At 39.2% G+C, this 144,179-nt stretch overlaps 1 protein-coding gene across 3 annotated transcripts; it reads right to left on the bottom strand.

Annotated features, from left to right (window-relative positions):
* Window positions 1-60,896: 60,896 nt before the first annotated feature.
* TRPC3 (transient receptor potential cation channel subfamily C member 3) lies at window positions 60,897-132,829 on the bottom strand. 3 transcript variants are annotated; one of them, XM_061384271.1, is made up of 12 exons: window positions 132,534-132,829; window positions 111,088-111,859; window positions 104,214-104,402; window positions 93,517-93,681; window positions 90,619-90,835; window positions 88,653-88,886; window positions 86,111-86,375; window positions 81,928-82,123; window positions 80,475-80,684; window positions 77,173-77,256; window positions 63,594-63,669; window positions 60,897-61,767 (listed from the first exon to the last, which is right to left on the bottom strand). In XM_061384271.1, exons 1-12 carry the CDS (start codon window positions 132,743-132,745, stop codon window positions 61,625-61,627), a joined length of 2,763 nt encoding a protein of 920 aa, XP_061240255.1. In that variant the 5' UTR covers window positions 132,746-132,829; the 3' UTR covers window positions 60,897-61,624. The 3 variants fall into 3 exon arrangements, with proteins under 3 accessions (XP_061240255.1, XP_061240256.1, XP_061240257.1); XM_061384272.1 differs by having other exon boundaries at window positions 93,604-93,681; XM_061384273.1 differs by lacking the exon at window positions 93,517-93,681.
* Between the last annotated feature and the right edge of the window lie 11,350 nt (window positions 132,830-144,179).

Here is a 144,179-nt window from a genome sequence, read left to right as displayed (position 1 = left end):
TAAAGAAGAAATTAGAAGAATCAAGATGTGTTCTATGGAAGAACAGTGGAAAATTTGAAAACACTGTCTAATCTTTAAAATGCTGTTTCATTATTGAAAATCAGTAATAGTTTATACATTTAATAAAAATCTTTTCTAGCAATTATTACATTTTTCTGACATTCACAAATTTATTTTATTAATATATATGACACATTATTTCCTAAAAACTTATAGTTACAAAAATAATCTTCAAGGTCATCTAGTCCAATGCCCACAACTTAAAAAAGATAAAAAGATAGATCTAGCTCATTACTTTTTAGTACTGTGCTCAGTTGTGTCCAACTCTTTACAATCCCATGGACTGCAGCCCTCCAGGCTCCTCTGTCTATGGGGATTCTCCAGACAAGAATACTGTAGATAGTGGCCATGCCCTTTTCCAGGAGATCTTTCTGACTCAGGGACTGAACCCAGGTCTCCCACATTGCAGGCAGATTCTTTACCACCTGAGCCACCCCATTTAAATCTGGAAAATTATAGCACCTGAATATTCTGACTTCTAATGGAATAAAATCTGCCTCTTCATTTTTATTTAAAGCAACTTAATTAATGATTAAGATGAGTAATGTTCACTTGAACTCTCTTAAATGTCAAATCTTGGGCACATGTTTAAAAATGTTTGGTCTTCTTTTTTAAAATAAATTTATTTATTTTAATTGGAGGTTAATTAGTTTACAATATTGTATTGGTTTTGTCATACATCAACATGAATCCGCCACGGGTATACACATGTTCCCCATCCTGAACCCCTCTCCCTCCTCCCTCCCCATACCATCCCTCTGGGTCATCCCAGTGCACCAGCCCCAAGCATCCTGTATCCTGCATCGAACCTGGACTGGTGACTCATTTCTTATATGATATTATACATATTTCAATGCCATTCTCCCAAATCATCCCACCCTCGCCCTCTCCCACAGAGTCCAAGAGACTGTTCTATACATCTGTGTGTCACTTGTGCTGTCTCGCATACAGGGTTATTGTTACCATCTTTCTAAATTCCATATATATGCATTAGTATACTATATTGGTGTTTTTTCTTTCTGGCTTACTTCACTCTGTATAATTGGCTCCAGTTTCATCCACCTCATTAGAACTGATTCTTTGTTGTTGTTAATGTGACAATCTAGAATGATAGTCTAAAATTCCAAGCAATCACTTTTCCTGTCCTCATTTAGTTTTCTTCAATTTTGACACTTCTACTGATAAAAGTTTATAAAAATCCATCACTGACTCATCTACTTCTTATAAATTTAAATATTAGATCATCTACAAGTGATCTACTACTATTTATATCCTACTTCTGAAACAATTTAATGGTCAATAAATAAAATCACTGGACAACTCTGTGTTTCTTTTAGTCTGTTATATTTAAATACCAGCATTTCTGGTGTTCTCTTTCAGTTTCTTTTTTATTATTTCAATTTTAATCCAAGTATTTTCCATCAGTCTTCCTTTCTTGTTCTTTAGTTGTTGTGTTCAACTCTTTTACAAACACATGGACTGGAGCTAACCAGACTCCTCTGTCCATGAGATTTCCCAGACAAGAATACTGAAGTGGGTTGCTATTTCCTTCTCCAGGGGATCTTCCCACCCAGAGACTGAACTGGCAGGCAGATTCTTTACCACTGAGCCACCAGGGATGATAGATACACTCTGGACATAGCATATCACGTTATTCAGCATGCTTATTCACTGCTAATTGCAACCTGTTCTACAGTGGTATATTCCATTCTTTTGCCACATTCTGTCTGTATTTTTGCCTTAGGATGTATTTAAATCCACCAAATGGTCAGTACTGAAATCAGATTGATTATGTTCTTTGCATCCAAAGATATAGAAGATCTATACAGTCGCGGGCGGGGAGGGGGGGCGGTGGGGGGAGACCTGGAGTTGACTGTGGTTCAGATCATGAACTCCTTATTACAAAATTTGTGTGTTTGTGCGATTATACACAAGAGGTGACAAATAGATTCAAGGGATTATATCTAGTAGACAGAATGCCTGATGGAGGTTTGCAACATTTGTACAGGAGGTAGTCACCAAAATCAACCCAAAGAAAAAGACATGCAAAAAGGCAAAGTGGTTGTCTGAGGGGGTTTTACAAATAGTTGAGGAAAGAAGAGAAGTAAAAGGCAAGGGACAAGGGGAAAGATATACCCAGCTGCATGCAGAGTTTCAGAGAAGAGCAAGGAGAGATAAGAAGGCTTTCTGAAATGAACAATGCAAAGAAATAGAGGAAAAAATTGAATGGAAAAGGTAAGAGATCAAGAAAATTGGAAATATCAAGGGAATATTTCATGCAATAATGGGCATGATAAAGGATAGAAACAGTAAGGACCCAACAGACACAGAATAGATTAAGAAGAGGTGGCAAGAATGCACAGAAGAACTATACAAGAAAGGTCTTACTATCCAAATAACCATAATCATGTGATCACTCACCTACAGCAGAACATCCTAGAGTGTGAAGTCAAATGGGCCTTAGGAAGCATTACCATGAATAAAGCTAGTGAAGGTGACAGAAGTCTAACAGAGGTAACAAAAATCCTAAGAGCTGATGCTGTTTAAAGTCCTGTACTCAATACGTCAGCAAATTTGGAAAACTTAGCTGTGGCCACGGGCTTGGAAAAAGTTAGTTTTCATCTCAATTCCAAATAATGGCAATGCCAAAGAATGTTCAAACTACCGTATAGTTGCAGTCATTTCATATGGTAGCAAAGTCTTGCTCAAAATCCTTCAAGCTATATTTCAACAGTACATGAACTGAGAACTTCCAGATGTACAAGCTGGGTTTTGAAGAGGCAGAGGAACCAGAGATCAAGTTGTCTACATTCACTGGATCATGGAGAAAGCAAGGGAATTCCAGAATAATGTTTATTTCTGATTCATTCACTACACTAATGTCTTTGATTGTGTGATTCACAACAACCATGGAAAATTCTTAAAGAGATGGGAATGCTAGACACCTCATCTTTCTCCTGAGAAAATTGTATATGGGTCAGGAAGCAACAGTTAGAACCAGTTTAAGTTCAATCTTGAATGTTCATTGCAAGGACTGATGCTGAAGCTAAAGCTCCAATACTTTGGCCACTTGATACAAATAGCCAATTCATTAGAAAAGGCCTCGATGCTGGAAAAAGATTGAAGGCAGAAGAAGAGAACAGCAGAGGATGAGATGATTAAATAGCATCACTGCTGACTCAATGAACATGAATTTGAGCAAACTCCAGGAAATAGTGGAGGACAGAGGAACCTGGCATGCTGCAGTCCATGGGGTTGCAAAGAATCAGACACGGCTTAACTACTGAACAACAACAACAAAGACTTAAATGATGAATAGAAAGTCATGATATAAATTTTTAGATTATTTCACTGAGGATTTGCTATCCCTGTTCAAATGTGATCTGGAATGTTCTTTTTTTGTCACTGTTAAACTGTGGCAGATGCACTTTTGTCCCCTACATCACAATATATTTTTTTTAAGTTCTCTATCTGACTAGAGTGATACTAATTCTGAACTAACAACCATGCTTTGGGGTAATCACAATACTAGAAGAGCTTTAAAGGCAGTACTAAGAGCCTTCTAAAAAAATCCATTCTTCCTTTTTCCTTATTATAAGAAACTTGATATTTATAGAGCAGAAAAATAACCAGTTAAAATGTTCAAGGTCCTAGAAGGCTAGCTACTTAACATTTTAGGACAATCATTTCTGCTATTATTTGACTGAAAATCTTCTATCCTAAACTAACACTCTTATATTGTTAGGGAACAATAAGCTCCCTCATTGTTTCCTCACTGATCATGATTTCCCATGTAGTGTGTGACCATGACATGCAGTCCAGTGCTGGGTAGGGTTTCGTTGAGACATTAAGAGAGGCCAGTTGGCTGACTTCTGTCTGTATACTCTGATCTTTCTCATTTGCCCTCTTCCTGGCTACCTGCCTGGGGGACAGATGGGTTGACCAGAAGGGGAGCAGCCAGATTACAACTGTGAGGAGAAACAATCATATGCTAAAAATGGCAGAGAAGGATGGATATGTCATTTCTGAACTATTTTCTTTCATGGTTACTATTTCACTAGGAAAATAAACCCTCATGTAGGTAAATGAATTAACTTGTATATTTGTTACAATGCAGCCAAAAGCATTGACCAACTTGCTTACTATTCTTCACATAGCCTGGCACATGATAAACAAAGTTTTAAATTATCAAATTAGCAATATATCTTAAGGTCCAGGGGTTAGGTATCCACCTGTCAATAAAGGGGACACAAGTTCATTTCCCAGTCCAGGAAGCAACTAAGCCTATGAGCTGAAACTATTGAGCCTGTGCTCCAGAGCCCATGAGCTGCAACTTCTGAACCCACATGCTTTAACTACTGAAGCCTGGGTGCCTAGAGCCTGTGCTCCACAACGAGAGAAGCCACTGCAATGAGAAGCCTGAGCACCACAACTAGAGTGGAGATCCTGCTCACTGCAACTAGGGAAAGCCCGCGTGCAGCACTGAAGACCCAGCACAGCCAAAAATAGATAAATACATATTTTTAAAGTATTAAAAATTAATCATATATCTTAATATTGCTTGGATTAAAAATAAATAATATCCTGTGCTCTTCAGCCCTCCACCTTCCCACTCCGTTTTTCATTTATCACTGCTTGCAGCAAGGAAAGTTTAATCACAGCAGGTAGTTTCAGTATAAAACAAAGTTCTAAATTCTGTAAGAAACGCAAACTATATTTAATACCTATTAAAGAATTTAAATGCTTCCCTGATGACTCAGTTGGTAATGAATCCACCTGAAATGCTAGAGACCCTGGCTTGATTCCTGGGTCAGGAAGATCGCTGGAGAAGGGATAGACTACCCACCCCACTCCAGTGTTCTTGGGCTTGCCTTGTGGCTCAGCTGGTAGAGTGTATCTGCAATGTGGAAGACCTGGGTTTAAACCCTGGGTTGGGAAGATCTAATGGAGAAGGGCATGGCAATCCACTCCAGTATTCTGGCCTGGAGAATTCCATGGACTGTATAGTCCATGGGGTCACAAAGAATCAGACACGACTGAGAGACTTTGACTTTCACTTTCACTTTCAAGGAATTTAAAGATATCAACTTTAGACAAAATGTTTAAGTAGAAAACACTGGGAGAAGGCAAGGGCGCCCCACTCCAGTACTCTTGCCTGGAAAATCCCATGGACAGAGGAGCCTGGTAGGCTGCAGTCCATGGGGTCGCTAAGAGTCGGACACGACTGAGTGACTTCACTTTCACCTTTCACTTTCATGCATTGGAGAAGGAAATGGCAACCCACTCCAGTGTTCTTGCCTGGAGAATCCCAGGGATGGTAGAGCCTGGTGGGCTGCCATCTATGGGGTTTCACAGAGTCGGACACGACTGAAGTGACTTAGCCGCAGCAGCAGCAGCAGCAGCAGCAGAAAACACTGTTGATGACCATTTCATGCACAGAAATGAAAACTGGACTATAATAGTGCATATTATGCTTGGTTGGTGCATATTCTTAGGCAAGCTCTTTAAAGTTTCTATCCTTCTGTATCCTCATCTTTAACATGGCAATAATATTTATATTACCATAATTTCATAATTAAAGCTCAGTAAGTAGTATATGTCAATTTTTTAATATGTTTTCAGACATGGGTATTATTGAACACAGAATATTTGCTAGAGAGCCCAGCTGTTTCCTGAGAGTGGAGAATTAATTTAATTTTTGTACAATTAATCTCTTGCAGGCTGATAAGTCTCCAAAGTGGGAGTTTTTTTCTATAGATGATATTAAAATATATCTTTATTGAGTGTGCTACTATGAAAAAGAGGTAAGCAAAATATGGGGTATATTTTACCTAACTCTAGAGCTATGCAGAGAAGGGAAATCATGAAGAATAATAGAGGCTATAGAGAGATCACTTGCTTGAAACTGTAGTAGGCTGCATGCTTCCTAAGTTGATTGCCATTTTGCATCCATGCTTGACAGCTTCTAGAGTCTGTAAGGCCCAGAAAATAAACACTACATTTCTCTTAAGCTCTTATAGGTAGGGTTCTTGATGTGTATGTACTTAGTCGCTCAGTGTGTCTGATTCTTTGTGACCCCATGGACTGTAGTCAACCAGGCTCCTTTACCATGGGGATTCTCCAGGCAAGAATAAAACTGGAGTGGGTTGCCATGCCCTCCTCCAGGGGATTTTCCCAACCCAGGGATTGAACCCGGGTCTCCCACATTGCAGGCAGATTCTTTTCTGTCTAAGCTACCAGGGAACCCCAAGAATATTGGAGTGGGTAGCCTATCCCTTCTCCAGGGGATCTTCCCAACTCAGGGATTGAACTTAAATCTCCTGCATTGCAGGTGGATTCTTTAACAGCTAAGCTACCAGGGAAGCCCTTGATGTATATTAGGAACTGCTCTTTGCAAGCACTTACTCAAAATGTAAAATGTAGAAATAAAAACACAATTCTTTTTTCATTTATTTTTGGGTACTTCTTTTTTGCAATACTATATGGATATGGGGATTTTCTACAATATCCCTGAAATCTAATCTCTGGCTCCACAGTATTTAGAGGCTGTTGTGTTGATAGTTGCAGTGATTCTATCTTTCATCTTGATAAACAGAAATTCAGTGAATTTTTAAGCTCAGAAGTTTCTGTGGTGTTTTCTGATACCTTCTTAGTTGTGTCTCAGGTAGAAGGTCCTCTGCTGGTCCATTTTTTAAAAATATTTTTATTTTATTTGGATAATTGCTTTACAATGTTGTGTTTGTCTCTGCAGTAGAACAATGTGAATTTCATATGTATACACACATAACTCACCCTTTCACACCTTATCCCTCCCGTCTATGTTGTCACAGAGCACTGTTCTAGGCTCCCTGTATTATATAGCAGCTTCCTATTAGCTATCTGTTTTACACATGGTAGTTTATATATATACATGTTAATGCTACTTTCTCAATTCTTACCACCCTCTCCTTCCCATGCTGAGCCTTCAAGTTCGTTCTCTATGTCTATGTCTCTATTCCTGCCCTGCAAATAATTTCATCAGTGTTATTTTTTTAGATTTCATCAGTTCAGTTCATTTCAGTCACTCAGTCGTATCTGACTGTTTGTGACTCCATGAACTGCAGCACTCCAGGCCTCCCTGTCCATCACCAACTCCCGGAGTTCACTCAAACTCATGTCCATCGAGTCGGTGATGCCATCCAGCCATCTCATCCTCTGTCGTCCCCTTCTCCTCCTGCCCCCAATCCCTCCCAGCATCAGAGTCTTTTCTAATGAGTCAACTCTTCGCATGAGGTGGCCAAAGTACTGGAGTTTCAGCTTTAGCATCATTCCTTCCAAAGAACACCCAGGACTGATCACCTTTAGAATGGACTGGTTTGATCTCCTTGCAGTCCAAGGGACTCTCAAGAGTCTTCTCCAACACCACAGTTCAAAAGCATCAATTCTTCGGCGCTCATCTTTCTTCACAGTCCAACTCTCACATCCATACATGAACACTGGAAAAACCATAGCATTGACTAGACTGACCATTGTTGGCAAAGTAATGTCTCTGCTTTTGAATATGGTATCTAGGTTGGTCATAACTTTGCTTCCAAGGAGTAAGTGTCTTTTAATTTCATGGCTGCAGTCACCATCTGTAGTGATTTTGGAGCCCAAAAAAATAAAGTCTGACACTGTTTCCACTGTTTCCCCATCTATTTCCCATGAAGTGGTGGGACAAGATGCCATGATCCCCATTTTCTGAATGTTGAGCTTTAAGCCAACTTTTTCACTCTCCTCTTTGACTTTCATCAAGAGGCTTTTTAGTTCCTCTTCACTTTCTGCCATAAGGGTGGTGTCATCTGCATATCTGAGGTTATTGATATTTCTCCTGGCAATCTTGATTCCAGCTTGTGCATCTTCCAGCCCAGCATTTCTCATGATGAACTCTGCATATAAATTAAATAAGCAGGGTGACAATATACAGCCTTGACGTACTCCTTTTCCTATCTGGAACCAGTCTGTTGTTCCATGTCCAGTTCTAACTGTTGCTTCTTGACCTGCATATAGGTTTCTCAAGAGGCAGGTCAGGTGGTCTGGTATTCCCGTCTTTTTCAGAATTTTCCACAGTTTACTGTGATCCACACAGTCAAAGTATGCATTAATATATGATATTTGTTCTTCTCTTTCTGGCTTATTTCACTCTGTATAACAGGCTCTAGGTTCATCCATATCATTTCAACTGATTCAAATCCTTTTTATAGATGAGTAATATTCCATTGTACATATGTGGGAATGTAAACTGATAGAGTCACTATGGAGAACAGTATGGAGATTCCTTTTTTTTTTTTTTTTTTAATCTCAGCTTTATTTATTTATTTTTTTGCTTTACAATGTTGCATTGGTTTTGCCATACATCAACATGAATCCACCATGGGTGTACATGTGTTCCCCATTCTGAACCCCCTTCCCACCTCCCTCCCCATCCCATCCCTCTGGGTCATCCCAGTGCACCAGCCCCGTGCACCCTGTATCATGCATCAAACCTGGACTGGTGATTCATTTCACATGTTATAATTTACATGTTTCAGTGCCATTCTCCCATATCATCCCACCCTCACCCTCTCCCACAGAGTGAGTCAGAGTCCAAAAGACTGTTCTATACATCTGTGTCTCTTTTGCTGTCTCACATACAGGGTTATCATTACCATCTTTCTAAATCCCACATATATGCGTTAGTATACTGTATTGGTGTTTTTCTTTCTGGCTTACTTCACTGTGTATAACAGGCTCCAGTTTCATCCACCTCATTAGAACTGATTCAAATGTATTCTTTTTAATGACTGAGTAATACTCCATTGTGTATATGTACCACAGCTTTCTTATCCATTCATCTGCTGATGGACATCTAGGTTGCTTCCATATCCCAGCTATTATAAACAGTGCTATGATGAACATTGGAGTACACGTGTCTCTTTCAATTCTGGTTTCCTTGGTGTGTATGTCCAGCAGTGGGATTGCTGGGTCATATGGCAATTCTATTTCCAGTTTTTTAAGAAATCTCCACACTGTTCTCCATAGTGGCTGTACTTGTTTGCATTCCCACCAACATTGTAAGAGGGTTCTCTTTTCTCCACACTCTCTCCAGCATTTATTTTGGATCGCAGCCATTCTGACTGGCATGAAATGTGGTTCTGATTTGCATTTCTCTGATAATGAGTGATGTTGAGCATCTTTTCATGTGTTTGTTAGCCATCTGTATGTCTTCTTTGGAGAAATGTTTGTTTAGTTCTTTGGCCCATTTTTTGATTGGGTCATTTATTTTCCTGGAATTGAACTGCAGCAGTTGCTTGTATATTTTTGAGATTAATTCTTTGTCAGTTGCTTCATTTGCTATTACTTTCTCCCATTCTGAAGGCTGTCTCTTCACCTTGCTTAAGTTTCCTTTGTTGTGCAGAAGTTTTAATTTTAATTAGGTCTCATTTATTTATTTTTGCTTTTATTTCCAATATTCTGGGAGGTGGGTCATAAAGGATCTTGCTGTGGTTTATGTCAGAGAGTGTTTTGCCTATGATTTCCTCTAGGAGTTTTATAGTTTCTGGTCTTAGGTTTAGATCCTTAATCCATTTTGAGTTTATTTGTGTGTATGGTGTTTGAAAGTGATCTAGTTTCATTCTTTTGCAAGTGGTTGACCAGTTTTCCCAGCACCTTTGTTAAAGAGATTGTCTTTTCTCCCTTGTATATTCTTGCCTCCTTTGTCAAAGATAAGGTGTCCATAAGTGTGTGGATTTAACTCTGGGCTTTCTATTTTGTTCTACTGGTCTATATTTCTGTCTTTGTGCCAGTACCATACTGTCTTGATGACTGTGGCTTTGTAGTAGAGACTGAAGTCCAGCAGGTTGGTTCCTCCAGTTCCTTTCTTCTTTCTCAAGATTGCTCTGGCTATTCAAGGTTTTTTGTATTTCCATACAAATTGTGAAATTATTTTTTCTAGTTCTCTGAAAAATACCGTTGATAGCTTGATAGGGATTGCATTGAACCTATAGATTGCTTTGGGTAGTATACTCATTTTCACTCTATTGATTCTTCCGATCCATGAACATGGTATATTTCTCCATCTATTAGTGTCCTCTTTGATTTCTTTCAACAGTGTTTTATAGTTTTCTATATATAGGTCTTTTGTTTCTTTAGGTAGATATATTCCTAAGTATTTTATTCTTTTCATTGCAATGGTGAATGGAATTGTTTCCTTAATTTCTCTTTTTGTTTTCTCATTATTAGTGTATAGGAATGCAAGGCATTTCTGTGTGTTGATTTTAAATCCTGCAACTTTACTATATTCATTGATTAGCTCTAGTAATTTTCTGGTGGGGTCTTTAGGGTTTTCTATGTAGAGGATTATGTCATCTGCAAACAGTGAGAGTTTTACTTCTTTTCCAATCTGGATTCCTTTTATTTCTTTTTCTGCTCTGACTGCTGTGGCCAAAACTATGTTGAATAGTAGTAATGAAAGTGGGCACCCTTGTCTTGTTCCTGACTTTAGGGGAAATGCTTTCAATTTTTCACCATTGAGCATAATGTTTGCTGTGGGTTTGTCATATATAGCTTTTATTATGCTGAGGTATGTTCCTTCTATTCCTGCTTCCTGGAGGATTTATCATAAATGGATGTTGAATTTTGTCAAAGGCTTTCTCTGAATCTATTGAGATAATCATATAGCTTTTATTTTTCTATTTGTTAATGTCGTGTATTACATTGATTGATTTGTGGATATTGAAGAATCCTTGCATCTCTGGGATAAAGCCCACTTGGTCGTGATGTATGATCTTTTTAATATGTTGTTGGATTCTGTTTGTTAGAATTTTGTTAAGGATTTTTGCGTCTATGCTCATCAGTGATATTGGCTTAGAGTTTTCTTTTTTTGTGGCATCTTTGTTAGGTTTTGGTATTAGAGTGATGGTGGCCTCATAGAATGAGTTTGAAAGTTTGCCTTCCTCTGCAATTTTCTGGAAGACTTTGAGTAGGATAGGTGTTAGCTCTTCTCTAAATTTTTGGTAGACTTCATCTGTGAAGCCGTTGGGTCCTGGGCTTTTCTTTGTTGGAAGATTTCTGATTACAGTTTCAATTTCTGTGCTTGGGATAGGTCTGTTAATATTTTCTATTTCTTCCTGGTTCAGTTTTGGAAAGTTGTACTTTTCTAAGAATTTGTCCATTTCTTCCAAGTTGTCCATTTTATTTGCATATAGTCGCTGATAATAGTCTCTTATGATCCTTTGTATCTGTGCTGTCTGTTGTGATCTCTCCATTTTCACTTCTTATTTTGTTGATTTGATTTTTCTCCCTTTGTTTCTTGATGACTCTGGCTAATGGTTTGCCAGTCTTACTTATCTTCTCAAAGAACCAGCTTTTGGCTTTGTTGATTTTTAATACCGTCTCTTTTGTTTCTTTTTTTTTTTTTTAAACTTTACATAATTGTATTAGTTTTGCCAAATATCAAAATGAATCCACCACAGGTATACATGTGTTCCCCATCCTGAACCCTCCTCCCTCCTCCCTCCCCATACCATCCCTCTGGGTCGTCCCAGTGCACTAGCCCCAAGCATCCAGTATCGTGCATCGAACCTGGACTGGCATCTCCTTTCATACATGATATTTTACATGTTTCAATGCCATTCTCCCAAATCTTCCCACCCTCTCCCTCTCCCTCAGAGTCCATAAGACTGTTCTATACATCACTGTCTCTTTTGCTGTCTCGTAGACAGGGTTATTGTTACCATCTTTCTAAATTCCATATATATGCGTTAGTATACTGTATTGGTGTTTTTCCTTCTGGCTTACTTCACTCTGTATAATAGGCTCCAGTTTCATCCACCTCATTAGAACTGATTCAAATGTATTCTTTTTAATGGCTGAGTAATACTCCATTGTGTATATGTACCACAGCTTTCTTTATCCATTCATCTGCTGATGGACATCTAGGTTGCTTCCATGTCCTGGCTATTATAAACAGTGCTGCGATGAACATTGGGGTACACGTGTCTCTTTCCCTTCTGGTTTCCTCAGTGTGTATGCCCAGCAGTGGATATTCTCTAGACAGGAAACACAAAAACAGTGTACAAATTCGAACTCTTTTGTTTCTTTTGCATTTATTTCTGCCCTAATTTTTAAGATTTCTTTCCTTCTACTAACCCTGGGATTTTTCATTTCTTCCTTTTCTAGTTACTTTAGGTGTAGAGTTAGGTTATTTATTTGATTTTTTTTCTTGTTTCTTGAGGTAAGCCTGTATTGCTATGAACCTTCACCTTAGCACTGTTTTTACAGTGTCCCATAGGTTTTGGGTTGTTGAGTTTTCATTTTCATTTGTTTCTATGCATACTTTAATTTCTTTTTTGATTCCTTCTGTGATTTGTTGGTTATTCAGCAGCGTGTTGTTCAGCCTCCGTATGTTGGAATTTTTAATAGTTTTTCTTCTGTAATTGACATCTAATCTTACTGCATTGTGGTCAGAAAAGACGCTTGGAATGATTTCATTTTTTTTTAATTTACCAAGGGTAGATTTATGGCCCAGATCCCACTCCGGTACTCTTGCCTGGAAAATCCCATGGACGGAGGAGCCTGATGGGCTGCAGTCCATGGGGTCACTAGGAGTCGGACACGACTGAGCTTTTGACATCACTTTCACTTTTCACTTTCATGCATTGGAGAAGGAAATGGCAACCCACTCCAGTGTTCTTGCCTGGAGAATCCCAGGGACGGGGGAGCCTGGTGGGCTGCTGTCTATGGGGTCGCACAGAGTTGGACACGACTGAAGCGACTTAGCAGCAGCAGCATGTGATATATCTTGGAGAAGGTTCCATGTGAACTTGAGAAAAAGGTAAAATTCATTGTTTTGGGGTGAAATGTCCTATAGATATCAATTAGGTCTAACTGGTCTACTGTATCATTTAAAGTTTGTGTTTCCTTGTTAATTTTCTGTTTAGTTGATCTATCCATAAGTGTGAGTGGGGTATTAAAGTCTCCCACTATTGTTGTGTTATTGTTAATTTTCCCTTTCACACTTGTTAGCGTTTGTCTTACATATTGTGGTGCTCCTATGTTGGGTACATATATATTTATAATTGTTATATCTTCTTCTTGGATTGATCCTTTGATAATTATGTAGTGTCCTTCTTTGTCTCTTTTCACAGCCTTTGTTTTAAAGTGTATTTTATCTGATATGAGTATTGCTACTCCTGCTTTCTTTTGGTCTCTATTTGCATGAAATATCCTTTTCCAGCCCTTCACTTACTGTCTGTATGGTCCCTTGTTTCAAGTTCAATCTCTTGTAGACAACATATATAGGGTCTTGTTTTTTTATCCATTCAGCCAATCTTTGTCTTTTGGTTGGGGCATTCAACCCATTTACATTTAAGGTAATTATTCATAAATATGATCCCATTGCCATTTACTTTATTGTTTGGGTTCGAGTTTATATGCCCTTTCTGTGTTTCCTGTCTAGAGAAGATCCTTTAGCATTTGTCAGAGAGCTGGCTTGGTGGTGCTGAATTCTCTCAGCTTTTGCTTGTCTGTAAAGCATTTGATTTCTCCTTCATATTTGAATGAGATCCTTGCTGAGTACAGTAATCTGGGCCTTAGGTTATTTTCTTTCATCATATTCAGTATGTTCTGCCATTCCCTTCTGGCCTGAAGAGTTTCTATTGAAAGATCAGCTGTTATCCTTATGGGAATTCCCTTGTGAGTCATTTGTTGTTTTTCCCTTGCTGCCTTTAATATTTGTTCTTTATGTTTGATCTTTGTTAATTTGATTCATATGTGTCTTGAGAGTTTTGCCTTGGGTTTATTCTGTTTGGGACTCTGGGCTTCTTGGACTTGGGTGATTATTTCCTTCCCCATTTTAGGGAAGTTTTCAACGATTATCTCCTCAAATATTTTCTCATGGTCTTTCTTTTTCTCTTCTTCTGGGACTCCTATGATTCGAATGTTGGGGCATTTAACATTGTCCCAGAGGTCTCTGAGGTTGTCCTCATTTCTTTTAATTCTTTTTTTCTTTTTTCCTCTCTGTTTCATATATTTCTACCATTCTATCTTCTACCTCACTTATCCTATCTTCTGCCTCCTTTATTCTACTGTTGGTTCCCTCCAGAGTGTTTTTGATCTCATTTATTGCATTATTCATTATATATTGACTCTTTTTTATTTCTTCTAAGTCCTTATTAAACCTTTCTTGCATCTTCTCAATCCTTGTCTCCAGGATATTTATCTGTAACTCCAATTTGTTTTCAAGGTTTTGGATCTTTTTCACTATCATTAGTCAGAATTCTTTATCAGATAGATTCCCTATCTCTTTCTCTTTTGCCCGGTTTGGTGGCCATTTATCCTGTTCCTTTGCCTGCTGGGTATTTCTTTCCCTTTTCATCTTGTTTACACTGCTGTGTTTGGGGTGGTCTTTCTGTTTCTGGCAGTTGGTGGTTCCTCTTTATTGTGGAGGTTCCTTGCTGTGGGTGGGGTTGGACAGGTGGCTTGTCAAGGTTTCTTGGTTAGGGAAGCTTGTGTCAGTGTTCTGGTGGGTGGAGCTGGATTTCTTCTCTCTGGAGTGCAATGAAGTGTCCAGTAATGAGTTTTGAGATGTCAATGGGTTTGGTGTGACTTTTGGCAGCCTGAAAGCTCAGGCTATGAAGCTCAGGGCTATGTTCTGTGTTGTTGGAGAATTTGTGTGGTATGTCTTGCTCTGGAACTTGTTGGCCCTTATGTAGTGCTTGGTTTCAGTGTAGGTATGGAGGGATTTAATAAGCTCCTATTGATTACTGTTCCCTGGATTCAGGAGTTCTCTGGTGTTCTCAGAATTTGGACTTAAGCCTCCTGCCTCTGGTTTTCAGTCTTATTCTTACAGTAGCCTCAAGACTTCTCCATCTATACAGCACTGATGATAAAACATCTAGGTTAATGATGAAAAGTTTCTCCACAGGGAGGGACACCCGGAGAGGTACTTAGAGTTACAGGGAGAAGAGAAGAGGGAGGAGGGAGATGGAGGTGACCAGGAGGAGAAGTTCAGTTCAGTTCAGTCGCTCAGTCATGCCCAACTCTTTGTGACCCCAGGAATCACAGTACGCCAGCCCTGCCTGTCCATCACCAAGTCCCAGAGTTCACCCAAACTCATGTCCATTGAGTCAGTGATGCCATCCAGCCATTTCATCCTTTGTCGTCCCCTTCTTCTCCTGCCCCCAATCCCTCCCAGCATCAGAGTCTTTTCCAATGAGTCACCTATTCGCATGAGGTGGCCAAAGTATTGGAGCTTCAGCCTCAGCATCAGTCCTTCCAATGAACACCCAGGACTGATTTCCTTTAGAATGGACTGGTTGGATCTCCTTGCAGGCCAAGGGACTCTCAAGAGTCTTCTACAACACTACAATTCAAAAGCATCAATTCTTCTGAGCTCAGCTTTCTTCACAGTCCAACTCTCACATCCATACATGACCACTGGAAAAACCATAGTCTTGACTAGATGTGCCTTTGTTGGCCAAGTAATGTCTCTGCTTTTTAATATGCTATCCAGGTTGGAGAAGAGGGGGAATCAAAAGGGGAGAGAGCAAGCTAGCCAGTAATCACTTCCCTATGTACACTCCACAGTCTGGATCCCTCAGAGATGTTCACAGAGTTACACAGAGAAGAGAAGAGGGAGGAAGGAGACAGAGGTGGCCAGGAGGATAAAAGGGGGAATCAAAAGGAGAGAGACAGATCCAGTCAGTAATCAGTTCCCTAAGTGTTCTCCACAGCCCGGAACACACAAAGAGATTCACAGAGTTGGGTAGAGAAGAAAAGGGAGATGGGGGAGATAGAGGCCACCTAGTGGAGAAAAAGGAGGGTCAAAAAGGGGAGAGAGCAATCAGGCCAGTGATCTCACTCCCAAGTAAAATGGGTACTGAAGATTGGGTTCTTAAAGGTACAAAGTTGATAACAAATACCAAAAAGCAAAGATTAAAAGTCTAGAGTAGAGGTTAGATGCTCAAAACTACAATATTAAAAAAAAAGTCACAAAAATTATTAAATATATATATATATATATATATATGAAGTTTGCTTTAAAATAGGGTCATTTTTTTGCAAGGTAATAGTAGGTTATAAAAATTAAAATTAAAGGAGTAATAGGGGACTTAAAATTTTTTTTTAATTTAATTAAAAAATGATAATAGTAAAAATATATCTAGGAGTTTATCTGGAGCTGTTGCGGACAGTATGGGGTCAGTTCTTTTTCAAACAGTTCCTTGGTCCAGCTTGTACTTTGCAAGGTCTATAGGCCCCTTCCTATGTAGTTGGTGCTAACTACAGGGTTTTAATCTATTGCACCTGTCACTTCCAAAGCAGTTCCCTCTGTTTATTTTAGCTTCTTCTGTTTGCTGGTCTCTTCAGTGTCTAATTTCCGCCCTGACACAAGCTGGGCAGTGGTGGTCACTTTTTTTAGGCTCACTTGTTCAGTCATGGTGTGGGGAGAGAGGAACACTACAAACAAATATCACTGGCATGTGCTCACAGTGATTCAGCCACACTGGGTTTGCCCCAACTCATGGCGTGTGTGCTTTCCCAGTCTACACTGCTTAGGCCCTAAGTTGCTCTGCCAAGAACTGTCTGATGCTGGCCCTGGGTTGTATGCACTCCCCAGGTCTAAGCCACTTAGGTTCAGGTTCTCGGGTACTCCGCAAAGGCACAGGCTTGGTTGGGCCTGTGTTTTGTGCCCATCCCAGGTCCGAGTAGCTCAAGTGACCAGGTGCTTGGCGAGTACAGTCGCCCCCAGTTGAAGGCTGCGACTTACCGCCTCCCCTGTCCCAGACTCTCGGTTTTCTGGGTGTACAATGGGCGTGCTTTCTCAGGTATGCCATGTGTTGATTCTGGGAAGCTGATCCCTAGCTACAACCCTTCCAGCAGATGTCGACCATCCAGAATCCCAAGAAGTCTTTGTTAGCAATGAAGTCTGCTTGCAGTTTGGTATAGGTTGCCTCTCTGGGGCCATGATTGCTCCCTTCTGGCTCTAGCTGCCCTCACCTGCCTGTCTCTGGCAGGGGAATGGGCCGGTCCATAGCCAGCTAGCTCTGCTCAGTCCTTTGTTCTGTGAGAGGGCCTGGCGGTGTCTTAGGTTAGGGCTTTTCGCAGGACAGCTATCCCACAGTCTGGGTTGCTATCTCAAGCTAGTTCTCTCAGATTGCCCTTGGGGCATTCAGGCCCAGTCCTTACCCTAAGCAATGCAGCCCACGCCTCCCTGTCCAGCCCCCCTTGCTAGTGGGGGACGCGAGGATCTGGGCTGCTGCTCCACTGGGAGTTGCTGTTAGGCATGTAATCTGTGGGTTTTAATTATTTATTTATTTTTCTTCCCAATTATTTTGCCCATTGAGATTCCAAGGCTCACTACAGACCCGCCGGAGAGAGTGTTTCCTGGTGTTTGGAAACTTCTCTCTTTTTTAAGACTCCCTTGTAGGGATGGCGTCCCTACCTCTTTTGTCTCTCTTTTTATCTTTTATATTTTTTTCCTACCTCCTTTCGAAGACAATGGACTGCTTTTCTGGGTGCCTGAGGTCATCTGCCGGCATTCAGAAGTTGTTTTGTGGAATTTGCTCAGTGTTCAAATGTTCTTTCAATGAATTTGTGGGGGAGAAAGTGGTCTCCCTGTCCTATTCCTCTGCCATCTTAGGACCACTGGAGATTCCTTTAGAAAAAACTAGGAATAAAACTATCATATGACCCAGAAACCCCATTATTTCACATACACTCTGAGAAAACCATAACTCAAAAAAGACACATGTACCCTAATGTTCATTGCAGGACTTACTATAACGAGGACATGGAAGTGACCTAGATGTTCACTGACAGATAAATGGATAAAGAAGTTGTCGTGCTGGTCAGTTTTAAAGACTCTGGAAGTCCTTCTAGGGAGAACCTGGATTGGAGACTAAAATGCTCCCTGACAATTTGCAATGAATTTGTGAGCATCAACTTTTAAGAGTTCTTTTTTTTTTTTTCCTTTTAAAGTATCTAGAAGTGTTTGATTTTCTTTATTGAAACCCAAAGAAAATGACCTGAAACCAAGAAAGGAGTTTTAAATTCAATTTTTTTCTAAAGTATTAAGGATTTTCTTTCTTCTTCTCTTTTTCATATTTTGTCTGTTTAGTACTGACAATAGTCTGACCACTATTCACTGATATTACAGTTTTGTTTTAAAGCATTGCTAAAACTGATTTTATAACCTCTTGCTAAGCTGCTAAGTTGCTTCAGTTGTGTCTGATTCTGTGTGACCCCATAAACGGCAGCCCACCAGGCTCCCCTATCCCTGGGATTCTCCAGGCAAGAATACTGGAGTGGGTTGCCATTTCCTTCTCCAATGCGTGAAAGTGAAAAGTGAAAGTGAAGTCGTTCAGTCGTGTCCGACTCCTAGCGACCCCATGGACTTCAGCCCACCAAGCTCGTCTGTCCATGGGATTTTCCAAGCAAGAGTACTGGAGTGGGGTGCCATTGCCTTCTCCTACAACAACACAAAAGAAGACTCTACACAGGCATCACCAACTGGTTGACATGGATATCATATTGATTATATTCTTGCAGCCAAAGATAGAGAGGGTCTATACAGTCAGAAAAAACAAGACCAGGAGCTGACTGTGGCTCAGATCATGAACTCTTTATTGCCAAATTCAGACTTAAATTGAAGAAAGTGGGGAAAACCACTGGACCATTCAGGTATGACCTCAGTCAAATCCCTTATGATTATACAGTGGAAGTGAGAAATAGATTTAAGGGACTAGATTTGATAGAGTGCCTGATGAACTATGAACAAAGATCCGTGACATTGTATAGGAGACAGGGATCAAGACCATCCCCAAGGAGAAGAAATGCAAAAAAGGCAAAATGGTTGTCTGAGGAGGCCTTATAAGCAGCTGTGAAAAGAAGAGAAGCAAAAAAACAAAGGAGAAAAGGAAAGATATACCCATTTGAATGCAGAGTTCCAAAGAAGAGCAAGGGGAGATAAGAAAGGCTTTATCAGTGATCAGTGCAAAGAAATAGAGGAAAATAATACAGTGGGAAAGACTAGAGATCTCTTCAAGAAAATTAGAGATACAAAGGGAACATTTAAGCAAAGATGGGTGCAATAAAGATGGGTTCATAAAGATGGGTTCATACCATTTCTGGTATGAACCTAACGGAAATGGTATGAACCTAATGGAAGCAGAAGATATTAAGAAAAGGTAGCAATAATACACAGAAGAACTGTACAAAAAAAGATCTTCATAACCCAGATGATCACGATGGTGTGATCACTCACCCGGAGCCAGACATCCTGGAATGTGAAGTCAAGTGGGCCCTAGGAAGCATCATTATTAACAAATCTAGTGGAGGTGATGGAATTCCAGTAGAGCAATTTCAAATTCTAAAATATAATGTCGTGAAAATGTTGCACTCAATATGCCAGCAAATTTGGAAAACTCAGCAGTGGCCACAGGACTGGAAAAGGTCAGTTTTCATTCCAATCCCAAAGAAAGGCAATGCCAAAAAAATGCTCAAACGACGACACAATTGCACTCATCTCACATACTAGCAAAGTAATGCTCAAAATTCTCCAAGCCAGGCTTCAACCATACATGAACTGTGAACTTCCAGATGTTCAATCTGGTTTTAGAAAAGGCAGAGGAACCAGAGTTCAAATTGCCAACATCCGTTGGATCATTGAAAAAGCAAGAGAGTTCCAGAAAAACATCTATTTCTGCTTTATTGACTATGCCAAAGACTTTGACTGTGTGGATCACAACAACTGTGAAAAATTCTTCAAGAGATGGGAATACCAGACCACCTGACCTGCCTCTTGAGAAATCTGTATGCAGGTCAGGTACCAACAGTTAGAACTGGACATGGAACAACAAACTGGTTCCAAATAGGAAAAGAAGTACCTCAAGGCTGTATATTGTCATCCTGCTTATTTAACTTATATGCAGAGTACATCATGAGAAACGCTGGGCTGGAGGAAGCAGAAGCTGGAATCAAGATTGCTGGGAGAAATATCAATAACCTCAGATATGCAGATGACACCACTCTTACGGCAGAAAGTGAAGAAGAACTAAAGAGCCTCTTGATGAAAGTGAAAGAGGAGAGTGAAAATGTTAGCTTAAATCTCAACTATTCAGAAAACAAAGATCATGGCATCTGGTCCCATCACTTCATGGCAAATAAATGGGGGAACAGTGGAAACAGTGGTAGACTTTAATTTTTTTTTTTGGGGGGGGGCTCCAAAATCACTGCAGATGGTGACTGCAGCCATGAAATTAAAAGATGCTTACTCCTAAGAAGGAAGGTTATGACCAACTTAGACAGCATATTAAAAGGCAGAGACATTACTTAGCCAACAAAGGTCCGTCTAGTCAAAGCTATGGTTTTTCCAGTAGTCATGTATGGATGTGAGAGCTGAACTATAAAGAAAGCTGAGTGCCGAAGAATTGATGCTTTTGAGCTGTGGTGTTGGGGAAGACTCTTTGAGAGTCCCTTGGACTGCAAAGAGATTCAACCAGTCCATCCTAAACTCCAGATTAGTCCTGAGTGTTCATTGGAAGGACTGGTGCTGAGGCTGAAACTCCCATACTTTGGCCACCTGATGCGACAAACTGGCTCATTTGAAAAGACCTTGATGCTGGGAAATATTGAAGGCAGGAGGAGAAGCGGACGACAGAGAGTGAGATGGTTGGATGACATCACTGACTAAATGGACAGGAATTTGGTTAAACTCCAGGAGTTGGTGATGGACAGAGAGGCCTAGCATGCTGCAGTCCATGGGGTCACAAAGAGTTGGATATGACTGAGCGACTGAACTGAACTAAAAGCTGTTTTTATATAGAGGGATCCCCAACCTTAATGCCTGATTATCTGAGGTGGAACTGATGTAATAATGATGGATATAACGTGCACATTAAGTGCTTGAATCACCCCAAAACCATTCCCCACCCATGGTCAATAGATAAATTGTCTTCCATGAGACTAGCCCCTAGTGCCAAAAAGGTTAGGCACTGCTGTTTATTAAATGGACACTTGAAAAATTTTATAGCTCTGCTCTTCCACTACTTAGGCTGTCATGCTCACTTTATCTAGAACAACTGCTTTTTCTCTAATAAACGAGCACATTTTGATTCTAAAGAGATGTTTCTTTAGTGAATGAAAGCTGACATGGATTAACTAAAGGTAAATCAGAAATCCAGAGGGCTTTTCCTCTACACATTTCTCTGTGATGAGAAGACATTAACCTTTAAAATGCATCTCTCTGTTCCTACTGGTATTCTTACCACCCTGGTATAGTCTTCTCCCAAATTCTAGGATTGGTCTAAGTGATCAGGAGACTAATAGAAGTGCTAAACAGTCAGGTTATAAGGACTGTAGGGAGTTCTCTTGTGGATTCCTTGTTTGTTTATGCTCTTATTCTCTCTCTTTCTTTCCTCAATCACTCTGGGGAGACAAGCATCCCCATTGTGTAAGCAACCCATAAAGAGGTCCATACAACAAGGAATCCAAGCTCCTTGTGCTCAGACCTCTGAATGAGTTTGGAGAAGATTGGTGCCTTCAGGAGTGCATTGTCCCACAAACAAATTAAGTGTAACACATGAGAGACACTGAGTCAGAACCACCCACTAAGTTAGGTTGGGATTCTTGAGCTTTCCTCAGAGAGTGTGTGAAATAATTCACAGTTTCCCTAACTGTTAAGGTGCTTTGTTACACAATAGATATCAAATACAACATATAGATATGAAAATAGATACATGTTTATGTATACACATGTGTGTGTGTGTATATACATATATATTTACATTTAACTTTGACAAATGTTGCTGATTAAATTTTTTTTTTAAGTATTTAAAATTAACATTGATTTCAGCGCAACAGTGGAATAATGATCATATGCCTTAAAGTAACTTAAAATATAAACACTGCCATCTATTGGTGATTTTAATATCTTCCATGCTTATTTAGTGATGCTTACTTTTTTTAGTATGAGCTATATTTGAAATGGGGCTTTCCAGGTGGTTCAGTGGTAAAGAATCCACCTACCGATGCAAGAGATGCGAGTTTAATCCTGGGCAAGCAAGATCGCTTGAAGGAAGAAATGACAACCCACTCTAGTATTCTTGTCTGAAAAATCCCATGGACAGAGGAGCCTGGAGGGCTATAGTACATGGGGTCACAAAGAGTCAGACAGGACTGAGCATGCACATAGATGAAATGCACAAATATATTCAAACTCTTGGATATCAGCTGTTCTATGCTGCAGAGTATTATGTTATTCATATTATCTAGTTAGATAAAAACTTAAGGAAAATATAAGTAAGTGTTAGTTGCTCAGTCGTGTCCAACTTTTGCGACCCCGTGGACTGTAGCCCATCAGGCTCCTTTGTCCATGGGATTCTCTAAGCAAGAATACCGGAGTGAGTAGCCATTCCCTTCTCTAGGGAATCTTTCTGACCCAGGGGTTGAACCCAGATCTCCTGCATTGCAGACAGACTCTTTACTGTTTGAGCCACCAGGGAAGCCCCTAAGGAAAATATACATTCATTATAATGCCAAAACTTCTTTAAAAGTCTTTTTTGCTACACATACTTATATTTTAAGTTCAAAGTCTCCTTAAAGTGTTTACTTTTATGACTTAAAATTTTAATTTATGTCAATAATAAATGCAAATTAATTTTCAACATGGTTTTAGTGTAAAGTGCATTGCATTTTCCCCTTAAAGTTTGATAAGCTGACAATGGCTATGAGTAATGAAGAGCTGGTTCATTAACTAAATTTCATTATTAATTAATGGATTTTTTCTATTGAATAAATTGAAATATAATTTATAACTTGTGGTATTTATAAATTACTAATAAGAATACCTAAGCATGAAAATATAAAGTTCACATTAACCATTGAAAAAATATCAGGTAACTCTCAAAACTGAAGATAATGAAACAGAAAAGCATCAGAACTCCCATTACATTCCACGCCTCAACTGTCTTAAGTAATAGAAATCAATGATAAATTTTCACTCAAAATTTCATGCCAAACTCTTATCTTTTAGAATAACTGCTCTGATGACAACTATTAAATGTTTATATTTCATAGTAGTCCATTCTGAAGGAGATCAGCCTTGGGATTTCTTTGGAAGGAATGATGCTAAAGCTGAAACTCCAGTACTTTGGCCACCTCATGCCAAGAGTTGACTCATTGGAAAAGACTCTGATACTGGGAGGGATTGAGGGCAGGAGGAGAAGGGGACGACAGAGGATGAGATGGCTGGATGGCATCACCGACTCAATGGACGTGAGTCTGAGTGAACTCCGGGAGTTGGTGATGGACAGGGAGGCCTGGTGTGCTGCGATTCATGGGGTCGCAAAGAGTTGGACACGGCTAAGCAACTGATCTGATCTGATCAAGTTTCTCTCAGCTGCTGTTTTTCTCTACACAATTTATCTTCTATATTTTTTTATTCTGTACATTGCATTTTGAATAGTTGCTAAATGTTTAATAATCATGATAATGAATTCTCAAAAAGAACAAAGCCAGATATAAAGAAGATGATAGATAGATATCTATTCCTCTTGCTTTTTTGGGTTTCCCTTGTGGGTCAGCTGGTAAAGAATCTGCCTGCAATGTGGAAGACCTGGGTTCAATTCCTGGTTTGGGAAGATCCCCTGGAGAAGGGAAAGGCTACCCACTCCAGTATTCTGGCCTGGATCGGATCACAAAGAGTCAGACATGACTGAGCAACTTTCACTTCACTTTCACTTTTCACTTTCCTCTTGCAATGATTAGAATAAAAATTCTAAAAACAATATTAAGTCCAATTCAAGCAGATTGAATTTTTTCTTTTGTCAGGCTGACTTCTACCTATAAATTTTTCTGTCCCAGTAGGCTAGTCACTGTAGATAATTGGTTAGTGTGCTATTTCCAGGCTGAGTAGAACAGTTATGTTACTAAAAGCATTTTTTATAGGCAGTACATTGACATTTGCATAATTTAAGAAAAATGAATCTTCATTAGTACTTTTTATCTATGTATTTCCTATTCAATATTTTGATCACTTACTCCTGTGTAGATGACAGGAAAAAAATCTCGTTCATAAAAAAGAATTTATGTCTGTATGAGCTTCACATACAGTGCAATGCAACATATTCATTTTCCTAAAGTCCCTTTTTAGTGCATAAGATGAAGTAGAGCTAGTGAGGAGAAGGAAATGACAACCCACTCTAGTATTCTTGCTTGGAGAATCCCATGGACAGAGGAGCCTGGTGGGCTGCTGTCCATGGGGTCACACAGAGTCGGACATGACTGAAGCAACTTAGCATGCATGTATGCATTGGAGAGGGAAATGGCAACCCACTGCAGTATTTTTGCCTGGAGAATCCCAGCGACAGAGGAGCCTGGTTGGCTGCCGTCTATGGGGTCACACAGAATAGGGCACAACTGAAGCGACTTGGTAGCAGCAGCAGCAGAGTTACTGAAGGATAAGGAAATGTTGATTGAGAATAAATTTATGAGGATTCAGTTGACATTATCTTGCTTTTTACTTACACTTTTTGCCAACTAATGGCAATTGTGGCTGAATGAGTCAGAAAGAAATTAGCAAAAACTGGAAGATAATTTCATAATGTACAATTAATGAGCAATTTTCTATGATGGCTCTTTTATAAGTGTGGGATAATACACAAATTTATCCACAAAGGACACTTCCTTCTCCTGTTTATAATTAATTTTGACTTTGTTAACAAATATTTTCTTGCAACTATACTGACCTTATAAATTTGTGTTTGAAAAGCAGGAAGAAATATTTTAACAATAGTTTATTTTGTACTTATCAGTTGCCAAAGAGCACAAATATAGCCATTTTTGATGTGATACTGGTTTTCTAAAATGTCTTATGTTCAAATAAAATGTGAAAATAATTGACTATAATACATATTTATTACAAATTATACAAAAGAGTACAAAATTTTATAAACAGAAATCAATAGAAATATATATACAATCTATATACTGTATCAGTCTTCATATTTAGTGACTCAAATTGATCAATCACCTTGATACCAGTAATACATCTAATCTTTTAGTTTATTCTAACTATTGTTACCATGTACTGTCAACTATTATGTATTTAGAATAAAAAATAATAAAAAATTGATGTTGACTATGGAAATCGCAATTCTAATTTGTATTAATTATTTAATTACTAATAGATCAACCTGTGCCACAAACAAATATCTATACAATGAATGCTTTAGTGCATTGAACACATCAACCACTAATTGCCTAGAACATGATGAGCCTAATATATTCTAGTAGAATATATTACTTATATACTTATTTACTGCTTAATATATTCCAATAAAAATAGAATCTGGTATTCTAGGGAAACAGACTAACTATGAAGATGGAGTTACAAGAATCTTTGGCAGCATGGAAGACTTCTTGTGATCATGAAAGCAAAAGCAAAAAAGCTAAATGAGATGATGGGATAAAGAAGAAAAGTATTGCTGGGAGCCACCATGGGAGATCCCAGCCACGACAAGGTCATGTGGAAGAGCCATGACAAGCAAGGCGGATCATGGCTCAAGAGATTCCCTGGATCTGCTCGAGCATCTACCCCAAAACCAAAATCTGTCTGTCTTACTACCTTGTGCCTTTCACCAACTCTTCTGACATTAACAGGGGGCTATCCCTGACCACCTTTCTCTGGAAAAAATCAACTAAGGGCTTTAGTTAATAAGTGTCCTGGGCATGAAAGGAATATTTCTATTTTAACCCCTCTGTTGGCATTCTAGCTTGCCTGATGGGTTTATCCATACTCTTGCAATTAACACACATGATTGTTCACAACTCCCCAACCTTGAAAGGCACGGGAAGCCAAAACATTCTAAAAGTCCTAATGAGCATAGAGTCATTTAATTAAGGGATGAAAAATTATTAGAATAGATAGTACTGGTAAAGGGCTTCATTATTGGGCCAATGCTTGCTGCCAAGTTCCCATATCCCTTATCCATTGTGCACCTGGGAGTGCATTGGTTAACATAGTTGGAATGTAAGAAAAACAAGTAGCAGCCTTAGAATTAACCACATCAGACCTTTGAGCTAATTGGTTCTTTCTTTGTTGTGACGCACTGCACCTTTGCTCCGTGAGAATGTAACTTTATTTAGTATTTTCTGAGGCTGGGAGAAATAAAGAAAAAACACTTCAAGGGAAAATAAGTTTTTTGGTTGAACAACCTTTATCAAAAAAGGGTCATAAAATGTCCTCAGGCCAAATGTCTAAATAGACATTTCTCCAAAGAAGACATACAGATGGCTAACAAACACATGAAAAGATGCTCAACATCACTCATTATCAGAGAAATGCAAATCAAAACCACTATGAGGTACCATTTCACACCAGTCAGAATGGCTGAGATCCAAAAGTCTACAAGCAATAAATGCTGGAGAGGGTGTGGAGAAAAGGGAACCCTCTTACACTGTGGGAATGCAAACTAGTACAGCCACTATGGAGAACAGTGTGGAGATTCCTTAAAAAACTGGAAATAGAACTGCCTTATGATCCAGCAATCTCACTGCTGGGCATACACACTGAGGAAACCAGAATTGAAAGAGACACATGTACCCCAATGTTCATCGCAGCACTGTTTATAATAGCCAGGACATGGAAGCAACCTAGATGTCCATCAGCAGATGAATGGATAAGAAAGCTATGGTGCTGCTACTGCTAAGTCACCTCAGTCGTGTCCAACTCTGTGACCCCATAGACAGCAGCCCACGAGGCTGCCCTGTCCCTGGGATTCTCCAGGCAAGAACACTGGAGTGGGTTGCCATTTCCTTCTCCAGTGCATGAAAGTGAAAAGTGAAAGGTTACCTCCTTTCCTTTCCTTTCTTAGCGGCCCCATGGACTGCAGTCTACCAGGCTCCTCCGTCCATGGGATTTTCCAGGCAAGAGTACTGGAGTGGGGTGCCATTGCCTTCTCCATACATATACACAATGGAGTATTACTCAGCCATTAAAAAGAATACATTTGAATCAGTTCTAATGAGGTGGATGAAACTGGAGCCTATTATACAGAGTGAAGTAAGCCAGAAAGAAAAACACCAATACAGTATACTAACGCATATATATGGAATTTAGAAAGATGGTAACAATAACCCTGTATACGAGACAGCAAAAGAGACACTGATGTTAGAACAGTCTTTTGGACTCTGTGGGAGAGGGAGAGGGTGAGATGATTTGGGAGAATGGCATTGAAATATCTATAAAATCATGTATGAAATGAGTCGCCAGTCCAGGTTCGAAAAAAAAAAAAAGAAAGAAAAAAATGTCCACAGGCCTCCAAGGCCAGAAGATAATGTACACAACATTGTTTATGGGAAAGGTATGCAGAAAAAAATCCTGGTTTCAATAAAGACAAAACAGATGTAATGTTTGGGCTGACTCTGTATGACTTTGCATCTTTCATTTCCCTCTATGTACAAGTTAAGGTATAAAAGTTCCTTTTGAAAATGAAGTTATGGGCCTCGCTCACCAAAGCTTGGTCTCCCCGTGTCATTCTTTGTTTCCTTTTCCCTCCTTTTCTCTCTCTGTTCTTCTTTCAGGATGACTCCTTGGAACACAGGATCTTTATTGGTTTTCTGTGTTAATCAAGGAAGATCAAGCCTCTGATCTCTCCGCTTTGCTATCCTTATCGCCTATGCCATCATCCTGAGGGTACCCCTGGATCCTGCTGAGGCTGGACCCAGGCAGAGCATAAAATAAACACATTTAGAAAGTGGAAATGAAAGAGAGATGTTCCCAAAATATATTGTTATATATCTCAATCTGTGAATCCTATGGGGTAAAGACTTGTTAGGTGAGTGAAAGAACTAGAGAATGTCACTGAAACCAGTTTATGGGCTGAGTTCTTTGAAAGTGAACTGGTTTCTTGGCACTTACTTGTTCATTCAGTTCTCCATTAATTAATTCAATGAGTATATATTTAGCACTTTCCATATTCTAGACACAGTTCTAGAGTACACAGTACTGAGTATTCCACAGTGAACAAAATATATATCTGCCCTCCTTGAGTTTGACGTTTGGTTAGGTATTGCTTCTTGCTGCAAGAGTTTCATTGTCAGGTGTGATTTAATACTTACCTTACAAAGGCAATGAAGAGATATTCACCCGTGGGGGTGGGCTTAGGTGCAGTATCCTTACAACAATCCACTCCTGACTGATACTTGAAGATTGGTCTCTAAACTCAGTTAAATTAGTTACAATACTTATTTTTCTTTGAGATTCCTGATAGTACAGCACCTTGGTGTTCTGCTTGTCAATTTAGTTTTGGGTCTCTTTCTGTAACAAGTCACCTTCAGGAAGATTGTTCCCCAAATTAATAAGACTGACATTTTCCCTTTATGAATGTCTCTGTGTTACTGTAGCGTGCCCTTATTTTTCTCCTGGTAATGACTTTGATCTCAGAACAGATGGTAGCTAGGAGAGGATCAGAAGAATGACAATCTTCAATATTTTCATAGTTGCCCTGATGGCCCTTGTTACATAAAAACCCCACCCTCACAGTGAAAGAATTTTCACTTGAGAAAATGAGGAGAGAGACCCAGTATAAAGTCTTGGAAATACCTGGGTATATAGCTTCCCCAGTTATAGGATTATTCTCCTCTGTTTCTGATTCCCTTGACCTAATGACATGATATATACTATAGAAAGTCTAAAGATAAAACTTCCAGAATCATCTGGGTCTATGGGCTCTGGCCTGTATCTCATAGACCTTAATTTAGTAATACTGACAATATTGAACTTTACCACGAAACAGGTGAGTTATGAAATATACCCAACCTTCTGCTTTTCAACACCCTCCAACACCACAATTCTGTGTTCTGGGACATGGCTTGCTACAAAGTGCCAACCACTCTTCCCCATATGATGTGGGTAAGATGCACTGTCTACTCTTTCTCAGGACTTCCACAAGACTCATGTGACACCCTTGTTTGCCTATGACAAGTCCAAACACAGACCTTTTTCCCTTCTGCCTGAACATGCTGACAAGGTCAGACACAGATTGCCAAACTCCCTGTATTTTGATGAACAATTAACTGATATTAGAACTTTTACCCCTGAAACAAAAGAGACAAGAAAGGAACATTTCCTATAAAGCTAACTAACCAGGACTTCCTCTTTTTGCAAAGCAATTCCAACTGTAAACCACAACACATGTAATGTTGTCTCTATTCTTCCCATAAACAGTAAGCTGAAACCACCTGCTGATACACTGTTATCTCAGATCTGGGGCACTCTCTCTATTGCAATAGCCAGAAACAGATCAAAGTCTTTACCTATTTGATTTTCATCTTTGACATGTATTTAGACCAAGCTCTATTGTCCTGTATAAGCTGTGGATGTTAAAGATAATTTTTAGTGAACATCAATAATCATGTACTACTCCAATAATGATAAGATATGACTAATCCAATGAGATCATCTGTAACTGCATCTAGGCTGTGCTGTATGTTTATGGCTAGACCCAGTTGCTGCAGAAGGACAAATATACTTCCATTATTTAAACATTATCACCCATACCCGTGCTTCTTTTAGAATATTACTAATCTCTCTATTGGTTATCTTAATGGTGTTGTTTTTCTTCTACATCCCTCAGATAACCCTTTTTTATTTGAAAAAGAAATCTTGTTTATTCCTGAATTTCACTTCAAACACAGCTACCACAGGGGTTTATCCACCCTCATCCATAGGCAGTATTTAGTGGAAAAACTGACAGTAGAGAACTCTCTCCTCATATTTGCAAATTGCATGAGAAATTGGTTTATCTGGTCTTTAGCAACCTAAGACTAAATACAGAAATGATTCAAGCAACAGGGATACAAAATTGTGAGGTTTTTTTCCCTAATAGCACTGAGGCTGTTGACCTGGAACCTGAATTTCCCTGTTGTATTATCATGAGGCAAAAAGAAGTGAGAAACACACTCTAACATATTTACACTCAGCTGTCATCAGGTTTCCACAGAGCACCCTCTCTCTTCTGTGTTAAAGTGTTCTAGGTTCTGAGAGACTGCAGGGAAGGTTTTGGGTGCTCCATCCCCACAAAAGACTAGCAGTTTCCCATCCTACACACTGCCTCCACAATTAAGCTTACATAATCATTAAGGAGCTGCTTTTTATAACCATTCTAACAAGATGATTTACTTTCAAAAGTAAAATGATAAAATATAAGTGTATTCTGTATACAAATAGTGCCTTCCCAGCAAATGTTAGTTCTATAGATGCTGCACACACGCACACACACACATTTTACTTTTTTTTTTTGCTGTCATTAGCTTTATTTTATCTATGCTTTTAAACATTCCAGGTAGCATGTATTTTCCTCCACTTTAATGTTCTCCCAAAAAGGTCATTTAATATTAATAAATTATATCCATAGGGCAAAGGGAGAGATATTTCCTTTGAATTATTAGCCCATGTTTATCCAAATCACATTCAGATGCAGTCCTTTCTACAAGTCATTGACATTTCAGGATAAATGAGATAACACATTTCAATGAATACAGGGAAAGTCAATTCACCAGAGGCTAGAGTGAGGGATTATGGGGAAATTCATTTTCCTTGCCTGTTGCCCTTCATTAACAAAAATGAGAAACTGAGATCATTAAAGAGCTGGTTGAGAATTAAAAAGGAAAATAACACTTACCAATAGAGCAACTCTCAAGGAATAATAATAGGATAAATAATGTAATACTCTGTAGTCCTATTTCTTCTAATTCCCATTAAAGCACAAATCTTAGCACTGATAATTCTAGCAAGATTTTTGGAAGGACAACTACTGATTGATATTTTAGCTAACATGTCTTTTGAATTCAGGCACATTTGCCTTATATTTTAAAGAACATGCTGAGAAAATATGGTAAAATATACACTGTTTCTCGGGAAGTAAACTCAAGAGAAAGGGCTTTTCAGAATATAATACTACCACTCACTTTTATCTTATAATCCTGTAATATCAACATACAGGGAGAGAGGACTAGTGAATAAAATATGCTTTGTGCCTTCAAGTCACAAGAGAATAACCTGCCTTTCGTCATTTGGTTGAGATCTTGCCCAGTAAATTGCAAATCCTCATCCTTTGTTATACTCTTGCAAAGTCTACAAAGAGGATAAAACAACTGAAAGCTTCAGCATTGTTCTAAACCATAAAGCCTAGTGAATTCCTCTTAGTAGCACAGGTCACAATAATAAGATTTGAGTGACAGGTTTTAGAAAACTCTATAAATTAAATTAATAGACAATTTTAGCATACTTTTAATGCATGATAATTAATGACAACACTTTATAAGATTAACTAATCAGTAAATAATAATCATATTCTGCACATCTTATGTGTTTTCTGACATTCATGTTTCAGTATGACAATAAATGATGTTGCTACTCAAATTCCTCAGCATTAATAAATGTACCTAGACATTTTTGAAGTAAAAGTAATGCTTACAAAAGGAATAAATAAAAAGGAGCACATTGTAGATTTAATTAGGAATTTGGTAAGTAAGTCAAAGAATACCTGTAAATGTATTATTGAGTAGTTTAACAAAAAACTTTAATTAGAATGAATGAAGAAAGTGTGTTATACAGGGCTTCCCTGGTGGCTCAGACAGTAAAGAATCTGCCTGCAATGTGGGAGACCCAGGTTCGATCCCTGGATTGGGAAAATCCCCTAAAGAAAGGAATGCAACCTACTTCAGTATTCTTGACTTGGAAATCCCATGAATGAAGAAAGAATAAAACATTAATTGAAGTCAGAATAAATAGAGTTGTTTTGAATAAGACCTAGTTAATGAAAAAAGTTATTAAAATGCTATTTTTATATAATATACATAAAGAAGAACCCAAAGTACATCCATTTAAAATTTTTCTTTCGCTGTCCAAGAAACAGAATGATAAAATAGGTAGTTAAGGAGCCAGTAGTTGAGTACTTGAAAATGCCCTAGGAAGAGTTCAGTGCTATAAATGAACCATTTTCCAGGGCAGAAATAATAGAGATGCAGACATAGAGAATGAACATGTGGACACAGTTGAGGGGAAACGGAGGGTGGAACAAATTAGGAGACTAAGATTGACATATATACACTACCATGTGTAAAATTGATAGCTAGTGGGAAGCTGCTGTATAGCACAGGGAGCCTAGTTTGGTGCTCTGTGGTGACATAGGGTGGTAGAATATAGGAGGGTGAGGGTGGTCCAAGAGGGAGGGGATATACATATGTGTAAGGATGATTCACTTCACTTTACAACAGAAACTAACACAAAATTGTAAAGCAAATATGTTCTAACTACACACATATATATATATATATATTTAAAACGGAGACGGCAATGGCAACCCACTCCAGTACTCTTGCCTGGAAAATCCCATGGATGGAGGAGCCTGTTAGGCTGCAGTCCATGGGGTCGCTAAGAGTTGGACACGACTGGGCGACTTCACTTTCACTTTTCACTTTCATGCATTGGAGGAGGAAATGGCAACCCACTCCAGTGTTCTTGCCTGGAGAATCCCAGGGACGGGGCAGCCTGGTGGGCTGCCGTCTATGGGGTCACACAGAGTCAGACACAATTGAAGCGACTTAGCAGCAGCAGCGTATATTTAAAAACCTGGATAGGATTTGTTTTCTCTTCAATTGCCACATCTTTTTGATCACTCCTATCCTCTGAATTCAAATTTCATGAATACTTAGGGTTCCCAAGTAATATAATGATAGAATGGGTTGTCCCTAATTTGATTTCTTCAAAAGGCATTTCCTGAACATCTAACCTATTATAAGAGAAGGAAATGGCAACCCACTCCAGTATTCTTGCCTGCAGAATCCCAGGGACAGAGGAGCCTGGTGGGCTGCCATCTATGGGGTTGCTCAGAGTCAGACACGACTGAAGCGACTTAGCAGCAGCAGCAGCAGCAACCTATTATAAACCAGGCAGTTATAAAAAAAAATTGATAAAAATCAAAAATAATCTTTGTAATTTCAGGGTTTCTAAAAATTAAAATATAAATAATTAGAATTGGCATATATATGTATACACATAAACACATGTGTGTGCTATACACATGTGTGTTTACAGCATGTGTATGTGTATGCTCATTAAATAACTGATGATGTACCAAGAAGTATCCAGAGAAGTATATTTGCCTGGTGATTTTTCTGCCTCCTGGAGCAGCAGATTAACCAGCATATTTACTTTTTTAAATTCTTTTAAGTTTTTTGAAAGGTCAATTATAAGAATACATACATGTAATTTTAAAAACCAGAACTGAATTTTTGAATAACAAATGTAGATAATGAGAATAGAGAAGTTCCTTTCAGTTTCAGGATGTCACTCAAGTATTGGTTGTTACATTCAGTCCTTAACCAGCTGGATTTTATAGACTGATTCCTGGAACAGAAAGGGTAGCTTCTCAGGTGGGCTGTGCACAAGTAAAGGAAGTATCTCCACTCTTATTTCTTAAATAAGGAGAAGATGAATGAAAGCTCAAATGCCACTGAGCTCAATTAATCATTACAGACATAAACATGATAGAAATCATTTGAAGTAGTTTCCAAGGTAAATTTCAAAAGTATAAATGCCAATTTAAAAGTGTTTTCTATATCAGAGAGAAGAATGAGGAAAATACAAAGCCAAGAAGATTTAAATTTTTTTAATTTAAAAAATTTTTATTTTATATTGGAGTATAGTTGATTTACAATGTTGTGTTAGTTTCAGATGTACAACAAAGTGATTCAGCCATACAAATACACATATTAATTCCTTTTCAGATTATTTTCCTGTGTAGGTTAATTTAGAATATTAAGTAGAGCTTTATGTACTATACAGTATTTCCTTGCTGATGATCTATTTTATATATAATTTTGTGTATATCCTAACCCCAGCCTCCTAATTTATCTCTTTCCTCTTAAGTTTCTTTTCTAAGTCTGTGGGTCTGATTCTGTTTAATAAATAAGTTCATTTATATATCATTTATATATATTTCTCAGATCCCACATATAAGTGTATCATATATGTCTTTGCTGACTTATTTCAGTTAGTATGATAATATCTAGGTCCATCCATGTAACTGCAAATGGCATTGCTTCATTCTTTTTATGGCTGACTCCATGGACATGAGTTTGAGTGAACTCCGGGAGTTGGTGATGGACAGGGAGGCCTGGCGTGCTGTGATTCATGGGGTCGCAAAGAGTCAGACACGACTGAGTGACTGAACTGAACTGAACTGAATACTCATTTTGTATACTTATACCACATCTTTATCCATTCCTCTGTTGATGAACATTTAGGTTGCCTCCTTGTCTTGGCTATTGTAGATAGTGCTTCTGTGAGCATTGGGGTGCATATATCTTTCTGAATTAAGATTTTCTCTGAGTATATATCTAGGAGTGGGATTGCTGGATAACACAGTAGCTCTATTTTTAATTTTTCAAGGAACTTCCCTACTGTTCTCCATAGTGGCTGTTCCAATTTACACTGCCACCTATAGTATAGGAGAGTTCACTTTTATCAATATCCACACTAAGATTTATTGTTGGTAGACATTTTGATGACAGCCATTCTGCCAGTGTGAAGTGATACCTCATTGCAATTGTAACTTGCATTTCTCTTATAATTAGCAATGGTGAACATATTTTAATGTGCCTTTAGGTCATTTGTATGTCTTCATTTGAGAAATATCTATTTATATCTGCCCATTTTTTTTTTTTTTTGCTTTTTGTTTGTTTGTTTTTGATATTGAGCTGCATGAGCTCTTTCAATATTTTAGAGATAAATCCCTTATCCAGTGTACCATTTGCAAATATTCTGTACCATTCTGTGGGGTGTGCTTTTGTCTTATGGTTTTCTTTGCTGTGCAAAAGTTTTTAATTAAGTTCCATTTCTTTATTCTTGTTTTCATTTTAATTACTCTAAGTTGTTGTCATTGTTCAGTCACTAAGTCATATATGACACTTTACAACTCCATAGACTGCAGCATACCAGGCTCCTCCGTCCTTCACTATCTCCCAGAGTTTGCTCAAATTCATGTCCATTGAGTCGGTGATATCATCTAACCATCTTATGCTCTGCTGCCCCTTATCTTTTTATCTTTCCCAGTATCAGGGTCTTTTCCAATGAGTTAAATCTTTGCCTCTAGTCGCCAAAATATTGGAACTTCAACATGAGTCCTTCCAATGCATATTCAGGGTTGATTTCCTTTAGGACTGACTGGATTGATCTCCTTGTAGTCCAAGGGACTATCAAGAGTATTCTTCAGCACCACAATTCAAAAACATCAGTTCTTCGACACTTCCTCTGTGTATGCTTGCCACTTCTTAATCTATTCTGCATCTATTAGATCCTTACTGTTCCTGTCATTTATTGTGACCATTCTTGCATGAAATGTTCCCTTGATAGCTACAATACTCTTGATACTTCAAGAAAGTGTCAAGAAAAAGTTATCCTGCCTTTCCCATTCTATTGTTATCCTGTATTTCTTTGCATTATTTATTTAAGAAAGCCTTCCTAGCTCTCCTTGCTATTCTCTAGAACACTTCATACAGTTGAGTATATCTTTTGCTTTCTCCCTTGATATTTGCTTGTCTTCTTTCCTTCTTTCCTTGTAAAGCCTCCTCAGACAACCATTTTGCCTTCTTGAATTTCTTTTTGTTTGAGATAGTTTTGGTCACTTCTTCCTCTACATTGTTATGAACCTCCATCCATAGTTTTCCAGGAACTCTCTATACAAGATCTAATCCCTTGAATCTATTTGTCACTTCCTCTGTATAATTGCAAGGGATTTGATTTAAGTCATACCTGAATGGCCTAGTGATGTTCCCTACTTTCTTCAATATAAGCCTGAATTTTCTAACAAGGGGCTCAAGATCTGAGCCACAGTGAGTCCCAGGTGGTATTTTTGCTGACTATATAGAGCTACTCCACCATCAGCTGCAAAGAATATAATCAATCTGATTTCAGTATTGAACCTCTGGTGATGTTCATGTGTAGAGTCATCACTTTTGTTGTTGGAAAATGGTATTCACTATGACCAATGTATTCTCTCAGCAAAACTCTGTTAGCCTTTGCCCTGCTTCATTTTGTACCCCAAGGCCAAACTTAGCTGTTACTCCAGGTATTTCTTGACTTCCTCCTTTTGCATTCTAATCCCCTATGTTGAAATAGACATCTTTTTTTTTGGTGTTAGTTCTAGAAGGCCTTGTAGGTCTTCATAGAACCAGTCAACTTCAGCTTCTTTGGTATTTTTGGTTGGGGCATAGTCTTGGATTACTGTGATGTTGAAGCTTTGCCTTGAAAACAGGCAAAATTGTTCTGTCATTTTTTTAGGTTGCACCCAAGTACTGCATTTCAGACTCTTTTGTTGACTATGAGGGCTACCCCACTTCTTCTAAGGGACTCTTCCCCACAGTAGTAAATATAATGGTCATCTGAATGAAATTAAAAGATGCTTACTCCTTGGAAGGAAAGTTATGATCAAACTAAACAGCATATTAAAAAGCAGAGATGTTACTTTGCCAACAAAGATCCATCTAGTCAAGGCTATGGTTTTTCCAGTGGTCATGTATGGATGTGAGAGTTGGACTATAAAGAAAGCTGAGTGTTGAAGAATTGATGCTTTTGAACCGTGGTGTTGGGGAAGACTCTTGAGAGTCCCTTGGACTGCAAGGAGATCCAACCAGTCCATCCTAAACTCCAGATTAGTCCTAAGTGTTCATTGGAAGGACTGATGCTGAAGCTGAAACTCCAATACTTTGGCCACCTGATGTGAAGAACTGACTCATTTGAAAAGACTCTGATGCTGGGCAAGATTGAAGGTGGGAGGAGAAGGGGATGACAGAGGATGAGATGGTGGGATGGCATCAACAACTCAATGGACATGAGTCTGAGAGAACTCTGGGAGTTGGTGATGGACAGGGAGGCCCAGCATGCTGCAGTCCATGGGGTCTCAAAGAGTCAGACATGACTGAGCTACTGAACTGAATTGAACTGAATTAAATTTGCCATTGTCCAATTCACAGGACCTAACATTCCAGATTCTTATGCAGTATTGTTCTTTACAGCCTCAGACTTTACTTTTACCACCAGACACATCCACAACTGAGCATCATTTCTGCTTTGGCCCAGCTGCTCCTTTCTTTCTGGAGATTTTCATAATTGCCCTCCACTTTTCCCTAGTAGCATATTGGACATCTTCTGACCAAGGGGTTCATTTTTGATGTCATATATTTTTGACTTTTCATACTGTTCATGGATTTTTCATAGTAACAATACTGGAGTGGTTTGCCATTCCCTCCTCTAGTGGACTAAAATTTGGCAGAACTCTTCACTAAGACCCATCTGTCTTGGGTGGCCCTGCATGGCATGGATTATAGCTTAGTTGAGTTATGCATGCCTCTTTACCTCTACAAGGCTATGATCCATGAAGGGAAATTTCTCTAGGAAGTGGATCCAAAAAAATATTGCTGTCATTTATGTCAGAACTTTCTGCCCATGTTTTCCTCTAAGAATTTTATAGTATCTGGTCTTATACTTAAGTATTTAATCCATTTTGAGTTTATTTTTGTGTTGTGTTGTTCAGTAGCTAAGTCATGTCTGACTGTTTGTGACCCCATGGACTGCAACACACCAAGCTTCCCTGTCCTTCACTATCTTCCAGAGTTTGCTCAAACTCATGTAGACTGAGTCAATGATGCCACCCAACCATCTCATCCTCTATTGTTCCCTTCTCCCCCTGCCTTCTATATTTCCCAGCATCAGGTTCTTTTCCAATGTGTTGGCTCTTTGCATAAGATGGCCAAAGTATTGGGTCTTCAACTTCAGCAACAGTCCTTCCAATGAATATTCAGGGTTGATTTCCTTTGGGATTGACTGATTTGATCTCCTTGCTGTCCAAGGGACTCTCAGGAATCTCCAGCACAACAGTTCAAAAGCTTCAATTCTTTGGTGCTCAGCCTTCTTTATGGTCCAGCTAGCACATCTGTATATGACTACTGGGAAATCATAGCTTTGATTATGCACACATTTGTTGGCAAAGTGATGTTTCTGCTTTTTAATGTACTGTCTAGATTTGTCAGTTTTCCTTTCAAGGACCAAGTGTCTTTAAATTTCATGGCTATAGTCACCATCAGCAGTGATTTTTGAGCTCAAGAAAATAAAATCTGTCACTACTTCCCCATCTGTTTACCATGAAGTGATGGGACCAGATCCCATAATCTTAGTTTTTGAATGTTGAGTTTTAAGCCAGCTTTTTCACTCTCCTCTTTTACCCCCATCAAGAGGCCCTTTAGTTCCTTTAGTTTCATGTCCCGTGATTAAGTTTTTAAACCATTTTGAACAAATATTTGTATATGGTGTGATATAAAGTTCCATTTAATTGTTAAGTGTGTAGATGTCCAATTTTTTCCAATATCATTTATTGAAGAAACTATTCTTTTCCCATTGTATGTTCTTAGCACTCTTCTTGAAGATTAGTTGAATACAGATGCATGGGTTTACTTGTAGATGCTATTCTGTCTCATTGGCCTACATAACCATTTCATGTCAGGAAAATTATTTTTATTACTCTAGTTTTATATTTTGAAGTCAAGATGTATAATACATCCTTTTTTCTTCAAGATTGCTTTGACTGGTGTCTTTTGTGATTCTATATAAATTTAAGATTTTTTTCTATTTTTTATAAAGAATGCCACTGGGATTTTTATGGTAGGAATTATACTGAATCTGTAGATCATTTTGGGTAGTCTGGGCTTTATTACAACATTGATTCTTCTGATCTGAAAACATGTCTTCCAATTTTCTGTGTTGTACTCCTTCACCAATGTTTATAATTTTTAACATATATGTCTTTTACATCTTTGGTTATATCCATTCCTATTTTATTCTTTTTGCTGCTAGTATAAGTGGGGTTGTTAGTTATCTGTATATAGCAATATGATTGATTTTTGTATGATAATTTTGCATACAGAAGGGCTTCTCTGGTGACTCAGACAGTAAAGAATCTGCCCACAATACAGGAAACCCGGGTTTGATAGCTGGGTCTGGAAGATCCCCTGGAGAAGGGAATGGCTACCCACTCCAATATTCTTGCCTGGAGAATTCCATGGACAGAGGAGCCTGGTGGGCTAAGTCATGGGGTCACAAAGAGTTGGAAAGTGTTTGTATATAGAAATATAATTGATTTTTGTATGATGATTTTGTATGCTGAAACTTTATTAAATTCATTAACGATTTTAATGACTTTGTGTGTGTGTGTGTGTGTGTGTGTGTGTGTGTAATCATAAGGGTTCCCTACATACATGATTATGTCACTGACAAACAGATAATTTTACTTATTCCATTCAGATTTTGATGCTTTTTATTTATTTTTCTTGCCTAATTGCTCTGGCTAGGACTTCCAAATCTATATTGAATAGAAATAGCAAGAGTTGGCCTCCTTCCCTGTACCAAATCTTAGAAAAAGATATTTGCTTTTCCTTATTGATTATAATGTAAGCTGTGTGCTTTTCATACATACGCTTTATTTTATTGTGGCAAGTTTTGCCTATACTATTTTGTTCAGATTTTTTAATCATTTAAAATTGATAAATTTGTCAAATGGTTTTTCTACATCTATTGCAGTGATGACATTGTGGAGTTTTTTGGTTATTCTAATAACAAAAATTATTAAATTGATTAATTTGTGTACATTGAACCAAACTTATATCCCACTGGTTATTCTATATAATAATTTAAATGTGCTATTGAATTTTGTTTGATGAGATCAGTCCTGGGTGTTCACTGGAGGGACTGATATTGAAGCTGAAACTTCAATATTTTGGCCACCTGATGCAGAGAGCTGACTCATTTGCAAAGACCCTGATGCTGGGAAAGATTGAGGGCAGGAGGAGAAGGGGATGACAGAGGATGAGATGGTTGGATGGCATCACTGACACAATGAACATGGGTTTGGGTGGACTCCAGGATTTGGTAATGGACAGGGAGGCCTGGCATGCTGCGGTTCATGGGGTCACAAAGAGTCGGACGTGACTGAGCAACTGAAATGAACTGAACTGAACTGAATTTTTCTATTATAATCTTAATTTCCCTTTTCTCATTCCTTAACCTGACTCAAAGAAAAACTAAGGATGAGAGACACATGAGATAACAGAGTTTCTGGTTTGTTTTATTGTACATTACATACACAACAATCTGAGAATAAAAATATTAAAGTTACAACAATATGATTAATGATAAACATTTCTTTTGCATGTGTATTCAGTTAGAAATATGAGATTAAATAATCTTTGGAATGACTTGTAAATTTTATGTGATATACATATATATGATATGTATGTTATATATATGATATGTATGTTATATATATGATATGTATACATATGTATATCTCTCAACTTTTATTTTTTACTTAAAACATGTAACTAGAGTTCTGTATCTGTTAAGAGCAGAGCAAGTTAGTTCATATTTGACTGACTCTTTCAAAAATGAAAACTATAAATGTTCAATAAATGAAGAAAAATTATCTGAAAGAAATAAAAAGTGAATAAATGAAGCCATTCTGTGAAGAAAAAGTGACTATTGCTAGACAAGAATGGTGAGTTTGCTTTTCTAAGTATTTTGGCCTTTAGTCTGAGAATGGGTTACATTTGGCACTTTGGCTAGAGACAGCCATATTATTTCTCATGTGAAGGAAAGAAGGCATATTTACAGATAACCTCAACACTGAACAATAAGAGGGTACTTCTGTAAAGGAATAAGCTAAGATAAATTGTCCCAAATTCTACTTATAAATTATGTCAAAATTTCCCTTTAGGAGAAAAAAGAAAACTGCTATATTGGTGTCATCCCCCAAATGTCAGCAATATTCACAATGTTCAGAATAAAAACCAGCATTTCTTAACAAACAAATATACAGAAAAACATAACACACTGTGAAAAGAAAAAATAATCAAGGGAGAACACATCTGAGATGAGGCAAATTAAGCAGTTATTATAGCACTGCTAAATGAGAAAAAGGAAAAACTGCTAATAATAAATGAAAATATAAGAAATAAGCATAGAAACATAAACTGTAGAAGAAACCAAATGGAAATTACAATATTAAAGAAAAAATATATTTTAACAATAATGGGATTACTTAACTAATTGTGATAAAAAGAGGAAAATCAATAATCTTGGAAAGATATATCAATAGATATTATACAATATAAACAGTGAAAATGCTTTAAAAGAAATAAATAAAAATTAGGAACTGGTGGGAAAATCTTAGAACATTTAGTATATACATGATGAGGGTCACAAGAGCGAATTCAGAAAAAATATTTGAAAAATTAATGGCATATAATTTTTCAAATTTGTTGACAGGTATAAAAGTATTGATTCAAGAAGTACTTGCTGCATGGACAGCAAGAAAGAATATGAATAAAACCATGCTGAGGCACATTAGTGTCAAACAGTTTAAAGTCAATGTATAAATATCTTATAAGAAACCACTGAAAAAGCATATTTTGCATACAGTCAGAAACTATTTAAATGAGCACTCACCCACTCACTGTCCTAATGGGAATTATGAAACTCAAAAATGCAGTGGAACAACATCTCTAATGTTGGAAACAAATAGAAAGGCAAGTGAGAATTCTAAACTGAACAAAAATATCCTTCAAAATTGAAGGCAAATTACATCTTCAGTTAATAAAATCTAAGATAATTTGGTGACAGAAATGCTGAAGAAAGTTATCATCATTTTACGTGTAGTTAGATTGCTGTGATTTTATTTTCACACAGTTGCTGTTTTCTGTGAAAAAATTACCTTTTATTACTTACTTTTATTATTTATTATATTATTATTCTCTTTATCTATTATTTGTCTTTTGTTATTTTAAGATATTTTTCTGGGGTAAAACATTCTATGACTGGTGGAATTCTTAACAATATCTGAGCAATATGACAGCTATGGCACGTAAGGCACTTTGTATACTACATCTAACGCCAATGGTGACGTGCTCAGTCCCACTCATCCAGTGAGTGTTAACTCAATAATCTCACCTTCAGAGTAGGGATCCCTGAACCACACTTGGTAATAAAATAAGATCAGATTTCTTACAAGCAGCACATTTATTTTGTGAGTGCTCTCAAAAGAGCCACGAGGGAAATAAAGTAAGGCGAGAGGGAAATAAAGTAAGGTGAGAGGACAATCAGATCAGATTAGTCGCTCAGTCGTGTCCGACTCTTTGCCACCCCATGAATTGCAGCACGCCAGGCCTCCCTGTCCATCACCAACTCCCAGAGTTCACTGAGACTCACGTCCATCGAGTCAGTGATGCCATCCAGCCATCTCATCCTCTGTCATCCCCTTCTCCTCCTGCCCCCAATCCCTCCCAGTATCAGAGTCTTTTCCAATGAGTCAACTCTTCGCATGAGGTGGCCAAAGTACTGGAGTTTCAGCTTTAGCATCATTCCTTCCAAAGAAATCCCAGGGCTGATCTCCTTCAGAATGGACTGGTTGGATCTCCTTGCAGTCCAAGGGACTCTCAAGAGTCTTCTCCAACACCACAGTTCAAAAGCATCAATTCTTCGGCACTCAGCCTTCTTCACAGTACAACTCTCACATCCATACATGACCACAGGAAAAACCATAGCCTTACTAAACGGACCTTTGTTGGCAAAGTAATGTCTCTGCTTTTGAATATGCTATCTAGGTTGGTCATAACTTTCCTTCCAAGGAGTATAGCAAGGCAAAAAATGGGATCTCAGTTGGAGACGTTGTTTCCACTTCAAGACTCTGGAGCACAAAATGCACCACTGATTTAGTCTCACCTTGAGGCAAGGGAGTTGGCTTACTACACCATGCCAGTTATTCACTGACTGAGGTTGAAGATGTGGTATTGCGTCTGGTGTGAATGTGATGGGGAAGAACCTCTAGGGAGGATTAGTCAACTATGGATGAAGCATCTGGCTCTTGTATAAAAATACAAGCACAATTTTTCAAGCCTGACTATAAGAAATTATACAGCCTTTCCCTTACAGGCCTCATGGGAGAAAATTGCCCTCCAAATACCACTTTCATATCATCATGGTAAATGATTAAGTTGACTGTTATTTCATTCTGGTTTATCTGTTTAATGGCCTATTTTGACAGTTGTCAGCTCAGTGCTTTCTCCAGTTCAGCTGAGTTTCGGCCAGTGTGTACATCCACCAGCTAAATGGAATCTGGGTGAGATGTTTAGGAGTGTCTACACAGCAATTTTCTGTTGTGTTTATTCACTCTGGTTAATGCATCACTTTTGAAATGACTGTTTCTTTTGTCTTCTTAAGTTCTACCATCTCAAATTTACCTGTTAAATAAAGCTAATGTACGTGATTCTCTTTTCTGAAATCTTATAATTTCTGTGTTACTCCAGGTGAATTCTGCTCTCCACTCTTTCTACCTGGCAGTAGTTTCACCCAGGAAAAGATCTTCGATGGTTTGTTACAATAGGTCATGTGATGAAAGGGCTTCCCAGGTGGCTCAAGCAGATGTGGTTGAACCCCTGGGTTGAGAAGATCGCCTGGAGCAGGAAAGGGCAACCCATTCCAATATTCTTGTCTGGGAAATCCCTAGGACAGAGGGGACTGGCAGGCTGCAGTCCATGGGGTCAAAAAGAGTTGGACATGACTTAGCGTGTGATGAAGGCTTCTCAACACTCTTTAGAACATTGTCAGAACCTCCTACTGACCTGTGAATTCAAGTGTTCAAACTCCTCCCACTTTTAGAGTCTACAGACAGATTGTCTTCCCACAATTCCAGTGAAAGCTTATTGGCTATTTTTTAGCTTTACTGTTTTCAGATTCCCTGTTCCTTATCTCAGCTTTCTTCCAAATCTATTTTTATGTTATGCAAATCTTGTAGCTCTCAGTAATTTGTCTCCACTATGGAGGTTCTATGGAACCATATCACTTATCTTTACTGTACATGTCCATAAAGTTTTAGCTTCACTACATCACCAGATGGTCAACACTGAAATCAGATTGATTATATTCTTTTCAGCCAAAGATGGAGAAGCTCTATAGAGTCAGCAAAAATAGACTGGGAGCTGACCGTGGCTCAGATCATGAACTCCTTATTGCCAAATTCAGACTTAAATTGAAGAAAGTAGGGAAAACCACTAGACCATTCAGGTATGACCTAAATCAAATCACTTATGATTATACAGTGGAAGTGGGAAATAGATTTAAGGGACTAGATCTGATAGACAGAGTGCCTGATGAACTATGGATGTAGGTTCGTGACATTGTACAGGAGACAGGGATCAAGACCATCCCCATGGAAAAGAAATGCAAAAAAGCAAAATGGCTGTCTGAGGAGGTCTTACAAATAGCTGTGAAAAGAAGAGAAGTGAAAAGCAAAGGAGAAAAGGAAAGATATAAGCATCTGAATACAGAGTTTCAAAGAATAGCAAGGAGAGAGAAGAAAGCCTTCCTCGGCGATCAATGCAAAGAAAAAGAGGAAAACAACATAATGGGAAAGACTAGAGATCTCTTCAAGAAAATTAGAGATACCAAGGGAACATTTCATGCAAAGATGTGCTCGATAAAGGACAGAAATGGTATGGACCTAACAGAAGCAGAAGATATTAAGAAAAGGTGGCAAGAATACACAGGAGAACTGTACAAAAAAGAGCTTCATGACCCAGATAATCACGATGGTGTGATCACTCATCTAGAGCCAGACATCCTGGAATGTGAAGTCAAGTGGACATTAGGAAGCATCACTACGAACAAAGCTGGTGGAGGTGATGGAATTCCAGCTGAGACATTTCAAATCCTGAAAGATGATGCTGTGAAAGTGCTGCACTCAATATGCCAGCAAATTTGGAAAACTCAGCAGTGGCCACAGGACTGGAAAAGGTCAGTTTTCATTCCAATCCCAAAGAAAGGCAACGCCAAAGAATGCTCAAACTACCACATAATTGCACTCATCTCACACGCTAGTAAAGTAATGCTCAAAATTCTCCAAGCCAGGCTTCAGCAGTACGTAAACCATGAACTTCTAGATGTTCAAGCTGGTTTTATAAAAGGCAGAGGAACCAGAGATCAAATTTCCAACATCAGCTGGATCATGGAAAAAGCAAGAGAGTTCCAGAAAAACATCTATTTCTGCTTTATTGACTATGCCAAAGCCTTTGACTGTGTGGGTCACAATAAATTGTGGAAAATTCTGAAAGAGATGGGAATACCAGACCACCTGACCTGGCTCTTGAGAAACCTATATGCAGGTCAGGAAGCAACAGTTACAACTGGACATGGAACAGACTGGTTCCAAATAGGAAAAGGAGTATGTCAAGACTGTATATTGTCACTCTGCTTATTTAATTTATATGCAGAGTACATCATGAGAAATGCTGGGCTGGAAGAAGCACAAGCTGGAAATAAGATTGCCAGGAGAAATATCAATAACCTCACATGTGCAGATGATACCACCCTTATGGCAGAAAGTGAAGAGGAACTCAAAAGCCTCTTCATGAAAGTGAAAGTGGAGAGTGAAAAAGTTCGCTTAAAGCTCAACATTCAGAAAACGAAGATCATGGCATCTAGTCCCATCACGTCATGGGAAATAGATGGGGAAACAGTGGAAACAGTGTCAGACTTTATTTTGGGGGGCTCCAAAATCACTGCAGATGATGCTTGCAGCCATGAAATTAAAAGATGCTTACTCCTTGGAAGGAAAATTATGACCAACCTAGATAGCATATTGAAAAGCAGAGACATTACTTTGCCAACAAATGTCCGTCTAGTCAAGGCTATGGTTTTTCCTGTGGTCATGTATGGATGTGAGAGTTGGACTGTGAAGAAAGCTGAGTGCCGAAGAGTTGATGCTTTTGAACTGTGTGTTGGAGAAGACTCTTGAGGGTCTTTTGGACTGCAAGAAGGTCCAACCAGTCCATCCTAAAGGAAATCAATCCTGGGTGTTCATTGGAAGGACTGATGCTGAAGCTGAAACTCCAATACTTTGGCCACCTTATGCAAAGAGTTGACTCATTGGAAAAGACCCTGATGCTGGGAGGGATTGGGGGCAGGAGGAGAAGGGGATGACAGAGGATGAGATGGCTGGATGGCATCACTGACTCCATGCACATGAGTTTGAGTGAACTCCAGGAGTTGGTGATGGATAGGGAGGCTTGGCGTGCTACGATTCATGGGGTCGCAAAGAGTCGGATATGACTGAGTGACTGAATTGAACTGAACTGGCCTTAGTAATTCCATCAGCTTTTAAGGAGAGATTTTAAAACATTGCATTCCCCCTAGAATTTCCTTTGTCTTCTTTTTTAGTCACTGAGGTTTTAAAATATATATTTCTTTATTATTTAGGAGGCCAATGTTCATAATTGAGTTATCTGAAATTAAAAATCAGTATTATAAAAATAAAGAAAGAAAGAAAAATCAGTATTTACCACTGACATAATCCTGGGACTGTATGAATATAATAAGTGCAAATACTCTTAAATAAGATTAACACATGGACCTGAGGTATCTGTACCTATTCAGTGGAATATATTCTTTATGAAAATGCAATTATTCTCTAGTTTTAATCCCAATCTAGTCCTTGCCCATACATCTAATTTTTAAGAACTAATAACTTTCTTTCTTTTCTCCAAATGTTGCCCCAATATCTCTTATCTCTATACCTTAGCTAAAGGAGAATTACATTCTCCTTCTGTCTGAAAAATCCTATCCTTGTCTCACTTTTCCTAAGATTTCCAGATCTAGTAGGACCTCAGTTACATTTGAATTTCAAACAAATAAATATATTTTAGTATAAAAATGTTCTTCCATGCAATATTTCACATAAATACATTCTAAAATTTTATTTGTATTTTTTCTGAAATTCTAATTTAACAGGGCATCTTGTATTGTTACTTGCTGAATCTGGCAAGCTTTCCCTTTTTTTAAACCATTGAAAATGCATTAAAGACTCAGCTTAGAAGTCACCCACTAAAAAGACCTGCTCTGAATTTCAAAGTTGAGTTACAGGTCTCTTGTGTGTGTAACTCTAAGTATATATGCAAACATTCAGAGAGTGTGTGCTGGGTTATGTGTAAACATGTATTGGTGATTCAGTACTGGATGAATCACCAATACATGTTTACATATAATTTTTTAAGGCTTAAGATTCTGAATATATGGCCATAAATTTAATAAAAAGATAGTACTGTGAAGTCACATATAATATTTTATACACATGGGATTTAATCTAAATTCAGTTTTAAAAATAACCATATTTATTCTTTTATTAAATTAGAAGCATAATATTTTCTTGTCTAACAGCTGAACATACTCAAAAAAAAGGCAATTCTCCTCAGTAAGAAAACCAGGATTTTCCAGCCACTGATACATTTTAATATATCCAATACTGATATCACCCATTCTGTGTTTTCACAAGTATAAATTCTCACTCACAAGCAGAAAATAGTCATAAACTTCATAACAAGTGGTCTAGAAGCTAAAGCAATGAGAACAGAGGAGTACCACAAATAATCGATATTGGCAATCTAATTCAATTCCGTATTTCTTTTAGTCATCACTGATTTAAGTTTGTTTTCATTTGAATTGGACAACATTTTTCTATCACAGGAGAAAATTTTCAAGGTTCAATGATTCCTTGAAAAGCAAAACATAGCCAATTTTCCCTGAAACCTGATTTTCCACAAGCATACTTTCATTTGTGCACATTTTATTGTCAATATATTTATACACAGATGAAGACAAATGAAGTCATATGTATTTTATGCAAAAAAGAAAAAAATCAAGCTCCTTCATATATTGAGAAGAAAAGCAATGATTACTGCAATGTCACTTTTAAATTTTGTTTTCCAATCACCTTTTCTGAGTGAGTAAAGCCCTAAGCTGAGCAGTGTTATAAATTGTTATATTGTCTGTGGATTGCCATTGTTCACTCCCTCAGTCATCTCAGACATTTTGCAACCCTATGGACTGAAGCACGCCAAGCTTCCGTGTCTTTCACCATCTCCTGGAACTTGCGCAAACTCACGTCCATTGAGTAGGTGATGCCATCCAATCATCCTGAGCTCCTCTCCTCCTGCCTTCAATCCTTCCCAGCCTCAGGGTCTTTTCCAATGAGTCAGTTCTTCTTATCAGGTGCCCAAAGTATTGGAGCTTCAGCTTCAGCATCAGTCCTTCCAGTGAATATTCAGGGTTGATTTCCTTTAGGACTGACTGGTGGGATAAACTTTCTTAATTGTATTGAAGCTACAATGATATGTTTAGGGGAAAAACAGTAATATACATTTTACTAAAGTGTTTCTGAGTTTGATTTCCGCCTAATTTTGAATACTGAAAAAACATTTCTTGGATTAAGGGGAAGGTGGATCTAGAAGGAATTCCAGAATAAGGTATGTTGCCACCCATCCTGCCATGGGAAAAATGATACTGTGAAATGCTGAGGAAACCACCACCAAGAGACAAGTACGATGAACAGGCACATCCTCTCTCAGAGAACAAGCTGCTGCCTTTAGGTAGGAATTTTTGGAAGCATGGGAGGTCAAAGATTGATGGTCTTTCAAAGACTTGAGTGAGAGGAGACTAGGTGTCAAATTCTGATAAGATTGCTGCTGGGCTGGAACTCTGAAGGTGTGTTATGGGAGTGGGCCCATTTCTAATTATTCGTCTGTTTGAAGTAAAAGGCTGTCACTGATTGGTTTGCTTGTAAAAAAACAAACAAAAAAACTTGTCATCAATTGGATTAAAATCCAATATGGGTGACTACATGATAAATAATTATAGAATAATTAGTCTTTCCTTAAGGCGGTGGTAATATTTTATTCTCAGTTTCTTTTTTCAGTTTTGCACAGCCAAAGTCAAAGGAGAGACCATCAAGGATTGCCCATGACTTCACTACTATTGTTAAAAGGAGGCTTCAAAAACTGCTGACAAATATTTTTCAGTTTGAGCATTACTCAGCATGATTTCATTCCAATTTTTTCTTTAAATCACTTTTAAAATTTTGTTTTTATTTTGGAGTATAATTGATTTACAATGTTGTGTTAGTTTTAAGTGTACAACAAAGTGTTTCAGTTATGTATATATTCAGATTCTGTTCCCATATGGGTTACTTTTTTAATTATCTATTGAGAAAATGCCAGAAGCATTTAATATTCTGGACAACAAATTTCAAAGAGATCTAAGGCAACCATAATAGAATTATAAGAAAATAATAAAAGATTCTGGGACTATGACCCAAGACTTTGCTTGCCTGACAGAAAGCGAGACCCAAAGGCATCTTGTCTAATATAACTGGGTTTCCATTCTCTAAACTGACATATAGACTATTTCACATTACTGGCTCACATGAATTATTACCAGTAGAAGAGACTCTCCTTTGAACAAAAGAATGAAAATCCAAGAAGAATCTATTGTTCATAGCAACTTTATTGAATAAATTCAAATGGTTTGTGCTGCCCTAAAACTTGGGCTGCGCTGTTCACTATGTCAGCCAAGAGATGGACACATTCTAAATGACCACTCTCATTAACAAAATTAGTATCATTAAATGTTTGTTCCACTAGTGGAAACTTGTATCCCTAGAAAGAGTGATATTAATTTACATTCTTAATGAAGCATCATCTTCTTAGGGTACTGGAAAGGCATTCACTTGAAACAGTCTACTTGCCAGACCAGTCTACAATCAGTCATGAGTCTAAGTTTGTCATTGGAAAGTCTGATTTCTGTATAGAGAAGAGAACCCAAAAGGTAGAATGGTTATCTTTTCAGCCACAGTGATCTTATTCCTAGTTGTTGACATGACAAGCATTATTATACCTTTCTTCATTAGTGTATCAACTACCACAAATATTATTATCACTAATGTTAGTATAACTTTCTGACAATTTATAGAAACACTCACAGATTTCAAAAGGCTCAGTCTTTGGGGGGAATTTGTCTACTTTAACAAAGACATCATGCACCACATTAATAAAGGCATCTATTTGTTATTCATTAGCATATTTATTATTTAAAGTTTCTGGGTATTATATTATTGAATAATATCTTACAAACTCCATTTTCTAAAGAAAAAATGGGAGTTATAAATCTGGATTCAACCAGGTTATACAGCTACTGAGTAGTTTAAACTAGAAAGTTTAATATAAATAATTATTCATCTGTGGAATAGAAGAGTAACTGAAAAGATAGAAAGAGGTTACAAAATATGGTAGGGCTAAAGGAGATTATCAGAATACTGTAACACAGGCCTGTATTACAAGGCATCTGAACTGGAAGTGGTCATTAATAGTGACAAGTAATTGTAACTGGCAGTGTTGTTGGAAACATGGTCATTGTGATTAAGCAGAAATGTAACATCACCAAGTGCCTGCACACACACCACCAGTGTGTCCCACAGGTGCACTGCTCATGGACTCGTGCAGCAGGACCAAGGTGAAACAAAACACAGGAATTGAGACCAGAAACACTTTCACCTGTAATGTCCTTTCAGCGCCCTCTACTGGACGCAGCCCAATATCAGGCTCACTGTATGGAGGAAATGCCTAGCCAAGTCCATTTTCATAGAGCAGATAATGAAGGGAGAATTGGAGCTGAGAGACAATAAATAGATGGCTACCAGGGAAAAACATATAAAATCTATTCATGTAAATTATAGTTAAAGACATTGTCAGTTAACATAGAGAAAATTATTTTAGAAACCACCTTTCTAGTGAAATACAATAACTAGTTGATCAAAATGTTTTAGGAATTTCAAATACATAAAAGAAAACTAAATTTTAAAAATAGAAAAACTATGCATTGTTTTTATAGTTATAAAAATGGAAAAATGTAAGCAAATTATTACAGAGAGAGTACAGCAAGTTGTCTAAATTCAAGATCAATATATACAAAATTTATTGTCTTTCAAAATGTCAGCAAAAAGAGCATCTAGAATTTTACAAAATACAATTTTAAAAAGCAACCAAAAATGTCCCATGTAAACAGCCCTCTGAAAAAGCTGTGAAATTCTTATATAACAAAAATCATACAACATAAGGAAGTGTAATTAAATGGAAACCTATACCACAGTCATACAGAAACATTCTGTATCACTGAAAAGCAGTACTCCTTTCAAATATTTCATAATTTAAATTCATTTCCAGTAAACATTACCAAGTGTTTTTCAGAGATCCCAATTATAAAATATGTGCATATATATGTACACACATTTATGTATGTGCTGTGCTGTGCTTAGTCACTCAGTTGTGTCCAACTCTTTGTGACCCCATGGAAACTGTAGCCTACCAGGCTCCTCTGCCATGGGAATCCTCCAGCAAGAATGCTGGTGTGGGTTTCCATGCCCTCTTCCAGAGGATCTCCCCAACCCAGGGATTGAACCCAGGTCTCCTGCATTGCAGGCAGATTCTTGACTATCATCTGAGCCACCAGGAAAGCCCATGAATACTGGAGTGGGTAGCCTATCCCTGCTACCAGGGAAGCTCCATGTGTGTGTGTGTTTGTATAATTGCTTAGGATAGCCAAGGGAATTATAAAGAGAAACAAGGTAGAAAACTGATAAATCAAATATCAAACATGAAAATTATTATAACTTAGACACTGTGAGGAATTCACAAAGAGTTATTTGTACAATGATTTAAAAAATAGGTCATTGAAACATAGCAATTAGCCCAGATCACACACGCACATTTGCAGTGTGGTATTTGGCATGTGCAGCATTACTTGTCAGTTGGAAAAGTGAATGTCTTTAATGGATGGTCCATATGGGACAAAAAAATGAAACGGATTGGCTCATTGCCCTCTACCATGTTATCCTGCTAACAAAAAGTCCGATACTTCTTCATTGATGGCTGCATTCTTCTGTCAATACTTATTTTCAGTTTCTTCCTTTAGATACTTTCTAAGGCTTACATTGGTGACTTGAAAACTCACAAGCATAGCTGTAATTGTGATTATTCTAGTTTATCACTGGTTGAGGCTTTTACTGACAATTTATATTTTCCTTGGCTCTGACAATTTGACAGCGCTGTGACTTTGATTCCTTTTCCCACTCCATTTTTTTCTGCTGCCCTTTTTGGGACCTTTAGTAGATAATCATTAAACTTTCCTTTAGTTTAAGATTAGTCTTCCACTTTTTGATATGTCCTCTTTCTTGTTCTTTTATTTATGTTTTGAAGATCCCTTATAATGTCATATACATCCTTTCCACTGATGGTCTCTTTAAAGTTATCTCAATTTCTTCCTTGTTATCTAGATATTCAATTCTCTATCATTTTGGGCTGAATAATCATCCAAACCTCTGATAAAAATATGGAATTTAATTTCCTATTCTACTGTCTTTATTTATTCATTAAGCAAATATCTATGTAGTGACTGCAATTGTTCAGACATTTTTATGGGACCTCAGGATATGTTAGTGCAATATGACATGGTCATTCTCTTCATGAAAGTTAAAAATCTAAACTCCTGAATAATACTGCTACCTCCAGGTTTAATTCCTCAACTTTTTAACTTTGTCTTTCTGTTCTATTATTTTTGGTTTATTCAGTTTTAAACTTGTTACCAAACCAAACTTGAGTCATTTGCCAGATGCATAGCAAAGCCAGTCTACTGACACCAGCCTGCTGTGAAGGGAAGTGCAGCATTTACTGCAGCTTTTATTGACAAGTAAGGAGAATAGGCAGCTCATGCTCAAAAGACCCAAACTCCAAGATGGCTTTCAGGGAAGGCGTTTTAGTGTGAGGGAGAGTGTGGTGGAGTGCATGATCAGCTACTGCTCTGTTCTCTGGTTGATGTTGAGGGTAATGTTTCAGAAATCTCAATCATCAACTTTCTGATTCTAACTAGTCTAGGGTCTACATGCTGGTGGGAAGCATGCAGTTAGCTTCTTCCATCTTGTAGGAGTTGTGCCTTTTTCAAATAACTCAAAATATGGCTCAGGACATTATCTGCAGCCCTGAAAGAGGGACTGAAAGTTCTTCACTGTTTTATGGTTTAACTATTATTATTTTGTCTTGCTTGACTGTTTTTCATTGTTTCTGCAGTTCCTCATTTCTCTGATTAAATTTTTTTCTTTGAAACTTAGGGAAGGTCTAGGAGGCTAAAACTTTTCTATTAATACAAACAAGCATGGGGAGGGGAGGGCAGAATAGGGGGTTCTGTCTTTGGGAATATCATTCAGGGTCCTGCTCAGTTTCAAACTAAACATTGGATTTTTGTCATATTTGAGATCAAAGAAATTAACTGATTTCCTAGGTGTTAAGTAGATCCATTTCCTGAATCTGACTCATTTTTAAGAAGGAATACAAAATAAGACTTCATGTATGCAGGCAGTGCACATCATCTGGTGGGCTTAAATTTAGGATTCAAAGACAGAAAATTAAAAGGTAGACTACATACAGTTTGTAATGTCAAGTATGGAGGTCTTATTCTGGGTCACCAAAACCAGCACTAAAATCTATCATTTCCCTCCAAACAAGTGGCTCCATGTTTTAGATAGGACATGAAGGAAGATTATGCAACTATAAAATGAAATATTTCCATTTGCATCAATATGGATAGACATAGAGAATATCATACTAAGTGAAGTAGGACAGAGAATGACAAATATCATGATATTACTTATATGTGAATCTAAACAATAATGCAAATGAATTTATTTGTAAAACAGAAACATACTCTCAGGTATAGAAAGCATAGCTGTGAGTTTATCATGAATGATTATTATGTTGAGGTATATTTCCTCTATCACCTCTTTGTTGAGAATTACTATGATGAGTGTATGCTCATCAGATGCTTCTTCTGCATCTATTAAGATGATCCTATGATTTTTATCCTTCATTTTGTTAATGTGGAGTATCACATTGATTGATTTTCTGATGTTGATCCTTGCATTCCTGGAAAAAATTCTATTGACCAGGGAATATGATCCTTCTAATGCATTACTGAGTTCAGTTTGCTAAAATTCTGTTGAGAATTTTACATCCATGTTCATCAGAAATATTAGCCAGTAAGTTTCTTTTTTGTAGTATCTTTGTCTAGTTTTTGTATCAGGGTGATGGTGGTCTCATAGAATGAGTTTGAAGTGCTCCCTCTTCATTTTCTTTGGAATCCTTTAGGAATTAAAATGGCAACTCACTCCAGTACCCTTGCCTGGAAAATCACATGGAGGGAGGAGTCTGGTAGGTTACAATGCATGGGGTCACAAAGAGTTGGACACAACTGAGCGACTTCACTTCAAGAAGTAAAAATATTAGCTCTTCTTTAAATGTTCTGCATACTTCACATATGAAACCATCTGGTTGTGAACTTTGATGGGTCATAGCAAACACCCTTTTCCAACAAACAGAGATGGCTCTACACATGGATATCAACAGGTAGTCATGACAAAAAATAAAATAAAATAATAATAATAATAATAATTTTGTTCTTTGCAGCCAGAGCAGGAGAAGCACTATACAGCCAGTTAAGAACAAAACCCGGAGTTGCCTGTGGCTCAGATCATGAGCTCCTTATTGTAAAATGTAGGCTTAAATTGAAGAAAGTAGGAAAAACCACTGGGCCCTTCAGGTATGACCTAAAAAAAAAATTCCTTATGATAATACAGTGGAGGTGATGAATACATTTAAGGGAGTAGATCTGACAGACAGATTGCCTGAAGAGCTATGGATGGATGTTCATAACATTGTACAGGAGGTAGTGACCAAAACTGTCTCAAAGAAAAAGAAATACAAGGGGAAGTGGTTATCTGAGGAGGCTTTACAAATGGCTGAGGAAAGAAGATAAGTGAAAGGCAAGGGAGAAAGGGGATGATATACCAAACTGAACGCAGGGATCCAGAGAACATCGAAAAGAGATAAGAAGCCCTTCTTAAACAATGAAAAGAAATGGAAGAAAACAATAGAATGAGAAAGATTAGGGATCTCTTTGAGAAAATTGGAGATGTCAAGGCAACACTTCATGCAAGAATAAGCATCATCAAGGACAGAAAGGATAAGAACTAAAAGAAGCAGAAAGGATTAAGGTGGCAAGAATATTCAGAACTATACAATAATGATCTTAACAATCAAGGTAATCACAATGGTGTGGTCACTCACCGAGAGCTGGACATCCTGGAGGGTGAAGTCAAGCAGATCATAGGAAGCATTAGCATCAATAAAGGTAGTGAAGGTGACAGAATTCTAGCTGAGCTACTTAAAATCCTAAAAGATGATGCTGTTAAAGTGCTGCACTCAATATGCCAGCAAATTTGCGAAACTCAGTAGTGGCCATAAGACTAAAGAAGGTCAGTTTTCATTTCAACTCCAAAGAAGAGCAATGCCAAAGGATGCTCAAACTACCATACAATTGCACTCATTTCACATGTTAGCAAGGTTAAGCTCAACATCCTTCAAGCTAAACTTCAGCAGTATATGAACCAAGAACTTCCAGATGTACATTCTGGGTTTCACAGAGCCAGAGGTACCAGAGTTTAATTGCCAACATTCGTTGCATCATGGAGAAAGCACGGGAATTCCAGGAAAACATCTACTTCTACTTCACTGACTATGCTAAAGCTTTTGACTCTGTGGATCACAATAAACTGTGGGAAATTTTTAAATGTACCAGACCACCTTACCTGTCTCCTGAGAAACCTGTACGCAGGTCAAGAAGCAATAGTCAGGACCGGACATGGAACAATTGACTGGTCAAAATTGAGAAAGGAGTACAACAAGGCTGTATATAGTCACCCTGCTTATTTAACTTATATGCAGAGTAGAATATCATGAAAATGCTGGGCTGGATGAATCATAAGCTGGAAACAAGATTGCTGGGAGAAATATCATCAACCTCAGATATGCAACAGATGATACCACTCTAATGACAGAAAGTAGAACCAAAGAGCATCTGGATGAAGGAGAAAGAGGAGAGTGGAAAAACTGGCTTGAAACTCAACATCAAAGAAAAAAAATTGAGATTTTGGTGTTCAGTCCCATCACTTCATGGTAAATAGAAGGGGAAAAAGTGGAGACAATGACAGATTTATTTTCTTGCGCTCTGAAGTCACTGTGGATGATGACTGCAGCCATGAAATAAAAGAAGCTTGTTCCTTGGAAAGAAAGCTATGACCAACCTAGTCAGCATATTAAAAAGCAGAGATATCACTTTCCCGACAAAGGTCTGTATAGTCAAAACTCTGATTTTTCCTTTAGTCATGTACTGATGTGAGAGTCAGTCCATAAAGAAGGCTGAATGCCAAAGAATCAATGCTTCCAAATTCTTGCACTGGAGAAGTCTCTTCAGAGTCCCTGCGACTGCAAAAAGATCAAATCAGTCAACCCTAAAGCAAATAAACTCAGAATATTCACTGGAAGGACTGTTGCTGAAGCTGAAGCTTTAATGTTTTGGCCTCCTGATGCAAATAGCTGAGTCACTGAAAAAGATCCTGATCCTGGGAAATATTGAAGGCAAAAGGAGAAGGGGGTGGCAGATGATGGGATGACTAAATAGCATCACTGAATCAATGGGCATGAATTTGAGAAAATTCCAAGAGATAGTGGAGGACAAAGGAGCCTTGTGTTCTACAGATCATGGGTCACAAATAGTTGGACATGACTTAGCAATGAAACAACAACAAACATTTCAGCTATGAAGCCATCTGGGTTTAAACTTTTATTTTGCGGGGAGTTTGTTTTATATTTTTCTGATTCTATTTCATTCCTAGTAATTGGTTTGTCAAGATTTTCTATTTCTCACTCATTCAGTCATGGAAGAGTGTATGTTTCTAAGAATTCATCCATTTCTTCTGTATTTTCCAATTTGTTGGTTTATAACACTTTATAGCAGGGTTTGTTTTTTTTTTATTACACTTATGTGGTTTCAGCTGTAACTTCTATTTATTTCTAATTTTATTTATTTGGGTCATCTCTTTTCGAGTCTTGTCAAAGGTTCATCAATTTTGTTTCCTTTTTGAAAAAAAAAAAGCTCTTAGTTTTGTTGATCTTTTCTATTGTGTTTTTAGTCTCTATATCACAAAATCTACAGCACACAGAAAAAGCTATTCTAAAAGAAGCTATTCGAAAGGAAGCTATCCTGTTCTAATTAAGTTTATAGAAATACAGGATTACACCAAGAAATAAGGAACATCTCAAGTAAACAGCCTAACTTTCCATCTAAAGGAGTTAGAAAATAAGAACAAACTAAGTGGCTTACAGAAGAGAAACTTATTTTCCTATAAGATCTCACAGGCTTGGAGTACAAAATCAAGGTTTCAGCAGGGAGCCAAAGCAGTCCTTAGAGGCATGTCTCCTTGGAGCAGCACACTGGCGTTTTCCTCATGTCATCACGTAGTCTTCCTCTGTATTCTTCTGTGTTTTAATCCCCTCCTCTAATAAGGACACCAGTTATGAAGGATACAGACTCAACCTAGTGACCTAATTTTAACTATTATCTCTTTAAAGGTCCTTTCTCCAAAAACAGTCACATTCTGAAGTACTAGGGGTTAGGACTTCAACAGATGGATTTGGAGATTAGCGGGGGGACACAATTCAGCCCATAATAGAAAGAAATCTGTCTCATCTTAAAAGGAATATAATGCCCCCCAGCCTGCAGGGGGTGGTCTGTGGGAGGTCAATGGAGGCCTCTCAGAGGACATGTGGGAGAAGGGGGTGGGAGGGGGAAGCAGGGGCTTTGGTGGTTGGAGGGCAATCAACAAATGTCAAAGAAGAAAAAAAATTATAACAACAACAAAAGGAATAGAAGAAGGCACAAAGGAGAAAACAGATATGAAAAACAAAGATTAGACATTTCAGTATGTCACAAAATTTTAAAATAAAAAAAAAATGGGATAAATGTGTGAAGCTAGTGTCCTTATAAACAATTCATACAAATATGTTAAAAAGAAATACAATATTTCCAGTAAGAAAAACATGGACAATTCACAAAGAAGGTGGCAGCTGAACAACCATGTAAAAATTTGTCACCTTCACTTGTAATCAATAATATTAGAGATACATTTTTTTTGCCTTTCAAATGAGAAAAACATTTAAAGGATACCACTATATGCTGCAGAGAGAGCATGAGCTCAACTATGATGCTTTAAACTAGTTATAAGACTATTTTCAAAAGCAACTAAGTAGTACGTATCCAAATCTATAAATTATGTGGCTATATTTTTAACTCATAACCCCAATTTTGGACATTTAGTCTATGAAAACCCCAAAAAATAGGTTAGAAGCCATACTCAAGGCATTATTTAAAACAGAGACTTAACTATCCACTAATAGGGAAATAGCGCATCTGCTTTGTAGGTCATTATGCAGCCACTGAAAGTGATAACAGGGAAGAAGCAGGATAGAAAATGGTAACAGGGAAGAAGGTAAACAAAGATTTGGTCTCAGCTGGAGACTGTGCGGTACTCAGCGCTGTTCTCTTTGTGACTCCATGGACTGGAACCCGCCAGACACCTCTGTCCATGGAATTCTCCAGGCAAGAAAACTGGAGTGGGTTGCCATGCCCTCCTCCAGAGGATCTTCCCAACCCAGGGATCAAACCCAGGTCTCCCACATCACAGGTGGATTCTTTACCATCTGAGCCACCAGGGAAGCCCTGCTGGAATCTAGCTGTAGCCTAATGCTTTCCAGAGTTCTGAAGTACAACTCACACCAAAAGAGTTGGCCCCACCTTGACACAAGAAAACAGCTTTTCATGCCTTCACAGAAGTTGGTTGGTTACTACCAGACCAGGACAAGGCTGCTTTCTTTTAGCCGATGGCAATTCCCTGGGGAACAGGATAGTTGGGCACTATTAAGGAGCTGACACTCAGGATTTCAGAGACACATGCTCTGGTCCATGAAAAGGGAGATGGGTAGGGCATCCATGGTACCAATAGCTAGCATCTACCATGCCTTGGCATCACATCCTTCTCTTGACTCTCACCAAGAAAGTATAAAGAGAGGAAAAATGTGAGATATCAATAACATACTAATTTTACACATGAAGCTGGGACCAGAGCCCCTGGGAAGATGACCCAAGAAGAGACCCAAAGGGTAACAGACCACCAACACGGACACTTGCTTCTGTGTGACATAAATGTTTGTTACATATTATTTTCATGTTAGACTGTGATTAATCTATAATATAAGCTCCAGGAGGATGGGGATTTTTGTCTGGTATTTATACTTTTTTTCCCCTTAAACATTATTAAACACCTGTTAACATGCAATAAATACTGATTGAATAAATTAATCCCTAAACCCTGAAAAAAATGCTAGTTATACAGAAACACAGTAAATAAAGGAAAAACATCCTATGTTGAGAGTTCTAGAATTGCAAAAGGCATGTACTAAAATATTAGATGTACGGACTCACATGGCATAGATGACATGAGTTTTATCTTCACTCAAGACTCTAAGAATCCTAAACTAGCTGAATTTGACACTTTTACATTCAACATCTTTCCACCCTCAGTAAAAAACATTACTTAATATTCCACTCTATAACTGTAGTCAAAAATATTCACACTTGGAATTCTAAACAATTCTATATGTAAAACTGAAAGTGTTGCCTACAATGGAAACTTGATATCTTTACTGTTTGCATATAAAGTATAGTAACATATACCAATGAAAAACTTCAGTATTTTATTCAGTTCTGAGGCAAAACATAAAATACATAAAGTTTTAAAAACATTTAATACAAAATACTATTCAGTTCAGTTCAGTTCAGTCGCTCAGTCGTGTCCAACTCTTTGAGACCCCATGAATCGCAGCACGCCAGGCCTCCCTATCCATCACCAACTCCTGGAGTTCACTTAGACTCACGTCCATCAAGTCAGTGATGCCATCCAGCCATCTCATCCTCTGTCATCCCCTTCTCCTCCTGCCCCCCTCCCTCCCAGCATCAGAGTCTTTTCCAATGAGTCAGCTCTTCACATGAGGTGGCCAAAGTACTGGAGTTTCAGCTTTAGCATCATTATTATCATAGCACAAAAGTTAATGAAATATCCTACAATGATACCAAAAATGTATAAAGTTCTTTTCTTAATTTAAGTCTCCAAAAGTAGAAATTAAAAAATAATCTTTAAAGAGCTTTATGTAGTTCCGTATAATGTTCATTTTTGTCTTCTCATCTAGAAAGCCTTCCTGTGTGATGTATTGACTGTTAAAATATTATATATTTATTTGGCTTTTAGAACCTATAAAGCGATCTTTGAGCTATGACCATAATTTGTATTCTGGTATGATTTGATAGGAACAGATGGAAGAGAATCAGGACAGTAATGAGAGATTTAAACCTAGCTGGTTAAGAAAAAAAAAATACTTTGAGTATTTTATTGTCTATGAAGAGATGAGGGAGCTTACCAGCCTGTATCCCCTTTTGTAGTAGTCAAGAGGCCTAAATATTACCAGTGTTCAGCCCACTTACATAGTAAGTCAGATACAGATATATCACAATCTATTCAGTGTAGCAAGTGTAATTGAAATGCCTTGATTAAAAAAAAATATATATATATGTCAATCAGCATAAGCAATAATGGCAAGAGATGCCTCAAAGGGAAATGAAACACACCTCGTGATTCTTGGCCATGCCTTTTCAGGTACATGGTCACTGCTCCATTTCTTCCCATAGCATATCCTCCAAAACTCAGAGTGGAGCTAACAGGCAAGATATGAAGTCAGGTGTTGATAACTTATTTAGCATTAAATCATCAGAGCCAGGAATTAGGAGGTTATAACTAACAGCCCTGTATAACCCCCAACTTTAAAAAAAATTCACCACTCTGCTGACTAAATTCACATTACTGAAAACAACAAATGAAAATCTAAGACAGTAAGCAAACAGTATAGTATATACTTTAGAAAAACCTTTAATGTGTTGCTTTGAACAATTCTATGAAACAAGTACGTAATGCAATTATATTTGCTATTAACCCATTTCATTATGAAATTCTTCATTCAGGGTTCAAAGGTTCTAGGAGTATCAGTGATGCCAAAAATCTCAGAAAATCTGACCAAGTCATAGCTGTTTGTAAAATTTTTTGTTTCTTTTTTTTCCAAAAAAAAAAAAAAAATCTCTTCAGCATTTGGACAAGGGAAGGTATGCTACATAGTGATGGCCTTTTAATTTTTATTTGTATTTTATTGGCAGTTCAGTTGGTTTTGACATTTATTGAGCACCTACTATGTACCAGGCACTGTACTAGATGGTGGAGACATGAAGATGAATAAGACATGGTCCCTGTCCCCAAGGAGCTTACAGTCTCTTGGAGGCAAACTGGTAGTGCAAAGACAGAGTTTATTCTAAAACGGACAAAAAAAATGTCAGTAATGTAGTTAATTTGGAGCCTTTAAATACAAGGGCATATCATTGTTTGTAATGTCAAGGCAAACAATTAAAATGAAGACCATTTTCATGTGATAAAACAGTAAAGTCATTAAGACCTAACTCTTAAAGATTCACATGATAAAGGTAGTTAATACTAAAAATGTACACCATAGTTTTTCAAGTATTTCATACTAAGAAATATTATTGCCCACAGTTGTGCTATAGTCAAAGCCATAAATCCAGGTTGCTGACTCATTCACATCTCAGCACGCTGGGGCTCAGTTTCTCACTGAGCTTATGAATTAGAATGGCTAATTCCTCAGTTGCTTGGCTCTTGTCCTCCAAAAGTTCATAACGAAGGCTGGAGATATCTTGCTTGATTTCCTTTAATTCACCTATAGTGTTTGTATTAAAAAACATATGATTGGTCATTTGCTCTTCGGATTTAGAAAAAAAACAAAGAGTGAAATTCATACAACATGAATACATTCGTCTCATAATGTCTCCGACATAGTTATTTTGGATTTTTTTCCTTTAAAATGTTTAAGAAATGCTTTGCCTTTAAAAATACACTGACTTTGGAAAAAGCTATAACAGTAGTCCAACTGTGTTTTAAAAGTAAAAGTCGACTAAAGTATTGTCCTGGTTCAACCAATTTTTAATACAGGGTGATTTATCTGTTGGGGCTTCCCAGGTAGCAGATTTATCTGTTAACTAGTAATCTCAATCAGGATGTAATCTATAATCAGGGTATCCCCTTTCTGGGGATTTCAAGAGGAAATAAACTGATCAAATTTGAAATCAAAAGTCTTCCATGGAAGAAATGAATTCTCACACCATTTACTATCATATTTGGACCATAAGCCAGTGAGCTTCCTCTTGCCTCCCTACTACCATATCCTTCTTCCTTGTTTTTGAGTTATGGGAAGCCTACATACCAAGTGCTGTATTTACCAACACGGGAAACATATTTATTAAATGAGGAGGTTACGTTGTATGATATACTATTTTAGTTAGAACTTTGTCCAAAACTCTAAATTCTCTTTAATTCATTAATTCTCATTAATTCATTTTCCTCTTTTGTGTAAAAGTACTTAGAAGATGGCTCCTTTTTTCTGAAGTTGTCATGGTGGCCCAATTCCCCACTTCACTTAATTTTTGTGTTTTCAGGGAGGTTATGGCACAACTGATAAGGTTTCTGCTTTCTAAACTAAAACTCAATTTCAATTCTGTCTCTGAGACTGTTTCTGGTGACCATGATTTGATTTTTTGCTGATTTCCAAACATGCATTCTTAGATTTCTGTGCTACAAACACATATGGTATTGACTCAGATTTGCAAGGGATTTCTTGCATTAATCAAGTAATGGCTTCAGAGTTCATCAACAGTTTAGTTTAGCCCTTTCTTAAAAGTGTAGATAGATCTAATAGCATCTCATTGGTGTTGAAAGCTGTAGCTTTCATTATTATTATTATTTTTTAATTTTTGGCTGTGCTGGAAGGCATGGAGGATCTTAGTTCCTCAACTAGGATTGGAACACTTGCCCTCTGCAGTGGAAGCAAGAAGTCCCAACCACGGAATCACCAGGGAATTCCCTGTCATTGCCATTTTTAGGGCAACTTATTTTTCCCTGACTGATTTCTTTCCAACCATGGACCTGTGCTTTGGCTTACATCCCAGCACTTGATGAAAGGCGTTATAGTCCAGACAGATGCGCTGCCTAGGATATGCCTGGAAAATAGGTACATTTAAGTAAGGAGCCAAGAAGAAAAGTGAAAAGCAAAAGAGAAACACCATATGACAAAAATGGGTTACGATTTCTTTCTGGACAACAAGTAAAAATTTTTCTGCAGAAATGTTTGAGCTAACTCTTATTTTACCTGCATCACTGGAAAAATGTTAACACTCAGCTCACTGAAACAGAACTGAAACTACAGACTACTCATGTTACAGGGAATAAAAACTCCCAGCAAAATGACACAGTTTACACTCTAAGAATCAGTTAGAGCACTCTGTAGTGATAAATTGTCTCTGACTGACATTTTAAATAACTGTTTATTTTAAAAGAGAGCTTTAGAAATGAAACATAAGATTTTCCTGTCAATCCTGGAAGAACTCAGTTAACCAAGACCAGATTTTTAACAGTATCCTTCAATATGAAGTTTTCCACTGTTCATTAAATTAGTTGTAAAAGGATGTTTTTTAAGTTGAAGATGCTTACCTTCATTAACTTCATCATTTTCTTTGTCTACTTGTGCTTTCAAAACATATCGCTTTATAAGTCTTTTCATTATTTGCTGTTGGGCCAAAAAAAAATTATATCACCAATGATACATATAAGTAATCTGAATCTTATTTTCCAAAGAGCTTTACATACCAGTAAAGAACTCAGGGAAGAGAAACTGTACTAATGGAAGACTCACCCAGATTCAGAACTTAATCCCTTTTCACCTTTACTGAGTTTTTCTGCATAATCCACGACACTCCCTTGCCCCACCCTTCACCTCAGCCCCTCACCACCAGCCACCCTATTCCAGGAATGCAAGAAGCTTTACAAGAAAAGTTGAGTGGAAAGACTTCAATTCATGATTTTCTTTCATCTAGTGATTTCTCTATACAATATTATCATCTATAGACACTACTGTATTTTTTTAAAAATCTAGAAACATATGCTCAATACAGAGAATTTGGAGAGTGAAGAGAACAAAAAGTAAACAAAACTCATCAATTATTCCACCATCCAAAGATAATCACTGTTGTTATTTTAGTGCATGTTTTTCCAACATCTTTTTTTAAATTTTGTATATAAACTATTTACTATATGTATTATGTTTTCTAAATACCACATATTGTTATATTATGTTTTCCTTTCACAGCAATATATACTGTGAATATATTTCAAATTCAATAAATGATCTTACAAGATAATTGCTTATCCATACAGAAAAAATTAAATTGGAGCCCTACTTCACAGAAGCACACAAAAGTGAATCCCATGCACATCTTAAATATGAAAAGCAAAGCTTTTAAATCATTTAAAAGAAAGCACAGAAGAACATATTTATAAATTCAGTGCACAACTGGATGTTTTCCAAACAAGATTAAAAATTCTAATATAGTAGAAAAGATTGATAAACTCAACTTCATTACAATTAAGACTTCTGTTTATAAAGATACCAGAAAGAAAGCAAGCCACACGCTGGGAGAAAATATTGATGATACTTACGACCTGTAAAGAATTTGGATCCAAGATATATGAAGAGCTTTAATAAGACAAACTCAAATAATCCAACAGGGAAATGGGCAAAAAACAAACAGGCACTTCACTGAAATGGAATTGTGAATGGTCAACAAGCACGTGAAACAATCTCAAAACGTTTTCTTTAGGGAAATACAAATTACAATTAAAAGAGATACAGGGGCCTGGGGGAAAGGAGAGTTGGATGAAGGCAATCAAATGGCACAAACTTCCAGTTATAACCTAAGTAAGTAGTAGGTATGTGACTCACATCATAATAAACACATTAATGCTGCAGAACATTATATATGAAAGTTGGTAAGGGATTAAACCTGAAGAGTTCTCATCCCCAGAAAAAAAAATCCTTTTTTCTATTTCTTTAATTTTGTATCTATCTGAGATCATGGCTGTTCACTGAACTTACTATGATAATCATTTGATTATGTAGATAAGTCAAATCATTATGCTGTACACCTTAACCTTAAACAGTGCTGTATGTCAATTATATCTCATTAAAGCCAGAAAAAGGAAAAACATGATACAATTTTATATCTAAAAAGGGAAAAATTAATAGATTTTACATTGCCAAGTGTTGGAAAGGATGTGGATCAATGGAATTTTTGTACTTTACTGGCATAAGTAGGTCATTTTGAAAAATTAATTCGGCATTATCTTTTTTTTTTAAATATGGCTGATGTACAATATTATACTAGCATCAGGTGTACAATAAAGTGATTTAATATTGGTTATTAAAAAATGGCTCTCTTTCCCTGTGCCATACAATATATCTTGGCAGCTTATTTTATACAGGGTAGTTTGTACCTCCTAATCCCCTATTGATTTGTTATTATCTTTTAAAACTGAACACTGCCATATCCTTTTAACCCAGAAAGTCCACTCCTTGGTACAGGGCCTAGAGAAACTCCACACATGTACATGTGGACCAAGAGACAGACACAGACAAGGTTTATAGAAACCTTATCTGCGACACAAAAAACCTGGAAACAATCCAAACAAATACCAAATAGACAAATCATGGTATATTACACAATGTAACGTGATTGTGCTCACCAATGAAATTAGTTAGTGAAATTAATGAACCAGAGCCACACACAACAGTACAGATGAATCTTAGAAGCATACATGTTGAATAAAAAATTCAAGTTACAGACTTTATTAAGTATGAAATTATTCTCATAAAGTTTACTCAATAACAAATCTACATAATGCATTTTTCAGATTGTCTGTATATGTAATAGGGCTTCCCTGGTGGTTCAGTGGCAAAAAGTTAAAGAATCCACCTGCTAATGCAGAGACTCGAGTTCGATCACTGGGTCACGAAGATCCCCTGGAGAAGGAAATGGCAACCAGCTCCAGTACTCTTACCTGGAAAATCCTATGGACAGAGGAGCCTGGCGGGCTACAGTCCATGGGGTCACAAAGAATCAGACACAACTTAGCAACTAAACAACATATATGCAATAAGCCTATATTTGAAAAGAAAACCAAAGCAAGAGGGTGAGAAACCCAATTTCAGGATACTGATTTCCCCCTAGGTGGAGGCAAGGGTGTGACCTCGGGAGGAGCAGCAGAGCAGAGGCAATGAACAGACTCGGTTATCTCTCTCTGGGAGGTGGTGGCTTCCTAGGTATGCATATAGTTATACATCATAATTGATTATGTATTGCACACATTCTTGTGCATATCTCATACATCACATTAAAAAGATAATAAAGGAAAAAAGTCTGAACTGAAATGCAGATATAGTGAGGGTGGCAAATATACCTCAGTTTTAAGACAGTAAAAATTATGAACTGAAGTGACCCACTAGATGCCAAGGTCATGTAAAAAGGAGAAATGCCAGATAATTCAAAATGTCTGCCTCAGAGAATAATGATAAATTGAGAAGGAATCCATGCTATCAAGAAGGAAAAGCCCATTTTATCAGTCAAAAAATATATATAAAACGTGTTGAGTTGTGTGGAATTGGAACCTCAGGACAGACTCATGGCTGGGTGGATCTTAGCCAGGACTCATTCATTCACTCACCAAATATTTAGCTCCGTGCCAGGTGCCAAGTGGCAAGAATATACAGAAGAACTACACAAAAAAGATCATCATGACCCACATAACTACAATGGTGTGATCACACTCACCGAGAAGCCAGACATCTCATCCTGGAGTATGAAGTCAATTGGGCCTTTGTTCATCACTACAAACAAAGCTAGTGGAGGTGATGGAATTCCAGTTGAGACATTTCAAATCCTAAAAGATGATGCTGTGAAAGGGCTGCACTAAATATGCCAGCAAATTTGGAAAACTCAGCAGTGGCCACAGGACTGAAAAAGGTCAGTTTTCATTCCAACACCAAAGAAAGGCAATGTCGAAGAATGCTCAAACTACCGCACAATTGCACTCACCTCACACACTAGTAAAGTAATGCTCAAAATTCTCCAAGCCAGGCTTCAACAGTACATGAACCATGAACTTCCAGATTTCAAGCAGGATTTAGATAAGGCAGAGAAATCAGAGATTAAATTGCCAACATCCACTGCATATCGAAAAAGCAAGAGAGTTCCAGAAAAACATCTACTTCTGCTTTATTGACTATGCCAAAGCCTTTCACTGTGTGTATCACAACAAACTGTAGAAAATTCTTAAAGAAATGGGAATACCAGACCACCTGACCTGCCTCCTGAGAAATCTGTACACAGGTCAAGAAGAAACAATGAGAACTGGACATGGAATAAGAGACTGGTTCTAAATCGGGAAAGGAGTACATTAAGGCTGTATGTTGTCACCCTGCTTGTTTAACTTATATGCAGAATACATCATGCAAAATGCCAGGCTGGATGAAGCACAAGCTGAAATCAAGATTGCTAGGAGAAGGATTAATAATCTCAGTACACAGATGACACCATCCTTATGGCAGAAAGTGAAGAAGCACTTTCTTAATGAAAATGAAATAAGAGAGTGAAAAAGTTGGCTTAAAACTCAACATTCAGAAAACTAAGATCATGGCATCCGGTCCCATCACTTCATAGCAAATAGATGGGGAAATGAAACAGTGAGAGACTTTATTTTGGGAGGCTCCAAAACCACTGCAGATGGTGACTGCAGCCATGAAATAAAAAGATGCTTGCTCCTTGAAAGAAAAGCTATGACCAACCTAGACAGCATATTAAAAAAGAGACATTACTTTGCCAACAAAGGTCCATCTAATCGAAGATATGGTTTTTACAGTAGTCATGTATGGATGTGAGAGTTGGACTATAAAGAAAGCTGAGTGCCAAAGAATTGATGTTTTTGAACTGTGGTGTTGGAGAAGACTTTCGAGAGTCCCTTGGAGTGTAAGGAGACCCAATCAGTCCATCCTAAAGGAAATTAGTCCTGAATATTCATTGGAAGGACTGATGTTGAAGCTGAAACTCCAATATTTTGGCCACCTGATGCAAAGAACCGATTCATTTGAAAAGACCCTGATGCTGGGAAAGATTGAAGGCGGGAGGAGAAGGGGACAACAGAGGATGAGATGGTTGGATGGCATCACTGACTCGGTGGAGGTGAGTTTGAGTAAGCTCCAGGAGTTGGTGATAGCCAGGGAAGCCTGGCATGCTGCATTCCATGGGGATGCAAAGAGTCGGACACGACTGTGCAACTGAACTGAACTGTGTCAGGCGCCATACTAGACACTGCAGATGCAACAGGGAACATAATCACTGCTCCAATGAAACTTCACCAGAAGAATTCACTATGATGCATCAACATATCAGGGATGTAATTAAGTTTAGGGGACAATGTAGACATATTCTTATAAAAAGAAAAAACAAATGTTTATCAGTTTAAAGTAGCTTCAAAGGCAGTAATACAAATCAGTGGGAAAGAAAAGACTACTCAACAAATAGCTCTGGGACAACAGATCACCCTTACAGGGAAGTTAAAAGGATAAGCCATAAGGAAAAGGTTGATAAATCTAACCATATCAAGACAGTTTATAACTTTCATACAAGGAAGGATACCAGATAACATGAACTCTTATGTCAAATGGGATTTTTCCTATTGTCCTAGAATTGCTGATAAACCCAAAACTGATGACAAAGGATGATAAGTACCCCATGGTCTAAGACCATGTTGCCACCTGCGGTTGGAGCCAGCTACCTCCCCTCAGAGCTTACTGAGAGTCTCTAGACCAGTTCTGAACCTACCAACTTGCCTGGATTTGAATGTGTTTGAATTATTTACAAGCGACAGAATCTTGGTGACAATCTGTGTAGTGGAAACGTTAGTATATCTTATAAAAGGCAATCAAAGTAAATCACAGAGAAGGTGCTCAGTTAATATAACTATTATTCCTTATTAGCATTTACACTTCTATTACAAAGCAAAGTCTTTATTAACCAATAAATAATGCTGGGACTGCAGGCAAGGATCATGAAACTTCTGAGCAATACGTAAAAGTATCATTTAAAATATTATCTCTACTAGATTTCCAATGGAGCCTTTAATCAAAGCCAGTATCAAAAGTTAAATTGGTCATTAACTGAATCATCTTCTTTCCCTTTTGGTTAAATGGCTAACTAATGCAAGGGAAGTCTATAAATTAACTTCCACATTCCGCAGGCCTCCTGGAATTACCCATATATCTCTGTATGAGCCCGTGAGTCACTCTTTAAGGGAGACATTGTAACTTTATGCCGTGGACTTTGGATATTCTCTGTCCAGGCTATGGAAAGCTTGCTGGTAGTTACCTCAAACATTATCTCCTGCAAACAAATTTAAGTTCATTTCTCAGTCCTCCATTAAGACTGGAAGAAGGAATGAGATTTGGATGGTTGGATACTTGCTATGCCCTGCCTTTCCAAAAGGCATCAAAGCTTTTCTTTTTATTTGCTTATTTTTTACTAATTCAAGTTCAATTAACAATTGGTGGGACTTCCCTGGTGGTCCAGTAGTTAAGAATTCACCTTGCAATGCTGGGACATGGGTCTGATCCCTGGTTGAGGAACTAAGATCCCACAGGCCTTGGAGCAGCTAAGTCCACTCGCCACAACTACTGAGCCTGTGTGCCACAACCAGAGCGTCTGTGTGCCGCGACCAAAGACCCCGTATGCCGAAACCAAGACCCGATTCGGCCACATAAATAAATATTTAAAAAGTCAACTCACAATTGTTAAGTACTCTATCAGACATTTTTACATTCATCTCCTCATTTACTCCTAGAGAGAAGCCAAAATTGATTGATATCAGCCAAAACTGATTGACATACATGCATGTATGTCTGTATGTATAGATTCATCCATCGATAAAGTATGAATATAAAGTAACAACATAGGTTTGGACAAACACAGAGAACTTGGAAGTAGACAGCAGCATTTAGGGGACGGAAGGGACCTTGTAAATCATGTGTTTTTCATTTGTCATACCACTTATTGTGACATACCCTGACATACCATTGTGCAGCCTCTGAATAAATCACAGCGTCTGTGATTCAGACCCTGCTACTTTTTCCAGACAGCTGGTTTAGTCTATTTTGGGACAACTGTAGCTGTTAAAAAATTCCTTTGTATTGAGCCAAAAGTCTGCTTCACTGTACTTTCTTAACTACTGGTCCAAGTTTTGTTCTTTGGAGAAACGGAGAGCAGATCTGCTTCTTCTTCTACTTGATCAACTTTCACTTCCTCTGCGTTTCCCTGCATCCTCATACCATTTTATTTACATCTCACCTATACCGTGTAGCCATATCCCAGGGCTGTGTGAAGGTCCACCTACTTTTTTCTTTCCTTCCCTTCCTCTCCGTCTCTGTGCTGTCCTTCCATTCCAGTGGAGAGATCCCTGAAGCCATGGACCATATATCTCTGTAGTCTTACAACTTAGGACCATGCATAACAGAGGATGTCTTGAATGTGCCATGAAGCTTAAAGTGAGTGCCTCTTTGTGCCATGTACTTCCAGTAAAAATCAAGCCTTCATGTATCAGACCATAGACCAGTATATGGAGTAAAAACAGTCTAACACTCTCTGGGCCAAGGCTGTTCCCAAGCCAAAGAAGGCTGGGAAAGCAGAACTGCCACAGAAGAGAGTGGAGAGAGAAGTCACAAGGGCCTACAGCCCAGCTTTTGTGGAGGAATCTTAAAATATACTCCCATTTCTCAAAGTCAGATTAGAATATCTAAGTACTTTTAACTTGAATAGCACAGGTATTCATGAGAAGAATTTAATCATAGCTATCTCTCTAAGTCTTTATGTTCTGGAGCTGAGGCTGAAGCTCCAATACTTGGGCCAGCTGATGTGAAGAGCCAACTCATTGGAAAAGACCCTGTTGCTAGGAAAGATTGAAGGCAGGAGAAGAAGGGGGCAACAGAGGATGAGATGGTTGGATGGCGTCACTGACTCAATGGACATGAGTTTGAGCAAGCTCCAGGAGATGGTGAAGGACAGGGAAGCCTGGCATGCTGCAGTCCATGGGGGTCCCAAGGAGTTGGACATGACTTAGTGACTGAACAACAACAAGCCCTCCAAGTCTTTATGCTCTCCAGAGAAATCATTCCCAGTTTCACAAAAAAAAAAAAAAAATTCTTTATATACATAAAAAATTCCAGCATACTACTAATAATTAATGTTAATATAAATAATACTGCCCTTGATCAGGGCATTTTTAAACATTTCCTTTGCTGCCCCTTGAGACACATCTGAATGTGAATGCGTTTTTGAATTGTCTTGGAGAAGAAACATTCATTTGAATGTAAAACATGTAAGGTGATGCCTGACTGGTGATGGTCACATGTTTTTTGAGGGTGGCTGTGACTATTTTTATTTATTTATTTTTGGTTACACTCAGTCTTTGCTGCTGCCCGCAGGCTTTCTCCACTTCTGGTGAGTGGGCGCTAGTCTTCGCTGTGGTGCGTGGGCTTCTCATTGCTGTGGCCTCTTGTTATGAAGCACGGCCCTAGGGCGTGGGTCTCAGAAGTTGTAGCACACAGGCTAAGTTGCTCCATGGCATGTGGAATCTTCCCGGACCAGGGATTGAACCCATGTTCCCTTCATTGGCAGGCGCATTCTTATCTGGCTGTGACTATTTTTGAAAAAATGTGAAGTCAGATGGCTCTGAGCCTTGTTAATACAGTGAATGATTAGATGAGTTCCATTATGAGAAAGTAACAAAGCATTTTCGTGTGTCTTATAAACTAATTATAAAAGCAAATTTTAGAGGTATTTCAAAAATATTCTAATCTGTGATAGAATGACTAGAATTAGTGTATTCTAAAAGTCACCCCTTTGAAGGAAAACTCCCCACTTAGCAGATTAAGATCTGGAATTTCCTTAAGGTAAGTCATATAATCACACCACGTGAAACAAAAATTCCTGGTGAAATAAATACACCAGTTATTATCGCTCAAGGAGTTCTTAACAGGTAGACTTTATTCTAAATATAATCAAGACATTTATATGAAGTTTGGTGTGTATATAGCTGAGTGAGATCTCTTCACTTAGTTTCTCTTTTTTCTACTATCACTTTTGGGGAGCTACAGATTATACCACAGGCAGAGGGAATTCATCTCCTTAGAAAATACAAAAGGTACAGGATTCTGAAACCTCTAGGCATTTAGCAAGGATCATTTCCTATAAAAGCACAGCAATTTTCAATGTGACAATAAACTCAGACGTTTCTAAATCACTCAAAAGCTATAAGGAAAACAGGAAACAGAAACACTAACTCCTTCATTTATGAGACTTAGAGGAACTTTTTTTTTTTTTTTAGAAAGGTTATGAAAAGGTCAAATGGGGATGTGGAGGCATGCCAAGAGCAGACATTCATGGCTGAGGACTTCCCCTGACCTTTGATACCAAGTCTTCAGAAGCTTAGACTATAGGGCTAAAAGGAAAACTGTACAGAAAAGTTGTATTTGCTAGAAGTACTTTGTCAGTGAGGTGGAGAGGGAGAGCCTGCCATGTGAACAATCATTCAGTGCTATTCTCAACAAGGGAAAATAAAGAATAAATTGAACTCACATACACAACCCTGTGTGTCCATGTGTGCTAAGTCACATCTGACTCTGCAACCACATGGACTGTAGCCCATCAGGCTCCTCTGTCCATGGGATTCTCCAGGAAAGAATACTGGAGCGGGTTGCCATGCCCTCCTCCAGAGGATCCTCCCGACCCAGGGATCAAACCAGCGTCTCTTACGTCTACCTGCATTGGCAGGAGGGTTCTTCACCACCAGCACCGCCTGGGAAGCCCCACACGATCCTGTACCTAAAGACAAATTCCTATTAGCTTGGGATGGGGCCCTGGAATTCTCTGACTCCACTCCAACCTCCTGAAAGCAGTTGGTCTGGGAGGAACTTACTTCATTCAAGATTGAGTAATAGTAATAAATCTACAGAAGATCTGTACTAAGATAGTCCAAGAAAAAGGATAAAACAAACAGCAAATAAAGAACACACACTAGAAAAGTTGTGAAAGAAGAGATGAAAACATATAATGTCATTACTAATATATAATCTTTTAAAAATAGGAGCCGATCCTGTCTTGAACCAAGAGCACAAGGGAAATACAGTAAGCCAAAGGAGGAAATGATAATTTTAAGTTTGAAAATCTCAGGAAGAAGAGGAAGAAAACATTAAAATCATCACAGAAATAAAAGATATGTTTGAAGCAGTGCATATGAAGATAGACAGGAATAAAAGACAGGATGAGAAAAAAGGAGTCAAAGGGAGACATGGATAAAAAAAAATTTCAAAAGGCATAAAGGAAAAGAGATGCCGCAGACTTCTGATTGGTATCTTTGAAGAGACTCCAAATAATGGAATGGAAAAAATATTTCAAAATATAGTTCAAGGAAATTATTTAGAAATAAAAGGCATGTACTTGAATGTACAGATTAAAAAGACATACTTCACACCAGAAAATAAATGCATACAGATCCAATGTACAGAACAATCAAGTTGTTGGGTTTAAAAAGTAAAGAAAATGTGGGCATTCACATCAAAATCTGAGGTCAAAGGAAGAAGCATATGAGAAAAACCATCAGGTTGGCTTCAAATTTTCCATACCAACATTCCATTCTCAGAGCAGCAGAGCAACGTAGATAAATACATCAAGAAAATAAAGTCATTATCGAAGAACTTCACAGCTGGTCAATATGAATATACAGAAAGTAGGAAATAGTTTAGGACATGAAATAACTCAGAGAACATAGTTCCCATGAGCTCTTTTTGAAGAAAGTGGTGGAAGACAAACGACCTGACAAAGAGATGAACAGAAAATTAAGGCAAAGACTAGTGGTCAGTACCGACTCTGTTTAACTAAAGGACTAAAACTAAAGCAAATGTGGATTATAATCCTACAAGGTAGTGAAAAGGATAAGAAAATATCCACCCCACCCCCCCCCACCCAGGTATACCACTGGAACATAAGAACTTTTTGAGCTGAAGGCAATTAAGAAGGAAAAAACACAGAAAGAGCTCTCTGCCTTCCTCCCATCTGCTCAAGCTGCTGCTGCTGCTAAGTCGCTTCAGTCGTGTCCGACTCTGTGCAACCCCATAGACGGCAGCCCACCAGGCTCCTCTGTCCCTGGGATTCTCCAGGCAAGAATACTGGAGTGGGTTGCCAAAGAGCAGGACATAAATTTCCCTTTGTGAAGGTCTTCCCCCTCCCGCCTCTTTCCCATACCAAGAGGAAGAGAACAACCATCATCACGAGAGCTCAGAGATGGGTCTGCACAAACACAAACCTCACTACAGTAACCCTGCTGCTGCCGCAGCTGCTGCTAAGCCGCTTCAGTCGTGTCCGACTCTGTGCGACCCCATGGACGGCAGCCCAGCAGGCTCCCACATATTTACCTTCCCACAATTTACCACCCCCAGGAGCACAAATCTCCCTTCATTTTGTCACTTCTCCACAAATTCATTGCCCCTTCTAGGATGGTATCTAAGTCCCAAATTCTAACCACCCCTTTGAGTTATTCATCACTGAGTTCTCCCATGTGTTTGCATTTTGCACACACAAATAAAACTTTATTTTTTTTTCTCCTGTAAACCTGCCTTTTGTCAGTTTAATTCACAGGCCTCAGCTACTGAACCTAATGGGCAGAGGAAAGATTTTATGCCCTACCCCTGCAATTCTAATATTTAACTAGCAAAAGCTGGGAGGAGGAGGGGGGAAATGGTGAAAGATAAATACTCTAATTTTTTCCTATTTTAGCTTGAAACTTATAAATCAAGTAACAGATACAGGTATGTGCACAGCACCAAGACAAATAATATAATCCATTTCAGCAGAGACTGCCAATTCTCTTCCCTTGATTCTTAGCTCAGTACATGGAGACTAGGAATTAAGACTCATTTCCTGGCTTCTACTGCAGATATGTTGTTTATGTAACTTTACAGAAGCTCCTTAGAGGATCGAGGCATCTTTCTTCTCTATCATTGTCTATTTTTGAAATGCAGAAATAATAGCCAGAGCTCTGGGAGCTTTCTTGGACAATGAGATCATGTTCAACTGAAAGCCAATCATGACAGGGTAATATGACAGAGACAGCCTGGGTCTGTGACAGTGGTAGATAGATAACAGCCCTGGAAGGGCCACCTCCGGAGTTCTTAAATAGAAGAGAGAAATACATTTCTATGTTCTTTTAGCTTATGCAGTGGTTGGTATTTGGTGGTTTTGTGTGATTTGCACCAGTTAATCCTAACTAATGTAACACTCTGAGGAGTACTTTAAAATGATACTGGGCACAGGAATGAAAATCTGAACAAATGGAAAGGTAAAAATATTCATAAAAAGTAAGACATCACATTATAAAGGAGTCAATTCTTCTTAAGTGAACACCATCCCAATAAAAATATCGACAGAATATTTTGCAAACTAGACAATCTGACTCTAAAGTTTAAATAGAAAAATCAGAAAAAATAATCAGGAAAATTATGCAAAATAAGAATCTTAAAGTAAGAACATATGTATGTGTTTCTCTATATTCTGTTTGATTCTGTTTTAAACTACAATAAGTAAAACAATGTGGTCCTATAGAATATTGAAACCTGAGGAATAAATCTAAGTGGATAAGGGAATTTAGTAAATGATTAAAGTGATATTTCAAATCAATAGAAAATATAGATTATTCAACACACCCAGCTGTGTGATCATCTGGAAAAAAATATATTGGGGTCCCCACCCACACACTGCATAAAAATGTATTCTATACAGGTTAATGTTATAATTTAAAAACTGAAACATGAGAGTACCAAAGAAAATATAGGTAAAAATATTATTAAATATCCCCATATGGGAGAGGAGCATTTGAAACAGAACACAAAATCTGAAGCCGTAAAAATTTTTTAAAGTTGACCACACACAATTTTCAAAAGCTGGGGGGAAAAAAAAAAATATATATATATATATATATGTGTGTGTGTGTACTAAAAAGACACACACAAAAAACTGGAGAGGTTACTTAATACAGTATTGCTTGTAATAGCTTGTAATGGTTACATTATATTCCATTAAATCGATGTATTTAATTTATCAGTCTTCTACTGATAGAATTAGAACAATTACTGGCAATATGATAGAGCAAACATTTCTATCAATAGAAGGCTGATAAATTAAATACATCCATATGATGGAACATATTGTAACCATTATAAAAGGCTTCCCTCTTAGCTCAGCCGGTAAAATCTGCCTGCAGTGCAGGAGACCCAGGTTCAATTCCTGGGTGGGGCAGGTCCCCTGGAGAGGGAAATGGCAACCCACTCCAGTGTTCTTGCCTGGAGAATCCCACAGAGGAACCTGGCAGGCTACAGTCCATAGCGTTGCAAGAGTCGGAGACAACTTAGCGACTAAACCACCACCATAGAACCAAGTGAGGCTTTGACAATCAGTGTGCTAAGCAATTCTGTAGAATATGCTGCTTCCAAGAAAATCTTATGAAGAGGACCATATCCTTTAGCTGATATTATCATTCATTATCAATTCTTTGATCCTCATTCTTGTGATCTTGTACTCAGCAGCAATCTAAAGCTTTGGTAGTCAAAATGTCAACCAGATGAGAAGGACTATACCCTCTTCTGAGTTAGAAAACAGTGCTGAAATGTCACATTCAATATCACAGTGCAATAAATATTTAATTAAGTAGTACTGATGCAACAGTGTAGCCTAAGATTCCATTTGAAAAACAGATTATGTGCAGAAATGTACCAGGTTTTTGTACTGTGAGAACACTATTTTCCTAATATGCCAAATCTCCCACTGCTTTCTCCAGCTCAAGGTACATGAAAGTGACCTTTGGAAAATTGTGGCAGCGCTTTGCTTTCAATGTCACAAAGGTACTCTTCTTCTAAAGAAAAGAAAGAAGAAGAACTTGGACTCTGATTTCTAAAGTGCTCTCCAAATAACATACCATTTCCTCTGTTCCGTGTTGACCTCATAGTACATAGGAAGTGTACATAATTCTACTCACTACTCACACACACACAAGCACATGCAAGCACACACACAGACACCAGCACAGAGACATGTGTGGAACTACATTCAGATAAAGATAAATGTCTGTGAATGCTTACCTGATAACGTGTTGGCTGATTGAGAATGCTGTTAAAACTGTGTGATTCAAAAACTCTTGAGTTAGACTGAGTGAAGAGGTTTAACTAGGAAAAAATACAATTAACCTAGTAAATTAGAATACATTTATTTGGAAATCATAAATACAATCTACTTTATTCTCCTTGATAACATTTCTGGAATCAACATTTCCGAGGGACGTTTTGTGGAAGCTGAGTTGATTTCCAAAGGCAAAAATTAATGTGAGTAACGTGCTCACATTTATCAAAATGTTGGCAGAATGTCCTGTAATAAAACTATTGAAAAAATATATTTTTAAAAAATTTTTATTGAAAAAAAATTTAAGTTTCCTGGTGTTAAACAATTGTTCCTGGGGTCCTTGTATACTTTGTCAAAATGCCTTCGAGGATTTGGGAAGAAGTTACATGAACCAACTCCATCTGCTTGAGTCTGGTTCCTCTCCTACATTTGAACAGAAACACACTACATGTTCAGATGGTATCATTTGGCAAAACAGGAGCAAAACATGTCTTGCTAAGTGTCTTGGTCTTAGACTGTGTCAGGTTCACCACTTTGAACGGAATGGGACTCAAGTATTTGGTTTTCCTTTCTCTTTTTCTTTTCAAGGTTTAACTTTTGAGTGGGTAGAAACAGAAAGCAAGAAGAGAAGCTCCTTACCATCTACCCTTCATGTATGTGAACAGGGCCTGCATTTTATTTGCAGATATGCTACTACCTATAAGGTGTGATTCAAAGGCAGGTCCCTTTATCCAAATATATGTACTCACTCCACCACCTGCCTTCCCACCATCATAACTCAGGAAGAGGCGGGACACTAGGCAGGTAGGAAATGGCACTGATAAGCAATGGTTCTCTTGATTTTGTCCTCTTTTCAATAGTGGCAGGAAAAAAACTTCGGGGAACAAAGTTAATTCTATTTTGCCGCTAGAGGTCAGTCTCTGTCGACAGCTAGGGCTTCCCTGGTGTTAATTCTCCTATTTTGCCACTAGAGGGCAGTCTCTGTTGACAGGTAGAGCTTCCCTGGTATTAATTCTCCTGTTTTGCCACTAGAGGTCAGTCTCTGACTGTTGACTGGGGTTAACTGTAAAAGATTGATTTCTTGAGTCTCTTCCCTGTCTTCTAAAAAAGAAAAACAGAAACATATAATTTCTCCAATTTTTTTTAACTAAACTCAGGACACAGAGATTATCTATGACGATTAATAAGATTAAAGAGATAAAGGCAGTTCCATGTACAACTTAAAAAATAAAATCAAAATGGCAGTTTTTAACCTGCTATGGGGAGATGGGGAGGCTAAGCAACATGGCTCCTGAGAAATCTGTGCTCAACCTTCCTTCTATATCCAGCAACTGCCCTGAGGATAGCTATTCTTCCTGCCAGTGGTACCATGCAGGCAGGAGAGGACACTCTGAACAGAGAATATCATCTGTTCCCCTCAAACCCCTGCAAGCAAGCTGCTTTAAAGCAAACAAACAGGGGTCTAGGTGGCCACATGCCATCTGAATGTGCTCTCTTCAGCCTCTTCGTGTTTCTCCCCTTCTGCATTATGACAATGTTAGGAATGAAGTCAGTGAAGTCAGCCAAAGTCAGAAGTTAGTGAAATCAGTTGCCTACAGAAAGAAAACTTGAAGGTGTGACATGCTAGAGTTGAGTTCCCATGCTCGAACAACTTCCTTTTCAAATAATAAAGCCTCAGAGAATAATAATAAAGTAACAAAGTCCGTCTCAGCAGTAGCAAGAGTCACCCAGGATGGCAATTAAAGCCCAACTACTTTAAGAGACCAGCTAAGCTGCAGCCAAAGGCATGGCCTGTGGGGAGGAAGAGGGGCAGAAACCAAGCCAGAGCCTCAGCTTCTGAGCAGGAGGTAGCCAGGTCCAGCAGAAACAGCTAGACTCTGATGCTGGAAAACAGGAACTGCATAAATGCCCCACACTGGCGAACCCCTGTGACCTTGCATGAGTGAGTTATAATGACTTCAGCTGTCTTATCTATAAAATGGGAGTAATAATAATACCTACCTTACAGCATTGCATGAGGTTCAAGTGTACGGCAAAGCACTTTGTAAACTGTGAATGAGGGAGGGCACTGATATTTGTTGAGGCTGAAATTCTGTACATCTCACAGCATCCTCACAGTAATGCTATGACGTTTTCTCTCTTTCAGGTGAGACCAGTACAGTTCAGAGTGATGAAATGAGTTGTCCATGTTACTTTCTAATAAGCCAGAATTCAAACCCAGGTCTAATGCCAAGGCTCTCTTCCTTACATTATGCTGCTTTTCACTGTATATAATGAGGTATTATTTGAAGTCACAGCCAATCACTGCAATGCAACTTAATATCTTTAAGAGCCCATATTCAGGTCAAACAAAGAAGGTTTAAAAGGCTACCTTCTTAAAGAGTAAGATGAAGGGTATTACAAATCTCATAAATGCACATCACTTTTAAAAAGTAAGAAATTAAACTATGCTAATCCCATCTTTACCCTCAGCATCAACTGAGAAAAAATATGCACTTTATGGAGGTAACACTGCCATCTTGTGGGCTCCCAGGCTATTACAGCTACAGACCATTTTCCCAACTTACAGGCAAAATTGTTCTTTAACCCCATACATTTGCTCCTATATGTTTCACAACCTATTATTTGAGGCTCTGTCCATATCCTTCTGTCTCCTATGACCATTCTATCTCTGAAAATAAAGTTCATGATAATAAAGTGCTAGTGTGAAACTCATCTTTGTTAAAATTAAAGTATTTTAATTTTTCAACCAGGACAACTCAAATACAAGCCATTCTTGATTATTTATAAAAGGGAGTTTTAGTGGTTAATATTTGGGGGTGTTCTAAGCCTGCATTAATTTTATATTAAAGGAAAAAAAGATTATTTAGCTCAATAATGGATTTCTACAAATGAGAAGAATATGGTGGTGGTGAACTATATATACAACCAACAGAAAAATTTAAGATTAGAAACTTATATGTAACTTAGAATAACAGTTGAGAAGCATGGAAAACACAGAAACAAAGTATTTTCTGACAGTAACTTTTAACAAGTTAAAGAAGTTTTTTGTTTGTTTTTATTTTGGTAGTTTACATGAAATTCTGACTGAAAACAAAGCATAGACTAAGTGACTTCTTGGAACATTATGAATATTTTAAGTATTAGTCTATGAAGGACTATGGAATGGACAGTTACTTTCAACATCTTCTAAGTTCACACACTGAACAACATCAAAAGACAAGGAGCATTTATCTTCAGGTCTCAGTAAGCTTTTGATACCTACCCTGGACTTTGAGTTACCAATTCCCATTTCTATATCCTTCTGCAGTCTTCTCCTTCTGCATTTGGAAAAGTTAATGATCCGCATGATGAAATAAACAAATGACTTTGGACTAGGAACTAGACTGAAGGGTGGAGGTAATGTTTTTCCATCATCAAAGTAAGATAACCAAAGTTTCGAGCGAGCAAACTTCCATTCTACATCACTGTCATCCTGTGTCACAAAAATAGAAAAAATATGACAACTGATTTCAAAAACTAAAGATTCTAGCAATTTATCTAGTAGGGCCTTATAAGGAACCTACATTATGCTTTGAAATGGAAAAAGTGGTATATGTACATTTATCTGCATATAATCTCTATTGGGCTATATAATATCCCAAGTATCGCTCTCATGATACTTTTTTTAAAATTTTTCTCTTCCATATTCCTCTGTCTGTACCCATTGAAATTTAGCCAGAATTTCCTCTCTCCCATCCAAAAAATACATAAATAAATAAAACAAAGCAAAAAGCACAAGAAAAATTCAGGGTCAAGAAAGGATGAAAAGATTAATTTTTCCCCCCCCCGCCCAATTCTGCATGTTCAACAATATTTCCCCACTTTCCTTCCTCATCCACACCCATCCAAGCCAGACTGTAGATATATCATACTACACTCCAAGAGCAAAGGAGAAAAATGGCAGTATTCAAATGAATTGCACTTTGGAGTTTATGTGTCTTCAAAGGTCACGTAAGGCCCCAGGGGCCTATTCCTGTCTTACAGCGCCTTTCATTCTCAGTGCTGCCCCCTGGTGGTGGGCATAACCATTCTAACTGGTAGACAGATGGAGAGGAAAAATGAAGAGCTGGTCCATGGGTGGAAGACGTTGGCTCAGTCATTTCATTCTGCCCAGTCTACCATTACCACACTGAAGCAGGTGTTCAGAGCACCACAGTTTTCATCTCTGGAGAATCTAACTTCTTCTTTGAGAACACTAACTTACATATTTCTGAAACACAGAGACTCAGTGGACTTAACAAACAGCAAAGTACTAAAAAGATACGGTACGCTAAACTAGAGGAGATAAGAAAACATACACAGTGATGAAGAAAGGTACCAAATCAAGCTCAATCCAAAGCAAGCATAGATTTCTAGAATACTAAAGAGTCTGACTGGACTAAGAGCATCATTAACGTTTGACAGACGTCTAGTAAGTCCTCTACCAGGATCTTTCAGATGGTTCTGAGAGAAGGCAGCGTAATGGTAAATTCATGGGAACTCCGCTGTGCTCCTAGAAGACACTGGAAGGTGCATTATCACCTATCCAGACGGAAACCACAGAGAAGGGCCCCGCTTGGTGTTAAGCCTCTTTGTAGACACGGGCAGGATGTTCACCACAGGACACAAAAGCAGACGCGGTGTGCTAGTAGAACGAAATGGTGAGGACAGACACTGTGGGTAGACAACAGGCTTACCTCAATCTCTTGATATGAGCTATTAATCATAGCAATGAGCATGTTGAGCAAAACAACGACCATAGTCACATTATATATTCCATATAGAACATATCCTATATTCTCTATGAATTTGTGATCATACTTGAGCACAACAGAAGTGACTTCAGACAATCCAAATATTGACCAAAACAAAGTCTTGAAACTTTCTTCTACACTGTTGGAAGAATAAGGTACACAGTAAATAAATAAACAGTTTCCAGTGTGAAACAGTCAAAAGTAAAAACAAGTTATGGTCTGAATATTGCACAGATATAAAACACTATTGTAAAATATCATCATAATACCCCAAGTATAATTATTGTGGGCTTCCCTGGTGGCTCAGTGGTAAAGAATCCACCTGCCAATGCACAAGACACGAGTTTGACCCCTGGGTCAGGAAGACCCTCTGGAGGCAGAAATGGCAACCCACTCCAGTATTCTTGCCTGGAAAATCCCATAGACAGAGGAACTTGGTGGGCTATAGTCCATGGGGTCACAGTCAAAGATGACTTAGTGACTGAACAATAACACAATTATTTTATTATGATACTTAATAGAAATTTTTCTCTCAACTTTTTAGAAACTGGTGATTAAATGTTGCTGATGCCTAGTTTTTCCAGGAGTTATCATCAAGAGAAAATTTTCTGAGCTTGTCAGGTGAAAACTGAAGTAATGCCCTGATACCCATTCCTTTCTCCTAAAAGGATGGAAGTTTGGGGTTTGATTTTGCATGTGGTTTAGAATTTCAAATCAGGTTTTCTGGAACAGAACAAAATAGGGATTAAAATTATGTACCCATTTCAAAAAAAAATATGTACAAACGTATTCCTTGCAGCATGGCAGTAGGGAAGAATGAAAACTACCAAAATATCCATCAACAGGAAAGTGGATAAATAATTCTGGTACATCTACAAACAGCTATGCAGCCACTGGGGGTAAAACAGATCTAGCTTCATGTGTTTATATAAAATGATATCCAAGATATATTTTTAGTGAAAAAATGAGATGCAGCAAGTCTGAAATAGTTCACCATTTAAATAAAAAGAGGAGTATACAAATACTTATATTCTTGTTTACGTAAAAAATACCTCTGAAAGCATTCGAAAGAAACCACTGCCTCTGGACCTGAAGTGAAAGTGTTAGTTGCTCAGTCGTGTCCGATTCTTTGCAACCCCACAGACTGTAGCCCACCAGGCTCCTCTGTCCATGGATTTCTCCAGGCAAGAATATTGGAGTGGGTTGCCATTTCCTTCTCCAGTGGATCTTCCTGACCCAGGGATCAAACCTGGGTCTCCCGCATTGCAGGTAGATTCTTTACCATCTGAGCCACCAATGACCCCTCTGGACCTAAGGAGAACTAAGAAACTGGGATCCAAGGCTGAGGAATGGAACAGGCTGTAGATACTGCTCTGCATAGATTTTTCACCACAAGAATGTATCATCTACCTAAAAACTATACTTCAGTAGAAGTGAAGAGATGGCAACAAAATTAAGGGTTCTGATTCTTTTCTCTTAATCTATATAATCTACTTCCTGATTCTGCCAACACAGCAATTAGCAAGTAAGCCCTCACAGACTAATTTACATGCTTCGATCCCTTAAATGAACCTTGCCTGAATTTGGCTGGTTTTGTCATATATCCAAGCAGTAATCACTGACCTGTGAACTACAAGAATCATCCTTAAACAATTATTAAATCCATTAAAAAATTCAAAAGTAAGTCCCCCTTTTTTTTCAAAGAAATATGTATGGAAGTGGTACTTTTAAAATTTGTTAGAGCCTAAACAACAATTTTATAGTTTTGTGGGTTTTAATGCTAGCTTATTGATTCATTCATTCAACAGACATTGATGGAGCACCTGGTATGTTTTAATAATTGTATTAGACCCTGGGGGCAGAGGGTTGAGTAGAAAGGTTCCTATTCCTGTAGAGCTAATCTCAATTATGAAACACTTGATGGTGAAAACTAAGAAAACCTATAGTCTCTTTATCCCTGCCATGAACTTAACAGCATCACAAAATGCCCCCACCCATCCTCTTGGTCCTTTGCAAACCTTCTCGCCTCTGATGCTGGGAATATAGATTCCCAAGAATGCATACATGTGCGGAGACGGGGAGAGTGAAAAGGGAGAAGGGGAGAGTGAACAGGGAGAGGACACAGGCAGCTCCTGGCTCCTACTGTGGGCAAGAGCCTTTATATAAATTATCTTCCATGTCCTCCCAACGGCCTGATTCAAACCTTACTGTGCTCATTTTAAAAACAAGGAAACTAACACTGAGAAATGTGAAGATAATTAATCAAAAGACCACAGCTAGAAAACAGCAGACGTTGCATTCGCATCCAGGTCTGCCTGATTTCCAGCCCGTGTTCTTTCCACTCTACCGTGCGGCCAGGTCCTCACACAGAGCAGCGACGCCAGTATCGTGTATAGAAGGAGTCCTCCCACAGGCCCAAGGGGCGCCACTTGTGCGGCACTTCTCTGGTCCTTTCCCCTCTGGGTTCAATCGGAACTTGTTTTTCACTACAATAAAGTGAGTTTCAGTTCTCTTTCACCCCTATTATTGGCTCTATAGTAACTACTTGGAAAAATTAATTCCAAAACAATTTAGATGCCTGGAAGGGCTTGATACTCTCTTTTGGTTTACAGGGAACTCACTGAGGGTCTAGCTTGTTTCCAGCTGTGGCACTCCAGGGGACGGAGGGTACAAAGGCAGGCAGGGGAGATTTCTGGTCTCCTCACCTGGAAGGCCCACGGTACAGACAGACGGCCTGCCTTCCTGACCACTGCACAGCAACAGGCGAGACAGGGTCTGGCAACGTGGACGTCTCCATGCTGAGGGAACTTACAGGGACAATACCTAAGAGAAGTGAGTGCAGGATGACTTCATGGAAACGGTGAGCCTGCAGTGCAGACACCAGTAGGACCAAAGGGAGGAGGCGGTGCTACAGTACAGCGGGCTGCACAGCATCAGCTGTAATTTCTTCTTCCTCCTCAACTCCTTGCACTGATTAATGATACATGAAAATACAAGCCACGCTCCTTTTTTTTTGAAATAACAGTAATGGGTACAAAATGATGCAACTAAATTTAATGTCATAAATAATGTAAGAAATATCCAGTATTAAACATTTGCTATCCAATTCTCTTAAAATAGTTTCATCTAGGATTTTACCATTCTGTGATCAAACATTCTCTCAACTCAAAGAAATGTAATCTCACACAAGTACTGTTTCTGATTTTGTTTTGTTTTTTTCTCCATCCCTTTACTTTTTTTTTCTTTTTGAGGTAGAGTCGATGTACAATATTACATAAGTTTCAGGTGTACAGCACAGTGATTCATAATTTTTAAAGGATATGGTCCATTTATAGTTATGATGGAATATTGGCTATGTTCTCGTGTTGGTCAGTGCATCCTTAAGCCTATCTTACTCCCAGGAGTTAGGACTCCCTACTCCTACACCCTGACACTGCCCCCTAACCGGTACCCACTAGTTTGTTTTCTATCTCTGAGTGACCTTTTGTTGTTGTTGTTATATTCACTAGTCTGCTCTAGTTTTTTAGATTCTACATATAAGTGATACCATGCAGTTTGTCTTTCTCTGTCTGACTTATTTTACTTAGTGACTCCAAGTCCACCCATATTGTTTCAAATGACAAAATTCCATTCTTTCTTATGCCTGAGTAGTATTTTATTTTATATACACACATACACACACACATACACACACCCGACTTCTCTATCCATTCATTTGTGGATGGAGACTTAGGTTGCTTCTGTATCTTGGAAATTATCAATAATGATTCTATGAACACTGGGGTGCATGTATCTTTCTCAATTAGTGTTTTTGTTTTTTTCAGCTATATACCCAGGAGTGGCACTGCTGAGTCATACAGCAATTCCACTCTTCTAAAGAAACCTCTATATTGTTTGCCACAGTGGCTGCACCAATTTACATTCCCACCAACAGTGCACGAGGGTTCCCTTTATTCCATATATTGGCCAGCATTTGCTATTTGAGGCACTAACTGTTTTTAATGGATTTTTCCTGCTCTTAAAAGCATCTTTATTACAATTATTGAAAACAATTTTTTTTTTACTTCATCTAAACTTGTTAGCATTTCTGTTAATCATAGTTTTTTTAGTAAAATGTTTTACTTACGTGGTAAAAGCAGCATTGACTTTAGCCCCAAGGTAGTAAGAATACAATATGAACATGCCAATCATAAAGGCAAGAAACACCATAATAAAGAGGACCATGAACTTGAATATGTCCTTCACAGTCCTTCCCAGAGAGATCTGCAAGGGGCCGAAGCTCTCATTTGCCGGGAGGATATAGGCGATTCGAGAAAAGCTGAGCACTACAGCTATGGCATAGAGGCCTTCAGATATGATCTGAGGGTCAGAAGGGAGCCATTTATCTCTGGCTACAAGAAGAGAGAGAGAGATTAAAAATGGAACTTTCTATTCACGGCTAACTACACAAAATACCTTAAATAGGATATGACTTGTAGGTAGGAGGTTATTATCTCAGTTGAAACTACTCCACATTTAATTAACTGTCCAGACACTATTTTTCATATTAAACTAGAAACACATGAATTCTACATTTATGTGGTTTCTTTTAATGGAGGAAACACTATTAGAAAGATACAAAACAGACTTCACATTGAGAAGAAATAGAATCAAGTACAAAAGATGAAAAAAGGAGCTGAAAATGCTTCATTAAGTTCAGACTGTGTCCATGACGACAAAACAACTGATTTGATTGGTTTGTCCCCTCAGTTACCAGGTTTATCGACCAGCCATTTCATCATGCTATAGGCTCAGTTGGCACACATGTTCTTTTCCATATTTCATGGGGAAACTAGTTCATCTAACAGCTTATGCAAGTAAAATGTCATATTACAAAAAGTGAGAATGTCACTGAATCACAACAGTGCTGTCAGCATGATGTCTGAGCAACATAGCTGGTCCCTGGAAAGTATAAAATGCTACTGAAGTGCAAAAGTCTTAGAGACAGATTCTAAATGAGGACCCCCAACACGCCTTTCAAGGTCACTTCAGTAAGTTCACAGCAGACAACTGGATACTCATTTCTCTGGAAGATCACCTAAGCATTGTGTGGTTCATTCTGTGCAAACTGGGTCACTCCCAGAAGGTACACTGCACACATTCAACAAAAATGGACATTTATTGGATGTTTAATACATAGCAGTCACTATGCTTTCAATGATCTTATGGATTTGAGGTAGTCACTCTCTTCTTAAAGATACAGAAATCAAGGCTTAGGTTAAAAACTTGATCAAAATCATAATAAGGAGTGAAGCTTACTTCACAAATTCCCCTTCACAGTCATAAACACACACAAGTAAATTTAAATAAAGAGGTACTGAAATAGTCATGATATCTGTTACATACAAATACAATCCAAGCTAATTCCTTAATTATAAATGGTATTCTTTTATTCATTTGATCTGGCCTCGGTATATAAAAACCTTTGCTTGGTGACAAGAGATAATGTGTTTACATTTCACAGTCTGTAAAACATTAATATCTTCCTTTTATTTATTTATGTATTTAAAAACTTTTAATTTTATACTGGAGTATAAAAATCAACAGTGTTCTGATAGTTCCAGGAGGACAAGCAAAGGGATGCGGTCATACATCTACATGCATCCACTCTCCCCCAAACTCCCCTCCCCGCTAGGCTGCCACATAACATTGAACAGAGTGCCCTGTGCTATACATTGTGTCCTTGTCGGTCATGCATACACCTTCATCTTACAGCAGGCACCCAGTCTTCTTCAGCAATGTTAACATGCTGCTAGTATGCATCACGATGTACTTATAAAGAGTCATTTCTCACAGTCAGAATGCATTTAAACTGTGCGCCTAACTTTCCTTATCTGTAAAATGAGGTTTATATGCTAACTGCTAAAGTCTTTTCCAGGTTTAAGATTTTGCAGCTATATGAAAATTAGCTCATCGCGGCTCCCCAGTTAGGCCTTAAGGGAAGGGAGGCTAACATGATTTCACATCGGTGTGCAGTGGGCAGGGATGGCATCAGTATCTGCACAGACTGAAGGTCCCTGGGTATCTCCCTGCTCTCCTGACCTAGAGAAGACTGGCAGGAACTCCACCCCATGGTGTCTTGAGAAGCACAATATCCTCCCCAGAATTTCTGCCGGTTCTGCGAAGCTTACATGCTCATCATCACTTTAGCTCCTATTTCCTGCCTCTGCTGAATTTTTGCTCACTTCTGTTACAGCAGTTTTTAGCACTTTTTATTATTTTATCTCCTCTAACCCAAGCTCTCAGGGACTCATCTTTCACATTAAGCAGTTTATCAAGCTATTTTCTCCCCCTAATTACGACAATTCCATGTCCTAAGAATATTTTAGAGTAACTATGTTCTTTGGCTTAAAGGTGATTTTCTTCCACCTTGAAATACCTTTTTCTAGATGTGAAAACTGAGGCACAGAGAAGTAAATTAATTTGAACAAGGTCACACAGCAAGGGAGGGTTAGTGTCTTGATATGAATCCAGTTTTATACAGCTCTAAAGTTCATGCTGTCTCCACTCTCTCTATACTTTCAACATGCATTTCATATTAAACATACCCTTCAGGGGCATTTCCTTCCAAAATGTGGTTCCAATACCTTCTCCTGAGACATAAGAGGACTCTGCGCCTGATAACTTACCGTAAGTGAAATACTGTATCTCTGGTGGTAGTGTAACTTCACTGAGGTCACTCTCTTGAACATAACTGTCCACATACTGTTGTGCCTTCGTTGCCTGAAGGAAAGCCAGGAATCTGGCCGTAAAAGCAGCGATGAAGATGGAGAGCATGCCAAAGTCTAGGACATTCCACAACTGCAAAATGTACTCCCTGGGTCCTTCCAGCCAGAGCTCCTTGCACTCAGACCACATCATTCCTGTCACAAGACACACATGTTACGGACAAGAGTTAATACCTTGGACTGAGAAGCTAAGAGTCCCCACCTGTAACATGCCCCATGTGTAAAGCATGCTACTAGGTACCATAAAGCACTGACTTGCCTACAGCCCACAGAAGTGCTGGGCAGAGTTACATGAAAGAAGCTTTGACTAAAGGAATGATTCACTCCACCAAGTTAGATTTTGGTGAAATATAGTTCTAAATGTGGCACCAGAAATGGTGCTACTCTTATGGGGGTAGGGAAGAAGGGAGGGAGGGAAATAAGGAAGGCTCTTCAAATCAAATGATTTTGCCCCATGAAACACATGGAGGAAAGGAGAAAATTCATCTTTATAAAATGACAATGATTAATTACCAAATAATGGTGATTACTGGAGAAATAAGCCCTTAATTGAGAAATCTACTATACACTTTTAACAAGAACAGTTTTCCAATCATCCAGGAACACTTCCCTCATTCCCCTACCCTCTCGTCTCATCTCAGCTTCGTGCTGAATGCTGAAAAGGTGAGGAATTCTTGGAAAATTAAGCAGGAGGCCCTAGGGCATTATGAAGAAACTGAAAGCAGAAAATGTTCTGGGGGAAGAAGACAAAATATATCAATTTAACAACTGTTTCCAGATGGCGCCAGTGGTAAAGAACCTGCCTACCAATGCAGGAGGTGTAAGAGATGAGGGTTTGATCCGTGGGTCAGGAAGATCCCCTGGAGAAAGGTATGGCAACCCATTCCAGTATTCTTGCCTGGAGAATCCCATGGACAGAGGAGCCCATCAGTCCATAGGGTCACACAGAGTCAGACATGACTAGCATACACGCATGCCTGACTACATAAGGGGAAAATACTGTAGAATTTTTAAAAGAAATGTAGTGGCTCAAAATAAAATTCATAAAACAATCACTTGATCCAGGTGAAGGCCATAGAAGTTAATTAGAGGAGAAGCAATCCATTAATTCAGGAATTGAGATGATACCAAGAAACATGCTGGGTGAAATAATACACAAAATTGACTTTGGATTCGTGATCAATCAATAATCTGGTTTCAATCTCCATTTTTTTTTATCATATTGCTTAAAATGTTTACTTTAACATAGCTGCTGTTCAAAACAGGCTATCGTGGGACTTCTCTGGAGGTATAGTGGTTAAGATTCTGTTCTTCCAATGCTGGGGGCAAGGCTTCAATCTCTGGTCGGGAAAGTAAGATCCCACATGCCTCACATCTCAGCCAACAAAAAGCAAAGAAAAAAATCCCCAAATGGGCTATTGTGAGGTGAAGTAACAAACATTCCTAAAATGGAAACTCTCCTTAAAAAAACCTCTGAAACAAAAGTAATAAATGTTCTTTAATCATCAGTTAATGGCCACTAGGTTATTGCAGAACTATTTCAATTAAATGCTTGATCATCACAGTGAGTCACATTTTTAAAGTTGCATTTTATTCAATAATTGAAGTTTGATTTCTGAAATATGATATTAATATTAATGCATTTATAATTAAGCTCATGTTACTCATAAAATTTGTATTTAGTGGTAAGGGATATCCGTCAGCATCACCAAGCTGCCAAATTATTCCATTACTTGCTATTCTGTTTATCTTACAATGGTGATGTTATCACCATATAACATAACATAGAATTTTAAATAGAAAATGGCAATCATGATATAGATGCTATATTTGATAGAAATTAGAATACTCAAAATAAAAGGCTTACCAAGAACCCAGACCATAATGAGCATTTCAGTCCAAGTGAACTGTGTGGTTTTCACCCTGAAAATCTGTTTGGGATAGTCGATAACAGTGATGTTTGGCAATGTGGTGATTCCTTCAAATCTGTCTGAGGCATTGAAAACAAGCAGGCCCAGGAAGATGATGAAAGAAGCAGCGTGTGCTACAAACTTCATAAAAGGACTTCGCAGAACTTTCCCCAGCTGTAATGAGGCAACAAAACAAAACAATCCAAAACCTTTAACTTCAGAAAATCTGGCTTCCACTTATGAAAACTACTATATACATAGGATAAAAAAAAAAAAAACTGAAGTGAGAACACTTAAAATTCTGCTTTTGTTCTGAAGAGCTACACATTGTGAAAATTACTCCTTTTAGGGGGTGTTTCCTTTAAGAATAATATAAGAAGTCTTCAAACTTCATTGTTTCTAAATATCCAATTTGTCTTAGGATGTACTTCGTTCACAGATGCATTTCTGGAAATTACAAGGCATATACTTGTTATTCTTATTTTTATGTGAAAGACTATGCAGTGTCAAGGTTTTTAGAATCCAGGGAAAGAAACTGCAAATTTGTAATGTGTATTTTTTTTATAACTGAAATGTTATGATGAGTTTGTAGACTCATTCATTTATAATTGAAATGTTATGATGTGTTTGTGGCACATTACAAACCCTTTGAAGATGAAAAAATATTTACTACCACGGAAGTAAATTTTTGTTCTCACTTCTAACTATTCCTAAATCAATTTATATAAAAAGGCAAAAAACATTATAACCAACATAAATATTTTATCTGTTACTATCCAAAAAAACATAGAGATATCCAGTAATTAAAACCTCTAAGTAGGTTAACTTAATTAAAAGTCATCCCTGGTTTTGGAAAATCATATGACCAGTGAAAAAGCATTTTTAAAGCTCAGTTTATAATGATTTTAAGGTAACTGTTTTAAAATCCCCTGTGATATAATGTCCTTAAGAGCTCTGTGTTCTAGTGGAAGTGAAAAATACTTCCCCTGTTCCAAGGGTTTCTGCAGTCTAAGAATTAGGTACATTTGGTAGATTCATCAAATAAGTTCTCTATTCTCAGACCCTACTTTCCAACTCAGTGTGTGACCTTAAAAAGCACCAAGGTTCACATTTAAAAGGCTGTAACTTCAAACAAATGTTTTTGTATATCCAGAACCTTAATTTGATGTCAACAAATAACCAAAGAATGTCAAGCATTTCTGGGGTTGGACATGAATGCACACAGACAAATGTCACATTTTCCATATTAGACATAGAAAAATAAACCGCACATTTACATATCACTGTGCTGTTCCACAGCTGCAGAGAGGGCATGTCCGGGTAGTTTATCCATAGCACAAAGTGATTTGCAGGGAGCTGCCAAGTCTCTTTTCTTCTAAAGGCTGATCTTTGAAAATGTTAAGTAACATGGGAAAAAAAAAAAAAAAGCAGTCTGCCTATCTTAAAAATGGGATACATGTGGAGAATTCTTACTATACCATCTTTTCACCACAGCATAAGTGGTGTATGGCAGGTATAAATGCGGGCTCCAGGAACAACTCAATTCCCTCCTTTCCTTTCTCTGTTGGGCAGAGTCCACACATCCTCAGCTGTGCTAAGAGAAAAAAGAATGGACTTCAAGATACCTACTTCAAACCCAATACGTTTTAACTGAATGAGTGGCCCTAAGAGACACATACATATAAACCCAACCTTTCCAATTCATTTCCCCCAGAAAGGGGAAGTTATTTGAGTGGGATACAATTTTTGCTTTAAATGCACACTCTCTCCTTATCTATAAGTTTTTAGTCTTTCGTATTATCAGAATCATGATTCAAAACAAAGGAACTTAGTTGAATGATCAAAACTGATCAAAATGACCACCTTTCTGCCTTAAACTACATGGGCAGCTCAACGATGAAGTGAGATGGATGAATATTCTCACATATATGGGCCTGAAGCAGGACTCTGTGGGGGAAGACAGAGAGATGACGGATTTCCAGGGTCACTCTTGAGTGGCCTTGATTCATTTGGCCTGAAACTGCCTCCATTTAAACAAAACCAGATTTGGGAATATAAAAACAGGATTAAAGGATCTCAGAACTGCTGCCTCTCCCTGGCAGTGCCCTTCATTAACCGAACATGGATTCTATTAGCGTGACTCCTATTCCTGTCCACATCTTATTTAAGGGATCTCTTAGGCACAATTAAATGGACTGTATACTGGCCAAGTTGAGAGGGGGATAAAGGTCGTGAACAAAAATAATTCAAACAAAACTAAGAAGATAAAGAATCTACAAAATTCCCAGAGCCCCCAGACCCCAATTCTACGTTTTTTTTAATCTCCTAGAGGAATAAAGGGCTTGGGGAACCTGGTATGCACTCTCTTGAAGACTTTGGATGATACCACTGTTCACAACCATGTTTCACACACTCAGTCTCAGTTCTTTTTCACAGGTTCAACCAAGCTGCTTTTTCAGTTTTCAAGTTAACTGTCTCTTGGAACCACCGCAGTAGGGCAGTTCCTCTTCTGTAGGCCAGCCTGGTGGACTATTTATTAAGCCGGCAAATAGGACACGATTGCTCCTTCACGGAAGCAGCTTTTCCTCCTCCCTATCATTGTGGCCGGAGATTTTTATCTTAAAAGCCTAAGTATTATATGCCTGTGAATAGGACCTACCCCACCAGGACCAAATCCTTTTTCATCCCTTATTAGAACTAATCCAGTCATTAAAAAGCAGAATTGATGCTCTTGAGTCAATTAACATTCAGCTGTAAAACTGATAAGAGCCTTAAGCAGGAAGCTTTTTCCTTTTTCATCCTCAAAGGACATGGTACACCAACCACAGAGGAAACAGGGGTGGAAAAGCCGGTACCCTGCTGCAAGGTGCGATCCAATAGCCGATGGCAAGAAACGGAAGGCCCAAGGCCACGACCAGCACCACCAGACACTTGATAGCTACCGTCTGTTCCCGCAGGCCTGAGAGGTTCTCGTACCAGATTGTCAAGAGCTGCTGCTGGCAGTTGGGGTGAGCCACGAACTGTTGGTCGGGACAGGGAGAGAAGCAGAGAGAGAGGTAGGTTACCACGTCATTGTCAACAGTCCAGCTACTCTAAAGCAGGTGTATCCTAGAGATATTAATGCATATCTTTCCAGAATATAGGCATTGGAAGGTTCTGGCAGTATTCTTTACCTTCCCTCTATTTTTCAAACTTGCTTCAGAACTATTACATGAACTAAAGTGGAAACAGAAATGATGTTGTTCTTCATCAGAATTCTTTCTGACCAAAACTCTCCATACTCACAGATTTCTCTCTGGAATATGGGTGACATATGCTTTTCTTTGTGGAAACATGTCCCATCTTGCTGTCTGCCAGCTTACTTGTATTCAGTTCAAAATGGAAAAGAAAATCGTTATTTGGTTTATTGGACCCTATGGCTAAACAGTGGAAACAGTGTCAGACTTTATTTTGGGGGGCTCCAAAATTACTGCAGATGGTGACTGCAGCCCTGAAATTAAAAGACGCTTACTCCTTGGAAGGAAAGTTATGACCAACCTAGATAGCATATTCAAAAGCAGAGACATTACTTTGCCAACAAAGGTCTATCTAGTCAAGGCTATGGTTTTTCCAGTGGTCATGTATGGGTGTGAGAGTTGGACTGTGAAGAAAGCTGAGCACCGAAGAATTGATGCTTTTGAACTGTGGTGTTGGAGAAGACTCTTGAGAGTCCCTTGGACTGCAAGGACATCCAACCATCCATTCTGAAGGAGATCAGCCCTGGGATTGCTTTGGAGGGAATGATGCTAAAGCTGAAACTCCAGTACTTTGGCCACCTCATGCAAAGAGTTGACTCATTGGAAAAGACTCTGATGCTGGGAGGCATTGGGGGCAGGAGGAGAAGGGGATGACAGAGGATGAGATGGCTGGATGGCATCACCAACTCGATGGACGTGAGTCTGAGTGAACTCCGGGAGATGGTGATGGACAGGGAGGCCTGGCATGCTGCAATTCATGGGGTCGCAAAGAGTTGGACATGACTGAGTGACTGAACTGAACTGAACTGAACTGATGGCTAAACGAGAAATGTGTTTTTGTTTTGTGCGTGCACACGTGCATGCTCAGTCCTGTCTGACTCTTGGCGACCCCGTGGATCGTGGCCTGCCAGGCTCCTCTGTCCAGATTATTCAGGCAAGAATACTGAAGTGGGTCGCCATTTCCTCCTCCAGGGGGTCTTCCCACCCACAGATGGAACTTTTGTCTCCTGCATCTCCTGCGTTGGCAGGCAGGTCCTTTACCACTGTGCCACCTGGGAAGCTGGATTTGTTGTTTCACGAGCAACTCCTAACCTGCTACATCTATGAAAAATGTATACACAAGGTGTCCTATGTGTATGTATGTTCTACCATAGCAAATATGCAAAAGATCTGCAAAAACTCATTGAATTTCCAAATATTACGCTTAATCCACATTTGCTATGCTTCCAGGAACTGGCATCAAATACCACTTCTTCCTATTTTAGTAATCTGTACTCTTTCTGTGGCTTCCTCTATCAGAGGTCAAAAAAACCCATACAAACATTTATCTCCATCAGTTCTTTTATAACTACAGCTTTAATCAGGAAAGAAAAAGAAGCAAATTAAAGCCCTGCTATTTTATTATTTTGTTTTATTATTTTATTTTTGCCATCTGATTTCGCTAAGTCATCTGTCTGCATCTATTTAGAAGGAGTGGGATTTCATCAAGGCCTTGTCTTTATTCAGGGAGCAGAATGTTTCTGTAAAAAGGTTCCTGTGTCAAAAGGTGCCCATTTGTTGGATATGCCTTTCTTTGAAAGGCCAGGTGTACTTTGCCCAAGCTTGGGAATTATTCAGGGTCACTCACAATTCAACTATGAGTGTTGATAATTTTTAAAAAAGAGTGCTTAGCAACACAAAAACCAATGAATCACTATCTTATATATAAATGCAATAAACAACAGAGAACCTGTTAGGAAGTGAAATGTGAAATGTGAAATGTTTTTGCAAATTCTGAGATGCAAAAGAAGCAGCTGTGGTTCCTCCTAGACGTAGCATTCAACTCTAATCAAGTTCCAGGAAATTATCTGAATGCTTTTTAGTAACTCTAGGCAATTCTTCTAGTTACTTGGATATTTATCAATAGCATACCTACAAGGAAATAAACAGGTCTTCACTCAGTGGTGTATAGTTTCCAATCAGCTGTTCTAATTTTAAAACAAAAAGAAAAAAATAAAAAAATAAAACCTCTTTCTCCCAGTGTGCACCCGCCCTCTGGGAGATCCACTGACTTTGCTATGACAGCTGCCAACGCTGTGCAGAGGTGGTGAGGATGAATTTACAAATATCAGGTTTGACATTCGTAACTGAATTTTTTCCCCAATAACAGAAACTAGTAGGACTGGGGAGATTGAAACTACTAAGAATAAGGTGCAATTTTTCTTTATTGCTTGTTGACTTCAATGCAAAGGGGTGCATTTTATCTTGTAAGTTTCTTTCAATTCAGTTATAGAAATCCCAGATCCAGAGGCTCACAGGTTATTGCCAGCTTCTAAGGTTCATCTAGTCAAGGCTATGGTTTTTCCTGTGGTCATGTATGGATGTGAGAGTTGGACTGTGAAGAAGGCTGAGCGCCGAAGAATTGATGCTTTTGAACTGTGGTGTCAGAGAAGACTCTTGAGAGTCCCTTGGACTGCAAGGAGATCCAACCAGTCCATTCTGAAGGAGATCAGCCCTGGGATTTCTTTGGAGGGGATGATGCTAAAGCTGAATCTCCAGTACTTTGGCCACCTCATGCAAAGAGTTGACTCATTGGAAAAGACTCTGATGCTGGGAGGGATTGGGGGCAGGAGGAGAAGGGGACGACAGAGGATGAGATGGGTGGATGGCATCACTGACTCGATGGACGTGAGTCTCAGTGAACTCCAGGAGTTGGTGATGGACAGGGAGGCCTGGCGTGCTGCGATTCATGGGGTGCAAAGATTCGGACACGACTGAGCGACTGATCTGATCTGATCTGAAGCATATATTAGATCTTCTTCCCAAATTCAAGATTCAAGAACTCTTTCAAAGTTCTAATTTTTGAAAACAGTATTTCAAGACCAATGCAGCCATTATTTAAACTCATGATGAAATATAATCAAAGTTGAAGGCTTCCCGGGGGTCTGTGTAACAATTTCCTAAGATTCTTGCTGAGAATTTCTCCAAATTTCCACTTCTGCCCTGTACTCTACTGGACCCTTATGCTCCTGCTTCACTCCTCCTTCTGTGTTAAAAATCCTCATCTCCTCCAGTTCTTAAATGCCTGTCTCATTCATTAATTCATTTTATTCTTTACAATATCATAAACCCTTCATAGGTGCCAGGCAGGTGTTCAGTATTTGGTTCAAGAAGATGAAAAGGGAGCGTCAGTGTTTCAGTAAGTCATAAATGGTCCCTGCTTTAGGGTACACAGTAAGCTCTACATAAATGTGAAAAAGTTATTAGAACAGAGAGTTGGAGTCCATGTACTTGCCAAGATAAACAATCAGCATTTAAAACAGTCTTAATTTTGAATGTTGGTCCAAATGTCTTGGGGTCTGGATGATCCCAAGTGGGATAGATGTAAATAAAAGGCAGTCCCGTGACTCCAGCCAGGCAGCTTAGGAATGGGATAGTGCATTCAGAGAAATCTACAGGTGGAGAATACAATGTCATCAAACCAGATTAACACTTGTGAAGTCAACACGCACTTTTTTTTTCTTTTTTTAATAGTTTCAGGTTTCTGTAAAACAGAAAATCCACATGAAGTTAAAAGACACTTGGACATGTGTTCGTATGAAATTGATGGACACACTTCCCTTTTGTGAGTGTCCAGCTTTTCTTTCTTAGGTCTCAAACTCCTGAGTACAGAAATATTAATGTTGTAGCATGGCTCCTTCTTCTTGCTCTCCATCCTTGAGCTAATCTTTACATTTAAATCTATAAATGCTTTATGGCATTAATTATACTGTACAAGGTTTACAAAGCTCTAAAGACTTGGTGGAAATCAATCCTTTACACATGGCCTTATGTAAAGATCAATCTTTGACCTGGTGTAACTTGTACAATACAATGCAAACACTTAATATATGTTAAATACTAGGGAAAATCATGCTGTTTGTACTGCATTTATTATACTTTAAAATTCAGCTTAAAATTAAGCTTTAAAATTCAGCTTAATTCAGGTGTATCTCATAGTACTAACTCTACCTTTTTATTTCTTTTTGAAAACTTTTATTGGAGTATAGTTGACTTACAATGCTGCATACATTTCAGATATATAGCAAAGTTAATCAGTTATACATATACCCATTTTTTCTTTTAGAGTCTTTTAAAAAATAATTTTATTTAGTTACTTATTTATTTTTGGCTGTGCTGGGTCTTTGTTGCCATGTGGGCTTTTCACTAGTTGTGGTGAGTAGGGTTGCTCTTTAGTTGCAAAGCATGGGTTTCTCATTGCATGTGGCTTCTCTTGATGTGGAGCACAGGCTCCAGGACTTCAGGCCCATTAGCTGTGGCTCCTGGGCTCCAGAACACAGGCCCATTAGTTGTGGCACACAGACTTAGTTGTTCTACATCATGTGGGATCTTCTAGATCAGGAATCAAACCCATGTATCCTGCATTGGCAGGCAGATTCTTTACCCCTGAGCCACCAGGGAAGCCCTTTCTTAGGTTCATTTCCCATATAGGCCATTACAGAGTACTGAGTAGAGATCCCTGTGCAGCAGTTTCTTATTAGTTATTAATATCTACTTAATATATAGTAGTGTGTACATGTCAGTCCCAATCTCCCAATTTATCCCTTCCCCCTCTTATCCCTGGTAACCATAATCTTGTTTTCTACACCGGTGATTGAGATCATAATACAGCACCATATGGCATCTGTTGTTTGCTTTTAATCCACAGAAAGAAAACACAGTTTCCTCCAATGATTTAAAATCCTAATACAAGCACACAAGGAACAGTTTTTAAAAGAAAATAAAACCAATATAATAGTAGTAAGTGAAGGCAAAGAAGCTAATCCCCTTAGGAGATGAGTTTTGCTGTTTTCAATGACTTCAAAATAGGGCAGAAACCTTTATCTCTTAAAACTGTTTTACTTCCTAAAAAAATCTCTTTGTGCTGCCACACCAGTCATAGCAAGCTGAATAAAATTTGTATGCAGTTTCCTAACTTCAGTGGACCAATAAATTGAAACCATTACAGAAATAATACCCTTATTTGAGGTTTTCTGATTTAAAGGGAAAATGCTTGACATACAAGAAAAATCTCAGTCTTTCAGTGGAATAAAACTACTGGAGCATAGAGAACAAACTTTATTCCCTGCCAAATAACTGAGAGATTATAAACTGAGCCACCAATAGGGGCAACTGATAAGTTTCAACTTAAATAAAATCCACATTACACTGTCTTCTTTATCAAATTAGCTTTTCCAAGAACTATATTCACGGGAATACTGTTGTACAGAAACATGGTAGGAACACTCTGTTTTTGTTTTTATTGCTGGAGCTACAGTTTATAATATTTAAAAGCAAATATTCTTGTGAACAGAAACTAGGTCATTCAGCTTTTTAAAGTTCTCTGAATTGTGAAGAACTCTGCTGTATAGTAGAGATTGGCACAACATTGTAAACCAACCATGCTTCAAAAATATAAAAATTTTAAAAATACTGAAAACTTATACTGCACATGTTTCCTGTATTTCAAACCTACTAAATACAAAATGCTGCTATCAGGAGACCCGCTGTTACCCCTCCGTGCCTAGGCACACACCCGGCAGAGGTCTGACGTGCAGAACCCATTCCCGCTCCGGCCAGCACATTCAGCCCAAAGTCTCTGCAGTGGATTTACCACTCTTTCATTGCATTGCTCAATTTCTGGACCTTTTTTGCACATTTTCTGCAAATACAGTGGATAATTTTAGGTGTCTATATTGCTGCATATCTCTTTTCTACATGATCTTTCCATAGTTAAACCTAATCTCACTGTTGGAGGAAAGAGGAAGAACTCAGGAAAGTTCTCCTCTTTCTCAAGAGGTTGATTTTCCAGATTCAACGGTCCATCAAGTTCTGGTATCCTTTATCTTTGTCACAGTCTTCCTTACAATAGACAAGGCTCACTTGAGGTAGGTGTTATTTCTATGGGTGGGTATGGATTGATAGTAATCCACCAGTCAGAACACAGAGGTACAGTCATAATTAGAGCTTGGGACTTTTGGGGGCAAATAGTCCATTACTCTAATTGGAAAACAACGAATGTTTTTGCCTAAAAGTTACTTTTCTTGTACTTATTTTCAAAACAACAAATTTCACCCTCCACTCTGTTCCATTCTCTTTTGTAGAATAATGTGTGTAACTACAAACAGTAACAACATTTACTATCTTTCAGTTGTCTGAGTTACCTTAGAGACCCCTCAGAAGTAACTCAGAGATGAATAATCTTCAACATCCACTCCCTCATAGAGAATGTCTTATTGTTTGTCCCCCACCAGTACTATATGATTGTTCATTTCACTAAAAGCACTGAGAATTGTAATTTTTTATAATTTTTAATTTTTTAATAATTTGAGTGAGGGCAGATGGTATTTATATGACAATATGCATAAGCTGAAACTCCAATACTTTGGCCACCTCATGCGAAGAGTTGACTCATTGGAAAAGACTCTGATGCTGGGAGGGATTGGAGGCAGGAGAAGGGGACGACAGAGGATGAGATGGCTGGATGGCATCACTGACTCAATGGAAGTGAGTTTGAGTGAACTCCGGGAGTTGATGATGGACAGGGAGGCCTGGCGTGCTGCAATTCATGGGATCGCAGAGTCAGACACGACTGAGCAACTGAACTGAACTGAACTGATGCATCTCATATTACTAGAGGGTTTGAAAAAAAAAAAAAAGAAATTTTTAAATACATTTGTTAGCCATTTGAATTTTCTTTTCTGTGAATTACCTACCTATAGAAGCTTTTTGCTTATTTTTCTATAGACCTCTGGAAATTTTCCCTATGAATTTGTTTGTGCACTTTGGTTATTAAGAGTATCATTCCCAGGATTTCCCTGGTGGTCCACTGGTTAAGAATCTGCCTGCCAATGCAGAGGACATGAGTTCAGTCCCAGGTCTGGGAAGATCCCCCATGCCTCAGAGCAACTAAGCCCACATGCCACAACTACTGAACCACGCATTCCAGAGCTGATGCTCTGCAAAAAGGGAGCCCCGAGCACCGCAACTAGAGAGCAGCCCCTGCTTGTGGCAACTAGAGAAAGCCTACATGCAGCAATGAAGACCCAGTGTGGCCAAAAATAAATAAACAATTTTTTTTAAAGGGAAAGGAATGACCTGTTTAAAAACAAACAAACAAAAAAGAATATCAATCCTCTAAGTTATAGTATAGAAAAAAATTTTCCTAGTTTGCCCTTTACCTTTTTTATGATCTTTTTGATGTATAGAGGTTTTAAGTTACATATGGTCAAATAACTTATATTTTTGTTTTCTATTTTTTCTACTGCTTTTATACTGAAAAAATCTTTTCTCACATAAACGTTAAACTCATGTTCAGACTTCAATTCAGATCTTTTGTGTTTTCATTTTCTTGATTAACTGTCATTGAGCCTCTAAGGCCTGGGGTGAACTCATAGTGATTCCTAGGGAAGACCTAAGCCCTGGGAACTCTGAGCTTAGAAAGAACTCAATAGACCCAGAATCACAATTGGAAGCAGATATTAGAAAGATGGTAGAAGAGACATCTTGAGTTTCTTAGGGGATCTAAATAATTTAGCATTATATAAAACTGGTTTCCTTGGTGGAATTATGGACTGATTTGAATAAATATGCTTATTAAATTCCAAGGGGAAAAATTTCACAACACAGTATTTTGAAATCCCAATGCCATGCATGTAGCTATGCTCAATTTCGGTGCCATAGTCTGTGGGGTTCATGAATATTACAACCCAAGAGGTTATTTTACTAGGGGACTAGAAAGGAGATGATGGGAAAAGGAAGTACCAGAAGTGGGTGGAAGTATTTTTGCTCCTTGCTAGATGGAGATGGGTGAGTGTTGAGTGAAGAATGAAGGAATCTTTGGAGAGAAAGAAAGAGGATCTGGGGCTTTGTGGGGCATTCCAGAATAAAGTTCTTATATACATTTATTGGGTGAAGATTCCAAATAAAAGATTTTAACTAATACTCATTTTATAGCATAAAATAGACAAAACCAGAAGTATGTGCAAAGTCCTAAATCTCCTTTCAGTTCCAGATACATTTTGCTGTTGTTTTCTGGTGGTTAACTGACAGGAAATTTATCATTAACTGACACCTCATACATTGTAACCCTACACATCAATTCATTTAAAATTAACATGCAAGAAGACATTCACTCTGGAAGACAGTTTGGTTAACAGAAGCACAACTGTAGATGAGCTGTCTCTGCTAATATGACACTTTGAAAGCAATGACAAAGAACCAGTGACAACTGAAATCAATTCTCTCCTCTCAGGAGCTAAAGGCAAGAGATGCCTGTTGTAAGGTCTGTGAATAAATGTCTAGTTTTCTTAAAACAGTTTAATATCAATCTTGTTCAAAGCTATCTTTTTCTTCCAGTACAGCAAAATGTCAACTAGCATGCTTGCTCTGAGAGGGGCCAGTGGAGCCAATTCAATTACCTTCTTACTGACAACTTCTTGAAAAGTTATTTTACACCAAAATTTAATGAGAATCTTCACATTTCACTTCTTATTAAGTAGAGGGGAGATCTGTCATTAATTGCTGACTATAATTTTGTGAACACCACAATGTGGAAGTTCTCTACATTGTGGTAGAACTGTGTGTACACACACACACACACACACACACACAGATTCCCCCATGCTCACCTGCTGCTAGGGTGCAAACATTGCCCTAGGTTCCCCTGGTCAGAGGCATGTGTGCATACCTCTGATTTGGAAGGAGCCTTTTACAACAGGCAGGACTCAGGAAGTCCTTTCTGTTGGTAGGAAGCTGACCCTCTGCAGCAGAGGCAGAATTGTTCTGTTTGGGTCAGAGAAACCTCCTTACCAGGTCAGTTCAGGGCCTGGCTCTGGGCAAGGTTTCTGCAAGCACAGCTTAGATAATCTTGCTCTTCCACTTCTCAAAGATTCTATGAGCCTGCTAATATTTCTCACTCAATTCTTTTCTGTTTAAATTGGCTATAACCTACCACTAAGGACCAAACCAGCACAATAAACATGAAATGTCTTTGATGACTAAGAACTGAACTTAAGCATCATCATTCTTATTTATTTATTTTGACTGTGACAGGTTTTAGTTGTGGATCTAGTTCAACAACGAGGGATTGAACTTGGGTCCCCTGAATTGGGAGCACAAAGTTTTAGCCACTGCACCATCAGGAAAGTCTCAAGAGTCATCATTCTGAGAATGAATTTTCAAATGCAGAAATGTGATTAGCTAATAATTACTGAGCTATCACCAGGTATTAACACTATGTCTGTGCTAATTACTTTACTTGTATTAGCTCACGTAATCCTTAAAATAACTGAAATAGTAGTTGTCTCCACTACCAATAAGCAGAATGAGGTTTAGATTGATCAAGAGGTTTGTCCTGTCACACAGAGAAGACAAGTCAGGACTTGAACTCTTTCAAGTTAGCTCCAGGGTCTGCCCTCTTAAACACCACACCACACTGCAGGAACAAGAGAGGATTCCACTATACACAGATTGACCAGTTCATGAAACCAGATCTGCTCCTGACAATAGCTTACTTTTTCATGATTTAAAGTATAAAAATTCAAGTTACGTAAAATATGCATAAATGATTAGATTCTGAATAGCTGAGATTTTTATTATAAGTGGAACAATATAACTATAATTGATATGAACTATTTAAAGCCCCACACAAGTAGCAAATACATACATGTAACAGTTCTATCTGCAATATCCAGAGTAAAAAAGTAAGCATAATTTTTATTTTTTTGGCAACTGCATAGAATTCCATAGCTGTATGATCTTAGACATGTCATTTAAGTCTGGTGAACCTCAATGCCCTTATAGAATAGAAGTCTCATCATCAAACACCTATTTTATAGATGAGATGGATAATTACAAAGGCTTGTCACAAGGTTAACACTAGAACATATGCAACAGTGCCTTACAAAAATGTATACAAGTAACAGATTTTATTATCGTCAACCACATTGCTATGAGCAGTTTACAAAGTTCTTTTGCGTATCTTAATCCACTGAAATCCCACCAAAACCCTGATACAGGTAAGCGGTATTATTCTCCTTTTATATGAGGAAAATGAAATGTAAAGAAGTTTTATGATTTATCCAAGATCTGACAATGGATAAAAAGTGGAAAAGATTGGAGCTGGGTACTTGACTCACAACTTCACCATGATACCATTTAATCTATTTCATAAAGGAAAAACATCTTTTTGTCAATAACATCTATTTTTATTATTTAAAAACCTCTCCTAGGATTATGGCATAGTTGATATTACATGTTGATTCCAATATGGAGCTGGATGAAAGTAGGCCACTCACCTTTTTGACTTCATACTTGATGGCAAGTTTGACCCGACTCAGGGAAGCTTTATGCCTGTGCATCTCCAGAGGATCTGCCGATTCCAGGTCTCCATTCAGAATGGCTTCTACCTCTTCTGAGTCTCTGCAAAGATCCAGCACACCCACCACGAAGTCTTTGCATTGCATGGAGAGCTTCCGATAGTCATTCTAAGAACAAGAGGGTTAGAGTTTAATGCAGAGAATGTGCTGTAGTTCAGTGGAAAGTGTTCAGGGGTTTTATAAATTAGAAAAAGTCTACCTAACTCTGGGCAGGAAGTTTTAGCCCCCTGGTAAATGCAAGGTTTGTTGAGTTAGATACCAGCTGGATTTGCTTCCACCTCCCTCCTTAGCCAGGACCTAATACATATAAGACAGTTCTGAAAATGGTGTGCAAGCAAGTGACTGGTTTTCATTAAGAAACAGTGGTTAAATGCTTAATGCTGAAAGGCCAAAGTATCAAAGAGAGTTATGTCTCTCTTGTACAGATAAACAGTAGTTTTCTTAAAGCCAAAACAAAGCCATTTCTATGATGAAAATTCCTTAAGTGGCGATCTGACATAGAAAACTGACTATACATGAAAATAACCTGTCTGGTTTACTATCCATTGCCTTATTGGAGACAGCGCTTTTCAAACTGTAGTCCTCAGGCCAGCAGCCTCAGTAGCACCTGGACATGTGTTGCTGCTGCTGCTAAGTCGCTTCAGTCGTGTCCGACTCTGTGCGACCCCACAGACGGCAGCCCACCAGGCTCCCCGTCCCTGGGATTCTCCAGGCAAGAACACTGGAGTGGGTTGCCATTTCCTTTAGAAACATAAATTCTCAGACCCCACCCAAGACATCCTGATTAGAAACTGATGATGAGGGGCAGCAATGTGTTAACACACTCTCCCAGCGTTTCTGACATACAGTTGTGATTGAGGATGATGGTTTACAGTGAAAGCAAAGAGGAGGGTAGGTGCCAACACAGAGGGTATTTTTTTCTTGTTGTCTGAAGGGCACATTATCATGTCCTGTAGAACTAGAAGGAGAGAAATGTCTGATTATATATCATTGAATTCTCAAGGGTTGCAGAATATCAATACCTGAGAGAAAATTTTTCAGGCCACTGGAACTAACACCTTGCTAAAAATAATCTGTGAATCTTTAATTTCATTAGCATATTTATATAGTGCCATGGACTGGTAGAAGGCATTTGTCAGAATTCCTTGCTACCTTCTGAATGGAGCTCTATTTCCAGCCCATTGGTTCCAATCCAGGTGTTAATGACCATCTCTCAGGAAAATGCCTAACTTCTGCAACCCCCAGCTCCACTTCTACAACTTTCACTAAAATCAGGAAAATGAATCAGATGATAATCTAGTTTGGTACACATGAGGAAAATATAATTCCTCATTTCAACATGTCCTGACATATTGTACATGTCTAATAACTGGGTAATATTTAGGATGGCAGAATTTCTAGGTTTCCAAATATCATACTTTAAATATTTAAATCATCTTCATACAACATGAAAAATTTCCATTTTTCCCCTTAAATAATTAACTTGATTTGATGCGCAAAAATCACCGCACCAACTAAAATAAACAAGAAAAGGAAAGACTGTTTAAAGGCTACACAGACTAGAATAGTTTCCATTTCAGATATCAGAAATTCAGATAAAGAAGAGTTGCAGTTAATCCTTTTCCCCTCAAAAGGGAACAAATAAAATGAATAAAAACTTCAGTCTTTGGTTTCCATTCAAGTTTGGTACCATGCAACTGATAAAATTAATAAAATGTTCAATCTCTGGTTTCTATGCAGAGTGTCAGTTAAATATCCATCTGCCTTCCATTCCTGGAAGACTAATGAAATATTTTATTATAGCATCCAGAAGAAGTATTAAATCCATGTCTGTTTCCATATAAAGCTCCCCTTTTAGTACATTTTTTAAATGAAATTTCCTCCTGTTACTCGGCAGTTCAGACTGTTCTATAAGATTTGATACGACACAGGATGGCCAATTCCCCATTGATCAGAAGTAAAAAAAGACTTTTTTCTCTTCTGGAATAAAACATAGAAACCACTTCTGCAGTAATATCCAAATAATAACTCATTATCTTTAAAATTATAACCTGTAAATTATCTGATATTATAGAAAGCTTTGTGCTTTTTTAATATCCACTAAAAGATCAGTCAGGAAGCAAAAAACAAGTAGCAAATTGCAACAATAACACTGTTTTCGTAACAATTTAATCATTTCCTCCTGGAAGAAGTCTGCTATCCAAATACAGAAAATAATCAGAGCTGGAGGTAATGGCGATTTCTTCTATTGGGCTTACAGAATGCCATTTCGCCAATATATGCAGAGCTCCCAGGGAACTCTGGCAGCTGACTCTGTCAGTTCTACCATGAGGTCCTGTCTCTCACTACTTCACAACTTAGACCTTTCGTCTGGTCCAAATTTTCTAATGATTTTCTCTAAATTTAGTTTTGCCTGAGTATCTTTATTGTGTGACTTTTCCATTACCATGGTCCTCCACAAATTTACCAGATGGGTCTGCAGCCCACTTTATAGAGCAGAAACTCAAAACCCGGAAGGCCTGCTCAAGCCAGAGGAAGAACAGTGAAGCCTGGGCCTCGTCACAACCTGTCTACAGGTTTCAGCAGGTTTTTAACGTTCATGGTTTAATCCCTTTTTATTCTTAACAGGAAAACTGAAATTCAACTCTAAGCAGGTTTGCTCCTGTCAGATCCTTTCCCTAATAATAAAAGAGGCAGGACAGTGTAGTGGTTAAAAGCATAAATCTGAAACCAGACTTCCTGGATTTGCATACTGGTTCTACCACTTCCTGACTTCCCTGGTGGCTCAGATGCTAGAGCATCTGCCTACAATGCGGGAGACCCGGGCTCAATCCCTGGGTCGGGAAGATCTCCTGGAGAAGGAAATGGCAACCCACTCTAGTATTCTTGCCTGGAGAATCCCATGGACGGAGAAGCCTGGTAGGCTACAGTCCATGGGATCGCAAAGAGTCGGACACAACTGAGCAACTTCACTTCACTTCCTTCATTTCACTTCTACCACCTCCTAGCTGTGTGACCTTACAGAAGGTGAGAACTCTCTGATGAGAATAAGCCTATCTATTATTGCTGTTGGGCTTCCCTACTGGCTCAGGTAAAGACTCTGCCTGCAGTGTGGGAGACCTGGGTTCAATCCCTGGGTTGGGAAGATCCACTAGAGCAGGGCATAGCAACCCATTCCAGTATTCTTGCCTAGGAAATCCCACGAAGAGAGGAGCCTGGCGGGCTACAGTCAAAGGGGTCACAAAGAGTCAGACATGACTGGGCAACTTAACACCACACAGCAAATTATTGCTGCTATGAGGATTAAATGCTTTGAGTGTGCTTGGTACACATCAACTACAGAATTGCTTCTATGTTACCAGGTATAGCATGTTACATAGAAGAGCTAGAACTGGGACTCAAGGCACCCAAATCTAGGCTTAGCAGATGGTATGTTGGCTATTGTCTTTGTTTTCTCACTTGTAAAATGAGAGGTCTGTATAGGTGGATGATTCCTAGAGTATTTTCCTGCTATCAAATGCTACCTTGCTTTTGGACTACATTTATTTTCCTCTTCCTTAAAATCCCATGGACGGAGGAGCCTGGAAGGCTGCAGTCTATGGGGTCGCTGAGAGTCGGACATGACTGAGCGACTTCACTTTCACTTTTCACTTTCATGCATTGGAGAAGGAAATGGCAACCTACTCCAGTGTTCTTGCCTGGAGAATCCCAGGGACGGAGGAACTGGGTGGGCTGCTGTCTATGGGGTCACACAGAGTTGGACATGACTGAAGTGACTTAGTAGTAGTAGTAGTACTGTCCTACTGTGATATAACTTGAAATTGTTTTTCTACTTTACAAAAGGAAAATCTGAGGCACGGGGAAAGCACAATGCCTTTTTTTAAGTGCATCATTGATTCAGAATTAGGAAATTTCAGCTTAATAAATGGCTAGCTTCCTAGCCACTGACATTTGGAAGATGAAACATGGAGCTCAGCCTCTCCAATACTCTGTTTCTCAGAATAGCTTCAGACAGCATTTGCACATTGAAAATACTTCTTTAATAACCTGTCACCAAGCTGTCCTCCATTCATCTATCTAAATCTATATCCTAGAATGTCCAAACTTGGGATAATGAGCTTCATATGTTTTTGGCACCATGCTGCCTGTACTCTTCAAGGACCTTTGAAGACTGCACGATGGCTGAGAACCTTCTCTGAAGCACCTAAGTGACGGCAGTCTGAGGGATGAGATACTGGGTCTTACAGGCCACTGATAAGATGAATACTCATATGCATTTGAAATGGAAAAAAAATCATGTCTTTTTTTCAAGGCTAGTACTTTAAGTTCAAAGTCTTTACGGAAAGAATATAATGAACACCATGGAATAGGGCAGATTAAGTGACCCTGACTTAGAAAGAAGCTTCACTTTCTGTACTTTCAAGGGAGGCAGTCTCTGGGTCAGTGCTGTGAAAGCACTATTTTTTCTGTCTAAAGTCCTGACAGATGGACATGAGTGTGGGATGAGAAGGCAAAGTGATGAAAAGCAGACAGATAAGAAAAGTAAAGGATAAAAAATAAGAAAAGAATAACAAGGACAAGTGAATATGGGAATGAAAAGGTACATTTAGTCAGGAGAGAGAGACCTGTAGTCCTTTGAGATCATAACTTACAAAGACCTGTCTGTATCTTGCCTCTTATATGGTTACACTACACAAACACCTTCCATATAATTCAGGAAAAAGGAACCATGAGATTTTGATTTGCATATCCTTAGATAGCTGGCAGCTTTATGAATGCTTTCTTAAACCCAGTTGTGCTTTCTCCTTTTTTTGCCTCTTCATTTGTAATCATTTCCCACCTTTGAAAGGTTATCAGAGGTGACTTTTTATGTTAGGGTAAAGGAGATTTCTTGTATTATCAATATGGGTTTAGTTGGCATCAAGGGGAGAACTATGAATAACAAATTTTCTTAACATTACTTCACTGAGGCTACTTCTCTGGGCAGAATTACATATGTCACCATCTTCTGTTAATTATTAAAACATAATCTAGGAAAATATTTGCAGAATTTCTTATACAGACTTTAAGTACATACCAAGCAAAATGCATAAAAACAAGGTTTGAGTGACCCTTGGAATAGTAAAATAATAAAGTTAAAATTACACTTTTTATAAGTGAAAGTGTTAGTCACTAAGTCCTGTCTGACTGTTTGCAACCCCATGGGCTGTAGCCCACCAGCCTCTGCTAATCATGGGATTCTCCAGGCAAGAATACTGGAGTGGGTAGCCATTCCCTTCTCCAGGGGATCTTCCCCACCCAGGGATCAAAGTCGGGTCTTCTGCATTTCAAGCGAATTCTTTACCATCTGAGCCACCAGGGAAGCCCATACTTTTTATCACTATGATGAAATAAAGTGACATTTAGACTTTTATCTGAACACGCTTCTATTCTTTTCAAACAGAATTTGAAGTTAGGAATTTGCTCTACCTGAGTTCTGAAAAAAAAAAAAAATTCATTTTAGGTATAAGGAAATAAATCTTTTCAAATACCACATAAGGAATCTTTTCAAAGGGAATAGATAGATATAGGTGATACTTATTTTCTTCTTTGTATTTTCCCACATTTTCCAAAGTTTTACAATAAATATGCACAGCCTTCATATTAGAAAGAATTTAATGAAATAACAAATAATATTATACTAAGGCCAGATCTCCACCAGCACAAGATGAGTGTTGATGGATGTCGAGGAAATCTGGTATATGTGGAAGGGGAAAACCCCACAAAACTTTCCTACCGTTTTCTTTCAACTAGTTAACTTGAATTATATTGCTAGTTGCATTTGTGTGGCTCTCAATAAGTATGAAAAACTGCAGTAAAACCTAAAAAACAGAATAATCACTTTTTCTGTGATCTGACACCACAACATAAAAAAAAAAAAAAAAAAAAAGATTAACTCAGCATCCAAAAACGAATTCAAGGAAATGATGCCTAGAATCATCCTCTTTGGTGGATAACAGGAACCAGGAGCCTGCTAGAAAACAGTCTGACTTTCACCAGATCTACAAAGTCTCCTCCTGCTCTAGATTTAATAGGCAGAACCATCTGAAATGCATAGGAAAATGTAACAATTAAAAAACATTCCACTATTAATGTATAGTTTTTAATAAAAATAAATAATACTGTTGACTGGAGATGATGTCCAAAAAAAAGTTCACTCATAAAAAAATCTACTAAAGCAAACCACTTTTCTGTCTTTACATTTCTGGGTTGACCTAATGGCCACAGCTCACCATTCTGAATATTGCAGATTTCATTTGTGGATTTCAGTTGCAGCCACTTTTGTCATAAATAAAATGACTTTAGTCATTCATTTAAAATTTTATATTAGTCTTTTGACTTTTAACTAAAGGGATATACAAATGTTTGGGCCAATAAACAGTGCATGCAAAACTATTTCTATATTGGGTGCCACCATACAACTACAAAAGAGGAAGAACTGGGAAGGAAGATCATAGCTAAATCCCTCCTTCAACAAAACAGAAGTCTCGTGTACTATTTAACACCTATCCAGAACGCAGAGCAGCACAATCATTACAGCTCTCTGATTCAGTATATACCCACTTCTAAAACAAATTTATCACAGCACCGGGCTGAAAAGAGAAAAATCATCAGATCATTTCTGAACGACGCTCCCAATCCCTTGAGATTTTAGATCCACTGGACAAAACTGATTTGGGAGCAGACTGCAGAAGGCACCTCGCCGGGAAGTGGAAGAGCGCGCAGAGCAGCCGCGGTGGAGCGCACAGCTTACCTTGAACTCCTTCTCTATGTTGGCCAGCTTGGCCAGCTCGTTGCTGAGCTCCAGGGCAGTGAGCACAGGGTCCTCGCTAGACAAGGACAGATAAGCTGGACTGGCCAGCCCCTTGTAGGCATTGATCCTTGAGCGCGAGTGGCTGAAAGAGTCGTGCCTCTGCTTTTCCGTGCAGTCCCCGCACTTGCAGAAATAGTCATGCGGCCGCTCGATCCTGGCGCCCTTCATCAGCAGCATATGCACCACCTCGTACTTCTGGCAGTGCGCCGCCAGGATGATGGGGGTGATGTCCGGGGAGAAGCGTGTGCCGTCCTCGTCGTAAGCGTAAAAGTCGTCGTCCTGCAGCTCCTGCTCGCAGGGGCTTAGGGTTAGGCGCTTGCTGGCCGCGAACCCGGGGTGGTTGAGGATGGCCTCCACGATGCGCACGTAGCCCTTGCTGATGGCGAGCAGCAGGGCGTCGCCGATGCGTGCCAAGTTCTCCTTCTTGAGCAGCAGCTCGGTCACCTCCAGGTGCTCATTGCCCACCGCCAGCTGCAGCGCGTTCTGGCCCATGTAGTCCACGCAGTTGACATTCAGCGTCTTGGACTCCTCCAGCATCTTGCGCACCACCGGGATGTTGCCATACTCGGCGGCGTCGAGGAAGCGCTCCTCCTCCGCAGTGAGGCTGGTACCCCGGTCGTTGAACATGAAGGCCGGTCCCCGGACGGCTTGGCGCCGGCCCTTCTCCCGCATCACCGTCTTGCGCCTTAGGGATGGGCTTTCCTCCATTGACCTAATCAGCAGCAGCAACAACAACAAAACCCCAGCTGTTGAATATTAGGGCATATTGCTTCTTCCCACATATCGCTCCATTTCTGCAGTACAGGTCACACACACGGCAGATCTATGGCCTGAGGACAGCCAGGTCAGACGCTAAGACTCGCCTGAAGTTTTACACCTGGACCTAATAAGGGCTGCTGGAACCCAGAAAGCAGAAACCCTTCAGAACAAGAGTTCTTGTTCTACAGAGCAGCCATCACCAACCTTTTTGGCACCAGGGACCTGTTTTGTGGGAGGCAATTTTTCCACCAGGGTGGAGGGGATGGTTTCTGCACATTACATCATATCTATTGTGCACTTTTATAGCTCACCTAATGCCCTGGCTGAGCTGACCCGAGGTTGGGGTCCCCTGCCATAGAGAATGACATTCATAAGGAATAATAACATAAACGATTTCCAGGTCTCCCTTTGTGACCCTGGTAAAGACAGGACTCATCATACCTGTGGGAATAAAGTTAACTGCTGCTTTAAAAAGTCTTGAAAACAGGGGCAAACAGGTACTTGTCACCAAAGCACTACGCTTGAAGGCTAAAGATATTAAATTTTCAAGAATTAGGCCAGAACAATCCTCCTAAGTCATTGCATATTTTTAACTAAATAAGATCATTGACACACACACAAAAAGTCCAGTATTTAGGCCAAGTACTATCTTTCAGGATCTTAGATTTTCTATCTTTTCTATTATGGGTATCCCAACCTACTCCCCCACCCCCCAGAAAACTTAACAAAATTCTTTTTTTTTTTAACGACACAGACAAGATTTAGCAATTATAAAATGATAATTCAGTCTAGATTTATCCCAAGGACGGAGGAGCCTGGTAGGCTGCAGTCCATGGGGTCACTAAGAGTCAGGCACAACTGAGCGACTTCACTTTGACTTTTCACTTTCATGCTTTGGAGAAGGAAATGGCAACCCACTCCAGTATTCTTCTGGAGAATCCCAGGGACAGAGGAGCCTAGTGGGCTGCCGTCTATGGGGTCACACAGAGTCAGACACAACTGAAGCGACTTAGCAGCAGCAGCAGCAGTAACCATAGTTGAATATTTTTATTAAAAATAAAATTTATGCTTAAATTAAAAAAAATCTTCATCCCTTAGTTGACAAAATTTTAAAACATATAAGTACATACCGGCAATCATTATATTATAATGTTTCAGAAGCTAAATAAATGCCATAAGTTTTTGCGGTTCAGTCCTTAAGTCAACAGTGTCTGACTCTTTGCGACCCCATGGGCACCTCCAGGAGCACACCAGGCTCCTCTGTCCATGGGATTTCCCAGGCAAGAATACTGGAGTGGGTTGACATTTCCTTCTCCATGAGATCTTCCTGACCTAGGGATCGAACCCACATCTCCTGCATTGGCAGGTGGGCTCTTTACCACTGAGCCATGAGGGTAGCCCAAATGCTGTATGTCTGACCACTATTAGTAGGTGTGATGTGTAAGAATAGTGGAGTGAGGTGTGAACTATGTGGTGTGTGTGGGAAACCAGGAGGTTCAAGGCTGGCTTGAGGAGGCCTGTGTTTGTGTGTGGTTTTTGTGCTGTGTGTATGTGCCTTTGTACAATGATAATTTTTAGGTGGACAAGAACTAGGAAATAGCATTCACTGAACTGCATAGAAGAGACATTTGTTTCAAGAACAAACTCTGTAACAAGGTGTTTTTTTTTAAAATCTTAAAAACATTGGCATTGCAAAAAGTTGACATACTCACTTATTACATTAGTGGTACTGACTTCATTAGATCAATATTTTACTATTAAACTGGCACTCTTTAAATGGCTAGAATTTCCATCTTGTATAAATGATGAATTTTGTGCTTACCATTGATAATATATTGACATTATTCATGACTACAGAATATATATGCAGAATATGTTAAGTCTGTGGAATTCCAATCTATCCCAGATGGGTTATCTTTGGGGAAATAAACTCATTATCAAAGTGTCACATCTGACTAGAATGGGGTTTTTTACCTAATGATTGCTACCCACAAAAAGAATCACTCATAAAAGCCTACCTTTTGTCCCCAAAGACAGTGATCTGAAAATACCAAAAAATGTTCTTTCAAAATTTTTTTATTTGCATTTCTTAGTAGTTTTTTTCTTAGCATCTCTTCTTCTTTTGGAACCTATACCTCCATTTTGTGCATTTAAGCCAAAATGTGGGGTTTTAATACTATATAACACAAGTCACATGAGTCATTTTGATTTTATCTTTAAAAGATTCTAACACTGAGTTAAGTGTGAAGTAAGATTTTTCAGCTGGAACAAATTATACTGCTATTTCAAAATAAAAGTACTGACAATACTACTTGTTTTCATTTGTAAATCCACATAAGAAGTGTCTTTTTTAAAACCTTTCTTTACAATATTAAGATATGCTTCATTAATCCAGACTAATAAAATGGTATGAGTCACAATCAATTCCCCCACAATGCATAAACGTGGCCCAAATCTCAGATGGTCTTAACAAAGCCTCTCCTCCAGGATGAGAAGTAAAAAAGGGGTAAGGGTGAATGGGAGAGGATGTCTAACTTTAGTAATGCTAACAATAAAATCATTTTGCCAGACATGTTTTTACCTTTAAATCCCCATGTCACAGATTGACTCATCTAGCACAGCAAGGGTACATCAGATAGGGCCTTCCTTCTGGTAAGAGCTTTGGGGAACCACTGACCTAAATCAATTGCCCTACAAGCACCAGGTGCAATTTCCTTCATAGCTGATACAGATGGCTGGTAACATTAGATCGCTATGGACTGAACTGTGTGCCCCTACACATCCACATGTTGAAGCTGTAACCCCCAATGCAGGCTTCCCTGGTGGCTCAGTGTCTGAACCTTCCTGCCAATGCAGGAGATGCAGATTCGATTCCTGAGTTGAGAAGATCCCCTGGATAAGGAAATGTCAACCCACTCCAGTATTCTTGCCTGGGAAATCCCATGGACAGAGGAGCCTGCCAGGCTACCGTCCATGGGGTTGCAAAGAGTTGGACACAACTTAGTGACTGCTGCTGCTAAGTCGCTTCAGTCGTGTCCGACTCTGTGCGACCCCACAGACGGCAGCCCACCAGGCTCCCCCGTCCCTGGGATTCTCCAGGCAAGAACACTGCAGTGGGTTGCCATTTCCTTCTCCAATGCAGGACAGTGAAAAGTCAAAGTGAAGTCGCTCAGTCATGTCCAACTCTTCTCGACCCCATGGACTGCAGCCCACCAGGCTCCTCCGTCCTTGGGATTTTCCAGGCAAGAGTGCTGGAGTGGGTTGCCATTGCCTTCTCCACAACTTAGTGACTAAACAACAACAAAACCCCCAATATGGTATCTGGAGATTAGGTCTTTGGGAGGTGATCTGGATTAGATAAGGCTATGAACATAGAACCCTCATGGTGGAATCAGTGCCCTAAGGAAATAGAGAGTTTGCTTCTGGCTTCACCGACTCCTTGTGGAGACACAGTGAGATGGCAGCCATCTGCAAGAACCTGACCATACTGGTACCATGATCTCAGACTTCTGGCTTCCAGAACTGTGAGAAAATACATTTGTGTTGTTTAAGCCACCCAGTCTGTGGTACTAAGTTATGACAGCGTAAGCTGACTAAGACACTGACCATGCATCTTAAGGCAAAAAGGGTTTTTTTTCATGGTTTATGAAACAAACTTTGGGTTCTTAGTAATTGTCCAAACACTCAAGCAGATAAAAAGTTCTTCCTAAGAGGTATTTTTCCACCCAATGACAATCTTTTTCTCCATTCTATTCAGTGGCAAAAATACAAGCAACACTCAGTTCTCATAACTTTTTCATCCACTCCTCTGATTTATAATGGCGAGACGTGAAGCCTACCTGCCTAAGATTACTTGGAGTACCTATTAAAATTCAGATTTCTGGATTCCATTCAAGATGAACTAAATCAGAATCTCTTAGGGGTGGGGCCCTGCAATATGGGTGGAGGTTGGAATATGTATATTAAATGAGCATCCTTTGCAATTCCTATGCACACTGAAGGCTGGAAACTTCCAGTATAAAAACAACAGAGCTATCCTGGATCAGTGACCCCAGACGAGGAGGCCTGTAAACACTTGTCACACTAGTCCTGCCAAAAGCCAAGCTGGAATAACATGTTTGAGCAGTGCCAGGTAAGGGACAACAGCATTACGTTCATTTAGATTCTCTGTCCTATTATTACCACCTAAAACCTGATCTTCCTGTACCAGATCCTTCCTTCCAGTTCTCATTGCCAACTCTAGCCTCTAGGTCTTAAACGCATCATGGCTGGCTAATTACAACAGCTTTCCAGCAGAGACGGCATGAGAGAAGGCGACTAAACTTTACTGAGTACCTGGTGTATGTGCATATTTTTCATGCACCATCATCTTTACTTCTCCTAACATTGCTATGAATCAGGTATTATTCTTCCCCGTTTCATAAATAAGAAAACTCATTAAAGAGTTCAAAAGAAATTGGGTTCAAAAGAAATTGGCCAAGGTAATACAGAGAGTAGAATCCAAGACTGGGATCCAACCTGGGGCCTGTCTGACTCCTGTTTTCTCTCTCCTGCTGCTTCTGATTGCCTCTTTGCACCCCAGCCACCCCCAGAAGCTGGTGCTGCTTCAACTCTGCTTTTACCATCACTCTTCTCTTAAAAACAAAACATAAAAACAAACGAGGTCCTCCACCTGGTTTTCCAGGACGTTGACAGCCTGCCCCATGCTCCCTATCCAACCTTCTTTTCCTTGCTCCTCAGATTCATTCTTCACTGTTCTATAAACATGTTATACTGCTTATTTCTGTACTATCAAGGGCAGTAAGCATATTATTCTGCTTATTTTGGTTCTATCAATGGTATTTTTATACCATCAAGGATATTTTTTGAAAAATTAGCAAGGTGCTTTTCTCTTTTGCCAGATCTTTTTACAAGATCTTGGCTCTGGTTAACTCGGGACATCTTGCTTCAGCCTTGGAGGTAAAATGTGGAGTATAGAGTTGGGTGGGTTTAGGGGAAAATAAGATAAACTTAGAGGAGGAGTGCACACACAGAGAGTAAGATTATGTTTAAGGGTTTTTTTTTGCAAGAAAAATGGGATTTTGTGAGCAGAATCTGGGAAAAGGGAAATTGTCTTGAGGAAGGATTTGCTTAGTTCCTTTATGTCTCTAATTAATTCTGACAGAACCTAATCCCTGACTGCTCTCATCATGTAGACAGGATAGTTCTCCCACTTTTAACAGTAAAGCCACGATGCTTACTGTCTTGGGAGAAGAAAGATATAACAGAAAGGAAGTCAGAGCCAAGATGCGGATCCAATAAAGTGAGGAACCACTGAGGGTAGGGGTGATTCTTGACCGGCTTGTTTGAGCTGAAGATCAGAACAGTCCTGCCTGGTTACGTAGGGCATGGTTTGGGCTTTCTCAAGCCACCCTCAGCTCCCATGTAGTGTGGACCCTGCACTGAGAGCCAGGGAGCCTGCACCAAGACTAGAGATGACTGCTGGTGCTGTAAGACGATGTTGCAGCTGTTAGAGCTCTGTTGCCCCAGGAGCTGAGCTGAAACCACATATGCCAGAGAGCACATCCGGGTGGCAAAGGGGAGTCAGCCAAGATCAAGTCACTGCTACTGATATAGCAGCACCCAAATAGATAATGAACACTGCCTAGAGACCAAAAGAGTCAGAGAATCCCACCCTTTCACCCCTCCAAGGGACACATAAACTCCCCTCCCCCAAAGGCCAGATGCTACTGAGAAGAGCAGGGGAAGGAGTGGCTTTCCAAGAACATGAGCAATCTTACCCAAGTAAACAAACTTACTTTATAGAATCAAACTAAGATGAATGAAACTGGCCTCACAGCATCTCTCCTGAGTGCCCTGAACCAGGGATGGTCATGCGGACCAGAAAGAGACTGCAAGGAGACTGCAGGGAGGAATCCATAAGCAAAGGTCCCTTAGACACCAGCTCACAGCCCAGGAAGACACTGTTCTAGTTGACTACATCCCTGTGATAATGTAGGGCAAGCCCTCCCTTCTTATTAACTTACATAATTGCTTAATTAACTGCTTAATTTATTGATTGCTTAATTCACTTGTTGAATGAGAATACGTGTCTGTTTAGCAAGCAAAAAACAAAACAGAATTTGAAAACCTAATTTAACCCATAGATTGAACATTTTGGTCACGTTCTTTCTCCCCTCGTCAGCAGGTGGGACGCTCAGGGGAAAGGCCTGTTCTGCGAGCTACATGGCGCTGCCCATCCAAGTTGTTCTGCTGTCTTGCTCCTGCTACACTTGCCTCTGGGATGTTGCTTTTGTTTCCATCCTGGGCATACTCTTATTTTGGCCCTTTAGCAATTCAAATCCCTCCTACCTTCTGTGGTCCAGCTTGCATCACACCTCTGAAAACAGAGGGTAAAACTTCACAGGATCAATAACTAGAAGACCTGCAAGGTTCTGTCCACTTTGGAACCTTCCTGAAACTATTCTGGACCATTTCAGCCTGACCATTTGTACTACTGCTAATCTGCCCACGCTGCTAAGTCACTTCAGTCGTGTCCAACTCTGTGTGACCCCGTAGACGGCAGCCCACCAGGCTCCCCCGTCCCTGGGATTCTCCAGGCAAGAACACTGGAGTGGGTTGCCATTTCCTTCTCCAATGCATGAAAGTGAAAAGTGAAAGTAAAGTCGCTCAGTCGTGTCTGACTCTTAGCGACCTCATGGACTGCAGCCCACCAGGCTCCTCCGTCCATGGGATTTTCCAGACAAGAGTACTGGAGTGGGTTGTCATTGCCTTCTCCGAATCTGCTCATAAACCTATACATTTTTTCCCCCCTCTCCCTGATTTTGTCTCCTGTGATATTCATGTACCCTAAGTTTGATTGAAAATAAATGCCCTATACTTCCTAATTTTTTTCACACTTCTTAGCTACCTCTATAGTACCTGATATAGCGCATTATATGTTCAAAAATATTTGTCAGCTGATGCTAATTCTACAGATAAAGTGACTCACTCAGAATGTTAGCTTCTTTTCCTTAAGGTCACTGAAAGAAAGAGAATTAGAAATGAGAGTTCAGAGGTTCTCTCAGTAGTGTCTCTCTACTTTACCATGCTGTCTCTAGGGAACAAGAAAAATGAATAACAAGATGCAAATCAAAATAGCACTATTAAAACACATGCTTAGGAACTTCCCTGGCGGTCCAGTGGTTAAGACTTTGCCTTCCAAAGCAAGGGGTGTGGGTCTGATCCCTGGTTATGGAGTTAAGATCCCATGTGCCTTGTGGCCTAACCCTCTGCACCCCACAAACCCATAAAAACCAGAAACAATATTGTAACAAATTCAATAAAGATTTAAAAAACGGTCTACATTCCCCCCAAAAAAATTCTTAGAAAAATATGTGCTTAGCTTATGTGTTGGAAAACTTTGGTTCTATGAAAACAGTTTCTAAAATGGCTCTTCGGATTGAATCACAAATTCTTTAGCACTCAGCAACAAATGACCACTAGTAAAGAAGTCACCTCAAATCTTTTATTTAAATGATGTTAAGAATTAACCAGCTACTCAATCCATCTAGCAAAGTAAACAGCATCTCCAATGTGAGCTAAAGCAGTAAGAGTAAGGGTCAAATTGCTTTAACTATTTAGTTCACCACAATGAAGAAGAAGAAGGTGCCCACCGGCTAGGTTCCAGTCTGTCCTTCTGTGAAGGGCAAAAAAAAAAAAAAGCAGAAGGAGCCTGGGAAGATAAGTAGTGAGAAAGGCACAGAGGAGGGGGGACAAGTGTTAGAAAGCAAGCACCATGTTAGTTCTCGTATTGGGGATGGTGATAATTGGAAGTAGTAATGAAGGTGGGAAGCAGCAGGCACTGACAAAGGACAAGACAGTCAGAGATGAAAAGTCAAAAAATAGACAAACCCCACAGTCCCCCTGGCACACGGCACCTGTCAGTCAACGCAGCTGCCCCTGGAGACACCTGACAGCTACACTCTATGCCTACATGTGAGTGTGTCTGGAAAAAGGAAAGGGCATCTGACAGCCTCGATAATGTCATCAAAAACAAAACGTTTTGAAAATCTTTTACTCTGTGTATTGAGGAGGCAAAGAAGTAGAGTGGGGGGATGCTCTGAACTTGAGTAGCCTCAAGAGCACCAGCGTGCGAGGCCAGAGGAAAGGGGCCCAGTCAGCTCGACTGTCTCGTGTAGGGGAACCATGCTGTGGGTACTGCCACGTCCCACAGCACCTCCTGCTCAGCCTGCATCTCCCGACACCAAGTGCGGCTCAACAGCACATTGCCCCAGAAGCAACCAAACCAGCAAGATGAGGCACTCCATTTTAGAAACAGGAAAGCACCACTTCCATGTCTAAGGGTTCCCACCCCAGAGAACAGTTAACATGTAGAGATTCCAGCACTTACAAGTCGGGAGAGATATTTGAGTCTCCACAGTAATTAATCCCTTAGAGTTTCTGTTGGCCAGTGTTATCTTCAGAATTCTCCATGTATCATTTTAATAAATCTATTAGACATCTGCTAATTTTGGTACATGTCCTAGGGACTAAGTCGGAGACAAGAAGCTTTGTTGGAGGGAAGCTCCCATCTCTGCTCTTCATCACTTTCCCTGTCCTCTCAGGAAAGCTCCCTGTCCTCTCAAGGGTCACTGACCCTTGAGCAGTCGAGACCAGAAAAGCGAAAAACCATTTAAAAGTGTGCTCCTCCCTCTAACGATCCACTGGGAGCAGGCGTAAGGACCCCTAACTGCTGCCTGCATGAGTTCTTGGTGATTCTTCTTAAACACATGTGCCCCCTAAAACATTCTAGAAGGTAAATACCTTCTAGAACTTAGATGTTCCTATTTCCAGGAACCACATTTTGTGTGTAACTCCACTGACTATTGAGTTGCTTCATGACTGTCTGCTTTCATGCCAGTCTCCTCAACAATAACTGTAACATATTAATGATTCAGGAGAAAAACCGTCTCTGTATTTCTGTAGGCCTGGCTGTTAGTACATGACTGATGAATATGTATCTGTTGGAGACATAGATATATGTGTGCTTAAATCAGTATTTAAGACTGAAGGCTTTGAAAGCGGACATTCTTCAGATTAAAGAATACCCTTGGTCACATGAAATAATGTGTGGAAGCAGTGGTGGAGGGTAATTTGGAGTAATTCTTCTATAAAAAAGAACACTGTGAAAACTTTAACATAAATTAATTATCAGGAATTAAAGTAATATAAACAATCATTCTTCTTTAAAAGCAGATTTCTGCTTAATCACACTTAATTCTTAATTACACTGCAAAAAGTAACTGATGAATCTTATAGCTCTTGATTTCAATCTTACATAAAGTTATGTTTGGTCAGGATAATCTGAGGGCAAACAGAGGATACATCTTAGAATTAATGAGCTCTTATAGTTAATAATTAAGCTTATCTTCAAAACCAAACTCATTAATTAAACTCAATATTTTCTAAGACAAATTTTTATTATTTCAGGAAGATTAGTGACAATGAAATTAGATGTGAAATACAAATTCATTCTATAACTGAACAAGAATTGAGACAATAATGAACTCAATAATAAAATAAAAAACCTCTACTGACCCAAGAGAAGTTCATATTTGTCTATTTATATTAGTCACTATCAATTATATATATATATATAAACCTCTAATGCTATTAAAAACAAAAAGATCTTGTTTTCTACCATTATCATCCATTTCCAAAGTCAAAAGTCTGAGGTTTTTAGATTTTTGCTCCCGTCTCATCACCCTGAGATCTAGTTTTCAACAGAGAATCCATATGCTGCTGCTGCTGCTAAGTCGCTTCAGTCGTGTCCGACTCTGTGTGACCCCATAGACGGCAGCCCACCAGGCTCCCCGTCCCTGGGATTCTCCAGGCAAGAACACTGGAGTGGGTTGCCATTTCCTTCTCCAATGCATGAAAGTGAAAAGTCAAAGTGAAGTCACTCAGTCATGTCCAACTCTTAGCGACCCCATGGACTGCAGCCTACCATGCTCCTCCGTCCATGGGATTTTCCAGGCAAAAGTATTGGAGTGGGGTGCCATCACCTTCTCCGGAGAATCCATATACATCACTCCTATTTGACAAAATGTATACAGAAATGCAAAACTGGTGTAAAATATTTAGTACTGTCATGCTCTTTCCTTAACAGGTCATGTACCTGTGGACATTTAATTCTCATTTTTTAAAAAAGGTCTATTCTAGGACTAAATTCATACTGTCACCTATTATTTGAATAGTGCAAAGAAAAGGGAGTTTTCTTGTGAATAGGGACATTTTTTTGACTAGAAAGTATAGACAAATATCCCCAACATAGATGCTAAATTAAAAAAAAAAAATGCTATAACAATCCTAGTTAGTGTCATAAAGTCACTTCTGAGCCCTTATGCATAAGTGTGAAGTTGGCAGCCACAGTTCCCAACTCTGGACCTTCTGTCTGGGGCCAGATTCCTCTGTGTACACCCTCCACAGGCCACTCATCTGGCTCTCCTGCCAGACTGACTCTGTAGTGTTGACTGCCTGATGAGGGCAATCTCAACCAGGAAGTTGAAAGCATTCCTTCCTATCTAGAGCAGAGAGCTCTGCAAAAACAAGTGTTTTCCTCCCATTACATTTCCTGTGAAGTTTTATAAGGAGAAAACATGAACAGACAGACATTTGCTACCCTAGCACACTAATGAAAAATTCCTGAAGTTCTAACCTAGTGTTCAGATGAAGTCCAGGATCCTTTCACTTCCTTGATATTAAGAAAAGAGAACACTATCAGTGATATTTGGCAGGGGGTCAACTGTTCCTTGAGATATTCTTATCTCCTCTCTCCCTGCCCCTGCCCCATTCTAAATTCTCCTACTTAGCTTACAAACTTTCTCCAGTTGATCTGCCATCAGTAGTCAAATTGAAATGATGAATTAATTGAATCTCATAAATGAGTTAATACTTAATTTCCTGTGTTGCTCCTCCTAGGAGTAAATGCATCTCAAATTTCTCTGAGGAAAAGAGAAATGCTTAACCCAAACAAGCCCACAGTGTAAATAATACAGTAAAGGGAACTGGAGATTTCAAAAGGCCAGAGACTGCTGTGAATTCAATGTTAACCTTCGGTTTCAGTTTTTCAACTTGTTTAAGAAGATGCCGGACTAGATGAAATCCTTCTTCACTCAGACATTCTTTTCTTCTTCAAAACACTGTAAGTGTTAGTTGCTCAGTAGTGCCTGACTCTTTGCAACCCCATGGACTGCCGCCCACCAGGCTCCTGTGTCCATAAGATTTTCCAAGCAAGAATACTGCAGTGGGTTGCCATTTCTTTCTCCAGGGGATCTTCCCTGACACAGGATCAAACCTGGGTCTCCTGCGCTGCAGGTAGATAGATTCTTAACCAACTGAGCAAAAACACTGTACATCAGTTAAATTTGGGAAGTGTGGTTCTAAGATGATTTCAGGTGGAGCACTTCAGATGATTGACAAATCACACTATAAAGGTTACTGTCTACTCCATTTGTCTAACAAGATCAGTCATAATTAGTCTTAAAAATTAATTAATCTCCCTTCTTCAATCTTGGTCCTGTTAATAATTCTATCTTCACTTAGGCTTAAAATGAATACCTAAAACACAACTGTAGGGATGTTTGCCTTCAAGAGGATGGAATAAAAGCCTTTCTCACCCCTTCACCTCTTGAAAATTACCCCCCTAAACAACACAGATAACAAAAAACACAAATTTCATCTTCCATGAAATCAGAAGTACTACAATATATGAAAAAGACATAAATCAGAAAAATGGTGAGTGATTTGACAGAAAGAAGGAAGGTCCAACCAGAGTGCTTGTAACAAAAAGCAAGCTGGTCCACCCAATACCAGAAAAGACTTGGAAATCAAAGGCAAAAGAAATCCCACAAGAGACAAGGCAGGAGCCTAAAAGGGAGCAATGAGCTAAAGTTTTGTATAAGTGGTACATAGTAACCCTGCCCCTAGATTGCTGACCTCCAACTGATATGATTAAGTGACAATCCTCCCACATCCCCATAAGAAATACAAGATATCAAATCTCTGGAGAAATAGTAACAGAGATTCTCTAAATGTGGAGACACCAGGGCCAGGGGAGGCTAGGACCCAAGAACAGGGGGATCCTTGGCCAGTTCTAGAATATTAACAGCCAGATTTAGTATCTCCTATTCCTTTTTCCCTTGAGAAATTAAAAAAAAAAAAAGAAATATTTCATCTCTGATACAAGACAGAATGCTATAACAAAGAAATACTCATTAGACAAAAAGAGCTCTTAGAGATTAAAAATATAATAGATAAAATTGAAAAAAAAAAAGCAGTGAAAATTAGGAAATATAGTCAAGGAAATACCTCAGAAAGAACAGAAAAGACAATCACTGGAAAACATGGCAGAAGAGATACAAAAACTAGGGGATCAGTTCAGGAGATCTAAAATCCAAATAACAAAAATTCCAGAAAGAAAGAAAAAATATGAAAATAGTGCATAGGAATAATAAAGGGACTAATACAAGAAAACCTCTCCAAACCAAAGGGCATAATATCCAAATACTGAAAGTATTCATTCATCAATGAAATGTTCACTGAATTAAAAGAGACTTGTGTCAAGGCATCGTTTAGACATTTCAGAACAACCCTAATGAACAGCTCAATCTAAATGCTTCCTGAAGAAAAAAAAAAAGGATTAAAAACGACAAACAAACCAAGTCAGAGGGCTTTAGAAGGGATGTCTCCAGAAAAACACACAGAGACTAAAGGATTTAGCTGAAGAGGAAAGAACAAGGTAGAAAAAATACACCAAGAAAAACAACTATTAGAAAAGAAATGTAATTATACTATACTACTTGACTCTGCAGTGAATAATAATTACACGATCATAATAATGAATTATTAACCACAGATTGTGATAAATCATGTGATGGAGGATGGGGGAGAATAAAAGTTATAAGTGAGTGAAATTTTCACCTGAGAATACTGATGCTATCTAAAACACACGAATAACAAGAATGCGATACTTGAAGGAGTTGTAAGTGTAATGAAACGGAGGGGACAGAAAGAAAAAAGGAAAAAATCCAGGGAACTGTCATGGGCTTGCTGTTGATTTTATAAGCCTTTTTTTTTTTTTTTTTAGCATTAAGTTTTAAAACTGTATTCATGCATTACTTTGATATTATACAAAAATAATTTTGGACTTCCTAGGTAGTGCCAGTGGAGATACAAGATATCCCTGGGTCAGGAAGATACCCTGGATAAGGAAGTGGCAACCACTCCAGTTTTTTTGCCTGCAGAATCCCATGGACAGAGGAGCCTGGCTGGCAGTCCATAGGGTCACAAAGAGTCTGACATGTCTGAAGCGAAGTAAGCAAGCAAGCAAAAATAATTTACAAAAAAACAGCAAAATGATTCTATATTGTACATACTAAAATTACTACTCTATGGGATAAACTAAAAATACAACTCAGAATTTCAGATTGTTAAAGGTCTCAAGTCTAATATTCATTGGAAGGACTGATGCTTGAAGCTGAAGCTCCAATACTTTGGCTACATGATACGAAGAGCCAACTCACCGGAAAAGACGCTGATGCTGGGAAAGATTAAACGTAGGAGATGGGGACCACAGAGAATCTGAGATGGTTGGATGGCATCACTAACTCATTGGACATTAGTTAGAGCAAGCTCCAGGAGATGGTGAAGGACAGCGAAGCCTGGAGTGCTGCAGCTCATGGGGTCACAAAGAGTCAGACATGACTAATCGACTGAACAACAACAAATCTAATGTCGTGCTGTGCTGCTCTTGAATATTATAACTGAAGAGAAACCTGCCTCTTCTTTAACAATGCTAGTCCAACTTTGGTCCTTAAAGTCCAAATTCCTCTCTCTGGAGATTCTCCAGTGACTTGGCAAATCTCTGATTTCCACTGCAGTGGTGGGAAGGACGTTCTACTTCTAGTCGGGAACCCGAGCCAACAGGCACAACATTGTTCTCAATCCCACAGCCAAGCTAAGCCTAGATTTAAAGAATGTCACAGGCCAGCACCACAGAAACTAACATTCAAGTAGATAATCCGAGTTACAAGGCATTGTGTGATCATCTTCAGATCTCCTATCAGACAAAGTTGAGCATCACACACTCTTGTATTTTTTAAATCTTCTAATAACTCTGTGGCTTTATTTTACATAATTTTCAAAATAAAAATTGCATATATTTATGGTGTATAATAATAGAATTTGATATACATACACAGTGGGCCCTTGAACAACATGGGTTTGAACTGCGCAGGTCCATTTGTACACATTTTTTTTTAAGTATATTGGAAAATGATTTGGAGATTTGTGACAATTTGAAAAAAAACTCTGCTGAACTCTATCTTGGAAATACTGAAAAAACTAAGAAAAAGTTAGGTATGTCATGAAAGCATAAGATGTAAATAAATACTAGTCTATCCCTTAAGTAGGCATAAGGTGAGTGACATTTAATTACGATATGCTTAAAAAATTAAATAATATACTTTAAATATATTTAATAAAAATAATGTTAGTATTGTTACTGCTTTATAACTCTGCTTTCAAAGAATTACATTATCATATAGTATGCCCCTGTCTCTCTCCCTTCCTCTCTTCCAGTTGGAGAAACTGCAACAGCCTATCATCACAGGTATGTGGTTTTAAAAAAAAAAATCATGTTTCCAGTACTGTATTATGAAGATGGTACAGTAATATTGTATGTCATAAAAATTTTGCAATGGTTCATTATTTAGCTGATAGGCTGGGCTACTGTGAAGCAGCCGTATCAATTATATTAGGCTAGCCTAAAAGCAATCACATTGCTGCTTCTTTGTTATCAATGCAGGAATAATTACACCTGCAAATAAATACGAATTTTTTCACATTATTTTTTCATTTTTTATATCCAGTGTTAGTAATACATAGAATGTCTACAGTATTTTGTATCATATAAGACAACGCTGTTGTAGGTACTGATAGATGATTAATTTTGTAAACAGACAACATAAGCATACTGTCAGTACGTATAGTGCAATACTGTAAATGTAAATTTTCCTTATGACTTAAAAAATAATTTATTTTTAATTGAAGTATAATTGCTTTATAATTATGTGTTTGTTTCTGCCATATAACAACATGAATCAGCCACAGATACACATATGTCCCCTTCCTCTTGAAACTCCCTCCCACCTCCAACCCCATCTCAACTCTCCAGGTTACCACGAAGCGTCAGATTTAAGCTCCCTGGATCATACAGTAAATTTCCACTGGCTATCTAATTTTACATCTGGTAATGCATATGTTTCAACGCTACTCTCTCAATTCGTCCCACCCTTCCCTTCCCCACCTTGTCCACAAGTCTGTTCCCTATGTCTGTGGCTCCATTGCTGCCCTGCAAGTAGGTTTATCGGCACCATCTTTCTATTAATAGATTCCATATATTTGCATTAATATACAATATTAGTCTTTCTCTGATTTATTTCACTCTGCATAATAGGCTCTTTCTTGATAACATCTTATTGCTCTAACTCACTCTACTGAAGAATGTGTGTGTGTGTGTTCAATGACTCAGTCATGTCCAACTTTGGTGACCCCATGGGCTGTAGCCCTCCAGACTCCTCTGTCCATGGAATTTTTCAGGCAAGAAATCTAGAGTGGGTTACCCATTTCCTTCTCCAGGGGATCTGGACCCAGGGATTGAACTCGCATCTCCTACATTGTCAGGTAGATTCTTTACCACTGCAGCACCTATTGAAGAATACAATTATATAATAAAAAACATACAAAATATGTGTATTTTGTACACATATACAATGTCTATGTTATCTGCAAGGCTCTGGTCAACAGTAGACTATACTAAGTTTCAGGGGGAGTCAAAAGTTATCCGTGGATTTTAGAATGGGCAGGGGGCGGGGAGGTGAGGGGCTAGTGCTCCTAACCTCTGTGTTTTTCAAGAGTCAATTGTACAATAGAGAAATGATTACTACAGGCAAGGTAATTAACATCTAGCTCCTCACATAGTTATCTTTGAGGTGTGTATTAATGAGAAACCCTGAAATCTACCCTCTTAGCAAATAGCCAAAATATGAAACAAAGTGTCATAGACTCTGAATGGAAAAAGAAACAGTGGTATATATGTATGCAATGCAGTATTATTTCGCCTCAACAAAGGAGATACTGCAATTTATGACATGCGTGAACCTAGAAGACATTAGGGTAAGTGAAATAAACCAGGCACAGGAAAAAAAAAAAAAAACCTGCATGACCTCACTTATATGTGGAATCTTAAAAGTCAAATACATAGAAGCAGAGAATTACCAAGGGCTGGAAGGTGGGAAAATTGGGGAGATGTTGGTCAAAGGATACAAAGTTGCAGTTATGTAGGATGAATAAGACTAGAGACCTTAGGTAGAGTGTGGGGACTGCAGTTAATAATACTCTACAGAATACAAAAACTCTGTTATTGATTTACTAATTAATCTTTAGAAACTGACTTGACTTCACTATGTATCAATTTCCTCATTTGCCAAATGATAAAACCTGCTTTAAAGAGGTATGATTCAAGTTAATTCATATAAATGACAGCATGAGGTATTACATAAATACAAATTACAGCTTTTATTATGACAAATTTTTGGCAGCATGTCTTCAAGAAAAACTAAACAGAATCTTTTCTTCTTTTTTTTTTTTTTTAAGTATATTCATCGCAATTTTTTTTTTTTTTTTTTTTTGGCCTAGCTGCTTACAAGTCTTAGTTCTCAGACCAGAAATTTAACTAAGGCCACAGCAGTGAAAGCACTGAGTCCTAACCACCGGACCACCAAGGAATTCCCCAGAATCCTCTCTTGCAGAAGTTTTTTCTCTTAAAGATAACAGTGCTGAGAAATCTAATGGTTTTGTGCATGTACGATAAGTGTAAGGGATGAGTCTTCTTACTAAACGTAGACTCACAAAGTTTCTCTCTCTCTCTTTTTTTTTTTTAATTGGCCAAGCTATTCAGCTTTTTCCCCAACTAGGTACCAAACACTGGCCCTTGACAGTAAATTCTAACCACTGGGCCGCTAGGTAATTCCCACAAAGTTTCTCTCTTGATTTACCAAGTGTTTGCCAACTGTGGGTCAATTTTTCCCTTTTCATTTTATTTTTAAACTTTTTATTTTATATTGGAGTATAGCTGATTAACAATAGCTGTGATAGATTCAGGTGGACAACAAAGGGACTTAGCCTTCCTGTTCTTCCCTTTTCTTGAAACTCTTCTCTCTAGGCAACCTTGCTTTTGTACCACCTGCTGCTTCATCTTATTTCTTTGTCTTTTGCTTGCTACTCTTTCTTTTTGCCCCTCTAAACAAAGAAATTTCCCTCAGAAACCTAACTCAGGCTTCCTTTGTTTTTCTCTTTGCACTCCTTTCTTGGGCAATACCATAAATTTACACAACTTGAAAAAAATTCCCATCAGACAGCAGACTCTCAAATTCTCTCAAGCTTTAAACTTGCATTCCTTTCTTCCTGTTTGAAATGTATTTGAAAATTATCTGAAAAGTCAGATCATTTAGTTTCTTTTTTTTCAACAATAACACCATGATCTTAGTCATCTACATCAAAATCACTAAGTCACCTCTGACCCTGCTTTTTCTTTAAACCCCTCATGGATAGGCAAATTCCCATAGATTCTTTCTGTGTATCCCCCCTTCCTATCTCTCCCCATTCCATCCCACCAGTCCTACACTATCACAGATCCTAATCTCCGTCTGGAAAGCTACAGTAGTTTTCTAAGGTATTTACTCACATTCTGCCAATTGCCACTTCAATCCATCCCCTTCTTAGAGTGACTTGGATCAAGCCTTTGCTGCTCTGAAACAATCAATGACTCCCTACTGCCTCTCCTTGACATACAAGATCCTATACATTAATGCCCCAAACTAACACATCCAGCTAAATCCCACTGCTCTCTTATACATAATCCACTGTTCCAATAAAACTTAATATTCCCATAAAATTAATATTCCCTGGACATGCTGGGCACTTTGGAATAGGGGGTGGAGTGGGGTGGGGTGCTTGAATTAACTGCCCACTCTTTCTGCCTCTGAGCTTATTTACCTTTTCAGGCTCATAAAAGGTTTTCTTGATTTCTCCACAATTTTATGTTGTCCATTTCCTCTTGGCACTTGACTCTGCAGAGCTCTCTCCTTGTATGTATGTATTTATGCACTCATTCTACTCTAATAGCATAATTTTTTATGCCCGGCTTCATTTCCACCTCTCCCTTACGATATTTTAAACTCCTTGAGTGCAGTAAAGTTGTCATACTCATCTTTGTGGCTTGCTGTACCTAGTCTGAACTTTGCATATGTAAATGTTTAAGGAATGTCTTCAGATTAAAACTCACAAGAACTGACTTCAAATGCTTTTGAAGTTCATTAAATATTTTTTAAAACTTTGAGACTGAATTAACCATGCAAACAGTATACTACTTGGTCCTAGGTTTGCAAACAATTGGGAAAAGGGAAGTCTTGGCTTGAATCAATGACTACATCAAGAATTTTATCAAGGGATAATTTAAAAAAAAAAAAAAAACATCTTGCTAGTGATACAGCAGATGACACTATTCCCCCTGAGTCAATCTATTTTAAATTCCCAAATGGAATACTGGAGCCAGGAGCAGTGAAATGAGCAAAAGGGTTATTTCAAGGAATCTTTTTCGTAAAAGTGGGATTCTACCCTCAGCATCCCTCTGACTATTAAATTCGGCTGTTCTATTCTGCCTACTGAAAATGACCCTGGGGCTTTGATAGACTGGATATCCTTCTCCAATTCCGTCCTGGGGATGTGTTCACTGTCTGTTAAACTGTGACCATATTCCACTCAAAGTTGGAATAAACAGCTAATCTCTGCTACAAATATCAAGTTAGTCTCTGTTATTACCAAGTGACAGGCCTGGAAAAAAACATGAAGAGCTTGCGGCTCTACCTTCAGAAGGAACGTTTATTAACGCATATCTCCATCACATGACAGTCTTTTCAGCCGCTTTACAAAGTAAATATACAACATTTACCTGTTGAGTTATGTAAAGTCAGCAGATAGCCAGGAAAGATGTTCTATTATCAGTTAGACAGCAAGTCTACATTAGAATTTGTCCCAGCGCTTTGTGTGATTGACCTTAAGCTTCAAAAAGCAAAGTGTATAATCTTTGCTTCGCCCTACTTTCTCAGATAAGCGCGCTCTTGTGTCCCATTTAGTGTGAATTTAAGACAAGAGGGAAAAAAAAATAATCAAGAAAATGAGTTGGGTTCTAAAAACCAGACTGGCAAAAGGGAATACGGACAGTGTCTTAAAACCTTAAGGAGGAGGGAAAGCGAGCTGGCCGGGGCTTTAATCCCAAAGGACCTACCTTCCCTCCATTTCCTGGGCCATTTCCACTCCAAGCTAATCTTCAGCAACAACTGAACCACGTTGGGATGCGTCGCTCATGTAAAATCAGAAACCTTTCACAGCCACTGAGTTCTCCTTTTAATTAGGCCAGTCCAGCCGAGTTAGGAGCGGACACTGACCAGCTCAGCCTTGCACTATCCTGCCGGGTCGAGGTCGCCCCAGAGGCTTCACACCCTAGCTGTATGCAGCTCGCGGGCAGCAGGGGGCGCTGCGGAACCTCCGTCCCTTCCCGGGAGAACCCCTTCCCCGGCCCAAGCGGTTAGTACCGCCCGCAAAGACTGGACCCAAGGTCTCTACCTATCTGTGCGCTCTTCCTAAAAAGACAGTAAACCCTGCTACACGTCCAAGGTACAGAGAACATGCACCCTATAAAACTAACCACTCTATTCTTCATCCTCTCTGCGTCTCAGAGAGGCTGTTTCCAAGATTTGGAAATTAAGAAAAGTTGTTCTTGCTCACGCATTAAAGCGCGGACCTCTACCTTCCTTTAAAAAAGGAACAGCTACTGACCCTGAGCTGCCTGGGAACTCCAACCAAGTAGCTCTAAGTCGGTACCCGCGGCGCCCCGCGCTCACTCTCCCCCGGGAGACCCGCCAGGCTTCGGCTCCAGGCTAGCCCCAGCTGTGAATGGAGGGTAGGGGAAAACGGAGTCCGGGCAGACCTTCCACCCACCTCTGTACCATACACCGTCCGCTCCCTTCTCCCCACTCCCGACGGTCGGGAGCGTCGGAAGGGACTCAGGTTCCCGGGGTGGCTCCACGCTGAACGCCGGGGCCTAAGCACACCGTCCCCTTCTCCGACCTCCCCGGGGGCAGTTCGGGGACCCCGGGGAACATTTTCCGCGAGGCCCCCAGACCACCGGCGGCGGTGCGTGCATCCTCGGTTGGAGGAGAGCGGGCGTCTGCTTACTGGGCAGCGTGTCTGGCGCCCGTTGTTTCCATCCGCGGGGCTGGTCCGTGCGCTGGAGCCGGGACGGAGACCCCGGCCACGCCTTCGGGCGTCCCCGGAGTCCCTCCACAGAGCAGGACCAAGAGGGGAGATACCCCGGCCTAGGTCTACCGCCCACCCGAGTTGCCCGGAATAGGACTGCCACGGAAGGTGGACTTTGGAGGTCCGGGGCACACCGCGGGGCGGCCAGGGGCGCGCCTGCCCGCCCCCCGCCCGAGGCACGGGCCGCGGGCCAGCCGGGTACTCACATGTCGGGCCCCGGCGAGAAGGGCGGCGGGCAGTAGGCGCGCGGTCCCCGCGGCGGGGGCGCCGAGCGCGGCTCTAGCCCCCCGTTGACGCCCCTCCAGCCCCGCCGGCGGCGCTGCGGCTCCGCGCCTTCGTCCTCGTCCTCCTCCTCCTCCGCCGGCGCGGGGAAGGTCACCCTCGCTTGCTCCTTGCACTTCCTGACCTTGCTGGACATCGCGCCGGCCGCGGTCCGAGCGCGGGGATGCCGGCCGCCGGCCTCGGTCTCCACCGCCGCCGAGGCGCGTTCTCCCCGCGGCGCCCTTTCCCCGCCTCCAGCGGGCCCCGGGCGGCCCGGGGCGGGGAGGCAGGAAGAGAGACCCGCGCAGCCGGAGACCGAGCAGTTAGAGGCGGGAACCAAGGCCGGGTCACCGGCGCCCACCTTCAAACCGCGGGGGCAGCAGCCGCGCCCGTGGCCGCGAGGAGGAAGCTCTGGGCCGAGCTGGGCGCGAGTGCTGGGAAACGCTCTCCTGCCCCGCGGCGGCGGCGGCGGCAGCGGTGCCTCCTCCGTGCCCGTCTCCTGTCTCCGACAGCATCACTTGCTAGGACAGTACTGTGACTGAGGGCGAAGGAAGAGAGGGGGAGGGAGGAAGCGAGGGAGGGAGAGGAGGGGAAGAATCAATTCCTTATCAAACAGCGAGAACTGGAGAGGAAAGCAGACAGATCAGCAGGCAGGACACAAAGAAATCAGAGAAACTTCCCTCCCCAATCTCTCCTTTCTCTTCCAAAAGAGCCCTTTTCCCTTTAGACATACAGGTTGCCCAAGGAAGGGGAAAAGGAAATCGTCTGGCTTGTTAATTTTCCTGCAGTTGTATTTACCCTATTCAGCTTTATATTTCTTTGAAGAGGCACATTTGTTCGTTGTATTATCCACTCTAAAACTTAGTTGAACCTACTGAGGTTTAAGTACATTCCCCTGAGTGCCAAGAATGGTAATGTTTTAATCGTGCAGAATGCTTCAGGTAGGTTTTTTTTTTAATGAATCTCAAAACATCTAACAAGATTTATATACTTTCCAAGAAATATTTTCTGGAAAAATTTAAAATATCCTTTTTAAAACATAAAAATTGACTTTAAAGATTCAAGAGCAGTATTTCTTCTGGGAGAAAAAGCCTCGTGGGATTTTAAGCAGAAGGAGTTTTAAGGATCAAGAAATTTATCCCTTTAGAAATAAAAAATATTATTTTAGAATAGTATTAGAATTATATAGATTTAATATTACTAGATATTATTATGTAGAATTAATATTATTAGAATAATATAGAAGAGTATTATTTTAGAAATAAGAAAACTGAGCCCTAGTGAAACTGAGTAAACTACTCAAGATAGGTAATAGAAAACTCAGAGCTAGGCAAGTGTATTTTCCAAAGCTTTCTAGTGCCTCAAATAAACACTTTCCAGCAAGTCCAACTTAGAAGAATCACAAATGTACCAGATATGCTATGATGAAATAAGATACTCATTTTTACCTGTATCCAATTACACTATATATTTTTAAAGAAAGATTATTCTCAAATTTAAACACAACACAAGGAAATTTAGCTCTTTTGAATTATAGTCTTAAAAAGTAAATAATATATTGTGTGTTTTATTAAGATGATAATGTCTGTATGTTTAAGGAAGCAATGGTATTTATATTTATTTATATATCTGGTACCGGAGAAGGCAATGGCACCCCACTCCAGTACTCTTGCCTGGAAAATCCCATGGACGGAGGAGCATGGTAGGCTGCAGTCCATGGAATCGCTAAGAGTTGGACAGGACTGAGAGACTTCACTTTCACTTTTCACTTTCCTGCATTGGAGAAGGAAATGGCACCCCACTCCAGTGTTCTTGCCTGGAGAATCCCAGGGACAGGGGAGCCTGGTGGGCTGCCATCTCTGGGGTCGCACAGAGTCAGACACGACTGAAGCGACTTAGCAGCAGCAGCGTACATCTGGTACAGAAAAAATAAATACTGTCTAGTGTCTTACAGTTGGAAGCACCTTTCCCATACTAGCACATATAGAAGTGTTAAAATCCTCATAGTGCAAGCTTCCAGACCCCTGCAGTATTTCTAAAGCAGGACTGCTTTCAGCACCCCCAAACCACTGTTCAGTTAAGGCTTTATCATCCTCCCTGCCATCCAGTCTTTCTGCAGCCCACCTTTTCCCCAAACCATTTCAGTCTCCAGGCCACCAGAGAGATCGTGCTCGGAGCAAGTCTGATCATGACTTTTCACTAAAAATCTCTGGTGGCTTCCCACTGCTTTCAGGTTAAAATCCAAATTTGGCATACCCAACTCTTGGTGGTCTGACCCTAATCTTTCAGTCTGTCCTCCCAGCCTCCCTCATATCATCCTAACTCTAATTATCCTGACTTTCTCATTCATCACCTGACATTCTAGCCACTTTCCTATTTCCTACCTTTGTCTGTGGTATTCCTGTCATTGAAACGTCTCTCTCCCTTCATCTGCTTGGCACACTTTTACTTTTTACTGAAGACTTAGACTAGGTATGGCATCCTGTTTGGTACCCCTCCTGCCTTCCAGTGAAGTCCCCATAGCCCTTGGCCCAGTGCCTGTGGCATACTACAATCCTACCAACAGTGACAGCACATTGAAATTAACTCCTTATATGCCTGTCTACTTAGAAGACTGAATTCTGGAGGGTGGTTTGGGGTCTTATTTACCCTTGAGCTTCTTGAGAGTTCCTCTTTTTTTTCCCTCGCATTTAGCTCAGTACCTGATGCACAGAACAAACTCAATAAATGTTTGTTGAATGAATTCAGAAAGTCTACAGGTTCTTTATAATTATATTAGCAAGTGTCTGAACTGCTTTTAAGAGGCTCTGAATTGAAGCACTGTGGGAGTGCTAGAGTCACAAGGGTTTACCCTTATGTGTGGTCTTAGTTTGCCAGGGCTGTCACAGACTGTAAGAGTGGCTTAAACAACAGAAATGTGTTTTCTGACAGTTCTGTAACCTGAAAGTCTGAGATCAAGATGTTGACAGCATTGGTTTCTTCCGAGACCTCTCTCCTTGACTGTCTTCTTCCCGAGTCTTCACTTGGCCTTACTCTGCCTGTGTCCTGATCTCCTCTTCTTAAAAGGACACAAGTCAGACTGGTTTAGGGCCCGTTGTAATGACCTCATTTTTAGCTTAGTTACCTCTTTAAAGACTTGTAATCAATTATAGTCACACTGAGGTATGGTAGTTAGGATTTCAACATATAAATGAGGGACGGGGACACAATTCAGCATATAAGACAAACCATCTCTCCTGGGCTGAGGGAATTGTTCCATCCAGAGTCTGCCAACATTTTTATTCTTAAGAAGTACATTCATGAGATTAATGAAAACCCAGGGGAGAGGAAATCTAAAAGAAAGTAGGTTCTTAAAAGAGAGAGAAAATGTGGACCTCCTTGGCATAAACCAGCTTTGTCTTTTTCATTCTTTTCTTCTGTAAAAGAGGATCTGCCATTGAATATAAGTTGTTGGCTGTCTGTGTACTCATGAAATCAGTGTTTACCTAACATACATTCGAAATCCATTACTCCTTTGGAAAACAACAATGACAAAATCAGTATTCAATATTCAGGAAATCAACTGTTGAGGCAGGTTATTTTCAAGTAGAGATGGTCACTAAAGCAGAAAAGAAGCTAAGAAATGCTATACCTTCTATAAAATCTGTTTCACACTTGTGGAAGGCTTTGTTCTCTGTCTCTCTATCTCTTATCTCTCCCTCAGTCTTCTTCCAGGGTTGTCTGTAACACACCTACTAAGAAGCCCTGTTGAGCAGTAATTCTTGCGTCTTGGGATTAAGGTTAGACTTAGCAATTTTCTCAAGGGAAGAAGAGCATGGGCAAAGTTGTAATACTCCAAAAAGTGCACATTTTTTCCCTCCTTAAGAACAAACATTCTCTTATAAGTGGACTAGCTTTGCTTTAAAGAAAAGTAGACTTTATTTTTTTTTCCAAAGAAGTTTTAGATTCACAGCAAAAACCAGTGCAAAGTATAATAAGTTCTCTTATATCTCCCACCCTGACACTTGCATCTTTCTGTGTTAGTTGCTTAGTCATGTCCGACTCTGCAACCCCATGGACTGTAGCCCACCAGTCTCCTTTGTCCATGGAATTTCCAGGCAAGAATACTAGAGTGGGTAGCCATTTCCTCCTCCAGGGGATCTTCCTGACCCAAGGATTGAACCCAGGTCCCCTGCATTGCAGGCAGATTCTTTACCATCTGGGCCACCAGGGAAGCCTTGACACTTGCATTCATTCATTCATTTCAGTCATTCAGGCATGTCCGACTCTTTGCGACCCCATGAATCACAGCACGCCAGGCCTCCCTGTCCATCACGAACACCCGGAATTCACTCAGACTCACGTCCAAAGAGTCAGTGATGCCATCCAGTCATCTCATCCTCTGTCGTCCCCTTCTCCTCCTGCCCTCAATCCCTCCCAGCATCAGAGTCTTTTCCAATGAGTCAACTCTTTGCATGAGGTGGCCAAAGTACTGGAGTTTCAGCTTTAGCATCATTCCTTCCAAAGAAATCCCAGGGCTGATCTCCTTCAAAATGGACTCGTTGGATCTCCTTGCAGTCCAAGGGATTCTCAAGAGTCTTCTCCAACACCACAGTTCAAAAGCATCAATTCTTCAGTACTCAGCCTTCTTCACAGTCCAACTCTCACATCCATATGTGACCACAGGAAAAACCATAGCCTTGACTAGACGGACCTTTGTTGGCAAAGTAATGTCTCTGCTTTTGAATATGCTATCTAGGTTGGTCATAACTTTCCTTCCAAGGAGTAAGCGTCTTTTAATTTCATGGCTGCAGTCACCATCCACAGTGATTTTGGAGCCCATAAAAACTAAGTGTGACACTGTTTCCACTGTTTCCCCATCTATTTCCCATGAAGTGATGCGACTGGATGCCATGATCTTCGTTTTCTGAATGTTGAGCTTTGAGCCAACTTTTTCACTCTCCACTTTCACTTTCATCAAGAGGCTTTTTAGTTCCTCTTCACTCTCTGCCATAAGGGTGGTGTCATCTGCATATCTGAGGTTATTGATATTTCTCCCGGCAATCTTGATTACAGCTTGTGTTTCTTCCAGTCCAGCGTTTCTCATGACGTACTCTGCATAGAAGTTAAATAAGCAGGATGACAATATACAGCCTTGATGTACTCCTTTTCCTATTTGGAACCAGTCTGTTTTTCCATGTCCAGTTCGAACTGTTGCTTCCTGACCTGCATACAGGTTTCTCAAGAGGCAGATCAGGTGGTCTGTTATGCCCATCTCTTTCAGAATTTTCCAGTTTATTGTGATCCACACAGTCAAAGGCTTTGGCATAGTCAATAAAGCAGAAACAGATGTTTTTCTGGAACTCTCTTGCTTTTTCCATGATCCAGCGGATGTTGGCAATTTGATCTCTGGTTCCTCTGCCTTTTCTAAAACCAGCTTGAACATCAGGAAGTTCATGGTTCACATATTGCTGAAGCCTGGCTTGGAGAATTTTGAGCCTTAGTTTTCTAGCATGTGAGATGAGTGCAATTGTGCGGTAGTTTGAGCATTCTTTGACATTACCTTTCTTTGGGATTGGAATGAAAACTGACCTTTTCCAGTCCTGTGGCCACTGCTGAGTTTTCCAAATTTGCTGGCATATTTAGTGCAACACTTTCACAGCATCATCTTTCAGGATTTGAAAGAGCTCAACTGGAATTCCATCACCTCCACTAGCTTTGTTTGTAGTGATTCTTTCTAAGGCCCACTTGACTTCACATTCCAGGATGTCTGGCTCTAGGTCAGTGATCACACCATCGTGATTATCTGGGTCATGAAGCTCTTTTTTGTACAGTTCTTCTGTGTATTCTTGCCACCTCTTCTTAATATCTTCTGCTTCTGTTAGGTCCATACCATTTCTGTCCTTTATTGAGCCCATCTTTGCATTAAATGTTCCCTTGGTATCTCTAATTTTCTTGAAGAGATCTCTAGTCTTTCCCATTCTGTTGTTTTCCTCTATTTCTTTGCATTGATCGCTGAGGAAGGCTTTCTTATCTCTTCTTGCTATTCTTTGGAACTCTGCATTCAGATGCTTATATCTTTCCTTTTCTCCTTTGCTTTTCACTTCTCTTCTTTTCACAGCTATTTGTAAGGCCTCCCCAGACAGCCATTTTGCTTTTTTGCATTTCTTTTCCATGGGGATGGTCTTGATCCCTGTCTCCTGTACAATGTCACAAACCTCAGTCCATAGTTCATCAGGCACTCTATCTATCAGATCTAAGCCCTTAAATCTATTTCTCACTTCCACTGTATAATCATAAGGGATTTGATTTAGGTCATACCTGAATGGTCTAGTGGTTTTCCCTACTTTCTTCAATTTAAGTCTGAATTTCGTAATAAGGACACTTGCATAGCCTCCCCCAATAGTAACACTCTTCACCAGAGTATTACATTTGCTACAACTGATGAACCTACAGTTATACATTTTTATCATCCAGAGTCCATAGTTTGCATTAGAGTTTACCTTTTGTTTTGTACATTCTGTAGATTTGGACAAATTTATGATGACATATTGATATATCCATCACACAGAGTATTTTCACTGCCCTAAAAATCCTCTGTGCTTTCCCTATTCATCCCACCCTTGCACCTAACCCTTGACAACCACTGATTGTTTTATTGTCTCTATCAGTTCAGTTTAGTTCAGTCGCTCAGTCATGTCCAACTCTTTGCTACCCCATGAATCGCAGCACGCTAGGCCTCCCTGTCCATCACCAACTCCCGGAGTTCACTCAAACTCATGTCCATCAAGTCAGTGATGCCATCCAGCCATCTCATCCTCTGTCGTACCCTTCTCCTCCTGCCCCCAATCCCTCCCAGCATCAGAGTCTTTTCCAATGAGTCAACTCTTTGCATGAGGTGGCCAAAGTACTGGAGTTTCAGCTTTAGCATCATTCCTTCCAAAGAAATCCCAGGGCTGATCTCCTTCAGAATGGACTGGTTGGATCTCCTTGCAGTCCAACGGACTCTCAAGAGTCTTCTCCAACACCACAGTTCAAAAGCATCAGTTCTTCTGCGCTCAACTTTCTTCACAGTCCAACTCTCACATCCATACATGACTACTGGAAAAACCATAGCCATAACTAGACGGACCTTTGTTGGCAAAGTGATGTCTCTATAGTTTTGCTTTTAACAGAATATCATATAATTGGAATTATACCTTTGTATATGTATGTAGCCTTTTCAGATTGGCTTTTTTTCACTTAGATTAAAATTCTACCATGTCCTTTCATGGCTTGAAAGTTCATTTCTTTTTAGCACTGAGTAATATTTCATTATCTGAATGCACCACAGTTTCTTTATCCATTCACTTATTGAAAGACATCTTGGTTGCTTCAAAATTTTGGCACTGATGAACAAAGCTGCTATAAACAAGTATATGCAGGTTTGTGTATAGACATAAGTTTTCAACTCCTTTGGGTAAATGTCAAGCAGTGCAACTACTGGAAATGGTAAAATTATGTTTAGTTTTGTAAGAAACCTCCAAACTATCTTTAAAAATGACCACATCATTTTGCATTTCCACCAGCAGTGAATGAAAGTTCCTTTTGCTCCACATCCTTGCCAGTGTTTGGTGTTGTCAATGTTCTGGGTTTTGGCCATGCTAATAGGTAATTAGTGGTAGCTCATTGTTGTTTTCATTTGAATTTCCCTGATGAGTTACGGTATGCAACATCGTTTCATGTGCTTAATGCCATCTGTGTATCTTCTTTAGTGAGGTGTCTGTTAAGATCTTTGGCCCATTTTTAGTCTCGTTGTTTGTTTTCTTATCATTTAATTTTAAGAGTTCTTTGTATATTATGGATAGCAGTCTGTTATCAGATATGTCTTTTGCAAATAGAGTAGCCTTCTCTTATTTGCAGTTCACTTTCCATGATTTGAAAATATTAAATGGAAAATTCCAGAAAACAAAGTTTTAAATCACAGGCTTTTCTGAGTAGCGTGATGAAGTCTTGCACGACCCCACTCAGGACATGGTCTATTCCTTCATCCCGCTGATTCTGTTAGTCTATTAAGAGCCATCTCAGTTATCAGATCTACGGTTGTGGTCTCATAGTGCTTGAGCTCAAGTAATCCTTATTTTACTGGATAAACACCCCAAAACACAAGAGTAGTGGTTCTGATGATTCGAATATGCCAAAGAGAAGCCATAAAGTGCTTCCTTGAGGTGAAGAAGTGAAAGTTTTCGACGTGAGGAAACAAACTGTATGCTGCGTTTGCTAAGATATAAGATAAGACTGAATCTTCTCTTCATGAAATTTTGAGGAAGGAAAATGAAATCTAGTTTTGCTGTCACATTTCAAACTGCAAAAGTTATGGCCACAGTTCATAAGTGCTCAGTTAGGATGGAAAAATCATTGCATTTGTACAATAAGCTATTTCAAGAGAGCTTCAACAATAATAAAATAGAATGATTATAACAATATTCTGTGATAAAAGTTACGTAAATATTGTACATAAGCTCCACATTTACGTAACTTTTATCACAGAATATTGTTATAATCATTCTATTTTATTAGTTATTGTTGGTAATCTCTTACTGTGCCTCATTTATAAATTAAACTTTACTATAGGTACGCATGTGTAAGAAAAGACTTAAGGTTGGGTACTATCCACGATTTCAGACATCCATATCCCCCAAAGATAAGGGGGAACTACTGTATTTTCTCCCAGTCTGTGGCTTGTCTTTTCAGGCTCTTGATTCTTTGCTTTTTACAAGAAATATAAGTCATTAATTTTTCTTGGCAGCATAAACTTGTAATACGGGAATGCTACATATGAGGATAATTGAACCTGAAAAAAGAGTATCACTGAACGTATGACATGGTAGTTGGTGCTCTCATGACTTTTACGCAGAATAAGTAGTGTTCTATTAACTGTTTCAGTAATGCTTGCAGCCTTGGAGGGCTCACGTAATTTCCTACCTTAAAACATTTGTCTTGCAAATTTGTTCATGGGTCACAAGTTTGGAACTCCAAATTTACTTTATCATAGATATAAGGTTTAAGTGATGGTTATATTTTTAAACAGTTCACAAATGCTTACTTAACTTAAACTGGTTTCAGTGACAGTATAGAGAGGTATCTAAGAACATATACTCTGGGCCAGAGGCCTGGAGTCCAGTCCTGTGTCTGCTACTCTGTGACTTTAGGAAAGCTACCTAACCTCTCTGAGCTTCAGTTTCCTCCTCTGTAAAATGAAGATAAAATCATAGTACCCATTTTATAGGGATGCTATGAAGATTCTAATGTTAATTGCATGGAAAACTTACACAAAAGATATTGTGTGAGAATCATCTACTATTAGTTCACTATTGGATAGAAGTCTGAAGTCTGGATCCTAAGGCAAGGAGCTGCCATGTCTGATTTAGATACCTCTCTATATAAAAGCATTTACTAAATCGTGTAATTGTACTTAGTAAATAGCATTTACTAAATTGCATAGCTGTTGACTTGCTTGTCTGTCTCCCCCGCTGCTAAGCTCTATTGAAGGCAGGGACAGTGTCTTATCTGACACTGTCACACTGTGTAATCATAAACCTGGAAACGGCAAGTGTTCAATAAGTGGTAACTAGTAATAGCAGCAGAGTGACAGTTGCAGCAGCAGATATTCAGAAAATATTTATGGAATGAAAATCCAGGTATGAGGAGGAGAAGGGAGAGAATGTCTTCTGCTTTGGGCACAGTGCCAACTTCAAATAAAAACTGGGAATGGGCAAAATTCCTCTTTGGTGTCTTCCTCATCTTTTTTTTCTCCAACCTTATGGTGTCTGCCTTCTCTGGTACCTATGGGCTCAGTGATTTTATATGGCTTGAATTATCCCACAATGTTATCTCTCTGGCCTGCTATACCTCAAAAGTGCTCCAAGCTTTACAATCACCCTTGTATCCCCTGCCAGTCAAAATTACTCTTGCTTCAGGGCAACCAATCTCAGCTAGCTGTTAAAGGGAAAGTGTCTTATACAAATTCACGCTAATGTGTGTGAACATTTGAGAGTCTGTAATCCTCCAAGAGATTTAAGTTTTTCAAAAATTGCATTTAGTGGAATTATTAGCTGTGTATTAAAGTGAATTGAAAAGAATATACTTTTTCAGAGGGATGGGAAGGGGTGAGAAACTGCCAAGGAGCAAGCTGGTGGAGGGGGAAGTTTCCTACAGGGTTTCTGACTTTTATCTTCCCTGTTAACTAAAGTTACCATTCCCAAACGTTTTCTATTTCGCACCCCCCTCCACCCCCAAAGCCTTTTCATCAGAATCTTCCCATTGCACTCTCAAGAAAGGGTGAAGTTTGAGGGAAGTGAAAGTGTTAGTCGCTCAGTCGTGTCCGACTGATCCCATGGACTGTTAGCCTGCCAGGTCGTCTGTCTGTGGAATTTTCAGGCAAGAATACTGGAGTGGGTTTCCATTCCCTTCTCCAGGGGATCTTCCTGACCCAGGAATTGAACCCCAGGTCTCCTGCATTGCAGGCAGATTCTTTACCATCTGAGTCACTAGGGAGCAATTTGAGGAGGGAGTGGAAAATACACTGAGGCACAGCTAGAGACTTTATGGTGGTGGTGGTGGTTTAGTTGCTAAGTCATGTTTGACTCTCTGTGATCCCATGGACTGTATCCTGCCAGGCTCCTCTGTCCATGGTCTTCTCCAGGCAAGAATATTGGAGTAGGCTGCCATTTCCTTCTCCAGGGGATCTTCCCGACCCAGGGATCCAACCTGCTTTGGCAGGTGGGTTCTTTACCACTGATCTGCCTGGGAAGCCTGCTAGACTTTATGTATGTGTAGTCTCAATCTTGAGAAAATAGGGACAGAAATGTGTTATTGTTGGAAGGCAGTTCTCCATGAATGCCTTCTATTTCTATACATCTTGCAAGCAGACACAGAGTCTGCCTTTGTTCTGGAATATCTTTGCAAGAGTGTTTGTAAAAGGCCAACAGCTTTGGAAGGCAGAGATAGACAAAGAGTAGGTTTGTTTACTGTCCAGTATAATAAAGATGATGTTCCCACTGGGTAAAGGGCAAGCTGGCTTACTGATCAGTATAAAAGATTTGGTTACCCAGATGTGGGGTTCCTCTCAAGTGATGCAACCCACTGCATGTGCAGAAATCATCTGGCCCCCTTCCTGTCACTTTGTGGAAGTTGACACTCTGGAAACTGGCACAAACGCTGATACTCCGGCTCCTGTTATTGCTGTGAGTAAAAACTGCCCTTTGTTTCTGGTCCAGGAGTTTTGTGCCTTCTGCCAGCATCCATGAAACTGTGATTGACCAAATTGTTAGCTTGCAAATAGTGTAATATCTCAGAGTTCTTGACAATTATTATATTTTACAGATAAAAAAAATCCACAGTCCTCCCCCAGAGCAGTAATCTCCAAGAGTAAATTAGGTTCTGAAAGAGGTTGGAATAACTTTCCCATGGGAATAAATGCATTAACTTATTAATTAATTTTTCAATGTTTGCTAACGATTTTTTATGTGAAATCAGTACTGAAGGAAAGCAATACCCTCTACTTAGTAAGATGCAGACTTGATGAGTGCTTATAGTTTTGTGTTGACAGTCTGAGGAGTGACTTGACACTG

Source organism: Bos javanicus, chromosome 17, assembly GCF_032452875.1.
Source record: "Bos javanicus breed banteng chromosome 17, ARS-OSU_banteng_1.0, whole genome shotgun sequence".
NCBI lineage: Eukaryota > Metazoa > Chordata > Mammalia > Artiodactyla > Bovidae > Bos > Bos javanicus.
Note: the sequence above shows the minus strand (reverse complement) of the source record. Positions and strands in the feature narration are given on the sequence as shown.

Bases quoted from the DNA above. Each gene is read 5' to 3' on its own strand.
- TRPC3 (XM_061384271.1), bottom strand. From the start codon at position 132,745: ATGTCCAGCAAGGTCAGGAAGTGCAAGGAGCAAGCGAGGGTGACCTTC. The intron at 93,682-104,213 runs GTGAGTGGCCTA...CCCGACCAACAG, and splicing joins TCAAGTATGAAGTCAAAAAG to TTCGTGGCTCACCCCAACTG. The intron at 61,768-63,593 runs GTAAGCATCTTC...CAAACACTATAG, and splicing joins AAATGATGAAGTTAATGAAG to GTGAATTAAAGGAAATCAAG.